This window comes from Trichosurus vulpecula, chromosome 7 (genome assembly GCF_011100635.1).
Source record: "Trichosurus vulpecula isolate mTriVul1 chromosome 7, mTriVul1.pri, whole genome shotgun sequence".
NCBI classification, from domain to species: domain Eukaryota; kingdom Metazoa; phylum Chordata; class Mammalia; order Diprotodontia; family Phalangeridae; genus Trichosurus; species Trichosurus vulpecula.
Genome location: NC_050579.1, coordinates 20,134,479 through 20,258,208, shown reverse-complemented (window position 1 = coordinate 20,258,208; position 123,730 = coordinate 20,134,479). Strand labels below are relative to the sequence as shown.

The window sequence follows — 123,730 nt, the reverse complement described above, 5'->3', positions numbered from 1 at the left end:
GAGGCAGCATGGAAACAGAATGGGGTGTCCTTTGTGGGAGTCTATCCCCAAGTGACAGTACAGGGTGTCCCTAAACTCTGGACACATAGGCAAAAATGCATATTTTCAAGAAATAAAATGAAGGAAATTTTTATTTAATTGGCATATTAACAAATAACATCTTCAACGATTTCCATCATTTGTGATGCAAAGGTTGATGCACTTTGCAAGATTCACATGAACTCGATGCAGTAACTCCACGCTGCCATCAATTGCCTATGTTTCCAGACTTTAGGAACACCCTGTAGAGCTGCCCACCCCACAACTAGGATTCAGAATTCTTAGATTTGCAAAGAGAAACGTCAGAACCAGGAAAACAGATCTGCAAAAACAAGGCATAAATAAACCCAAGAGAGGGCTTTGTTTCTTATTTGTAGTGTCTCGACAGTTTTCAAATATCCCCAGACTTGCCAGTTGGCTGATGTCAGGACACTGGGGTGCCACCCTGGGCCACAGAACCTTTAATACTAGGGAAAAGCTGCAACAAAGTGGGGGGGAGGGCGGTCGTTGCCCAGTGAGCCCTTCCCAAAGGTGCACAAAGACCTGACTTTTGTGAGTCAGTTTTAGTTTAGATGCAGCAGAGAATCTAAAACATGATCGGCAGGGGACGGGCCCGGCAGGCAGCAATCCAGGCTTGACCACACCCAGACACACCCCTAGCCTCTGGCTCACATTGTTCTAACTACTCTGGAGCCAGGACCTCCCTGGGGATCAGAAGTCACCTCACAAGGCAGCCCCCTCTCCAAGAGGCTGCTAAGCCCGATTTTAAAAACCTTACTGGAGTCTTTCGATGGCAAAGAATCCTTTGGTAACACAACAGGGGGACAAAGCGCCTGTTCTTTGTGTCTGTGTAGGAGACCAAAAGGCAGAGCAACTGGAATGACTTTTCAAGGGCCAATTTTTCCTATGTAGAGCAGGTCTAAGGTGGTAATTTCTTCCCCACTATGCTAAGCAACAGGGCCCTGAATGTCATTTGAGTACAGCACAATACATGGCATACAGGAGGCATTTAATACATGCTTGTCGACTGAGTGATGCTGGGTCAAAGTCTCTCAGGGGAGCCACAGAACAAAGCTCAGGCCAGTACAGCCTATAGGAGATGCAGGAAAAACAAGTTTTCAGTCATTTTAGTGTGGTTTTTAAAGGAAACAACCCATGGTGCACCAGGAAGACAAAAACAGACCAAAAAATGGACCATGACAAGAGAAAAATGAGTTTCCAAACTCTGGCCGGGGACGCTTTGCAGACTACAAGCTACCACAGTCAGGTCTGTTCTGGCTTCTTGGGAAAAGAACAAAGTGGCCCCAGTGACTCAACCACAGGGACAAGATGACTGCCCCTTCCCCTACAGGGATGGATGGGTGGGTGCGCGCGCGTGCGTGTGTGTCTGTATCTGTGTTTGTGTCCCCAGGCCGGTATGTATTCTCTTAAGGAAGAAGATGGACTATTTTCCCTTTTCTCCCACAGGCTGTTCCCCCAATCCCAGCCCAGTAACAGAACAGTCAGGCTCAGTTTCCAGATGGAGCCTCTGACCCAACCTCTGGCTGACCCTTCTGGCTCGTTTTCTCCATCCCTGTTGCTCCCTCCCTCTAGTCTTGGCCCACTTTCTGTGGTCTTTGCTCTTGGGGCTCCAGCCTCACAAAAGGGCCCCACCTCGGTCCTGGCTGAAGCTGCTGGGCCCCTGGCACCTTCCTCAGCTGCTGAGACAGAGGGGATCTTTCTCAAAGGCGACCATCACACTGCTCCAGATCTTCAGATGAATCTCTTCATCCTCATCTAGTGTATTCTTCTTTTTCCACTGGAAACCATTTTCTAAAAAGCTTCCATAGCCCAACAACCCTGGGATCCCCATCCCCCAAGTCAGCCTGTCTGGATCCCCCCCACACACAGACACACACTCCTACCCACCCATACAGCATTAGCTGTGCCCTATTTTTATATCCTCAATTAGGGATTCACAAATCAAAACTGAATTATTAAATGCTATCACATCTGGGCTCATTTCCAATTAAAATGAAAAATACTTGAGATTTAAGAAAAAAAAACATTTATCACCTAAACCTCCTATCCAGCATGATAGTTGTCAGAGCAACTCATGAGTCCCCAGTAATTTGGGAGAACAGTGGTGGGCATGGGTGGTGGGGGAGAAAACAGGAATCTTCTGCTAGAAAGTCATCTTCCCATCTCTATCAGCTGAAAGAGGTGCCGGCCAAATCATCCACCAGCCAGCTTCTGTCACAGCACCTGGGAAGCTGTCCATTTACTGGCCTTTTCTAGGCACGGTCTGGGTGCACATCACCCCACTACAGCCTACTTTTGTCTTCATCTGTTTATTTGTCCAAACAAAAGCCCACAGACTTTCTGCCCTTTATCAAATGAAAACTTCTACAGGAAAAATTGACCCCCAAACCCCCTCATTGTCAAGATGCCTGAAAAAGTTCCTCCATAGCTGGAAGTCATTGAACACCATTCCACGGCACTACTTTGGGGTCAGGGAGGACCCTGCTTGAGAGATCCCTGGGATGTCCCACGTTTGAAAGCAGTTCTGGGTTTAGTAACAAACATTGGTCCAGTACAATATCGGTCAGACTGCACAGCCAGGCCATGACCAATTAGATTAGATGTGTCTCTGCCAGGCCCCTTGGCCTCAGCCCTTTGTACTCAGGGCTGTAACATATTTCCTGGGCTCTGGGTCTTCAAGCCAGTGGCACACACAACTGCCCACCACTACTGCCCACCACCATCATCATCTCCCCACCACAAAGCTGGGCTGGTCCTCCTCTTCTTCCTCTTCCACCACCTCTTCTTCACTGCCACTAGATGGATGCTCTTGAGAATGGTCAGAGCCTGTCAAAGACACAATGATGCTGTTAGTATATCAGTGCTAGGATGGCATCTCAAGTATCTTGGGGAAAAAAATAAAGGGGCATGAGTTCAAGTTCAAAAGTTCATGTCAATGACCAGGCAAAACCAGGAGGCTCCAGAAGGCAGGAGCCCTCACCAATGCAATCTGACCTTGACAAAGTATCTCTGACATGCCAGGCACTAGGCCTGGTGCTCAGGACAGAGTCAAGTAAAGAACAAGCCCCACACAAAGGCTACACAATGTATGGTGAAGGAAGCCTTACTGGGTATGCGAGTGGACGGGGCCTGGCGGAGTAGGCCTTAATCAACGTTTGCTGACTGACTGACTGACTGACAGGAGGGGTCCAGGTCAAGTGCTAGGCTGTGAACATAAAGGGCTCCCTCCCATCGGAGGAGGTAGATGGTAGAAGTCTGGCAAGGCCTCATGGAGGTAACAGCTAAGCTGGGGGGGGCCTTCAGGGGAGGGAACTTCAAGTGAGGGGGACACAGTGTAAATGCACTGAGGGCACAATCACAAAAATGCTGTAAAACACTATGCTCCCAATTCTGCAAGAAGCCAGCATGATAGAGTCCTAAGGGCTGTTCTTTACAACTGGCAAGCCCTAATTAAGGATGCCCCAGAACCTGCCCCCTCCAGTTTGGGGATCCCTCAGCATCTGGCCTGTCGTTCCTGGAGAGCCTGGGGGAGTAGGAGAACATCATCTGTCTTCCATTGCCTCATCGTTGGAGACAAGGCTGGGGGAAATAGAACACTTTTTACAAAACGGAAAGTGCTAAGTCTGAAGGAAAAAGAAGTGAAGAAAAGAAGGCTGCCCAAAGCTCAGGACACAGTGACAAGAGCAGAAACACCACAGTTTGGGATTTAGCCCGATCTTCCTTCTATCCTGGTTGTTTCCCTCTTTTTTCCATCACCTGCCCAAAGGGAAGAGTTGCCCCACTGTTGTTACGCCCCTTCCCCTCTCTAGAGAAGTGAGACATTCCAATGCACTAGAACACAGGATGTAGCATCCATTTCAGGGCAGAATTCAGATTTTCAAACTGACTTAATCAAGTCACAGAGTTAGAAAGGGTCCCTGCCAGCCCATCCCTAAACAGGCATCTTCCCTGGAGGCTCCTGACAAATGGTTCTGTAGCCTCAGCTGGAAGGGGAGTCTGCCCACCACCACCCAAGACAGTCTCTGCCTGGAAGCATCTCTGCATCTGGTCTCTTCCCTCCATGGCTTTTACTTGTACTTTTTGGGTCAAAGGCACCTTCTGTATGATGCCCTTTCGCATCATTCCTGGAATATGGCTCTCATGGTCCCCCGGAGCCTTCTTTTCTCTACACTGATGTCTGTCTGGATGGTGCACTCCCAGCCACTCTTTTCTGGATTTAGTCTTGGACAGTGGAGGCAGTGTGGCACATGGAAAGAGCACCAGGACACCAGGGTTTAAGTCCCACCAGCCTTACTGGATTGAATGCATGACCAGAGACAAGCATGTGATGCAAAATGGAAAATGGACCAGGCCAACAAAGGAATTTGTTTTGCTTGACTGGGCATATTTGCGGTAAGGGCTTTGTTTTTCTTTTTTCCCAAAAAGAGGGTGGAGGGGAGAGCTGGGAAGAAGACAAGATGCTTGTTCATTGAAAAAAGTCAAAACAAATAAAATTGCAGGACTGGGGTGTTTGAACCTAAGATCTTGGGTCTTTTGGAGTTTCCTAGTTACCAGAGGAGCATGAAGCAGTTTTCAGAAGGCCTGACATCGTTTAAATCAGGTCACACTGTCTTGAGAAATGCTGCTCCCACCCACACAGGGCACCAAGCTGATTTTTAGCAATCTTAGGAAACATAATTTAAAACCAGCCCTGGATCATTTATTACTGGCTTGGTAACACTAACACTGAAGAATAAGTGTAAGTGACGCATGAAATGCCAGCTATTCAAACCGCCCTTATCAGGCACCAAACTGAACTGCAAATAGCCCAACATATTTCTGTTCCCAATCTCAGACTCCTAGGCAGGGGCCACATGTGGATAGAAAGGGAGGGGAGGAGCACCAACAGACAAATGTGTGACACTGAACTTTTTACCCTCTTCTGTCTTCAGCCCTAGCAAGAGGTCAGTGAACCAAAGGAACAGAACAAAAAGATGGCCTGTACCCTCTTCCTTCATCTTCAAAGAAAATGGCCCATGTCAATGGCCTCAGAGAAAGAAGTAAACCTCCCAGTGTGCAACCCTGCTCCAAGTGAGGCAAATATTTTCTGGATAATCAATCTATCCCTCACCCAACCTCCCTGGACAAGGACAGGGATGTCCTCATCTTGCCGGGGGCATTGCCACCAACCACAGCAACTCCAGCAGAGCTCTTAGCTGAAGAATTTCAAAATGAGGGGAGACTGAAGGGTATTCATGGCAGAGTACACACTGAACTGAACCTTCACAGGGTGCTAGCTTCAGGGAGATGGGAGAAGTCCATAGACTGGGGTTAGCAGCTAAGACCATTTAAAGAGGCTTGGAAAATGGAAGCATTTTTCTTTGAATGAGTCTTCTAACTTAAGCGGATACCTGAGTCACAAACCATGTTAGACAACCCACAGCTTGGACAGCAAGCAGGCACACAAAAGAATTTGTCATTGAGATTCTTTTTCTGTCCTAAAATTAGTAAAATGGAGTAAGCCCAGGGAATTGGGGGAAGAAGGTGTAACAAATGCTCTGCTTTAGCTTTGGCTGATGGTAAAAATCAGGAAATCCTCCCAGCTCCCTGGCTCCTACTGCTGAAGATCTAATCCCCCGGGGAAGCGTTCAAGAAGGAGGGCATCAGGTGGAAGCCAGACGGCGGCCTGAAGCTGTGCTGGAGGCAAGAGGAAGATGAAGGGAAAGATGGAGGTGCTGCACAGACGATGGAGGAGAGGCAGCAGCACTCACTGTTGTCCTGCTTCTGTTTTCTCTGCTCAGGAGAATTTCTGAACGAGGAAGGACAGAATAAAGATGGCTGACGGGAAGGTGAAACCCAAGAAAAGTGAAGCTCCAAGAGGAGAGGACCCTGGCCTCCCCTGGCCCTGGCAGGAGTAAACCCTGGCCTCCCCCGACACTGGCAGATCAATCAACTCTCTAACAGAGTCTGCTGACTCTTCATCAGGCTGTACATGCTGAGTTCCTTCAACTGATTCTCCAATCATATGGATTCAAGTGCCCTTCATCATCCTGCCTGTCCTTCTCTGCATGCACCAGTTTAACGATGTCTGTCTTAAATGATGGTGCCCAAAACTGCAAACGATGGTGCAGATAAAGTCTGGGACCACCTCTTTTCTGTCTCTTCCCTGGTGCTACGTCATGTATCATCAGTAACTGCATGAATGCATAGATGGCATTCTATCATAGAATTTTAGAGTTGGAAGAGAACTCAGAGGCCTCCTAGTCTGATCTGTACCCAAAAGGACACCCGCTATAATGAGCCCAACTGCCCTAAGACAATCCCTTCCATCGCTGGACAAGTGGAGCTGTTTCCAAGTTTCTAGAGCCTAAACTGACCTCTTTGCCACTTTCACACACTGCTGTTCTTCCCTTTGGGTCCCCAACACAAATTGAATGCCCCTCGACATGACAGGTACCACAGCCCCCAGAGCCTCTGATCTTCATTGTGAACTCAGGATCCTTCACCTTCCTGGATGTCCTCCTTGGATATTCTACAGGAAGTCAAATCACAAACCCAAACAGAGCTGAGTAGGACAGTTAATGGGGCAAAAGAGTCCAGATCCACACAGATCTTGAAAGGCCAAAATAATGGGCATGTCCTACCACTGATGCAAATGTTCTGTCCCATGATGCAAATCATAAACCATGTGGATTGTGCATTCCACAGAGGGTCCCCCCAACATGCTTGGGTTCTTTACACCTTCCTTCCTTCCTCCTGACAGCATGAGGATCCCTGGGGCACATGGGCTGTCTGACCGTCCAATGCGGCCACATGACCAGTCCAGCTTCTTCGCTGATCATAAAGTTTACTGATAACATCCTTTACTCCAACCACTGAATGGAGTGAATGAGTAAGCCTTAAGCACCTACCATGTGCCAGGCACTGTATAACTTTTACTTACTGGTAGTAATACTGCCCTGCTTAGCTTACAGGGTTGGCGTGAGAGCCAAAAGACAAAATGTATGCCAAGGACAAGCTATTAAAATGACGACGCACCAGAGGGATATAGAGGGTGGGTGGAGCTGACCTCTGTGGGCTCCAGGCCTGTCCCTGACACTTCATAGAATCGCTCAGTTCCCGGCACCAGAACTGTAGTGGCAGAGGAGGTTCCTCACTGGGAGCTCCCTCTGATTACACAATCTCAAGTCCAGTTTAAAACAATGGATAATAATGTACTTCACAGCCTTAAGAAGGAGACTTCAATGAACAAAACTGAAATCTTCTCTGATCACCAGAGCGCTGACAAGGTCTCAAGGGCCTCATTCTGCACCAAATCACCCCTTTACCATTCTGCAGCACACAGAGGACACACAACTGGGACAGAATGGATACTGACGCCCAGGCATTCAACCACATTTAACAGTTAGTGGCACCATGCGGCTGCCTTCTTTCTCAAACTGCTGATATGAGTGTTTTCTCGAGGTTTCTTGCTCTTTTGATTTAAAGGAGAGAACAGAATTCCAGAATTCTAACCCTAACCCTGAACTTCAATTGATCCATAGACACGGGCATCCCTAGAGGCACACTCCCTCACTGGGGCAGAACACAGGCCCAGACCTTTGTGTCCTGTGCCATTCATGACAAAGCTCTTCCATAAAGCACCATAAAAGACCTCCTGAAAATGCTGGAACCATTCCTCTGGGTTTGTTTTTGTGTTTTTAGCCTCTTCAGGGGGGTAGAAATCATATATATAGAGAGGGAACAAAGCCCCTGTTCTCCAATGGATCAGTGGTCAAAGGACATGAACAAATAATGATATGAAAGACTGCTCTAAAGTACTACTAAGAAATGCAAACCGAAGTAATGCTCAAGTTTCACTTAATATCTAATTGGCAAAGGTAACAAAAGGGGAGAGTAATCAACATTAGAGGAGTTGTAGAAAGTTGCAGAAAGATGGGTACGTTGCTTCCATTCTGGAAAGCAATCTGGAATTAAAATAAGACAAAAAATGTCCACACGTGTGACACAGAGATCCCTGTGAGGTATATGGCCCAAGGAGGTCAAAGATCGAAAGACTTCAAGCACTTCCCAATATTCACAGCAACACTTCTCCCAGTGAAGCAAATTACTGGAAATAAAGGCAATGCCAGTCTACTGGGGAATTGGCTAAACAAAGCCAGAGCTCAGGAAGGTGCCAAGGGGAGGCTTCAAAGAACTGATGCATAACAAAGAAAACAATATGCACACCGACTAAAACAATGGCGGTGGAAAGGACCATAGTAACCAGAAAAAATCAAAATTGGACATTGGGTAACACTAATGACTAAGCTTGGTCCTAAAAGAAGCTCCAAGATGGTCAGGGCTGATGCACGTGGGAGGAGAGCCCGTGGGCTGTCACACCTGAATGAGGTGATGATTTATATTCCGGAACGCCCTTTTTATTGTTTGCTACAAGGCTCTCTGAACAGGGGAAAGGGAAGAAAATGGATAAAGAAAATTAGGTAATAACAAAACATATCAAAACAATTTTCAAAACAAGATTTTAAAAAGGAGAACATTATATTAGCACTTACTACGTGCCAGACACTGTGCTAAGCATTTTAAAGTTACAGTTAATCCTCAGAAAAACCCTAGCAGGGAGGTGCCATTATTATCCCCATTTTACAGATGAGGAAACTGAGGCAAACAGGGTTAAGTGACTTGCCCGGGGTTGCCCGGCTAGTAAGTGTTTGAGGCCAGACTTGAACTCTGGTCTTCCTGTCTCCAGGCACAGTGCTATATCCGCTGCACCTCCAGCTGTTGATTTCGTAAGCCCTTCCAAACAAAACTGTTATGAGAATCCTCTCCATATAGACCAGGAGCATCCTTGAGTCTAGCTTATAGGCAGACCATATCCCGGTCATCACTGGTGTGAAACGTATAGAGAACTTATGGGCTTACTGTTTGTGAACTACAAAAAAGCATTTGGTTTGGTAGAGCAACACATCACTTCCTCCTCCAACATGGCATCTCCCAAACATGACAAAATCACCAAGATTCCTTGAAGTCTGCAGCAAAGATCACTTTGAATGACCCTCTGCAGAGGATGTCTGGTGCAGTCGGAACAGTAGAGATTCTCTGTGGACGGTGAGGCCCCCAAAACATCCTATTGCTGGAGCTGGAAACTGGTCAAACCATTCTGGAAAGCAGTTTGGAACTGGGCCCTCAAAGTCAGTCAACTGGACCCAGTGATGTAATACCAATACCAATGCCAGGTTTATCTCCCAAACAGAACAAAGAACGATGAAAATGACCCAAAAATACACATATTTATAGCAGCAATTTTTGTGGTGGCAAAGAACTGGAAAGTGAAGGTGTGTGTATCTCTCAACTGGGGAATGAACAATATGGCATATGAATGTGATGAAATACCGTTGTGCTGAAACAAATGACAAAGAGGTTGGTTTCAAAGAAACGTGAGAAGACTTGAATGAACTGTTGCAGAGTGAAGTGAGCAGAAGCAGGAGAACAAGTGATACAATAACAACATTGTAAAGACTTAACTCTCTGACCAACAACTGACGAAGGATGCTACTCCCCTCCTGCCAGAGAGATAAATGGACTCGAGGTGCTGACCGAGGCACGCTGCTCGAACAGTCAACGTGGGAATGATTTTGTTTGACTATACATATTTGTTATGAGATTTTGGTTTTCTTTTTTGTCCAATGGAGATGGGGGTGGGGGGGTGCTTGGGTGAGAATAGATTGTTGTTAACCAGAAACACAACCGAAAGCATTTTTGAAAGATATTCCCGTTTCTGGATGATATGGTATTGATGCATGAAGCCCAAAACACCACGGCACCTCCAAAATGAAGTCTATGATTGTTCAAAAGTTCGGCCTAAAAGTCCCCACGGGCAAAAACAAGAGGATGAAGAATGCCTATAGTCTAGACTCTAACAAGAAACTGGACAGAGCTGGCCCAAGGCATCCTGAAGGAGATACTGCCCAAGGGCAAGTAACTCAGCCCAGAATTGTACAGAAGAGACTGGATTACTTGGAGGAAAATCAGGGTTTTTAACCTCATTCACATCATCAGATTCAATATTTAGAGCTGGAAGGGACCCCACCCACAGGCTGTCTAGTCCAATCACTTTACAGATGAGGAACTGAGGCCCTGAGAGGTTCAGATTCTTGCCCAAGATCACAGAGTAGAACTGGGATGTGAATCCAGGTCCTCTGACCCCAAATCCACTAAGATGCCAAGGTTTATCACATTCATGTCAATATTCTGTTTACAATGAGGTTATCTGGCCAAATTATGGAATACAAGTCTGGAAAGAATGCCTAGCCTAATATGGAAATGTTTCACATGATTGCACATACATAATCTCTATCAAAGTGCTTACCATCTTAGGGAAGGAACAGGTGGTAAGGGAGGGAGGAAGATAATTTGGAACTCAAAAATTTTTTTAAATGAATGTTTTGTTAAAAATTTATCTTTACATGCAATTAAAAAATAATATTATTAAAAAGAAAAAGAAAGAATGGTCAGGGAGGCTTATAGTGGATGTGAAAAGCCTGTAACATGCCAACACCAAAGCACTGCACAGAACCAGCAGAGGGAAAGTCCTCAGAGACCTGGGACCAGAAAAGCTGGGCCACAAAAGCCCAGAGTAACCAATGGATGGTGTGCAATGTCACGGGGTGGGGAGGGGTAGATGATCCTTTATGTGCTGAAAATGAGTCAGATGTAAATAGTTATGAACCTGAGCTGTTTAGAGTGGTGTTCAGGGTTACGCTGTTTATATAACATTTACTTTCAAACATGATTAGAGGAACACCCTTAGCAGGTAGGGTCCCTCCAGGAAGGACAGGAGCCCACAGGCTGAGGGCAGGAACAGGGCAAAGTCTGCACCAACATGGCAAACACTGACCCTGATGAGTTTTACAGATGTGTCCAAGAATCATTCATCTCTGATGTCCACTACATGGACAGACCCACTATCTCTTTCTGGTCACACATGTTCTCCCTGATAACACTTATCAAAATCTGGACATCACACATTCTTCACACTTGCTGTTCTCTCCTGTGTAGATTAGGAGGGTCATTTCTTTTTTCTCTTTTAAAATATTTTAAAGTGTTTTTGTAATATCACTGTCACTGCCAATGACTCCCTCTGTCCCTGTTCCCCCACAGGACCTTCCCTTGTAACAGACAAATAGAGCCAAGCAAAACAAACCAACCCACTGGCCATGTCTGAAAAGACAGCTATCCAGTTTCTCTGGCATCACTCGAAGGGCCTGGAGGGTCTGGAGCCATGCCTGCTTCACACAACATCCCCCACAGACTGAAGCAACCGAGAATCTCGCTATGAACAGGAACTTCTCTTCCATGTGTACTTTACAAAACACCACCCAGAACAGGCACGAATACCTTTAATGAACACATTTCTCCTTATTTCATATCTTGCTTGATGCTGACAAGCGAATGGTTGCTGCACAAAGTCTCAGTACACACAGACCATCTCAGCAAGATTTCACAGAGATGAAAAAGCAGCACAGTCGTTGGGAGTTATGGACATCTTCCCCTAACACTGTTCAAACATTCATTTGGAATCTTTCTCTCTTTTGGGATAGCCTGAAAAGATCCCCACAGAGTCTTCTGAACCACCTCACTTCCAGATTTTCTCCCAATGCACTGGTCTCCCCAACTTCCTTTGTTTCAGTTCCATGCTGTTATACATGGAGGCACTGGAGCCCAAACAGGGCTGGTTCTAGGGCAGTCAATCATGAGAACAATGACCTAAGAAGCCCAGCAGATCTGTTCTTCTGGGTATCTCTAAGCATCTCCCACTTCACCCATCAACGCACGTGGGAGGAGATGGTTTCCCAGGCTCCTGCACCCAGATTCCTAAGGGTTCACATTCCTCTCCACAACTTTCTGCCCTTCTGGGAGACAACACTACTCTTTTCTTCCATCATCTTCTTTTGGGATGTTTGGAAATGAGCATGTATTCCAAATAGAGGCCATGTTTTTCCTTGGCAAGGAAATTGAGTCCTGGCTAGTTGTTTCTGGCCCTTCTTGTGGCAATTATCTTATGTCCATTACATTTCTCTAACAAACAGGGACCCATCAGCAGCTAGACCAGCACACAGCTCAATGTAGCAGGCACTTAAGTACTAAAGAGACGCACAAAAGAAGAAACAGGTGAGATCAGAGCTCCTGTAGTTACTCCTGCAGATACACATTTTCTTTTCTTGATCCTTCTGGAAATGACCCCCACGTGAATATGATGATTCCCAGGTGTGTGCATGTGTTATGTGAATGCAAAACAAGTGCATGTGCAGGCGTGTATGGGGAAGATGTCTCTGAGCTCCAGGGCCTGCACCCTCCAATCCCCTTCTCAAAGAATGTGGCTCTGGCATAAAGGCCCAAGGCTTTTGCCTCATCTATAATCCTCTGGCCTCTCCAACGGCTTAATCTGGACTCAGTTTTCCCAACACGTATTTGTGGGTTTGTTTTACTCTTCATGACTTTGTCCAGTGAGTACTTAAGAACACGCTAACTTCAATGGAAGGACCATGTCAAGCTCCCCACAGAATCTTTCCATGCTCAAAGCCAACATGCCTCATTGGTACCACGTAACACATGATGGGCCCAGGAGGCAATGATGCTCAGGTCGGCCTCAAAGACGCCGACACCATCTTCTGGAAGGTAAAACCCACCCTTCCTGTCAACAGTCAGTAATGCTCACAAGGGAGAAGAACGCGTGCTGCCACATTCACAATCGCTCTGCTAAGTCATTCGACTCAATTGTTTTTAGGGAATACAGTGTGTAGGGAGGCATGGAAGGGGCTTGTTCAGAAGAGTTATGTCAAAACAGAATGTATCAATAAAATATTTAAAAATTTTAAAACTACAAGGGAAGAATGTTTCTACTTCTATAAAAGAAGCTGGCAATAGGTTCCAATTATTTTCTAGAACATAGAATTTGAGCTGGAAAGGACCTGAGGCAGCCAAGTTCATTCCCTTTCATTTCACAGATGAGAAAACTGAGGCACCAAGGGCCTAAATGACTGGCCCAGTTAGGATCAGAGATGGGGTTTGGACTGGGGCTTTGTGCAGGGGGCAGATTTTGCCCCCCTGCTCTTGGAGGGTATGGGCAAGCCCTAGTTAGCCCTTGATGTGATGGCTAGGACTAGGCACAAATGTGTTTTCTGGTTTCAATTACAGGGAGACTGTTCAGTTCCTCCAAATGCATGTCATTTCCCGGCCGGTATCAAGGACCTCTCATGTAGTGCATCAGATGAAAGCTGGTAGTTTCTCAGCACCCTCCACACAAAGAGAAGTGACCTCCCAGGCCCTAGTAGACTCTGTACCTGTTCCCTAGGCTAAACATGGTCCTTGCATTGAAGTTAGTGTGTTCTTCAATACTCAATGGACAAAGTAATGAAGAGTAAAACAAACCCACAAACACATGAGTCCAGATTAAGCAGTGGGAGAGGCCAGAGGATTGTAGATGAGGCAGAAGCCTTATGCCTTTACGCCAGAGCCACATTCTTTCAGAAGAGCACTGGAGGGTGCAGGCCATGCATACAGCAGCCGCCCTGCTGGGAACAAGCTCGGCAGCAGCCCCCACAGCTGGGGCTTTAACCCTCTGAGGACCCGGAATCACCATCTGGTCTGTGATGAAGGGTCAGAGTAACACACTGATGGCGGAACACGAGGAAAAGGAGCAGAATGGCCACTTTTTAATCCTGATGTGCCCAGCCACAAGCACCCCACCCGGCTCTGTGGCCAATGGAGCTAGAGGGGCTCCTGTCCAGAGAAGGATGGGGGAGTAGTGTTTAGGAGCCAGTCACCCCAAGGGGAATTGGCTACCTTGTAACAAAGCCAACTAAAGGAAAGCCTCAGAATTCAGAGGGTTATGGGACTGTAAACTGCTGGAGGACAGAGACGACGCTTCACCTTCCAGCAGTTTATTCTAGCATTTAGGTCCTTGATGCATTTCTACTAAATGGAATCTATGAGTATAACCTAATTATGGGAGGGGAAAGGGGAAAAGGGAAAAGGGAGATGGATCCTTTCTGTCCTCTTTTCCTCTTTGGAGAAAAACCAGGCTATGCCAAGAGCCGTGGGCTGGCCCTCTGGCTCACGTCTAGCCCACGCCTCTGCTGGCACTTCAAGGTGCAGCCTCAGAGCCTGGCAAGAGAAGGGCACGAGGGCCCCCAAGTGGCCCAAATGAATGTGGGCAAAGTACATTCTCTACTCTTGTGCTAACAACACAGATCCAGGGAAGCATCTACTCAAGATGACAAAAGTACTCTATCTCAGCAGCAGAAACCTGAGGTCAAGGGACCTAGAAGACAGGAAAAAACCAAAAGTGTGGGGGAAAGTCACAGCCCTTACTGACACCAAAAAAGCAACTGCGAATCCATCATGAATTATCCACCAGTCTGTTTGCATTCCCATCCACCTAACATCTGTCTGAGAAGAACTTATTTTCATGAATGACATTCCACAGCTGATCCTATCCTTACAGTCACAAGCACAAGACTAAGTGGACAGCACAAGAACACAAGACTCAGTGCCCTCAGGATCCGTCAGCTCTAAAAATGCCTTGGATTAGACAAGACAAAACATCACCCTAGAGGCTCTCCTCCAACAAACGATACCCAAGTGTGGAATCACACAAGACTCCTCGAAAGGTGTGACAAAAGAGTGAACCCTCTGATTATTATCAATACAAGGAGAGGCATAAAACAAGGAGAACCAAGTTCTCCGACAGCCTGGAAGAGGGAGGCTCTAGAAATGGTGAAGTCTCGTTTGAGGAGGGCACCGTGCTAACTGCACTAGGCTCCAAAATCTCACACGATTTCCTAAAGAAGATCCATAATCACTCAAAAGAACTGGACTTAACTATTCCTACTGGATGTAGAGAAAAAGATGAGCAATTCTGATTACATTAACAATAAAAAGATCTTATATAAACAAAACCAATGCATCTAAAATTAGAAGAGAAGCCGGAAATGGATAAAGGTCTCATTTCTAAGTCAAATTTTAAAATAAGCCACACTCAATTAGTAAATGGCAAAAGGTTACAAATATAAAGCTTTCAGAGGAAGAAACTCAAGTCATGTGAAAAAGCACTCTAACTCTACGGTACCACCTCACACTCACCAGGCTGGCGAAACTGACAAAAAACGGAAAGTGACAAATGCTGGAGGAAAACGAGCGGATGCCTATGCTGCCGATGGAGCTAGGAAGTGGTCCAACCAATCTGAAACTATGGCCCCAAAGCTAGGAAATTGACCCAGCGACACCACGATGTGGTCTGTATCCCAGAGAGATCAAAGAAAGAGCACAAGGACCCACAGGTAGAAAAGGATTTCTAGAGCTCTGTTTGTGGAGGTCCATCACAGGCTGTGCTATAGGACAGGGATGGCTTCAGAGAAACCTGGGAAGAACGTATGAACTAGTACAGAGTGAGGTGAGCAGAACAAACACCTCTGAAAGACACAGGAATTGTGACTAACGCTGACTAGTCACGATTCCAGAGGACTTGCAGCCGCCCGCTTCTTGACAGGCAAATGATGGACTCAGAGGACAGACTGAAGTGTGCGCGTGTGCGCATGTGTTTTACATGGCCAATGTGGGATTTTGTTTTGTGGTTTTCTCAAAAGGTAGGGAAGGGCCAGGTGCGAAGGAGAGAATTGACAATTGATAGTGAACCAACAGTGACTTTTTCAAACAAAGCAGCAGACGGATATTCCTCCTTGTGTTCTCTGGGACGTGCGGGTGGTGCCCAGCAACCCACAGGCGTGCTTGGTCACCACATATGTTAGGCCATGGTCACACAATGCCTCTAGTCCCTTAAGCTTATCTGCAAAGTAGGAACACCTGCGTTCTTCTGATAAGACTCTCTGGCTGCTGGTGCCAGAGCCTCAGAAAAATGCAAGCTGAGAATCCCCCAAAGGGAGAAGCCCATGGGAGGAGTGAGTAGGTTGCAATATAGCAAGAAAAGGATGAAACTGAAGAAGTGGTGTGGGAGACATTACCAGAGAAGCAGAAGAAGGGCCAGGGACAGAGTGTGAGCGCAGGAGAGCCAAGGCATTTCCTGTGAGCTGCACAGGATCAGGAGAACCAGAGGAAGGCACCATGACTGGGGTGGTTTGTAGAAAGCATGAGAACGGTAGGGGTAGGGGGGTGTTGTGACCTGCCTCACTGGGGCCTCCTCACAGACCCCCCTCAAGGGAGAAGGTCTGCACGGGGAGTTTCGGAGGGCTAAGGTGATTGTTATGGCGCCTACTTGGTCACTGTTCATCTTCAGATGCAGGGGTTCCACCTCTCCAAACAGACAAGCAACTCTGTAAGGGCAGGGACTACACCTACGCCTCTCTATGTATCCCCAAGCACAAATAACAGCAAGAAAAACTGAAACCCAAGGGAGGAGAGAAAATAGTAGGAAAAGAACTGATAACTTTAGATAAGCTCAAATCTCCACAAGCAATACACTCCAGTGTACTGAAAGACCTCGAAAATAGGACCATCACAGAACCATTCTCTCTAATCTTTGCAAGTTCACAGGGATCTGTAAAAGTTTCAGAAAACAACAGATAGTTAAATGTTCTGATTTTCAAAAGGGGGAAAACAGGCAGAAACTACAGACCAGTAAATGTGAACAGAAATGAAATTCTAGAATGGAATATTAGATAAGTATTTAGAAATATGAGCATTTAAGGGATAAGAAAAAAAGAAAAAAAAAACCCAAACCTTTGATTTGCAGGCGCTCAAGTATAACTAATCTGACTTCTCTTAGAACTAAGGCTACTAGACCAGGAGATGAGAAGAATCAAACAGAAATGGAATCTTGCCCCCCAAAATGCATGGCAGGCTTGCCAGTCCTGTGATGAAGTATCATCACAGTGGTGCCGAGGTGATCTCTGACCTTCTTGAAGGCTATGCCAGTGGGCACACTGTGGGGAGTTCTGGCAGGTTCTACTGCCAGTCCTTCTAGCTGGAAAGGCTTTGAGGCCAGCTCTGTGAAGAGATGCGGCCTGTTTTCCAAAGAAAAATTTTAACAGGGCCTTCACTCTTTTGCATCCCTATTATGATAATGGTAGCAGAGGTGGGGGAAGGGGAGCTAAGAATCACAGTTCTTGGACGTTTGCCAAACCTGAAACTTGACTGTTGGTTCTCTAGATGTGGGATCCTTGCCCAAAGACCCATAAGCCCACACACGAGAGATGTAGGAGCTAACTCCTATTAATCTGGGCATCCTTTCCATCAACAAAACCGAAGGCGGAAGTCACAATTAAACGAGAAGCTGGCTCATAGGTATTCCCTGATGAGACAAAGCAGCTGGCAGAATGGGTTTTATTCTATGCTGAAAAGTTGTAAGAAATGTTTAGGGGACATTTGCTCATTCTATATTGCAGAACTAATAGAAAGTATTTGTGAAAAAGACCAATATGAAAAGAATTGCGCCAACATTGGCTGTTAAGGGCAAAGTGTTAAATGCTATGGAAAACTTGGTGGTGGTTGTTGGTTGTTGTTCAGTCACATCCAGCTCTGTGACCCCATTTGGGGTTTTCTTGGCAAAAATACGGGACTGGTTTGCCACTTCCTTCTCCAGTTCATTTGACAGATAAGAAAGCTAAAGTAAAGAGTGTTAAGTGACTTGCCCAGGGACTCACAGCTAGTAAATGTATGAGGCCAGATTTGGACTCAAGAAGGTGAGTCCAGGCCTGGCACTCTATCTACTGTACTACCCAGCTGCCCAGAAAACTTGGTAAGAACCTCCAAATCAAATCAGATTTGCTCTGATACTTGGTGACTTAAATGAAAAGGTGAGAAGAAACATGAGAAAGTGTAATTCAAGAGAAAGAAATAAGGGAGGCCAAAAATTTGTAGATTATACAGAAGCCTCATGTCTCTTTATCATGAACACTGTCTTCAAAAAGAGAATTGGTAGGTGCCAGACATGGCAGGCACCAAACACCACCACAAACGATGAAACTGACTAAATAAGAAAAAGACTTATTGTAGATATCAGGGTTATCCCTGAGCCAACTGTCTGTGTACAGTGACACCATCAACTTGTTAGATCAGAATTTATAATAAACAAGGAAGGATGGCAATTAAATATATATCAATACACACACACAAATATATATATGCATACACACATGTGTATCTCATGCGATTACAATATAATCCCAAGTTATTTATACAAGCTACTGATGAACTTTTAAATCAAGAAACGGACAATAGAAATGACATTAACACTGACTACAATTCCATCCAGAAATTATGCCAATGTAAATTAATCATTATAAGAGGTCCAAAAGAACCAAGCAAACTCCTCAGTCAGCAAACACTAACTTGCCTGCCAAATGTAACAATGGGTAAGACTATACATTCACCTGTAAAATCTGCTGTGGAAGTACAATTGACAATTACGAGCAGCCAACTCCCATAAAGCAGGAGTAGGGAAAGTGGAGTCTGACATTGCAGAAGCCTCAATATAGCAGTTTTTACAAAAAATGCAACAAGTGCTTGTGAACCATAAAATCCAATTAAAAACTACTTTTCAGAATTAAGCATCAAAAACACCCAATCCAAGAATAAAAAGAATATAAAACACAACTCCCCCTCCAGTTAGAGCTGGCACCAAATCCCAGCTCCTGTGACTCTAAATCTAGTGCTTTAGGAGGAGCTGTTCTTCCTAGGGAGTTGAAATGTTGTTCAGGGGCAGATGATATTGCATAAAATCAGCAAAATTCTTTGGTCTAAGAAGAAAGCAGGGCAGCTAGATGGCACAGTGGATAGCTTATCAGGCAAGGAAGACCTGACACTAGTTATGTGACCCTGGACAAGTCACTTCGCCCTGTTTGCCTCAGTTTCCCCATCTGTCAAATGAGCTGGAGGAGGAAATGGCAAACCATTCCAGTCAGTATCTTTGCCAAGAAAACCCCAAAAGGTGTCACAGAGTCAGACATGACTGAAAAAATGACTCAACAACAACAAAGATGAAAGTATCACAACTACCTATCCAGGAACTAGACCCTATTCAGGAAAGCAAAAGACACGAACCAAACTCCTATAAAAACACCCATGACAGCCTTGAGCCCACCTACCTTCCTTTGACTTCTGCTGCTCCTGCTTGGCCTTCTTAGCCAGTAACTTCTTCTCTTTAAACTTCTGACTAGAAAGGAAAAGAGAAAGCCTCTGTGGGTCACTAGTGTCTTAAAAACTTCTTAAGCCTTTCAGAAAGCGGGATCTTGTCCCTGCGCTCTTTCCACATGGAACCATAGAACATCACATGTGGAAACAAGATCACATACAGAAGAGGAGCTTCCAGAACAAGCAGCCTAGGGCCCCTGGCCTGGCTTCATCCTCACAACCAAGGTGGGGTGAGGGACCTGGCCCCAAGGCCTCCAGTTTCCTTCTCTTCTTAGATAAGACCCAGAGGTGAAATCTGGGGTCCCTGAGGTATTTTTAAGTATCAAGAATCTTTTGGCTCCAAAACATTGAGAATTTGCCTGTTACTGACTAGAGTGTGCACTTTAAAAATACAACAATGAAGAGAACACAGAAACAGGGATGCATAAGCAGGGAGCAAATGCATGGAATGTTCAGCTAATCTCTAATACTGTTTCCCAAATTAACAGAGGTATAGAACAGGAAGGGGCTTTGCCCGCATCCACATGCTCAGAGGTCTGGGGACATAAAATGACAATGATAACTGCTTTTGATTTTTGTGTCCTCAGCACAATGCCTGGCACACAAGTGCTAAATAACAGCTAACATTAACTTCACTCAATCAACGTTTATTAAGCACCTACTATGTGCCAGACACTGCTTTATGCTGGGGATACAAAAAGAGGTGAAAGACAATCCATGCCTTCAAGGGGCTTACAGTCCAACAAGGAGACAACACACAAATATGTACAAACAAGCTCTATACAGGATAAGTAGGAAGCAGTACCAGAGAAGGCTCTAGAATTAAGAGGGGTTGGGGAAGGCTTCCTGTAGAAGGTGGGGTTTTAGTTAGGACTTAAAGGAAGCCAGGGAGGGCAGTAGTCAGAGCAGAAGAGGGAGAGCATTCCAGGTCTGGGAGACAGAGAATACATCTGGAAGGTCTTGTTTGTGGAACATCCAGGAGTCCAGTGTCACTTGGATCCAAGGGTACATGTTAGGGAGTAAGGTGTAAGAAGGCTGGAAAGGCAGAAAGCGGCTAGCCTATGAGGGGCTTGAAATGCTAAGCAGAGGATTTCGTATTCGATCCTGGAGGCCACAGGGAGCCAGTGGAGTTTATTGAGTAGGGGAGCATGTGGCTGAAGAGAGGCTGGACTGAAGTAGGGAGAGAGCGGAGACAGGAGGGTCTGTGCTTGACCATTACAAAGCATTTGACATATGCCATTTCAAATGCGACCCTCAGAACTCCAAGAAGGAAGCAGTTAAGTAATATCCTCATTTAACAGGTAAGGAAACTGAAGGCCAGAGAGTCACCTGGCACTGACCAGCAATCCTTCCTCAGCCCCCAGCAGCCCTCACACTGAGAAACAGCCCAGGGAGGACAGAGTTGAAGAAGATTGTGGGGAAGAAGAAATTTAGCTCATTTTTATACTGCAAAATGGCTACACGTATTAAGAGGTTGTATACAGCCTACGAGTTAACATTTTAGAGGAGAAAATAATCTCTCCAGCATTAGTTTTTCCTCCAGAAATTCCACTTGCATCAAGCAGAATACTGGGAGCTCCATGGAAAAATCTGGAAAATGCTAAACCAGAATGCCAGGCTTCTTTCTGACCCCCAAAGCCAGGATTTAGTCTGGATTCCACAACTCCCAAGATCTCCCAACCGTGACTGAGATTTTTCTGGCCTCATTTTTAATCACAAGGAAGAATGCCTTCATTCCCCAAAGATGCTCCCAGCCTGGCCCTCCTAGATCACTGCCAGTGTGACCTTAAGACCAGTCAGTTCCCCTCTGAGGGGCTTCCAGGAGCCATCTCGACAATTCTTTGCTTCCCAGCCCCAAAGCCCAGAGTCTGGAAGTCTCTTACCGCTTCTTCCGACGTTTTGCAGTTTGCTCCTCTGCCGTCATCTTATTCCTCTGCAGTCTTTCCTGGAACTCGGCATCCATTTTTTGCTGCAAAGAAAATGTCACTTTAGAAGCATTCTCCTCTGGCAGGATTGCAGAGTCTCCTGTAGGGGCAGCAGCAGGGCATGCTGTGGCGATCTGCATGGGCCTTCCTCACCGCTGCCCCGGGAGCTAAGTGCTGCACGTATTATAATCACCCCCATTTTATGGATTTGAAAACTGAAGCTCAGGGACGAAGAAGGACTTGCCCACAGTCAGAAAACAAGCACACATTGGAAGCAGAATGCAACCGAGGAGCTCAGACTCCAAGTGTGGGACTGCCTGGCTCTAACACGATGGTACTGCTACAGTAACTGGGGGGGACTCACACAAAGGCAGCTTTGCGGGCCAAGGTCTTTTCTCAAGGTGAACTAATTTCTTTCAAGTCACTAGAACTCCACTTCGTAGATGATGATTTCCTGGTAGCTGGGTGACTCGGTGGTTAGAGCACTGGACCCAGAAAGGCTCAAGTTCAAATCCTGCCTCAGACTCTTCTGGTAAGTCACCTAACCTCTGCCTCAATTTACTAATCTAAGCTGGGAATGATAATAGCACCTCCTCCACAGGGCAGCTCTGTGAACAGAATGGGGCACCGGGTACGTGTAAACACTGGCTATTACTAACAAAGTGGTAAGAAAAAATACAAAAGAGAAAAGAACCAGAGGGACCACGGGCAGGGACAGGGGAGTCCCGAGCTCTGGCTGTTTCTAGGCTGGCTCAGAGGCGACCAGGAGGGCAAGATGGGCTTGGATTCCATTTCAGCAAAGGTGCAGACACTGCCTTGCTCCCAGGACACTCTGTCACAAGAGCTCTGGGAGATGCTGGCTGAGAATCTCTGACCCAAAGGCCAGTGGATGCGGGACAGCAAAGGGAATGTTGCCTGTGACCTGCAATGACGTGTGTGCACCAAGATATCCCTGATGAGCCCAAAGGAGGTGGACTGGCCAAGGACTGATAGCATGGGTGATCACTCATTCCAGTTACATATACGGTGCCCCTTCACCCACTCTGCAGTGCAGGCCAGCCCATGGCCTCATCTGTCCCTCTGCACTGGCCCTTGGCCCTGGGAGGCTTTTCCTCCTGACTCTGGTTTCCTTCCAGGTTCAGCTCAAAGATCACCTTCTGTATGAAGTTTCTCCTAATGCTCCCTGCCCCCAAATCATTGTCACCTCCCTATATGCGCGCCTCTTGTGTCCCCAAAGAGAAGTGAATGCCTGGAGCACAAGGCCTGCCCAGCATCTGCCTTTGTCTCCCCAGCTCGTAGGCAGATAACAACAAACAGCCTGTGTTTAATGGGTGTTTGCTTGAGGGTGGCAATGCCATCCACAAATACGCAAAGGTCTCCAGCACACTGAACAGGGTCTTCCGTAAAGGACAGAGGGAAAGTCCCGGAGAATTTCCCAGGATGGAAAGGAATGAAATGAAGGGAATACCCAGAGAGCCACCTATATATTGAGCCCTAACCCCAGCTCTAGCTAAGGAATCATTATTAAGGAGACCCAGGGTCTCTCCACCCCAAAGGCCTGCTCACCCCAGGATTTCTCTGCTGGGCCCACCCCATTTCTCCCACTGGTGAAGACCGCACTGTACCAGTGGTATCAAGCTGCGAGTTTGCCTTCATGCCCCTCCATGACCCATTCCTGACTTTCTAGGCTCCAAAACCATGGCTCTACTCAACGTTTAGACTCATATTAACTTGGATATGAGGAATTATAGGCATCCCTGACGGCCAGCACACTGCATGGCACACGATAATCATGGAACAAAGGCTTTTTCATTCATTTATTAAAAAGAAATGCTCCCCCGATTTCTCCTCCCCCTCAGCTTCTGGGGCCTACCACCGTGGACTGCCTCCACAAGGCCCGTCCCCTTCTCCCACTGGTGACCCCTCGCAGAGCCCCTAGTGTTGGTGGGTCCCAGACTGCCTTCATTCCCCCCTCTGTGCTTCACAACTATGACCTTCACCTCTCCTTTCTCCTGCTTGTCAGATACTCCCCTCAAGTCCCTTGAGGGCAGGAGCACAGTACCTGGCACAGAGTAGGGGCTTACTAAATACCTGTTTCCTTCCTAAGGAGTAATTTACCCAGAGACAGTGTTACTCAGAGTCTGTTTCTTTCCACAACTGGTTCCAGTAAGCTGCCTCACTCATGTCTCCCCTCAACAAAACATCTCGTGCCCCCCACGGGCAGATCATACCAAACCCTGCTTCTAAAACTGTTATTTTTAGAGAGCTGCTCCTAATTATGCTCCCTAGAGCCAGGCAAACAAGGCTTTCTTAGGACGGCCCCTGGGATATTGGCAAGAGGCATGACCTCCCCCACCCTAATCCAAGCTCCAGCTTCTCCAGGTGGTCAGCGTCTTTCCCAAAATGTGATGCCTTGAATTGTACATAAAATTCCACCTAAGACACCCTGGCCTCCTCGTGATAGATTCTGGCCCAGAGGCAGCACACCAAGGCCACTGGTGGCCAAACAGACGAGCCTCATGGGGAGCCCTGACCAACCTTCTCAGCCATGGCGTCCATGAAGTCCTGTCTCTGATACTCCCTGCGCCGAAGATGCCTGTAGACGTGAAATTCCCCACTGCCGGCACCAGCACTTGAACCTATGGCAAGATGAAAACATTCAGGCACATTGCTGAAACCAAGCCATCAATGCTCACACATTGGCAACTGGGAAGAAGATGGGAGAATGGACACACTGGAGATTTAGAAGAGTAGGCCAGAAAAAGTGATGAAGGCCTGAATGCAGGTGATGGACCAGAGGAAGGAAAAGACTCAAGAGATGTGGGCAACTGACTGGACACGGGGGACGAAGGAGAGAGAGAATCGAAAAGAAATTGGATGACTGCAGAACGATGGTGTTCTTACTACGAGTCTCAAGCGACAACCAGTATCAATCATCAATTGGTATTGATTAATGGCAATGAGGGAGCAATGGCCTTGGGGAGGAAAGACTGGGCTGGAATCCTGGCTGTGGGACTCACAACAGGTCATTTCTCTGCGCCTCAAACCAAAGGAAGTTTGGGAGATTAGTCAGCCCAACCACAACATTTTGGGGAGAAAAAGCAAGCAAACAGAGGAGGCAAAGGAGGATAATTATGTCTCCAATATCTACATCATAGGATTGTCATGAGGAAAGGGATTTGAGGAGTCTAATGCATTACCTGGGATGGCTTCCCAGGTCTCCTCATTTTATGAGCAGTTTGGGGTCAAGAAACATCAAAGCAACCACCATGCTCAGGAGGACTGGGCCTGAAGGCAGCACCAGGGGCTTACAGATCTTAGGGAGACACAATGGTTAACATGTATACTGTGCTGTAAAATTACAAAGCACCTGGCAGCATTCGAGCCTCACAACTGCGTGTAAGAGGAGCCATTACTACCTCCATTTTACAGATGACTTTACAGCTATTACCATCCCAATTTTAGATTTACTGAGGCTGAGAAATGTTAAATGACTTGGTCTGGGTCACAGAACAAGAAAACGTCTGATGACAATGGGAACCTGGCTCTGCCTGCCTCCAAGTTCAGCCCGCCACGTGCTGTACCAGTGGCATCAAACTCAAACAGACATAAAGGCCACTGAACTGTCCAGAAAGATCTGCCTAGTGACCCAGAAAACTGCATATCTGTATTCTACTGTGTTTTTATTAATTTTGCCCAATATCTCCCAATTGCATTTTAATCTGGCTCTGGGGTACTTTTGTGTTTGGCACCTCTGCCCCAGGCCATGCCTTTCCGCCTGCCTCCTCTGCTAACACTGAGCTCCAGCTGCCCTGCCAATGCCCCTGGTAGAAGGAGGAGACCCGAACATCAACACAGGAACAAATGCCAACTCTGAGGTCCTTTTACACGTGCGCGCGCGCGCACACACACACACACAAATTCATTACCCATCACATCTCTGACAAATTCAGGAGGAGGTCTCGGAGCCCATTCATTGATTTTCTCTGGAATAGGTACAGTTTTGTCCTGCAAGGTTAAAACACGATGCCAGATTAGCCATCTGCTGTATAGACAACACCAAGCAACGCCTGACATTTGCCTGGAACTTTTACAAATAAAAACGGTCTTTACGAGTCATTTGCTTTGCTCTCTGGAGTCCAGGGACCCCCTCTTTAAACTCCTGAGTCTCGGCCGCTTGGTCCGTTTATCTCTCTGACTGCCCCTCCCCCACCTCCGTAAAGCCCTGACTATGTGCTCAGACCCATCCCAGCGGCCCTAGGCTCCGTCCTAAGAGGCCTTGGAGGCCCATAGACTTAGAAATGTAAAAGTTCATTTGACCCAGCCCTGCCATTTCCCAGGTTAGGAAACCGAGGCTCAGAGATCGGGTGACTCGTCCAAGGTCACCTGGACTTGAACCCACGTCCGCCGGCTCCACGGGAATGTCCTGACCTGGGGCTTGGCCCCCAAAAGGTGGAGAAAGTCGGGCGGTTACCTCTCCAGAGAGGCCTCCCTTAGTCCCAGGACCATTAAGGAGAAGCGGCCCCAGCCCCACCGGCGCTCCCTGGGACTCAGTTTCCCCGCTCCGTCAGGACGGACGAGCCCGGCCCCCGTCTCGCCTCACCGGGTTCTTCATGAGCCGCTCTAGCTTGAGCCGCTGCTCCTCCGCCGCGTTCTTGGGGATGACAAGCGGCTGCGGCTCCTTCTTGGGCCGCGGAGCCCGCACAGAAGACGACGCCGAGCTCGCCATGGCGCAACCAGTCTTCTTCCGCCCTCGGAGTCCGCGCGAAGTGATGACGTCAGTCAGCGTGACTCCGCCACGCGTTCACGTGTCCTAGCAACCAGGAAGGCCGGCTCTCAGATCCCACCACACGCCGCCAGGCGGAATTTCATTGGCCGGGCACGGCAGAGTAGGCGGGGCCAAGCTCGTCCAACCAGGCTGAAGGCCACGGAGCCCGCCCTCTCCAGCCTTTGTGATTGGTAGGTAGATCTGTCTGTCCCCGGGCTCTACTAGAGCCGAGGATGAGGTTAGGGAACCAGGAGCCGGAGAGAATCAGGCCACCGGGGCTCCTAAGGGGTCAGGGCCGTTTCTTAAAAAAATTAAATTAAATTAAAGGAAAACCGCTAGGTGGCGCAGTTCATAGAGAATTAGATCTGAAGCCTGAAAGCGTAGGGTTCAAATCCAGCCTCAGACACTTCTAATTCTGTGACCATGGGCAAGTCACTTAAGTCGGTCAATAAACATTTATAGGCAAAAGACAGTTTATTAGGCGCCTACTATGTGCCAGGCTCAGCGCAGAGAATACAAAGAGAGGCAAAAGACAGTTTATTAAGTGCCTACTATGTGTCAGGCTAAGTGCAGAGAATACAAAGAGAAGCAAAAGACAGTTTGTTAAGGGCCTACTATGTGCCAGGCACTGGGCTAAGCACCAAGGATACAAAGAAAGGCAGAAGACAATCCCTGCCCTCAAGAGGCTTACATTCTGATGGGGGAAGATAATACATAAAAACCTAAAAGGAAGCTGAGGGTGTGGGGTGACAGAGGTTCTGGGAGAAGCCCTCCACCATCCAATCACCATCAGTAAAAGTGGGATAATTACATTGCCTGCTTCCCAGGGTTGTTAGGAGGGTATGGAGATAATATTCGTAAAGGGTTTGCAAACCTTAGAGCACTATATAAATACTGGTGGTTGTTATTATCTTAAATCTTCCTATTCCCAGCACCTGATGCAGTGCTTGACACTTCTTGTGGAAGGAAGCTCGGACCCGGGAGAAGAATTGAGAATGTGGAATGTTGCATCCATCAACAGACAACACAGATGTTCTGGACTGTTTTTTTTTTCCTCTTCTTTTAAAAACGTCATTACATAGGAGGTTGTCACAATGGGGATTGGGAAGGGAGAGGGACAGATTTGGAAATGACAAAGGAAACCAATTACAGTGAAATACACTTACCATTTTTTTTAAGTTCCTAGATACCAGTTCCTAAATGGTCTCATACTAAGAGAGTGATGCTGCTTCCCACGGCCACCATCTCTGCAGGAGGGTGGCAAACTCCCAAGGCTCAGTACGGGAATCGCAGAGTAGCCTTGAGGGAGCTCCTGGACCACATCAAAGGGCTGTAGGAGACCAAGCCAAGAAACAGCAAAGTCCAGTCACTGGCCCGACGTTCTTAGCTAAGAGGAACGTTGAATTTCAGTGTGAAGCAGATGCTACTGAGGCATAAAACCTCCCCTAACTCAGAACCTGGTTTTTCTGGGGATTGATATCTTCCCCCCCGGCATAAGTCTATGGGAAATTGTGGTCGTTTGTATACGGGGGCTGAGGATGATTCTGTTGTTTGAATTTTCCCTTGTTTCTCTATTTGGTCTCAGCTTAGTATTTTGCTTTTTGTCTTAGGGTTTCTGCTTGGTCTTTTCACAGAGTAAGCAAATGGCTAGAGGCTTGAACTGTATTCACCTCCATACCTAACCCAAGTGACCTATGGTTCCAGAGTTGAGGGAGATAAGTACATTCAAATCGCTCTTACTGTATCTGCCCTCATGTTCCAGTTCAGTTCTGGGCCCGGCTCCTCTTTCTCTTTAAGGCCTATCCAAGATTTATGTCCTGATGAACTAGCTCAAAAGCCTGGCCTCCCAACTTCATGTATAGTCTGGACAAGAGGCATTTTTCATGAATAAGTAGCCCCCATTTTCCTTTGGGATCCCACCCACTCAGGATCCAAACTGGGCAATGCTTTCTATGCTTCCAAGATGTCCCTTGGCCCCAAGTCCCATCATTTAAACTCCAATGTCCTCCCATTAATGTTGTATGACTTACAATCTTGGAACACCATGATCTCTGAAGAATCAAAGTTGGGGCTGACCCAGAGAGCAATGGAGAGGTACATAGTGGATGTAAGTAGGTTGTAGTATATTTCTAGCAAGCAACTTGTTCAAGGTCACACAAAGAATAAGTAGCCAGGTCTTCAAATGGTAAATCCAGTCCATTGGCTTTAAGCGTGCTTAAAGCCAATGCCTGGTGCTTGGGGGCTGGAGTTGAGGAGTCAAAGGAAGCCATATCCTTTTGCTAGTCTGTGCCCACTAACCTAGCGTAACATCCAAGGATCACAGGAGATGGTGGCTCCAGGACTATGTTGGTCGATGCCGTTGAGACAGATAATGACCCTCATTTGATGGGTACCGAGAAGTCTTCTCTGATACTCCCAAATGTTTTTCCCCAGTACTTGACACAATACCTGACAATATTGATTCACTCTTTTGGATCTTAAAGGTTTTTCCTCTCCAAGAGAGCTTTATGGGGATGCAAATATCCCTTGGATGTTAGAGGTGCCTTGGATCTGCCGGCAGGTTATAAAATAACACCTTAGTAGAGTCAGAGTCAATAAACATTTATTAAGCAGCTGCTATGTGCCAGGCACTGTGCTAAGCACTGGGAATACAAAGAAAGACATGAATCAGTCATTGCCCTCAAGGAGCTTTCAATCTAACAGGAGACACATACAAATGAGCTGAAAAGGGGAGGAGTATGATTAAGTCCCTTAGCTGGGTGCATTGGTAACTAAGGTGGGACTTTCTTACTATTTTAGAATGCTAAATTAATTGTCTTTGATTGAGCCTTACTAGGTGCAAAGCCCCAGGCCCAAACACCTATCTACTAGGTACTAAGCTTATGTGGATGTGAAGCCCTCAGGGTCCCAATAGTAGGCGCCTAAGCTCTGGTCACTCAGATGATGTTTGATGAGGTCCAAAGACTGTATAAAAAGAGAGAACAGAGCTATTTGCTTGGGGACTCTCACTCTTGGAGGAGTGTTGATGTGGAGACTCTGGGCAGCTGTAGTTAAGAGTCCTCCAGCTTACGAACCCAGATGTTGATGCCTTCTTGGTAACTATGAATTGTATTTGGTCTGTTTATAATGTATCTTGGTAATTTGTTTGTATTTATTCTGAAGTTCAGGGTGCTGGCTTTTTCCCCTGAACTAAGTGAATGATATTTGTATGTTGGATTGAAATAAGATTGTTAACTCCCTAATGTTACTTTCCTTAGTAAAGCAGATCAAAGAACCTGTGCTGGCAGCATTCTTGTTGTTGGGCTTGTGTTGGTCTTTCACCCCCACAGCAGCTGCTAGCCAAATTTGTTGTAACACCAGGGTGGGAAATGATCAGAGGCTGGGATCCTAGATCTAGAGCTGGAAAGGCCAGAAAATCCAATTCTCCTGGTTTACAGAGGAGGAAATGGAAGCCAAGGAGGTGGAATGAGCTGTGAACACAGATCTTCTCCCTCCAGAACCAAAGTGGTTTTTCATGGCATTCTATCACCCCCTGCTGGAAATTAGGACACAGGACAGGTACCTACAGGAGGGAGTAAGGGAAGTGGAGGACAGCAGTGGAATTGGGTCAGGACAGCATAGTTTTGATGAGGCTCTGCTCTGGTGCTTCACCCTGGCCCAGGAAGTGGGCAGTGCTTCTGGTCCTGGGCTACTCTGCCCCTTTTGCCTTTTTCATCTCTCAGGATCTCTCTACTGTATGAGGGGTCTGACATGTGCTCATTCACAGCAGTAATTAACATACAGCCGTTCCTCTCCACTTCCCAAGAAGCTAAAAGAAGGGGAGGCATGCAGGACCGAAAGAGCATTAGTCTGGGCATCTGGAAAGCCGGGTTTGAATCCCAGCTTTGCCACTTGTTAGCTAGATGACTTTGGGACGAGTCCCTTCACATCTCTGAAGCTCAGGCTTCTCTTCTGTGAAAGGGTTGGATTAGATGATCTCTAAGGCCCCTGTGAGTTCTGACATTGAGATGTCATGAGGGCCCCTGCCAGGTTGAGGGGAAAGACAGAAGAAAATTGTGCCAGGTGAGCTGTCTGCAGGAGTCGGCTCTGACAAAATCACAGATCTGCAAAGCATCCAATGAGACCCGGCTTCCCACTGTCTCCTGCCTCCAGCTGCAGACTTTGGGCGCTGACAGTGATGAAATAGAGGTGAAGAGTTTCCAGTCTCTGCTTTCCTGCACCACCTCCATCAGACCTGAGGCAGTGCGCAGGGAGGGGGCATCTCCTCACCATCTCCTCACCACCACCACCCCCCTTCAGTCTGGGCTGGGTCACCCATTCCCAGACAGCCAAGCTGAGGAGGCAGCCTGTGAATGCCAGGACCAGCTGAGGGATGCCTGATACTGACATGGGGGAAATGAAACTGACATAGACCAGCCTCCTTCCAGGGAAGGAAGTTTCCCCAGGGGGTGAGGAAGGAGGGGAAGGGAAGGAGAAAAATGAAATAAAAAACGATACTCTCCCTTTCAGATCCCTCTCTCTGTACCCTAGCTCCAGTCTCCTCCCTTGCACTTCAGCCCACCTATCTGGTGCTCATTCCCTCAGGATCCCCCCTGCCTGGGCTGTTTTCTAAAAACCAGAGGAGTTCCCCCTCTCGGGGATTTTGGGAAAGATGGAACTAGAGTGGTATCAGAGAAGGCTGGGATGATCATGGGGGAGATGATTTTGGTCTTCCTTCCTGAGACTCTAGACCCAGAGTTCTTTCCATCCCAGTACCCCAGGCAGGATCTCCACAACCCTCTTGGTCCTGGACCAAATTCCCCTGCCCTCACTCAGAGGAAGCCAGACTCGGCTGACCTTCAAAGCATCCTGCAACCATGCCTGGCAGCTGGTGATCCAGTCATAAGCCGGCAACCTGGAGAAGGACACAGAGCCCTAAATTAACCCCACCCCAGGGTTCTGGCTAATCCTGGGCCTGTCTGGATTCTGCCAGCAGAGGGCAGCAAAATCTCACTACGTGCCAATCTCCGAGAAGCTTGTTCCGAGCCTGTCCCACCTAACTGCCCTATGGCACCCAGACCCCTCTTTCAACTGAGATGTGAGCCTTGGCCCTGAAGCCACAGTAGATGGGAACTAGTCACCCCATCCCCCCACATTAAAATTACAAAACACTTTCCCAGACTGGCATTCAGTCTTCACAACACCCAGCTTCTTCTGATTAGTATGCGTTGAATGAATGAATATGCTGCAACTTTATTCATTCAGATCTCCTGGATAGTTATTTAGACAGGAGTCAGGCATGAAGGGATTTTAGCAGTCCTTGAGTCCAGGTCCCACACTGTACAGGTGAGGAAACTAAGGCTAGCATTCACCTGGCTCTTTAAAGATTAAGAAGCTCCTTTGCTCATTTTACAACAACCCTAGGAGGAAGGTCTTATTATTGTCTCCATTTTACAGATGGGGAAAACTGAGCCTGAGAGAAGTTAGGAGCCTTGCCCAAGGACACACAGTGAGTTTCGGTGGCAGGATTTGAAGCCAGGTCTTCCTGCCCCAAGCCAAATCTTGATAGAACATGGACCCGAGACTCTGCGCCATCCTAGGGACTTGTCCATGTGGGGATCTGGTTCCAGGAGCTTGGGGGCACCCAAAACACTAGCTGGGAGTTGCATGCACAGGGGCTTTTCCCTGTCCCCGGAGCCTGACCTTGAATGCTGTCATTTCCAGGCTTCAGAGAATGCACAGATCACAGAATATCAGTTAGAATGACCCTTAAAGACCATCTAGGCTGACTCCCCACCCCCCCATTTTAGAGATGACATTGAGGGCCAGAGGCCCAAGACCATACAATGAGTTAGCAGTTGAGCTGAAATTTGACCCTTGGTCTCCTGAGTACTGGCTGTTAGCCCTTTCCTCCACATTGTACCCCCTCTCCTGCTCAGCCTCTGGCAGGCTTTGGAAGCCTCCCCCCACCCCTTCCCTTCTTGGCCTCCTTCCCCCCACTCTCAGTGTCTTTTCTCTGCCTCATAAAAGGTGCCCAGCCCGCTTATGCTGCCCATATGCCTCACCTATCAGAGAAGAAAATCCTTAACAAGCCAGGTCCCACCTACTGTTAAGGCCAAGGACAAAATGTGCCTCCCCTCAAAGGGGGACATGGGTTCATTTTGAGAGACGCTTGGGGAGGGAAATGCTCAACCTTAGAGTCCATCAGCTGCCAGGTCTTGATCTGCCTCCACATCCTCTGTCTCCAAGCCGTTCTCTCTACATTCGCAAAGCACTTTCTACCTGCCCAGGCCCTCCTCATCCTACCTGTGCTGACATGCAGGGGCTCTTACCCTTGTTTCGTGAGTGCCCTGGGCAGTCAGGGGGCCTCTGATGGGGCCTCTGGGGAGCCCTTCTCAGTGTCATGGTTTTTAAAAATGTAAGAAAAATGCTAAACACCAGCTAGCTAGTCGTTTTTTTTTTTCCATTTAAGATTGCAGACTCGTGATATCTACCCACGGACCCCTCAGGGAGCCCAGAGCCTCTTGTACAATAACCTCTTTGCAGGCCTTCCCATCTTCCCTTTCTTCTCCTCCCAATCCATAAAACTGTCAGAATGATCTTTCTCTGTAGCAATCTGGTCCTCCACTCAAAAATCAGCCACTCCCTATTGCTCTTCAACTTCAAGCTTCTCTGCTTAGCAATCAAGGCTTTCCATATAGGGCACCCCCAGCTTTATCTCACACAACTTTCCTGCATACCCTCTATGCTTTGGGACAGGCAGGACAGATTGCTGGGCCTGAAGGCAAGAAAACCTGAGTTCAGATCTGAACTCACATCCTTTACCAGCTATGTGACCCTGGACACTTCTCAAACTTAACCTCCATTTGCCTCAGTTTCCTCATCTGTAAAATGAGGGTGAAAATAGCACCTACCTTGCAGATTTGTTGTGAGGATCAAATACAATAATGTTTGCTAAAAAAAAAAAAAAAACCCAACAAACTACTCAGTAGAAGCCTGGCACGTAGTACTTGATAAATACATCCTCTTTCTCCCTTCCCTTTGGCCCAACTATCCTCCGCCCAGTGGATATACATGAGGTGTGACTTACTCCACTGAGTCCTTTGTCTGAAATGTCCCACGTCTTCTTCTCTATATATTGAATTTGTTGTTGAACCGGTGATTTTCTTGGTATAAGAACTTCCCACTGTGGAAACTCCCTCTCCCAATGCAGATCAGCCCTGACTCTGCAAGTTCTGTCTCTCCCAGAATTGCTTGGGGACACGGAGAGATTAAATGAGATGACCGAGATTACCCAGCCTGTCCCATCAGGGGCTGGACTTGAACCTGGATTTTCCTGACCCAGAGGCCAGATCTCCATCTATTACCTCCTACTGCTTCTCTTTGAATTCTTGCCCCTCTGTTCATGGCACCTTCTGCAGGAAGCCTGGTCTGATCCTTCCGGTCAGTAACCTCCTTCCTGCCGAGGATCTCACCTCCTCATAGAGCACTCACTGCCTTCCCACTCTCCCATGCACTTATCCAATTAGACACTGTATTAGAGCTCTCTTGGTTGGCGTATCCCCAAACTAGATGGCAAACTCTATGTGGGGAGGGGCAATCTTTTTCCTAAATTTCCCATTTCCCCTTGGTCTAACATAATGCTTTGCACACAGTAGGCTCTTAATAAATATCACTGGTAGTTGGCTTTCCTGTCTTTTTTTCTGTTTCTGCCCACCCTAGGCTATGGACCTCTTTCAATAGAATGTAAGCTCATTGAGGTCATGGAGTGGTTCCTTTTTGTCTCTGCGGCCAGTGTATTTAGCATGGTGCCTGGCACATGTTAGATGTTTGATAAAGACTTGTATTCAATACCAGTATTTAAATAACTTAAAGCACTTGATAAATACTTTAAAAACCACTTCGTATATACAAGATGGGAAAGGCATAGCTATCTGGCTGTTTGGATGAAAAAGATTTGGGGGAAAAGTCTGGAGTGGACTAGAAGCTCCAAAGCCATGCATGTGACATGACATCCAAGAAACCATATGGGACCTTAGGCTGTACAGAGAAGCATGGGATCCAGATTCAAGTGTACCTCACCCTGGGCAGGCAACCTCTGTAATATAGAGTTCATTAACTAATCAACAAGTACTTCTTAAGCCCCTACTATGTGCCAGGCACTGTGATCCCTGTTGCCATTCCAACACCTGTAGCTTGACTCATCACTAAACAAATACCATGGAGAGCTGTTTTCTGGCATCAAAGTCTGCACATTAATCAAAAGTAGCATAGAAAGAGTCACCAGTTGCACCCCAGTGTGTGTGGCGCCTGAAGCAGCTGTCCATGCTGCCTACCCCTAGTCCTGGCTTTGATAGAAGGTTAAGCTTTGTTGCGGGTGCAGTGATGGGGATGAACAGAAGGGCTGGACTAAAGCTCCAAGATGGGGAGGGAGAAGTCATCCCATATCATGATGAACATGGGGGGAGGGACTTAGGGAATTGGGGAGGTCTCTGCTTTCCATAAAATATCAAGATGAAAGACCTTACCAGGGGAGCCTCCTTTTCAGCATCACCTGGGCCTTCCAGTGGAGGCGGCGGGGGGAGGGGCTGGGTTTTTTGTCACTATTGTTGTAGTTTTGGATCCCCAGGGAATTGCACAGTACTTGGCACATAGTAGGTATTTTAAAAATATTGACTGAGGAGGCAAACCAAGTACAGCTGGTAGCAAGACTACACCTCCCTCCCCTCCCCCAATCCTGTCTATTCTTCTGCACACATACCAGACATGGGAGGGGTCCTCCCTGGATATATCAGAAGAATTTCAAAAATAACCTAGGGGCTGGTAAGTCCTCCACAAGCTGCTGGAGAACTCAGTTCTCCCCTCACGCCAAGAAGCCCTTCAGGTTTCTCTTCATATCTGTTCTCCAGGGACTGCATAAAGCAAATCCCACCCCTTACTCCTTCCCCCAAATCGTGTGGCCCTTTTGTCTGCGTGCTCCCTCACAAGCATCCTTTCCTTATATATAACGTAATATAACATATTAATATGTAGGATATAAATATAGTATATAGTGTAATAATGTATCATATATTATACGGTATAATAGACATTACACTATAATTATATGTAGTATATATTATATAGCATATGCCATATGTTCTACATATATGTAGTGTATGTGTGTATACATATAGATATAGATCTAATAGTCACCCGGTCCCACTTCTCATCTTCATCTGAAGCAATTGTTCCTTAATAAAACCCCTCACCTTCTAAGGGATATCCTTTCCCATCCACCGCGGGTTGGGGAAGAGGAAGAGGTGCTCTCCTTTTGCTCCCCATCTTTCTCCTGGCGAGTTAGGAGGACTGACCTTCATTCAGCTCCTTTAATTGACAACCTCTCTTCTTTTTATAATGATAGAATGTAAGCTTGATGAGGGCAGGGACTTTCTTGTTTGTTTCTAGCCCAATTTTTGGCACACAGAGGTGATTAAGAAATGCTCATTGAAGTCCAGGCAAGCAGATTATTCTACCCTCTCCCCATCCATGCTGTAATTGGCTATGAAAACCCCAGGGCTACCTTTCCCTTAACGAACTCAACACCCAGCTTAGTTTTCCTTCTCACATTTCCTAAATATTACTGAAGACCCTCCTTTCCCCAAAAGCTTTGGCTTATGTGGGTTATATCTATCAATAGTTACTTTATTAGAATTTAATATTATGAAAATAGTTTTGATCTTACAGACCCCCTAAAAGGGTCTTGGGAACCCCTAGGTTTCTTTGGACCACATTCTAAGAACTATTCTGAGAGACTGACCAACCTCTCCCTAGGTTTCCAGGCTGTCTGCCAATTTCAGGCTTTGCTAGCCTCCCTACCCAGGATGGACTTCATTGTCACAATTATGTCATGAGGATCCTGGAATCTGTCATTCTCTTGACCTTTCCCTCCCTCCATCCTGTTAATCTCTCCCCCCTCACCATGGCCTATTCACTTACTCTGCTCCTGCCTGTCAAGTCTAGAAGAGATTTCACTGATTGTGCTCACCACAAATGCATGTTGTATAGTTGCAACCGGGTCTTCCTTGATGCATGGAAATCTGATTTCTCTCTGGTGGCCTCCCAACCACATTTTCTACTTCAACCCCACTCCCCACTCATTTTCAGCAGATGACTGAGATTCTGATTTTATCAAGACAAAGGGGCCATATGTCATAATGACTCAACCATTCACCATTTTACCTTGACATTTCTTTCAATGTCTACCCACCCTCTTGTCTCAGGGGAAGAGGTGTTCTCTCTGCTTCCCAAGGCTAACTCTCCCGCTACTCCTTTTGACTTAATCTCTCCCATCTCTTCTTTGACCTTACTCCATCTCTCCCTCCCTCTACCCATGAGACATTTCGAAGTGGAAGTCTCAAGGCATGTCAAACTCAACATGTACAAAACAGAACTCATTCTCTTCTTTCTTCCTGAATATATCCCTCTTCCATATTTCTATCAAGGGCACCTTCCTCCTTCTAATCATCCTGGTTCATGACCTCAGAGTAATTTCCAACTCCTCAGTCTCCATCCAAACATGTGATAAGTCTTGTTAATCCTACCTGTACAATATCTCTTGCCCAATATTCTGTTTCCTGTCTCTTTGACTTGCCCAGGCCATCTCCCCCATGCCTGGAATTCACTTACTCCCTTGTCATCTCCACCTCTTAGAAACTCTAGCTTCCTCCAGAGCTTATCTCAAATGCCTCCTCCTACATGAAGCCTTCACTAATCTTCCCTCCCCAACTGCTAGTCCCTTCTGAAATTACTTCACATTTATCTTCTATATACAAATCATTTTTATATGTGGATAGGCAAGTCACTGAGCCTCTTACTGGGTACCCTAGATAGCTCTTCAGTACTCCAAGTCACAGAGAAGATGCTGACATGATTGGTAGAGGGAATTCCTCACTTGGGAGTACCCAGGCCAATGGAATCCCAAGTCCCTAGCCCTTATACTTGGCATTGACCTTGCATGGATTTATATGTGCCCGTGTTATCTTCACCACAAGAACATAAGCTCTTTGAGGGGAGGACATTTCACTTTTGACTTTCCAGGATAGTACCCGGCCCATAGTAGGTGCTTAATAAACTCAAGTCCACTGCTTATTGCCATCACTCCTCTAATGTGCGTTGTTTCTCCCATGAGGGCAGGGGATGTCTCCATTTTGTATTTGTAATCTCAGAGCTGAGCAGCATAGTGCCTAGCACATAGTAGGCTCCTAATAAACACTTAGCGAACCCTAAAAGCCCCAAACAACCTTTCCTCTCCCTTCTGTCCTCCTCAAGCTACCATTTATATTTCTCCTTTCACTGCCAAGTATATGGACATTTCTGGCTGGAAGTGCCACCAGGCCACTTGTAAAACCAAATCCCCCAGCTTCCCCTCCCCTTCCCGACTTCACTATTTTTATCGCCCTAAACCATTCTCCCAGTCACCCCGGTTCAAAAATTCTGAGTCATCTTCATTTCCTTCCTCTCCCCGGACAGCCAATTAGTGTGCACGGACTGTTAATTCTACCTACAAAGCATAATCCAATTCTCCTTCCCTCTCCACTCCTACTGCCTCCGCTCTGGTTCAAGCGCCCATTACCTCTGACCTAGCTTCCTAATTGGTCTCTCTCCTTCTCCTCCCTGCAAGCCATCCCAGATTCCACTGCCAATTAATCTTCTCTAATTATAGCTCAGATCACAGCCCCTTCCTGCTCAGTGGCCTTCAGTCACTTCCTATAGCCTCCTAAAGAAATTGGAAACTTCTTAACCTGCTTTTAAAGACCCTCATGAGCTGAGCCAGACTACTAGGCTTACCTCACACTATTCCCTGCTTCCAGTCTCTGCCTAGCTCCCCACGCTTGTCAAAATCTTCCTAAAGCCCAAATCTGACCAGACGTTTCTCATGTTCAGGAATCTTTGGCAGTCCCTTCTTTCTTACCTCTGAGGTAAAATGCAAATTCCTCAGGGTGATGGTTAAAGCTGCCCACAATCTATCTTTCCAGACATCTTCCACAACTTCCTTCAATGTGTGCTTTGTTCTAGCCAAGAAAGATGGCCTCCTGGAGGGTCCCTGTCTCTCACCTCCATGACTTTGCACTGGCAGTGCCACACACCTGGAATGCACTCCCTTCCCAGAGTCTTCCTCAGCTCCCTTCAAGGTTGAGCTCAAGGTCCATCTCTTCTGTGAAGCTTCTCCTGGTGCTTCCAATTGTTTTTGCCTTCTCAAATCATCTATTTACTCATCTGTGAATAGGTCCCATCCTTTAATAGAATGAGTCCATGCGATAGTATCAGTCTGCCAGAGGCACGTTTGGCAAAGTGGATAGATAGCTGGTCTCAGCTAGGAAAACCTGAGTTCCAATCCTGCTTCTGGAAGATGCTGGCTGTGCCACCTTGGGGAAGAGTGCCCCTGGTAATTTTCTATGAGCAAAATCTGTAAAGCAGGAGCTAATGTGTATTGATACAGGGAGTTTCCTCACCTGGAAGTATCCTAAACCAATGAAATCCCAGCTCCAGGTCATATTACCAATTAAGGACAGAGACGGTTTGCTGCCTTAGAGCATAGTCCATCACAGGAAGAAGGCAGACAAGTGGCTATTCTCCATTTGGTCCCTGGGTGCTGGGCAGGGGTTTACATCCTTTTCCTCATTAAAAAACCAGTTGCTTGAATATGAGGCATAGATTCTGCATCAGGTCCTTCCCTTTACCTAAGTTAAAATCTCCCCTCTCCCAGTCTAAAGTTTGTTAGCCCAAGAGATCAACTGGAAATGACTTAAGAGTTGTAGGAGAAAAACCACTTGACTTGCAGTCTGAGGAGATGTGGCTTCAAACCCACCTCTTACTCTCACTCTTGTGTCTTTGAGCAGGTCACTTGTTGGGATGCTCAAGCCCCTATGACCTCTCTGACTTGCTTTCATGTGTCAGCTAGCATGGATGACTTTGTGGTCTGGAAGGCCAAGATGGGCTCAAAACAGCTCAAAGGGTCAAGTGTGAGAACTGCTGGACCAGCCCTGTGGATTTATGGCATATGGGGGCTGATGACCTTTCCCAAAGCCCCATTCTCTCCAGATTTTGGGGAGGAGCTCATTCTAAAGGGATATTTCCAGGAGCTGGCCTCCCTAGGGACACAGCCCCTCCACAGACTCAGTGACTGTTTGAGGGAAGCAGCTGGCTCCAATCAAGCCCCTCCCCACCCCACCCTTTTCTCTCCATCTGGAGGCAAAGCCTGGTTCAACCCCTCCCTGTTCTCAGACCCTCTTTTCAGGCGGAGGCTCTTTGGTGACTTTTCTCTAAAAAGCCTGCCCTGAATTCCTCCAGACTCAAACAAGGATGAAGGAGAGGGGTGGGAACACACACAGAGTCACTTGCCTTGATATTCAGCCCCCCAAGATGACTGCCTCTGGGCAACAGGCAGATTTTGGTTGGATCTCCTGGGAAGTACATGGGAGCCCAGTGCAGTGGAAGGAGCTCCAGAAGAATCAAAGAACCTGGGTTCAAATCCCAGCTCTGCCACCTCTGGCTGCATATCGCTGGGCAAGTCACTTACCTTTCTGTGCACCAGCTTCCTCTTCCATGAGGTGAGGGGTGGCCTTAAAGGGCCTTTCCAGTCAGACACCTGGGGTTTTTCTGATTTTTATCTACTTATACTGAGTTATTCCCATTACCTGAATTAAGATGTCAACAGATTGGGGGAACCACAGCTGGTTTCTGCTCTATTTTTCCCATTCTCCACTCAAGCCATTCTTTGTAACTTCTGCCAGTTTGGCCTAGAGGTCATTTAACTTTGGAGGGGAAATACCCCGACCTCCAAACGTCAACAAACAAAACAAATCCAAATCAAAACCCATCCTCCTGCCTTCTGATTCTTCCTTTAACTAAGATCACTCCTCCAAAGTAGGCCAGGGCCTCCACCAAGTCTGAGAGAAGGCCAGTTCCCCAAGGACAGCCTTGGTCAGGAGGCTCAGCAGCAGAGGCTGAAAAGGGGGAGTGGGCAGGGAAGACAGGTAGGGAAGCAGCTGGGAGAGCCACCCCCTGAGACCACTGCATTTCTGTTCCCTGTTTGCTGGCTCAGGGGCTCCTACCTTGGGGTGCGTGGAGAACTTTTAGGGGGTCCTTGAACTTGGGTGGGAAAAATCCAATCATGACTTTTGCTAAATGTAGCATTTCCTTCAGTTATGAATGCAGGTAACAAATCATCGTTCTGAGAAAGGGGTTCTGGGTTTCACCAGACCAAGGGCTCTAGAACACACAGAAAGGCTAAGAAACACTGTGCTATTTCATGGGTTGTGCTAAAGGGGAGCCTCCAAGATGGTGGAATGGATTCAGCTCAGCTGCCACCTTCCACATGAAGCCTTTCTTGACCCCCCTTCCAACTCCCCCCCCCCATTATCCTGTTTTAATTTCATATACACTATGCATATAGTCATCCATGTTCATATAGTCTCTCTTCTCCACTGCCCTTGAAATGTTAGCGCCTTGAAGTCAGGGGCTAGTTCAAGTTCGTCTTTGTGTGCCTGACACAGTTAAGTGCTTAATAAATGCTCATGGATCGAGTGACCTATGTCACAGACTAGTCTGTGTTCCATCTCCTCAACCACACTTGGAGCTGGCACACTCACGACTCCACCTTCTCCACCCCTTCGATCACCCCCAGCTGCCTCTCTCCCCATGCAGTCCAGATGGGGTATTAGAATACCACGTTCATATTCAGTTAATTATGTGCTCAAGAATAATCAGTAAGTCCATAGACCCAGGAGGTCCCAGAGTTCACCCCCAGCTTCTGCCACGTTATAGCTAAGGAAGCCAAGCCCTAGACGATCAAGGCAACTTTCTCAGGGTCCCAAGTCTTTGGGCTACCTCCACCCATTTCCTCTGAATCTCCCAGAGCCCCTTGCTTGGGGCTGGACAAGAAGGACCATTCAGTCCATATTTGTTGCCTGAATAACTGATCATTGCCACTCAACCAGGTAGCTTAACCTTGGCCACCTGTTTGTGTGTTTGGGAAAGGGAGCTATAGGGCCCATCCATTTCCACTGGATTTGGAAACTGTAAGAACCCAAACTCCCACATTAAAGGGCTGTATTGGAAAGTATCCCCAGAAGGCCAACAGGTGAGATTAGAAGCTCTAAGAAGTAGAGCCAGATGGGACTGAGGGGTCATTCCATCCCACCCTCTCATCTTACAGGAGTGGAAGGCCATGAGGATGATTAAATGGCTTGCCCAAACTCATACAGCTACTAACTGACTGACCAAGGATTTGAACCTAGGTCTTTTGACTCCAATTCTCATGATCCTTAGTTTAAGGTTGAACTCGGGAATAAGAAAGACCTGGGTTTGAATCCTGCCTCTGAGGCTTACTAACTAACCCTGGGCAAATCACGTAAGCTCTCTGTGCCTCAGATTCATCATCTGAAAAAAGAAGGGATGGGGCTCGATGACTGTTAACACTTATGTTTCACAGGTGGTTCTTTTGTCTCCTCAACCACACTCCAGGCTCCCGATAGGCAGGGACCTTCTCCTACACCTCTGCACCTCTAGCTCCAAGCGTGGTGCTGGTGAACGCCCAGCTGTCCTCTTCATTTTATAGAACCTGGAACCTGAGACCCAGAAAACAGGTCGTGGAGCTAGCAAGTGGCCAAGGGCCTGCAAGTGCTCAGTTCTGTCTCCTGGCCTCCACCGCTTCTCTTTGTGCTCAGACTGCAGCAATCTGGAGGACACTTGGAGTGAGGGGGAAGAAGAATGGAGGAAAAGATGGGGTGAGCAAAGAAGGAGGCCTGGAGCATAGGGATTGTTGCAGTCCCTAAAACAGGCTCTTTAATCACATCCATATCTTCACTGAAGAGCTTCTGATCGAGCACTCAATCTCACGACCCATGGGCCGCTCCAAGGGGCAGGAGGGAAGGGAGGGGGAGGAGGACTGGGAAGGGGAAATTGGATCCTAGCCATGGGGCAGTGGCCCATGTCCCCTCCCCCCAGAATGGATTAGTGGGCATGTTTCCAGAGCAGTAACCAAGGGAGGTGTGACCAAGGCAGATAGAAACATGGGAGAGGGACGGGAAAGAAAGAGGAGAGACCGTGGCCAGCTCTGAATTCCAGCCAGACTCAGAGGAATTCCTCCAGAACCACGAGGGGTCAAACAATCCCTCCACCCATTGGAGAAGGGGGTGTCCTTGCCCAGAAGCCATGGAGGCTTTGCTCCCTGGCATGGGAGGCCAAGCTCTCTGGGCCTAGTAGAAAGAGTACTGGTTCTCCACTGCCCGGGCCCTGTTGCGGGCACCCTCACTGTCATGGTAGTCCTCAGTCCCAGGGCCCGGAGGCTCCAGGAGGCGTTCGGCACTGTTGCTGCGGCTTCGGGCACTCAGCGTGCCCTCGGTGCGATGGTACTGTGGGTGTGGGACGGTGCCTGAGGAGGAGGAGGCCGAAGAGGAAGAGGCACCCCCACCCTCGGAGGGAGAAGCTGGCTGGAAGGGCCCAGGGCCAAAGCTGGAGAAATAATGCTGGGTGGGGGGCTCACTCCAGCAGCTTGGAGGCGGGGGGACTGTGCCAGGAGCCGGGCCAGGGTCTGCCAAAGCAAACGTAGAGCACGTCAGAGGGGGCAGGACAAGACAGGCTGGAACCATCAGCCCAGACCTCATTCTCCATCTCTCCACCTTGAGCTGTGACCTCTGCCCAACCCCTGGCCACCACTCTGGGCACAGTGGTCCACCAGCTACACTCCCACCTCCATTCATTGGCTCAAGCAGCCCCCTTTGCCTGAAATGTTTTCCCCACTCATCTCAGCTTGCCTGTCCTTCAAGGCCTACTTCTTTCATGACCCTTTCTTCAACTGCCCCTGTCAGCTGAACTCCTCCAACAACCAACCAACAAGCAACCTAGTGTATGACAGGCATTGGAGAAACAAATACAAGAGCAAAACTCTCCTTGCCCTCATGCAGCTTCTATTCTACATGTCAGGCACCAGGCACTAACAAATGGGGGAGCTAGGAAAGGAGGCAGGATTTTTCCCTTCCCCACAAAGGCTTTCTGGGATGTCAGGCACCAGGCACTAACAAATGGGAGAACTAGGAAAGGAGGCAGGATTTTTCCCTTCCTCACAAAGGCTTCCTGGGATGTCAGGCACCAGGCACCAACAAATGGGGGAGCTAGGAAAGGAGGCAGGATTTTTCCCTTCTCCACAAAGTCTTCCTGGGAGGCTTGGGTCTCTCTCCCTGCATCAGTGTGACACCCTTGTGAACCTGTCAGATATGAACTTCCATGTACTAGCTCAGCGTGTTGTCCTTCCAAACTTAAGTTTCCCTGCTTACTTTGCCGGGGGCTGGGCTGGGCTGGGGAATCTAAGCTCCCGCCAAGATTATGATTGGGAAAGGGCTTTGGACATTATGTGTTGGGTGGGGCGGATGCTTATGACTACCCAGAGAGAATATATGGGGTTCCCACAGACAATGCCAATCCAGCCCGCCCCATACACACATGTGTTCCCTGGTTCCTGCCCACCCAGCCTCATCTGGGGAGGGAGGAAACCAATTGTGTCAGCTTCAGCCATCCATCCTGATAGGGTGCTGTCTGCCAGCTGCCTCTGGAGAGAGGCTGGGCCCTTACCACAGCCCAACCACAGGCAGAGAGGCTCTGGAGCACCCAAAGCGGGGGTTGGGGAGGGGCCGGGGCGGAGGGACGTCCCTCTTACCAGGCAAGGGGGCCTGGGCTAGGACGTAGCTGCGAAGGGTGATGTCGGCAGCTCCCCCAGACTCCAAGGGGATAGGGTGGGTGTGGAAATGCCGCAACATGTCAAAGATGGACTGGAACCAGAGATGCTGGACATGGCATTGACCATTCTCATTCAGGGACAGGCGCAGGTGCTGTGGGAGAAGACCAGAGTCAGTGAGAAGGAAGTGGTAGGAAGGAAAGGAAGGAAGGAGGGAAGGAGGGAAGAAGGAAGGAAGGAAAGAAGGAAGAAAGGAGAGAGCTAGGGAAGAGGAGAAAAAGGAAGGAAGAAAGGAAGGAGAGCTAGGGAAGAGAAGAGAAGAAGGAAGGAAGGGAGGGAAGGAGAGAGGAAGAAGGGAGGGAGGGAAGGAGAGAGGAAGGATGAAGGAGGGAGGGAGGAAGAAAAGAAGTAAAGAAGGAAGGAAAGAAGACAGGAAGGAAGGAAGGAGGAAGGGAAGGAGAGAGGGAGGAAGGAAAGAAGAGAAGAAAATAAGGAATAAAGAAAGGAGAGAAGAGGGGAAGGAAAGAAGGAGATAGTATAGTCTAATGACAAGAGCCCTGGCTTTGGAGTCAAGAGGTTCTGGGTTCAAATCCTGCCTCAGGCTATGTGACCTTGGGCAAGTAACTTAAGTTCCATGAGTTCTGGTTGCCTCATCTGTAAAATGGGCAGATGTGGGGTTAGACTAGGTGGCCTCTGAGGCCTTTCAGCTCTGGATAATACGATCCTATAAGCAAGTCAGGAAGATGATCAGTGTCAACGGAAGCCCTGGGTCTCGGACATCGTCTCTGCCTCCCTCAGTCTACCTGCCCTGCGCGGTCTGGAGGAGAAGCTGTAGCCCCTCCCCAGTCTGATGGAGGAATCCCAGTCTCCTTGAAGACTAGGAAAAAAAAAACCCAAAGCGCTTAAGCAGAAATGACATTAGGATGCTTGACAAAGAGGAAAATATGCCCTGGTTCCCAAAACTGTGCAAGAGAGGTTAGTGGGGCATGGAGCCAGGGGTCAATGACGCGGAGGCCTCGAGGAAGGCTGACCCCTGATCAGGGCCCCAAGTTTCCCTCCTGTAAAATGAGAAAGTTGGACAAGGGGCCTCCTGCGGTCTCCTTCAGCTCCTCCTCTGTGATCCTTTGGTCCAACAATAATCATGAGGTCAAAGAAAGTTTTCTGGGGAAAGTGAGTCTTGAGCAATCTAGTCTGGAGTGAGGGTGAATGAGGGAAAGGGAAATAGGCAGCTGTGGAGGGAGGCGGAGGGAGAGTGAGGGGAAGCCAACACCTGGGCTGGTTTCTGTCCTGCAGAAAGCTCAGCATGGCTGGAATGGTTGACAAGCAAGGGGAGGCCTTGTAGTCTGATTGTGTGGGCGTCCCCATGGGCTGCTCGGGATGAGTGGGGTTTTCTCATTTTTGCAACTTTAACTTCCTCTCGTTTCCTCTTGGTGGAGACTGAAGGAAGGTCAGCTGAACCTTGGGTCAACCCCATTTTGGACAATGGGACCCTGAATCCCACCAGCCTGGCTCATGTCCCTAAGCCCAAAGCATCTCTAAACTCTCTTTGGGGTTCCTACTGGGGCCAATCTTCCTATAGCTGTTTAAGGACCCCCTTTCCCCTTCCCTCTCCCCCCTTCCACCCAAGCCCTTAGCTCTACTTTAGAATACCATCCCTGCCCACTCCAAATGTCTGGAGATGGCTGCAGCCCCCATGCACAGAGCAAAACAAATTGCCCCATTTCCGCCTGGGAATTCATTAATCACCTGGTTATCAGAGAAGTTGGCTTTTAAGTTGGCTGGCAAGGGTACATTGGATTCCAAGAGAAGAGCCCCTTAGGGGAAAGGCATTAACTCTGAGATGATCTTTAAGATATGCAAACGCCTCCAAAGCTGCCAAGAGACTGGTGCAGCTGCACAGTAAAGGGAGGAGATGCCCACAGGGGGTGCCCCAGCCATGTGGAACAGTACTCCTTTCCAAGGAGAAGATGGGAGCATCTGAAGGGCAGAGGGCCAGATTGCAGCCAGCAGGGAGGCCAGTGGACACAGCATCCACCCACTCCTTCCCATTGTGATGGAAGGCTCCAGGGCTGCCATCTGTGGTTACCCATAAAAACGCCTGTGTCCTTATTATGGCCAACTAGGGCAACATGGCTTCTCAAGGGCCCTTCCTGCTCCAGATCAATGATTCTATGAATGCTCAATTAGCCCCCAAAATGGGGGGCACTAGTGTTGCTAATACAAACCCCACCAAGACACCAAATCATTTCTGAAGCAGGCCTAAGACAGGAATGCAGTGGACTTCATCTACTGGCTGGGGACCCATGAACAAGTCATCTACTACCTGATTGATTATTGGGCCACAGTGACCCAGGAAACGCTTTGTGAAAATACAAATTGGAGCTCTTTAGACTTTGCGCTAGGAGAGCCCTCAGAGGCCTCATTTACAGATGAAGAAACTGAGGCCCAGGGAGAGGAAGGGACTTGCCCAGGATCACCCAGCTAGCAGGTGTCTGAGGCCAGATTTGAGCTCAGGAAGATGAGTCTTCCTGACTCCAGGCCCAGAGCTCTATCCACTGTGCCACCCAGCTGCTCTCTCTGCTTACGTACACTTATTACTGATACTTTATTAGCCTGTAATTTTCTTTTTTGCAGGGGAAGGGGTGGCACAAGATTTCCATCTCTCTTGGGCCAATATTGGTAAAAACCTGCATTCTCTGAGCACATCATTGGCTGGGTGGCAGGGTGCATCTTTCTATGGTCAGACAAGGGGTGACTGCATCTGACAGCCCCAGCTGTTCTGCTCCCATGTGCCCAGTCGGCTGAGTCAGGGCCGGCTCCTGCGACCTAAGAGCTCCTGAAGAGAGCTGAGGCAAAGCCAGCAGGAATCAGCAAAGACTTGAGGCCTGACAGTGGCGACACCAGGATGTGTTCTCCTTCCCTCTCTCTGGGCCTCTGTTTCCCCCTCTGGAGGATAGGGTGAAAGCATCTCTAGTACCAGGTGGACCACCTCAGTCAAGCCAGGATCAGAGGGCTATAAATTAGAGCTAGAAAGGAACTTAGAAGCCAATGAGTAGGGAAACTGAGGCACAAACACCCCACAGGATCATACGTTTTGACCTTAGAAGTTACTGAATTTTACAGATGAGGAAACTGAGAGTGAGAGGGGTGAAATGACTTTCTCAGGATCACTAAGAGGCAAGATTTAAACTCTCCTTTTCCTGACGCCAAGCCCCATGCTCTACCCACTGCACCACCTGGCTGCCTACGAACACGAAGGGAGCTTGAGTCGAAGAGTCTAGGATGGGCAGTTCCCCGTTCCACGTTCCTGGCCAATCCTATTAGTCTTCTCACAGTCAGGAGGAGAATGCACACTGCCAGAGCCACACTCTACATTCCCAAATGCTCTTTCCCTCACCACATCTGTCTCTCTCGCCATCCCCGACCTGCAATCTCCAACCCGTACCCTGAACATCACTGGCCCATCCACACTTGCCTTGGCCTTGCCCTGGAAGTTGAAGGTCAGCACGTACTCGCCTGGCCGAGTTTCACTCTGACGGATGACAAAGAGGCCATGGTTCCGGGCTCCTCCTGCCAGGACCAGCTGGGCTGCCTTGATCCTGGACAGAGTCCCATGGAACCAGGGATAGTCCGAAAGGACGATCTCCAGATCCACCTGGCTGCATTCCTCCCCTGGAGAGAGAGAGAGATGATGATGATGATGATGCCATGAGTGGGGGTGATAAGCACTGTGAACCTCACCCCTCGCTAGGCTCCCGAGGAAGGGCTCTGTCTTGACTGGCACAGGAGGTATGGGATGAGATTGATATGCCACAGATATGGAGATGAGTCTGTGGACAAGGAAATCAGGTTGGGGGGGGGGAGGGGAAGGAGCAGCAGCATTCAGGTTATTCAAGGTGAGGAAGACGTATCATAAAAATCCTGGATGTGAGGATCCAAATGGTGCCTGGAGGTGGCCTAAGAGGCCTGGTGGAGAGAGAGACAGCCTCAGAGTGAAGGGGAGCTCCCGGCTGTGAGGCCCTGGGTAAATCACCTGACATTTCCAGGCCCGAGATGACTCTGGGAGACTGTGAGCTGCAGAGCAGGTAATGATCTGCACTGGCGGGCTCCCTACAGCCATGAAGTCTTGGAGCTGGTCTGAAAAATGTGGGGGGACTGTGGGGAGACCAGTCTAATGGAACGTAGTGGTTAGTGGGAGAAAAGCCTGGAAAGGCAGGCTGCGGTTAGAACCTGAAGCGCCTTGAAGGCTGGGTCTCCATAATTTGGACTTTGTCCACTGAAGACGGCTGGTGAAGGCAGGGGCATGACATTCTGTCAGGGATAACGTAGGGCAATTACCAGCGACCTGGCAATAACAGTCCAGGGGGCACCGTGCCACAGCAGAGAGCTGGCCTCGCACACAGAAAGACCTGGGTTCTGTGTGACCCTGGCCAAGTCACTTCATTCTCTAAGGTCCATGGAAACCCGAGGAGTCTGTGGACAGATTTGAGGGGATCCATGAACTTGTATAGGAAAAAAGGAGATCCTGATTTTCATGGACTTCTAACTGAAATTGGGCATTTCCTTCAGTTACTATTCCCTACATTTATGAATGTAGGACTCCACCAGACCACCAGACAGGCCTAGAACACGAGAACAGGTAAGAGGCCCTGCTATAAATAAGGTTCCGGGTGGTCGAGCAGGTGCCATGCCACATGGCCAGGAGGTGCCAGATGAAAGCACATGTTTGGTCCCTACTCTCCCTCAGAAGGGAGTGCCATGTGGGGTGATGAGGGCCTAGTCCACAGTGATAGATAGCCATGGACTTGGAGAGAAAGAAGAGAAGGTCATTGGCCATTAGCAATGTCAAGAGGGCATAGCAGGTACCTGTGTGGCTGGTGCTGGCGGGAGACTCCAGGGTCTGAAGGAAGTTCTCTAGAGGGACGTGGGTCAGGTGCTCCCCCGTGGAGTCCCTGGCCCTGCCATGAGGGGCTGTGACCACTGCACCCAGTGATGATTCTGGGGCTCCAGAGCACCTCTCCGGGGGCCGGGGGACATCTGCTAATGGGGAGACAGAGATTGGCAGGTGAGTTTGGGATCATGTGTGGAGCTGACCACCCTCCTTGGTGACCCAGCTCCCAAAGGCTGCCGAGGGGCTGCCCTTTCACGTACCCTCAGTGAGGAATTCACAGCTGCAAGAAGATACCCGGCCCGGGAGGCAGCCGCCCTGGGCACAGGAGGAAAGCTCGATGTCGTCTCCACTGTCTCTGCAAAGGAAGAACAGATTCTAGATTCCTGCTCCTGTCCTACCTTCTCCCACAGCTCACCCAAGAGGCCACTTCATCTTGTGCTCTCTGCTTTAGCACAGTAGGCATATGGCATGGACTTGGTGCAAGAGTCCCACTTCCACCATCGTTTCCTCTTCCGCACCTTTGCTCAAGTCACCCCTTCCACCTGGAGTTCCCCCTCCAATCACGTTGTCGTTCAGTCCTGTCTCACTCTCCATGACCCCAAGGTCCTTTTTTTGCCCAAGAACCTTCTTCACAGTTTGGGGCTTACTGTCTTTTCTGGGGGGCTGATTACTGTGTGTGTACCCACCTACAGGCACACACACCTTCCTCATTCCCCAACTGTGGTCATATCCTGCCTCTGACATTTGCTCCCTGTGTGGTGGTTTGGTTCCTTCCCGTACAATGAAGGGGCTGGGCTGAGCAGTCTCTAAGGCCAGTTTGGAATCTCTGATCCTGTTTTCTAACCCCCACCCCCACCCCCACAAACACACAGGCAAAGGGTAGGAGAAGCTGTCCCTTAAGTATCCAGAGGACAGCCAGTTGACCCAAAGTTCTCTAGGACCCGGGCTGCACGTCCTCAGCCTCCCCCATCCTGATACAGTCATACAAGATGTGTGTGTGTGTGTGTGTGTGTGTGTGTGAAGGGTGGAGCCCTCCTGACATGCCTGCTAACTGTGGGAGCTCCCCAAGGCTCTGCCCTGGGCCCTCTCCTCTTCTCCCTCCATCCTCCCTCACTTGGTATCCTCATCAGCTTCCTTGGATTCATTTCTCATTCTATAGCCAGCCTTAGTCTCTCCCCTGAACTCAAGGCCCCCACCACTGATGGCCTAGCGGGCACTTTAAATGGGATGTCCCACAAACATCTCAAACCCAACATGTCCAAACAGAACTGGTGATGCCACCTCCCCAAACTCCTCCCCCTTCTGAACTTTCCCAGCAGCCCGCTGGTCCCTCAGCTCCCCCCTCTCTCTCTCACTCCAAACAGTCCATCTGGTATCAAATCTTGTTCCTGCCTTTAGACCATCCCTTGTCTACATATGTGCCCTTCTCTCCACTCACAAGGCCACAACCCCAGCCTGGGCCCTCATCACCTCTTGCCTGGATGGTGGCTAATTAATCCATCTTCCACCCAGCTGCCAAGGTGGCTTTTAGGTTTAATCATATTACCCTTCACCCAAACACTCCAACTCCAGTGGTTCCCCATTATCTCTCAGATCCCAAAAGGTGTCCCAGAAGTCTTAGTGTGCTTTTAAGCCTTACTAGCTTAAATCTGCCCTGAGACATTTGGGACACCTGCAGAAAATGCTGTTTGCCATTGAAATCCCCTCCCAACCTGGCTCCTTCTCACCCTTCCAGTTTTTTTATACCTCACTCCCCTCCACATTCTCTCTGACCAGCCATAACAGCCCATGTGCGATTTGGGACACCCCATCTCCCACCTCTGCACCTTTGCACTGGCTTTCCCCTCAGGCCTGGAATGCTCTCCTTCCTGGCTTCCTTGGAGAGTCCATTCAAATCCTCCCTTCTGCAGGAGGCCTCTCCCCACCTCCCTGGGGCCTAACGCCTCCCTGGAAGATCCCCTTCCATCTCTCTGTGTGGATCTTAACAGGAGGGCCACTCACGCGTTGTCTCACCCATTAGAACAGGAACTCTGTGTCCCTTGCCCTTAGCACAGTGTTTGAGCGACTGTAGATGTTTCCTACATCCCCGTTGGCTTTCTGCGCTGGGTCACCCTCTGTGGCTGATGCCTTTCTTCCTGCCCCAGTTAGAGGGGGAGGTCTAGAGGTGGAAGGTTTACTGGTGAGGCTTAAATGACTTACCCATACTCATTGGGGGGCAAAATAGCGGAGCCAGGGAGGGCTCCAGTTCAGCTCTTCTGACTCCCAGTCAGAGAGGCAGCAACGGTGGACACAACACTGCACATGACATCAAGAGGACACGGGTTCGATTTCTATCTCAGACATTTACTAGTTGTGTGACTCTGGGCAAACCACTTTACAAAAAAAAAATCACTCTGTGCCTCAGTTTCCTCATCTGTTAATGACAGCGCCAGACTCAATGACCTCCAAGGTTTGTCCCAACTCTCAAATCCATGACCCTACGGGATATCACACTCTGTCATCTTTCTAAACGTGCTTTGGGATCTCACACCACCCACTAATGGCTGGATTTCTCCCAGCGGATGTTGTGTGTGGGTCTCAGACTAAATTGAGTCCCCCTCTGGACATTCTAGAGAGTACTGGACATTAAATGGCCGCGTGACCCTGAGGAATTCACCCAGGTTCTCTCAGCCTCAGTTTTCTCATCTGTGAAATGGACCGTAGAGCATCTGTCGTTCCACAGGGTTGTGAGGATCAAGTGAGAGGATCGACGGAAAGCCCTTGGCAAGCCTTAAATCAATCGCTCACGACGTTTACCAGGTCTGGAATGACCAGACTTCTACAGCCCTCGAAAGCTCACTCTCAGGGCAGTCCCTTTTACGTAGACTTGCCTGATTACTCAACTTGTCGGTGGCCTCTCACATTGGAACCCACGTGCCGCCTTCTCTGCATCCGCCATTTTGTCAAACATTGGGACAAAGTCAAGAGGCCATCGATCTACAGCTGGAAGAGACCTTGACGTCCTTTAGTCCGACGGAGGAAACTGAGGAGGCCCAGAGAAGTGACTTGTCCACAGTCAAAGAGTAACCTGACACTACCCTGCTCATTGAGTCAGCAAGCATTCATTGGGCACCTAAACTACCATGTGCCGGACCCTACACTATAAAAAATTGACCATATGGACAAGCCTTCTTCCCTAGTCAGGCCAAGGTTCATGAGGTTTGAGACATCCAGCCTTCTAGCTCACCCCCAGAGAGCCCTCCCTCTCATCTGACTCAGTGTGGGCAAAGGTAGTTGTGAGAGAGTCTGGGCTGTCTGTCCCAGAGGCTGGGTTACAAAAGAATCATCAGTTCTGGGATGTGGTGGATGAGAAAAGGGAAGGAGGGAATTTTCCATTACTGACATAACTCAGGTTGTTCTGCCCCCCAAAGAGTTCAGTTCCCCTCTAAGCCCTTGCATCAGCCCATGGAAGCATGTGACGTCTGCCCCCAAATCCTAAAGGGAAGGAAAGTATGAGTGTGTCAGGGTGGGGTCCTGCCCGAACCAGCCTAACATGATGCAGCTGGTCTTCTAGTGACACAGGAAATGTGAAATTCATGGAGGCCCATGAACTCAGGAGGGAAATGAGAAGTAATGCATTCTCACTGTGAGTGGACCTAGTATGTCAGGTCCTATCCATCTGTCTCAAGGCCAGGCACAGGGGGCTGTCTCACTGACTCATGGCCCCTTTCCTTCTGCGCCATCCAAATGTGACACCCTCCACCTCCCTTCTGTCGCTATCTCCAGCCTCCTGCTGCTTACCCGGGGTCTGTGCAGTCCTGGATGTCGGCCACCCATGAGTGTTTCTGTAGGGAATCGATGGTTTCCAGGATGTACTCGGCTCCATTCTCCACCTAAGCCCAATGGGGAAAAGAAGGTGAATGGATAACAACAACTAACATTTATAAAGTGCTTACTATGTGCCAGCCGCTATGATAAAGGCTTTACAAATATTATCATATATGATTTTCAGAACAACTCTGGGAGGTAAGTGCTATGATCGTCCACATTTTTACAGATGAGGAAACTGAGGAAAACCAAGGTTAAGTGACTTGCTCAACGTCACACAGTTAGTAAGTGTCTGAGTCCGGATTTGCTCTCAGGTCTTCCTGACTCCAGGCCCAGCATTCTAACCACTGTAGCACCCTATCTAACTGGCAGAGCATCGTGGTCCACTCTTTCTTCTCCCCTCCCCAACACAGAGTCACAAGGGGCAAGGAGGAGGAAAATGGCCAGAGAGTTAACCCATCCCTGGAAGGGTGGCTGAAACCCATTCCTTGACCTTGATCACTGTTCCTACAAATTACTGGGATGGAATGGACCAGACGGCCCCTGGGGTCCCCTCCAGCTTTGAAATTCTGTGGTTTAATGAAGTAATCAACCAACTACGAGGGGCCAGATTCTAGACCAAAGTTAACCTAAGGCAGAACTTGGTGATAGTAATAGCTGAGATTTACCTTGTGCTTAAAGGTTTGCAAAGGACTTTACGTTAAATTATCTCCTAACAACTCTGGAAAATAGGAGCTGTAATTATCCCCATTTCAGACGGGGAAACAGGTGGAGAGAGATCATACGACTTGACCAGGTCATACAGCCAAATAAGCGTCTGAGGCTGGATTCAAACTCAAGTCTTCCAGACTCTGAGCCCGACACTGTCTCCTGCACCTCCTGCAAAAGGCTCCCTCGGTATTCCCTCCCTTCCACTCTTGTCTCTTCCTCATCAACCTGCCTTGATGCCCCCAGTACTGCTGTGAGAATCCCTCCAGTGTCTTGAAAAGGTACTGATTGTCTAAGAAAAGGTGACTGTTACCTTGGAGGCACCCAGGGGTACTTGGCAAGGTCTTGGCCCACCCCCCCCCCCCAGCAGAGAGCAGGGATAGAGGGATAAGGATGAGAACAAGTCTATTTTGAGCAAAGAAGGGGCCTAAGTTGTCTGGGCTGACTGTAGGCTGCCCAAAATGAAGAGGGGGCTCTGGAAAGGAAATGTGGGTATTCCCCTAAGACAGGCCTTCATCCACTTCATCATTCTAGCTTTGTTGGCTCTGGGGATGATGCACTTCCAGTAAAGTCCTTAATCATGAAAGTCTCTAACTGGGCACTAGGGGCCTGAGCTGTAACTGGGGTAGGGTGACCAAGGTTGTATCTCAGGGTGCCAAAATTTAGGGTGTGCTGATAGTACTTGTAGTCCTTCTGCTGTCTAGAAACAATTGAGCTTAGCATCTAACTAGCAAAAATAAATAGTTAACAGAGAAAGCTAGCAGATGGCATCCTTAGGCATATCCAGGTGAGCTCTTCCTCCCCTTCCCACTTCTTGGGGGGGCGCTCCCTTTTTTCAGGTGCTTTTCCCAACAGAGTCTGAGGCCATAGTTCATTCTGTTTGGCTCAGGCACAATGCTTTAGTTCTGGCTCCGATAGGGTGGCATCTAATCCAAGCTGGTCCTGAAGCCTTTTGCCCTCAGTACTGGACAGGAGTCTTGCTCCATGGCTGAGCTCTGGGAAAGGGAACAGCTGGGAAAGCAAGCAGCCTGGAAGAGACCAGGGAAATCAGAGGTCTGCCTGTTCACAAACAGCCCTTTATCCAGGGAGGAGGAGGAGGAGTAGCAGCGGCAGTAGCCAGGATGGCAGGGAGACTGCCCCATTCAACAGGAAGTCCCATCACCGTGGCAACTTTAGCCTGTCCAGGGACAGCCGAGAAATAGCAAAGACAAGATGATTCAATGAGGAGCCTGGGAAAGGGGGCGGATGGGCAGCAAGAGGCAGCAGTCACCAGCCTCCAAGAAGTCCCCTCCCATTTTGCTTGTGCCTTTTTTTTTTATTCTTTTAAAGGCTGAGCTGCCGCCTTTCTCCTCCTCTTCCTCACCCCACTTCTGGGGGAGGAAGGGGGCTAAGGGCTTGCTAAAGCTTGGGAGGTTCTCACACTCTGGTGACCTGCATTAGGAACATTTGCATATCAGAGGCTTTGTGGGTTCATAAACAGCACATTAGACTCCCTGTCCGCCACTGCACACTCCCCCATCAGCACCATCCTGGCTGGCTCTCCTGGGAGAGCAGACAAGCAAAAGAGGAAGAGAAACTTGGGGGCTCTCTGTGGTTTTCTCCAGCAGAGCAAGCCGGAAATGGGCACAAAGAGGGAACCCGTGAGGACATCAGCAATGCCAACTGGGTCAAGCCATGCTGTGGTGACGAAGGCAAGCAGTCACTGTTAGCCATATTATTTCTTCACTTTGTGATGTTGGGAAAGTCCCTTTACTTTTCTGGGCCACATTGAAGAACTCTGAGTCAGTCAGTCAGCAAGCATTTAGTAAGCACCTACTATGTGCTAAGTCCTAGGGATATAAAGAAAGGCAAAGAGTCCCTGTTGGCAAGGATCTCACATTCTGATGGAGGAGAGGACATGAAAGTGATGGCGTACATATAAAATAAATACAGGATAGACCAGAGATAATGAACAGAAGGAAGGCATTAGCATGAGATCAGGGTTGAATTCTCTGCTCTAGAGGAGAGTTCGGCTCGCTGGGGAATGGGGATGGCCAAGCCACACCCAAAGTCACCTCACAAGAAACTACTCACTCTTGAGTTGGTGTGTCATCTGGGCCCTAATAGTGCCAGAGAAGGGAGACAGGCAGGTGTAGTGTCAAACTCAAGTAGAGTTGGGAGCCACTAAGCTCTAGTTTAGGATTTGAGGGACACGTGTTAACTTAGAAAGTCAAATATGAATATTATCTACATTTTCTTGTATTTTTATTTATTTTGTTCGCTGTTTCCCAATTACATTTTAATCTAGTTCGGGCAGCACTCAGAAGTTTCGTGGGCTACATGCGGCTCACGGCCTGAATGTGTGACACCTCTGGTGTAATAGATAGAGATGACTGAACTGGAGTCATGAAGACCTGGGTTCAAATCCTGCCTCACATATTTGCTATCTGGGTCACCCTGTAACCTCTCCAGCCTCAATTTCCTCATTAATAAAATGAGGGGATTAGATTAGACAACCTCTGTGATTCCTTCCACCTCTGAATCTATGGTACTATGATTCTATGGCAGAGTATGAAGGTCAGCCTTGGGGCCCCAGACTAGGAAATTGCTCAGAGGAAGTTGATGGGATCATGGATCCAAAATTCGAAGGGACCCCAGGGGTTAGCTAGTCCAATCCTCCCATTTTACAGATGCGGAAACTGAGGCTCATTGAGATTAAGTGGCTTACCAATGGTCATACAGCTAGTGTGTCAAAGGTAGAATTGAACTCTGGTTTTCCTGACTCCCACTATCCACTGTCATGCTGTCTCTCACGGTGAACATTAAGTGTAGTTGGAGCTGAGGAGAGAGCCAGTCATCAGAGACAGGACTGAGCCTCTACCTCCTTCCTCAAGGCTCCAATATTCAGTTCAATGCCCCGAGGATCCTCTTGGGAGAAGGAAATTTTAAAAAAAATTATTGTTTTAAAAAATTGTTTGACTTCTCTCCCTCCCAACCCCAATTGAGAAAGTGAAAAAACCAAACCAAACCCCTGTTACAAGCTTGTATAGTCAAGCAAAGCAAATTCCTGCACTGGCTGTGGCCCAAAGGGTAAAAAAAGGTCTCCATGTGCACTGAGTTATCACCTCCCTATCAGGAAGTGGGCAGCAAGTTTCACTGTTAGTCACTTGGGGGACAAAGTTGGCCATTGTACTGATCAAAGCTCCTAAATCTTTCAAAGTTGTTTGTCTTTGCAACATTGTTGTCACTGTATAAACTCTTCCCTTGGTTCTGTTCACTTCTCTCTACATCAATTCGTACAGGTTTTCCCAGGTTTCTCTGAAACCATCGCCTTCATCATTTCCCTCAGCTCAACAGTGTTCTATCACATTCACCCCCTCAGTTTTGAAGTCTTTGTCACCACAAAAAAGAGCTGCTAGGGATAATTTTGTTCACATGGGTCCTTTGCCTCTTCCTTTGATGTCCTTGGCAGGGAGAGATCTAGTAGAGCTATCACTGAGTCGATGGGTACGTGGAGTTTAATAGCTTTGGGGGCAGAATTTCACAATTATTTTTCAGAATGGCTGGACCAGTTCCCAGCCCCATGATGTACCTGTTTTCTCACAGCTCAGAAGAGGGGTCATTCTCAAGTAATCTCACTTGAGGACAGGAGAGAACAGCTTCCCTGGCACATTCCCATCCCTGGCTAGGGACAGTGGGAACCCTGGCAGAGAGAGGCCATGCCATTTTACAACCTGTGACAAAAAGGAAGGGGGTGTTGATCACAGTCTTATGTGGACCTTAAACTTTAGAAGAGTAGATTTCCAAAAGTTCATAGACAGAGCACATAGGATCCTACAGACCATGGTTCTGAAGAGGAAGTTGGAAGAGAATACATGAAATTCTGGTGACTGTAACTAATTCACATGATGGGGAAAACTGTGTGGGTTCAAGAGGCTACTGCCCCTTCCTGGGGAGCTCATCAATGAATTCCATCTTAGAGTTAAAAGCTGCTGCCACTGAGGAAAGAAATCTGGCTGCCCCATGCTGACCACAGCTTGGCCTTAGGGCCTTCCACCCTTGAGTAATACCTTTGGAAATTCTATACTTTACAGGAAGCTAAGGGCCACACTTAGTAGGCAGAAGAAAAACACTGCAGTCCTGTGCTGACCTATGGCAAAAAGAAAAAGCATCATGGGACTGGAGATGAGTCACTCTCAGCCTGCTTTTCAAGACAGTGTTAGAGGGTGAACGCCTAATGCTGCAGGCCACAGTGTGACGTAGGAGAAAAAACCCATTAGATTTTGCGTCAGAAGATCTAATGTCTCAGCTTCCTCTCACATAGAAGAATTCATTTTTCGTTGGCCTTGGTCACTGCCCCAAGTGACTTCTGTGGGGACAGAACTGGCCCCAGCTAGATGCCAGTCCCCTTTCCTTCAGGTCTGGTGCAACCTCCTCTCCTCACCACACATACTTAGCCCCAGTTCCCTCTGTTCTGGGGCAGCTAGGTGGTGCAGTGGATAAAGCGCATAGCCTGGAGGCAGGAAGATGGAGTTCAAATCTGGGTGGCCCTGGGTGAGTCACTTAACCTGTTTGCCTCAGTTTCCTTATCTGAAAATGGGGACAATAATAGTATCTACCTCCCAGGGTTGTTGTGAGGACTGAATGAGGTACTAATTGTAAAGCACATAGCACAGTGCCTGGCACATTGTAGGTACTATATAAATGTTAGCTGCTATTATCATCACCATCACCATCACCATCATCATCACCATCACCATCATCATCACCATCATCTTCATCATCACCACCACCACCACCATCACCATCACCACCACCACCACCACCACCACCACCACCACCACCACCATCATCATCATCATCACCATCACCACCACCATCATCACCACCACCATCATCATCATCATCACCATCACCACCACCATCATCACCACCACCATCATCATCACCTTCACCACCATCATCACCTTCATCACCATCATCACCACCATCATCACCACCATCACCATCACCACCACCACCATCATCATCATCACCATCATCATCACCATCACCACCACCACCGGCATCATCATCATCATAACCTTCATCACCATCACCATCATCATCACCTTCATTACCATCACCATCATCTAGTTCTCCGATTGAATGCTGCTGTAGACCAGCAGGCTGCTGCCTGAAGCAGAGGCTGTTTCCTCTTTCCTATATAGTTGGTGGGCAGAGCTGAGTTCTGCTGCTGGCTGCTCCAGAATGGGGAGGTAAGGGTGGGGGCTGGCCTGACTGAGGTCACAGCATCAGCAAGGAAACTGCTGAGCAGATCCCAGCCCACAAGCAGAGGGGCAGGCAAAGAGAGGGTGCTGAATGAGCCCCCTGGGGATTGGCCATTTCCGCTCTTAAACCATCAGGCTCTTACTTATCTTGGTATCTTGACCTGCCGAGACAGCAGCAATTACTTTCTCTCTTATATATGTCTTATTTGGGGGACTTCTAAGAGGTTAGACAAGATAATTCAGATCCCAAAAGGTCTTCAGATCGGCCACTGATCCCTAGAGAATGGTAAAGTCACAAACTTGGCTTCCAAAAATCGATCGCAAAAATAAAAGAGTACAGTGAGTGGGCGAGACAGGCAAAAACCAGTTAAAACCCAGAGCATGGGAGTGGGGCTTTAGAGGGGTCTAGAGCATGGCCAAAAAGAGCTCATTTGACTGGAGGCTTTAATAAGGCAGGCTGAGTGTCCAAGACAAAGGAGGTCCTGTCATTCTCTTCCTGTCCAGAACACACTGGGGTGGTAGTGGGGGGAGGGATACTGTATTCAGTAATGGGCACAATGTTTTAAAGTCATAGACAAACTGAAAGACATCCAGAGGAGGGTAACATAACTAAGATCATGGAGGGACTAGAAAAAAATCACATGTTACAAGGAAGGGTCGGCTGAAGGAACTGGAGATATTTAGCTTGGAGAAGAGAAAGGCTGAAACACAACAACTGTCTTCAAAAATATGAAAGGTGGCTGGTCATCAGGGAGAGGGGTTCGACTAGTTCTTCCAGAGGAAAGAAATCGTGACAACGGGTACAAGTTATAGGGAGGCAGGTATCATTTCAACATGAAGAAAACTCTTTAACAATTCCAGTTATCCAAAAATAGAATGGGGGCTGCTAAGGGGAGCCATAGTGCACAGAGCGCCAGGCCTGGAGTCAGGAAGGCTCATCTTCCTGAGTTCAAATCTGGCCTCTGACACTTACTAGCTGTGTGACCCTGGGCAAGTCACTTAACCCTGTTTGCTTTGGTTTCCTCATCTGTGAAATGAGCTGGGGAAGAAAATGGCAAACCGCTCCATTGTCTCTGCCCAGAAAACCCCAGATGGGGTCATGGAGAGCTGGGAATAACTAAGACAACTGAACATCAGCAAGAACGAAAATAGAATGAGATGCCTCTGGGAGTAACAGACGGGTAGTGAGCTCTCCATCACTGGGTATCTTCAGGCAGAGGCCAGAAGACCAGTTCGGGTCAGGCCGAGGGTATGACTTTTGAGGTTTCTTCCAACTCTTCAGATTCTGTGATTTTGTGATTCTGCTAGCCACGCCCTTTGTGGGTCTCCCTAGAGATGATAATTTGGGGGTCCTTAGCTGATCCACAAGCTTTCATTCCGTGCCTCTGTAAAGCACATGGTCCTTGCCCTAAGTGAAAAGGCCAAAGCATCTCAGAGGAAAGATACAACTAAGCCTAAAGTCTATGTAGAATGAATGTCTGACCCTCGGTCAGACCATTGCAGGATGTAGACAAGGCATGATCGAACCAGGGCTGAAGGAGAAGGCAAATGTAGACAATGGCTATCCCAGGTAGAAAGAGTTGGCACAGAGTCTTCAAAGGTAGCAGTGGTTGGAGGGATCCTTCCTCACTCATGAATCACTGCCCAGGAGGGACTTACGTATTTCCTTTGCCCTATATCCTAGCAGAGCCGGGAAGACACCGGAACATTAGAGTGGGCACTCCCAGAGGCCATCCTTCCCCAAGAAGGCAGGCCCAGGGAAGGGAATGCAATGGAACAGAGCCTAAAATGGGGATGGGGTAGATTTAAAGTTTCATTGTTGGGTGGCACATCCCAGCCACAAGGCCTGATGCAGAGGCTATTTCCCCTTTCTCACCAAGGTGGCTTTCACTCTGAGAAGCCCTTTCTGGGGCTGTCTAACTACTGATGCCTGGACAAGAGAGGAAACTGACTTCCTCTCAGAGTTAACAGATGTTCCAGGATGGGGTAGCCTGGAGGGATCATTGCGTGAGAATGGGTAGGGACCTTAGAAGTCCAACTATTTCTTTTCACAAGTGGGGAAACTGAGGCCTGGAGAGGTCACACAGGTAATCTAAGGTCACACAGGTAATAAATGGCAGACTCTGGGATTTGAACTCAGGTCTCCTGACTCTAAATTCTAGGCCTCCCTGGTTATCTCCAGCCATGCCATCTCCATCCCTTCCCCAATGGAAAGCTAGACCCTGCTCCTAGAACCTCCCTAGGCTTGCTCAGTTTCAGGACTTTACAGAACATCACTAGTGCATGGCCATTGTGCATGGATGGGTCTTTCCAGCCCTCACTTTCCCGTTCCCCTTTATATGTTGTCTTCTTTAAAATGCAATCTTCATGAGAACAGTGACTGTCTGGCATGCTTTTCTTTATAAGCCTAGTGCTTAGCACAGAACTAGATATCGAGTTAATAATAAATGCTCTTAATAAATAATAAATGCTTAATAAATGCTCTATCTATCCATCTATAAGCCTTCCCCTCGACTATGCTGGTTCTTCTTGTTTGCCCTGAGTTACGGGGGTTGGGGGACATCAGTGGATTAAATCCCTGGATGCTCTGTCCAAGAGTCTGGTAGGCAGCATGAAGATATGCCCACCCTGACCAGAAAGTGGGACTTAAGTCAAGGGGACAGTTTAAGCTTTGATGGGCAAAGAGGGGTGGACCTATGCTCTCAGAAGCACCAACTCAATGATGCCCAGCAAATGGTGGCATATCCATGAAACAGAATAAATAATGACAAACCTTCTCCTGTACTCCCCCAATCCCTCTCAACCCTGCTCCCAGCCCTCACCTACAACACAACACTGACTGGCATGTGGCTGGTGTAACCCAGAAACTGGAAGGGTGGTTACCCTTTTCTGCATGCTTAAATTTTTAAAGTTTATTTTTTACATTTAAATGTTTGGGGTTTTTATTTTTATTTATTTTTACTTAAAATTTTTTGGAGGGGTTAACTTTGTAATAATACTCAGAAAGCCAAACTGGTAGACATGGAAAGCCCAGAGACTCATCAGAGAGGCTCCTCTGGTGGGAAGGGGAAGGTAGGGCACCGATCGTCAGAGCTAGCCAACGAGTCCATACCTCTCATTTTATGGAGGAAGAAACTGAAGCCAAGAGAGGACATAGGAGTACAGACTTAGGTTTGGGAGAGACCCCACAGATTAGAGTTTTTAAAAAGAATGTTAACAGATGAGGAAACTGAGGCAAAGTCAAGTGACTTGCCAGAGTCACGAAGCTAGCAAGTATCAGAGGTGGGATTTGAACTCAGGTCTCTTCTTTCTCCAAGGCCAGTCCCATAGCTAGAACGCCAAGTGTACTCAGAATCATCTGCGTGAGACAGAAAAACACCTTTTGCATCTTCTGCTTCCCCAAAGTATTTTCACATCCGTTCTCGGGTCTGATCCTCCCCATCCCAGAGAAGGGACAATGAGGAAGATCTACCACGTAGAGAATAATAGTGATGCCTGACCTTCCTGGTGGGTCCTCTCTGCTATCTTGTGTGACCCACACAGTGACCCTGGGAGGAAGACAGCATAAAATGTCATTGCTTTTCAGCTGTTTTTCAGTCACGTTCGACTCGCTGTGACCCCATGGGGGCTCTTCTTGGCAGAGATACTGGACGGGTTTGCCATTTCCTTCTCCAGCTCATTTTACAGATGAGGAAACTGAGGCAAACAGGGTGAAGGGACTTGCCCAGGGTCAAATAAGTGTCTCAAGCCACATTCGAACTCAGGTCTTCCTGTACTCTATACACTGCACCACCTAGCTGCCCTATAAAATAACATTATCCCCATTTAAAAAATGAGTCACCTGAGGCTCAGGTGAGTGAGGAGCCTCAATGTCAGATCTGGAACTTGAAGCCCAGGCTCCCAACTCTCTTATCTCTCCCTCTCATCCCTATGTCCAGTGGGTTGCCAAGCGTTGTTGATTCCACCTTCACAGCATATCAACCAGCCATACCTTGTCTGTGCTCCTACAGCCCACAGCCCAGCTCAGGTCCTCGTCGCCTCTCAGACTGTCAGCCTCCTAGTTGGTGTCTCTGCCTCCAGACCCTTCCCTTTTCAATCCACCCTTGACATAGCTGCCAAAGCGATATTCCTAGAATACCCATCTGACCACAGTGCTCCCTGTTCAAGAAATTCCTGTGGCTCCCAATTGCTTTTAAGATAAAACACTAGGTCCCTTGGGTGGTAATTTAAAAGCTTTCTGGGCTTTTTTGTACATCTTCCTCCCTCACAGGCTCTGCTGTCCAGCCAAGGCAACTTCCTTGCTGTATCCCATACCAAACATCCCCCCTTCTTTTGGCCTTTGCAGTCTCCTCCATGCCTGGAATGGCTTCCCTCCTTACCTCCCCTTTTTAGAATCCTTAGTTTCATTCAAAGCATAGCCCAGGTGCCATCTGCCTCAGAGGCCTTTCCTGAGCCCACTGGCTGCTAGTGCCTATGCCTCAAAGGAAAACACTCTGAACTTGGCTCAATGTAACAAGCAACCATGACTACAGAGGACCAGAGAGAAAATGCTGCCCATCTCCTGACAGAGGGGCCCAGGATGCAGAAGGCGGGTCACGTTCTTGGGCCTGGCCAATGTGGGAATCTCTTTTGCTTCTTTATTTATTACAAGGGTTTTGCTTTTCCTCCCAATAGGAGAGGAAAAGGGGAGAAAATAATGCTTGCTGATTGAAAAAATTAAACACTTAAATAAAAAATATAGGGAAATACTTTATATCTACCATATTTATTTATGTACATTTGTGGTGTTTAGAGTATAAGTTCTTTGAGGGCAGAGAAGGTTTCCTTTTTGTCTTTGGATCGCTAGAGCCTGGCATCATGACTGGCTCACAGTAGGCGCTTAATGATTGCTTGTTCAGTGAATAAACGATTGCCCCCAAAGGACTGTTTTTGCTTTTTCTTTGTATCTCTAGTGAGTACTTGGCCATCCCTCCATCCTTCCTTCCTTCCTTTCCTTTCTTCCTCCCTCCTTTTACATCCTTCTCTTCTCCCTTTGCATCTTCCCTCTTTTCTTCCTTCCTTTTTCCATCTATCCTTTCATTTTTTCCTTCTTCCCTCCCTCCTTCTTTCCTTCCTTCCTTCCTTCCTTCCTTCCTCCCTTCCTTCTCCCCTCCCTCCCTCTCTCCCTCCCTTCCTTCCTTCCTTCCTCCCTCTCTCCCTTCCTCCCACTCCACACCCACATCCAGCTTTGATTTGGGCATTAGATGGGGGAGCCTGGCCAGTAGAAGCTGTACCCAGTTTCAGGTGCCTGGTAGGGGGCAAGATAGTGAAGCAGAAAGAGTGCTGGTTTGGAGTCAGAGGACCTGGATTTGAATTCTGCCTCTATCACCGTGTCACCCATGTGACCTTGGACAAGTCACTGAACCACTCTGTGCCTCAGTTTCCCCCTCTGTAAAATGGAAGGTTGGACTAGACCGCCTCTGAGGTCCCTTCCAGCTCTGAAGCTCGGATCTTTTGTGCTCTGCAAGAACTTCCTGTCAATCAATCAACATTTATTAAACACCTACTATATTTCAGGCAGTGTCTCAAGCAATAGGAACATAAAGACAAAAATGGAACTGTCCCTCCCCTCAGGGATCTTGCAATCTGACTTTTCCCCCTTTATATCCTAGGGGAATGGCAAGGGGAAAAGGCGAGAGAGGTACTGGGCAAGGGACGAGGAGGAGGAATGGCTGAGGATTCTGAGGCCTGGGCCCCCAACACCCCCACGCCTCCATTCTGGAAAGTTGAGGCCTCCCAAAGGTCCTCTCAGAAGCTCAAAGCCCTGTATAAATACTTCTCCCCATTTCACAGATGGACAAAGTGAATCCCAGAGAAGCTGAGACTTGATCCGTAGGAATGGGGTCCAGGTTAGGGACCTACATTCTTTGACTCTGCTAGTCATGAATGACAGACAGTGCAGCACAGTGGAGGGAGCATCAGGAGGCCCTGCCCTGTGCCCTTCCTGACCTCCCCTCCACCTCCATCCCTCCCCACAGGCCTTACCTTTAACACAAAAGTGTTGTCTTTGTCGGGCATCTCCAAGGGCATGGTAGTCCGGACCTCGATGATTGCAGAGAGAGGGATGCTCACCTTGGGTTTGGAGGCCTGTAAAAGGACACAGGAAGTCACTGATGACAGAAGCATCCTTGGCCAATGGGCTGCTGGGCACACAGATATGCATAGACACAGAGACAGATGCACATGTGCGCACGCACACACACACACACACACACACATAGATACACAGAGACACACAGGTAGACGCACATGCACACACGCGCACACACACAGACACACATGCACACACACGTGCACACACACAGAGACAGACAGACAGACACAGAGACACACACATACATAGACAGATACACACACAGACACACACAGAGACAGACACACAGACACACACACATAGACATGAAGGCACAGACACACAAGAGACACACACAGAGACACAGACACACAGACAGACACACACACAGACACAGATACACACAGACACACACACATAGACATACAGACACAGACACACACAGACACAGACACACACATACATACACAGATACACACACAGACAGACACACATGCACACACACGTGCACACACACAGAGACAGACAGACAGACACAGAGACACACACATACATAGACAGATACACACACAGACACACACAGAGACAGACACACAGACACACACACATAGACATGAAGGCACAGACACACAAGAGACACACACAGAGACACAGACACACAGACAGACACACACACAGACACAGATACACACAGACACACACACATAGACATACAGACACAGACACACACACAGACACAGACACACACATACATACACAGATACACACACAGACACACATAGACAGACACACACACACACACACACACAGACACCTCCTCTCCTGTACCCACATCTCCCTACCTGGCTTCTAGGAACCCTTCCTAGGCCAATTCCCACCTGACTTCAGTTACTCCAGTCACTCCCACCTCCCTTTCCCTCTCTCCAGTTTTCACACGTCTTGTCACCTGAACGCACAGACCTATAGGATTCACAGCTCAAGGCCAGAGGCTCTCTGAGGCCAGAGGCTGTGTTTTCCCCACCAGACCAGGGGAGCCCTGGGGACAGTGGACAGCGGCTATTTTTCACTAGACCAGAGGCTCCCTGAGGGCAGGGGCTATCTTTCCTTCCAATTTTCAGAGCATCCACCCCAGGGCTATCATGCTGTTACTCAAACCTTATAGGTCAGACCTCAAGCCATCAGCTACCACAATTCTAATGGAAAGACTTGGGGGAGAAAGAAAGACCAGAACACTCCTAATTTCCCCTGTGTCCCCAATAACTCTACAGCCTTTTAATTAAACGGAACAGGGCCCCAGTGGAAGATGTTAAAGTTAATGTCTTTTGTTCTACATCCACAGTCCTGCTCTGCCTCTGGAGTCCTGCCTGCTTCCTTCAAACACATCTCCCGGCAGGAGTCGGCCAACGTACGGAAGTCTGGGTCTGGGCTCCCAGGTCCAGGCCCTCTGCTGCACTACTGGTCACCCACTCCACCCACTGGGCATTCTGGCTGGGAATCCCAGGCATTGGAGACAGAGGGAGCTGGCCTTCCCAGAAGGCTTTGTCCTTGAGAAGCTGGTGGGCAAGCAGGGCAGGTGGGAAATGGAAGCAGCTGTGGACGCCATCCACCAATAAAGACGACCCAAGATAGGCTCTGGAGACCTCTCTTAGGAATGGGGTGGGGGGAAGCAGCCTGAAACCCTAGATACTTGGTTCTCCAGGGAGGGGACAGACTACCCTTCCCCTTCCCACTTTGTTTGGCAGAGTGTCACCTTAATCTGATGCTCTCTGAGGGAACAGAGATGACCAAGCTCCCAGACTGCAGCTCAGCGAGGGCTGGAGTCCACCTGAGGGGCAGCAGTCAGTCTACAAGAATATATTAAGCACCTACTATGGGCCAAGCATGATGCTACATACTGGAGATACAAGGATAGAAGCAAAGCAGATCCTGCCCTCAAAAAGCATTAACAGTGGAAGTAGCGTGCATACATAAGGGTGTGTGTAAGAAACAGGAAACAGAAGGGAACCTGGGTGGGGGAGGAGGAGAGGAGGAGGGAGCTAATTTGGGGGGATCTGAGACTTATACACACACACACAGACTGGCCCTGCTGCACACTGGCCTTCCTTGCCCCCCTCCAACTTGTGTCTCTAGGACAGCCCGGTTCTGGTCCTTTCCTAAGGAAAGCCCCCTCAGGAGCCTGGAGGAAGGCATCCTGTGTCCTAGGCTCCTCTGACTGGCCAGAGCGAGCCAGAGAAAGCTCCATTTCTAAAAATAAAAAAAAAGTCCACAAAGGCCAAACTGAACATAGGCACAGATGGTTGTCAGCACCCCTCCCCCTTCTCCTCTCCCATCCTCCATCTCCACCCAGTAAATCAGGAAGGTGCGTGCGCGCGCGCGCGCGCGCACACACACACACACACACACACACACACACACACACACACATACACACGCCAGCTGTCTACTGCTTGAGATCTGAACATTTCCAGTGTATAAGGGCATTAGAAGGGAGTAGAAAGAGGGTCCAGTGTGACAAAGGGCAGTGACCAAATCTTGAAAGGAGGCATCATGAGGCAATACAGAAATCTAGAGAAAGGGAGCACACTGGCCATCTAGTCCCAGGGTCCATGGATAGATTTCAGGAGATCCATAAACTTAAGGAAAAAACCCACATCTTTCCTTTCACTAAGTTCTAATTGCATTGAGCATTTCCTTCCATTGTGACTGGAGGCAACCAATCGGATTCTGAGTAGGGCCCGTGGCCCAAGACAGGCTAAGCCCCTATTCTGCTCCAACTTACTCTCTTCATAGGCACAGAGATTAAACAACTTGTGCCTGCATTACACAGGTAGGAAGCACCAGATGTGAAATTTAAACCTAGGACCTTCCTCTAGATGGGAAATTCCCACACAGAAGGAGAGTGTTGGTTTCAAGGGTCTCCAGCATTTGCCTCAGCGATTCTCTCCCCCATAGGCAGGAACAGCTAACTATCTGGTTCCAGATCTAATTTAGGAAAAAGAGAGGACTTTCCTCTCAGGGACAAAGGTGAGTGCCTCTTTGTCCCCAGTCAGCTGCCTCCCTGGATCTGGCTCAGCTCCCAGCAGCAACATACCACCACCACACCTACCCCTCAAGACATGGAGCCTCCCCATCCGGGCTCTGTTCTCTATCTCTGTTGCTGGATTCGATGTTGGGTTTGAAGCAGTTCTTTGGCTCAGGGGGTGGAGGCACTGAATGCTTGCTCTGGGGAGGCACTTTTTAGGGGGGGGTTCAGTTGCTCAGAGATTTGTCTTGTGGAGCTAGGGGAGGCAGGCAGGAGACAGCTGCGCTTCTTGGGGGACACATGACCTGATTACAAGAATGAACCACAAAGATGAAGCATCTTGATTACTGGGTGGTGTGGACCTCCCGGTCATTCCTCTCGATCCCTTTCCTTAAATGAGATAATACTGTAAAAAATACTTAGCATCAAACCCAGTACACAGTAGGTGATATATAAATGCTTATTCCCTTCTTCCTCTCTCCTCCACAATCACAAGAAGATGCCTCTGCAAATACCATTCCTTTGGGAGAGGGAGAAAATATATGTAAGGTCAATACCTGGTTCCACTGGGAAGGAGGCAGAGAAGGTACCTGGAGAGCATTGTCCAGCGGGCCAAGCACTGTCTCTCTGGCCTCAGAGGACCTGGGCTAAAATCCTGCCTTAGCTATTTACTATCTATGGGACCTTGGTCAAATGATTTAAACTTTCAGGGCCTGTTTCCTTCTCTGTAAGATAATGGGGTTGGACTAGATGGACCTGTACGACCTTGGATAAGCCATTAAACCTTTTGGGGCATCAATTTCCTTCTCTGTAAAACAAGAGGTTGGTCCCTCGCTAGACCCTGAAGTCCTTTCTGGCTTTAGACCCATGATCTGATGACAGGCAGCAGTAGCAGCAGCAGCCCTTCCCTCTACAAGGGCTACCACCCAGAGGCCAAGATTAAACACCTGAAGTATGAAATGGTGGACACTGTCCTTTGGCTGAAAGGAGGCCAGGGCCATGTCATGGAAATGGACCAGGAAAAGAATCAAGGAGCTTGGTTTTAGTCCCATTCAGCCACCAACAGGCTGTGTGACCCTGGGCCAGTCACCAACCCTCTCTGGCCTCCAGGTCCCATAAATGGGAAATGAGGTGGCTGAACCTCTGAGATCCCCCCCAGCTCTGACATTTGAAGGATTGTTAAAGGGGAAAGTGAAAGACAAGGGCAGGACAGGACAATCTTACACCTCAACCCTGGCTGCTTTGAGACAGTGGGAGGCAGGAGTGAGAAAGGCCAGCCAACAAGTCTACTGCCATGGCTGTGCTGAACCCTGGGTGGCTGGACTCTGCTGCTGGAGAGCCTGCAAAGATGTCCTTGGCTGTTGGGCATCCTGCATCTGGCTGAGGAGATGGACACAGTTTTCTTCATCCCATGCATCTGCTCCCTCGTCCAATGAGCCTTCCCTGACTGCCTGGCCCACTCGAATCCACCCCTCCTCTGAACCTCTCCAATCTTACCTCCATCCTTTAGTCCACGATACAAACCTCCTCTCTGGTTAAATTGTTCCTCTCAGTATCTCTCCTCACCCAGCACCCCCCACCTAAAGCATCCAAACACACCAGGGTTTGCTTTCCCACCGCCGGGTTTTTGCTCACAACCCTCTCCCTGACTAAAACACCTTCACTCCTCCCCTTTGTCCAAGCCCGACTCTGGTTTCTCCCCTGGGCTGCATCCCTAGCCACTGACCACTCCAGGCTGGGGACATCATGACAACGAGTGGTAACAAAATTCTCTTTCTGATCTCTGATCCCCAAATGGCCATTGGACGTTTACAGATACAGCGATAACAGCTGGCATTTAGGATGCTTTTACACGGCACATTATTGCAATGAGATCCTCACAACAGCCTTAGGATACAGGTATCACTGTTCCCGTTTTGCAGATGAGGGAACTAAGACTGAGAGAGATCAAATGACCTGCCCGGGATCACAGAGCTGCCAAGTAACTCAAGGCAGACGGGAACCAAGCCCAGGTCTTCCTGACTCCCAGCCCAACACTCTCCCCATCACCTCACCTGGCTGCCTCATTTAGCACACACCTGTAACCATGTCATTGTCCCCTAGAGAGCAGGCAGGCTCCTTGAAGGCAGTAACACTGATTTTTTTCTATTTATTATCAGCACCTAGGACAGAGCCTGGCACATATCCGGCAGGCAATGGATCATAGGATCACAGATATGAAGTTGGAAGGGGCCTCAGAGGTCATTATGTCTAACCCCCTTCATTTGACAGCTGAGGAAAGTGAGGCCCTAAGAGATGCACCCACGGTCACTCAGGTGGCAGAGCCAGGATATGTCTTCTAACTCCCAATCAGTCTTCTTTTCCACTGCCTGGCATTGCCCTTAGCGAGCATTTGTTGATGGAGCCATTTACTCTTTGAATACTTCTCTCATGTTACTGTCTTTTAATTTCAAACTCCAGTATTGTGAAACTTTTCAATGTACAGATTTTGTCTCTCTATGCTAGACTAAAAGCTTCTTGAAGGCAGAGACTGTCTTACGTGAGGCACTAGGCACTCAATAGATATTTTGGTTAATGAGTGACTACAAAGTAGCAGTTGGATTTCGTAAGAAAAAAGATCACAGCTTACAAAATGAAACCAACGATGTCTCCATAAAGGGATGTATACTTATTCCCTTTGCTGCCTTCCCCAGATGGTGGGGGCATTCTTCTCTGGGAATTTTGTTCAGAGCCAAGGCACACCTACAATCTACTTACATCTACTATGCACAGAGCATCTCCCATAAAGAGTATGAAAGTCTCTGCCCAAGGCAAGAGCAGCTGGAGAGACAAGACTCATGCACAGTCTTGATGCAAGGCAGTCTTTGCCCTTTGGGGGTAGATGTGATTTTTGAAACTGGAAAAATGGCCTTCCAGCTCCAAAAATCTGGTCCTAGAAACCACTTATAATATAAGATTTAGAGCTGGAAGGAACCTTGGAGACCATGTTATCTGACCCTCTCATTTTACGGAGGAGGAAACTGAGTCTCAGGGTGGTAGGAAGTGATTTTCCTTTGGTCCCAGAAGACCTAAGTGACACAGGTGGAAGATGAAGTCTAGTCCTTTGACTCCTAATTTTAAAAGATGCCAATAACAAACACACATTTCTGGGGCATAAATACCTCCATGAATGAGGTCCTGTTCTGGTCCAGCTATGGAGGGTGGGAATCAGAAGAGGAAAGGAACCAGCTTCTGTCTGTGGGAATCTCACAGTCAGAATATGACCAAGACATGAATGTTCTCCTCACTACACTGCTGTGTGGTAGTGAAGTATGAATATTCCCCATTTTACTGAGGAGCCTACAAAGAGTCCCACAGGTTGAGTGACTTATCTAGGGTTACTAGCTAGGAAGAGTCAGAGCCACCCTGCCCACTCAGGCCTCCTGATGCCAGGTTCTTAATAAGTGGAGCACACACCCCTGAGGGGCCGTTCCATAGTGGTCTCTCCTACCACACCTACACAGCTGGGACTCCAGCCTTAGCTCCTGCCTGGGAAGCTGCTTCCTCTCACCCTGCTCTTCATGTTACAGAGACCAGAGGCTAGGAAGATGAGAAGGACTGAATAGAGAGCAATCTGATCCTTCCCTTGTTTGACAACACCGAACATTCCCTGCTATGACAGGTGGCCCCAATCGGATCAATGCCGAGCATCCTTCCTGCGTTGGCTCCCCCTCCTCTCTTCTCTCCATCATGCCTTTCTTTCTAGTCTCAGCCCATAACGGCCCTCCTTGCCTGAGCCCATCCCATGCCAATCACTCCCCCTCACTTCTGCACCCCCCTCAGCTTCTCCTATATTGTCACGCACCCACTTCTTAGAAGCACGCCTAATTGTGTGGATTCTCATCTCCCTGTCCTGACTATGGGATCCCTGCAGGCAGAAGCTTTGTCTTCTCTATCTCCTGTCCCCATAGCATGTTCAGTAGAGGCCTGTGTGAACTCACTGGATGGATGGTGATTCCTAAACTGTTGTAGTGAGTTTTAAAAAAATGTGTATTATTGCTTCCTCCTCACACCACCCCTCTTGAAGATGGGCCTGCCTGACGATGCCTGGCCCTGGGACTTGGCACTTCCTGCATTCAGAGTGCTGCCTAGGGAAAGGGGTGAGAGAAGCATTGGGTTGTAGGGTGCGGTAGACGGAGCCAGAAGGGATTGGTTTAATCATTCACTCCTTCTACCACTCATTCATTCCTTCTACTATTCCTTCCCTCCCTCCCTCCCTTTTTCCTTCTTCTTTCCTTCTCTCCTTCCTTCCTTCCTTCTCTCCCTTCCTTATTTCTTCCCTACCTTGTTCCTTCTTTCCTCCCTCTCTTTCTTCCTTCCCTCCTTCCTTCCTTCTTTCCTCCCTTCCCTCCCTCCCTCCCTCGTTTCCTCATTCCCTTCTTCCTTCCTTCTTTCCTCCCTTCCCTCCCTCCCTTGTTCCCTTCTTCCTTCCTTCCTTCTTCCCTTCTTTCCTCCCTCCCTCCTTTCCTTCCTTCCTTCCTTCCTTCCTTCCTTCCTTCCTTCCTTCCTTCCTTCCTTCCTTCCTTCTTTCCTTCTGCCATTCAGTCAACAAGAGAGAGGTGGATTAGAACACTGGGTTGGGAGTGAAGACCCCAGGGCGCTAGCCCAGTTTTGTCCCTGTCACTCAGGTCAGATCCCTCTCTGGGCCCCCTTCCATCTCTAAAGCTTTTGCTTCTCTTCACTAAGCACCTTCTATCTGCACAGCCCTGTTCTGGGTGCCCAATGGATATCAAATCCCTCCAAGAAGCCCTTCTTGGTTAATCCCACTCCATGAACATAAGATGGTCCCAGATCCAGAATTAGAAGGGACCTCAGTGATCATCATGATGGTCATACTTCATTAATCTGCTATTCCCAAACATTGAGACAGAGTTCTCTATTTCACAGAGAGTAGGGGAGAAGAAGGACCTTGTGTCCAAAGAGGGCCAAATCCATACAGTTCTTGGTCCCTGTCCTCAGCCCCGCCTAGCCTTCAGCCCCTCCTGGCCTTCCCCCGCCCCTCTCTCCAGGAAGCTTCCCCCTCACCTTGGGAGGGACGTAGAATTCTAACAAGAACCTCTCGCCCTCCACCTTCACAGCCTTCCGGAGCATCAGCCGGCACTTCTGCCACTGGGAGCCACCCACACAGCTGGAGTCATCAGCTACCATGTAGCGCAGTGTCCCTTCTCGCTGGATGTCTGCCAGTTCCACCTTGGAGGCTGGGCCCCGGGAGAGCCTCAGTCGGTGGGCCCACTTCTCCCTTGGCTCTGCAGGAGGCTCTCCCCCTCGAAGCCCTGATGGCTGGCCTGCCTCAGGCTCAGGGGATGCCCTCCGGTGCCACATCTCCTTTACGCCATCCACCACGCACAGGCTCATGTTGCGCAGTGAAAAGCCCTTCTTGAATCGCGGTTTGGCCGAGGCACGGAAAGACACATCCTCTGAGCTTCGGGAGTGGCCGTAGGAAGAGACCTTGTGTGCCTGAGCCTGCTGGGCCTGGCTCAGGTATCGAGCTGGGGGCGCCCCAGCCACAGGGTCCATGCTGTCAAGGGACTCGGTAGAGGTCTCCTCTCTGCAGGGCAGTGGCCCCCGAGCATTGGGCATGTGGCAGGGCTGGAGCCCCACGAAGGGGACGATGTTGTACTTGGTGGGCGAGTCAGAGATGAAGACCCGGCTCACCTCGACGCTGAAGACGTCCAGGAAGTTTGCAGCAAAGTGGTGGGAGAAAGAGGCCTCGGCCCCCGGAGTGTCGTACTGTGGGTTCTCCCGGAGGAACCTACAGAATTTCTGGGCAAAGTCCACGGCAGCCGCCTGGGCGTGCAGCTCACAGAACTCCCGCCAGTCAGGGACCTGGGAGGAGGTGTCCTGACAAGGGGCATCACCATTCATGGCTCACATCCCATTCCAACTTCTGGACAGCTGTAAGGGCGAGAAGAGGCCAATTAGGGTACCTGGCACACAGTAGGCACTAAATAAATACTTATGCCTTCCACTACTCCCGTTAGGGGCTAAGGAAGTGGGACAGGGGAGGGACAGAGCATTCGGGGAAGAAGACAGCCAGGAAATAACATGTCTAGATGTGCAGATCTCCTTGGCATATCTAGAAACCAATCCCTCCTAATGGATCTAGACCCCGTGTCTTCCCTTCCCTTCCCTTTTGATTTCCTGGCATTTCTGGAAACCTGCGCCTCCGGTGAATCAGGGGCTCATTGAGCTGGAGCTGAAAGGGACCTCACGGAGCATCAGGTCCGGGCCCCTTATTTCTCAGATGAGAAAAGTGAAGCCTGGGAGGTTACTTGCCCAAGATCACATGGGCAGTGAGTGGCAGATTCAAACTCAGGTCTTCTGACTCAAACAGAGCTGGGAGGAAACTTAAAAGACATTGGTCCAACCCATAGTTTCCAGATGACTAGAGACCAGGAGAGATAAAGTATTTTGTCCAAGAACACTGGCCAGTTTTTAGACTGGTAGCACGTATCTGAGGTTGGATTTGAACCCTGATCCTTGGGCTCGAAATCTTTCTAGGCTGAGTCCCAATCTCATATTCTTTCCTCTGCTACCCAGGACCCTGCTGCCTCTCAACCTAGCCCCTTGAATCCCCTGGTAGATCCTGGTACATTGGACCACTTGGTGGCTGCCTTCTCTTCCCCAGCATAACCTATTCCCTGGCATTTCTGGAAATTTCGCTTCTACGTCTTCCTCTTCCATCAAGAATCCTGGAGAGGTTAAGAGTGCTAGGGTTGGGCTTGGCCCACCCTACCCCTCCTCCAAGCCCTGAGCCTTCTCAGGGGCACTGGAACAGCTTGCTGCTCCCCAGAGACCTCCTCCTGATGGCTTGCTTTCCCAGCCCCTCCCCAGATGCATGCCTCCAAGAACAAATAAGTTTTAACCAGCCACTAATATATTATTAGCACCCACTCAGGCTGAGCTGGCAAGGTTGCTAAGTGCCTCTAGGCAGCAGGGAACTGGTGCCCAGAGACTTTCCTTTTCATTACATGAAGCCTCCCCTTAAACTCACCCTCTTCCCCTGGCAAAGAAGGCTAAGGGCGGGGGAGGGAGCAGCTGGGCAGTCCAGGGCCCGGCCCGTCTCCCAAGGTGCCAGGACAGGCCCTCGGCAGAGCTCATCCGGCAGCTACATGGAGGAGGATGGCCTTGGCCACCTCCGGGCAGACAAGAGAAAGCCTCCATCTACCCAGTGTTTGGAGACATTTATCATCATCAGCCACAAAATTCTCTCTGTGAGGGACTGGGTGGTGCTGGGCTCCCTGGTACTAGAGAGAAAGAGGATTCATTCTCCAAAGAGAAGACGTGATGCCCAAATGCTACAGAACATCCATATCTGACAGGCTGCTCGAGGCCCTGGACAGAGAGAAGAGAAGGGGCTACAGCAGATTTCTGGAAGACACTTGCCAGCTTTAATCCTCAAGAGTTCTGGGCTGGGAGAAGCGGAGCAGTGGCTTCTGGGGTCAGGGCCAAGGTCATCCAGAGCTGCCAAGGGATGCTGGGTGGCAAGGGCTTCCCGCCCTCAACAGTCACCACTGCGGATCATTCCCACCTCCGACCTTGAGAGCAAAGACGTCTGATGAGGGGAATTTGAAAGCTGTCCCTTGTATGAGCGATAACTATTTAATTCAACAAAAACCTCTACCCTCAAGGAGCTTACCTTCTAACAGGGGGAGATTCCATATATAGGGGAGTGGTGGCTGGGAAGGGAATTTGAGGTGACTGGCTGGGATGTGAAGGAAGCAGGGTCTGGGCCTGAAGGATCCCTTGCCTACTTCCCTTTGGCATGTGGGGGTGGGGAAGAGTTGCATGAGCCAGGATCCCCTGGATCCCAGTTCATGGCTTAAGAATCTGTTCCTCTGTCCTCTGAACAGGGAATTGAAGGAGAGCTAGGGTAGCGTCATAGTGCACAGAGCACTGGGCTTGGAATATGGAAGACTCATCTTCCTGAGTTCAAACCCTCAGACACTTCTGAGCTGTATGACCCTGGGCAAGTCGCTTCACTCTGTCTACCTCAGTTTCCTTATCTGTAAAATGAACTGGAGAAAGAAATAGCAAACCATTCCAGGATCTTTGCTGAGAAACCCCTCCTCAAAAAAAAGGGGTCATGAAAAGTCAGTTACAACTGACCAACAACCAGAGTGACTATAGACCTGGCCGCAGTTCTCAAAGCTACTCAGAAATAAGGAGATAGGGCAGGGTGAAGGGATGGTAACAGCTGAGACCCTGATCAATCAATCAAGAAGCACATAGTTAAGTACCTACTATGTGCCAGGCCCTGAGGGTGCAAAGGCCAAAAAATGAGCCTGTCTTCAAGGAGCTTTGTACCCCCCACCCCTGCCTTCTGGGACAGTTTAGATCCAATGGGATGATATCTGTAAAGTGCTTAGCACAGTGCCTGGCACACAGTAGGCACTCTATAAATGTCTATTCCCTTCCCTCCCCAATCTGTCCCCTGAATGGGCTTCCCCCAGGGCCTGAACAAAACCCCAGAAGAGGAAAGCCACAAGCTTTCTCTATTCTTTGGCCTCACGTTCTTCCTGTAAAGCCAAGTCAGGGCCAGAGGACATCATGTTCTCCCAGTGAGCTCCAAGTCCAATGAGTTAATTAAAAGCAGAGTGTAAAGAGCCAATTTTGCGCTGACTGAATTGTCCTCTGACGGACCTGCTACCCCTAAGGCACTAAAAAATATGTTTTTAATAATCAATTGCTATTGATTGAGTTTAAATCAGCACAAGCTGGACACACAGCTCCTGCTGGAAACGCAGGAACCCCCTAGAAGGAAAGGCAGGTGCCCCCGGCCTCTACTGGAGCCGGCCTCTGCCCAGCAGGGACCCTTGCAGGCCAGTGGTTCCCTCACTAATGGCAGCAGGGGGCCAGTGCCAGGGATATCTTTGGGATCTCCTGCAGACAAAGCCCTCTAATGGGCAGGGGGACCCTAAGTGCCACTTGCAGGTTGGTAAACTGTTAGCCTATCATTGCAGGGCTCACCAAACTGCTCGGCCCTGCCCTGATGATGACATGAAGCCTTTTCTTCCCCAGCACAGCCAGCCCCAGGTAGAGACCTTCTAGGTCTTTGTTCTGAGCAGCTGCCTGGTGGGTGGGGCTCTTGTTCTACAGACTTGGATGGATTCTCTTGTCTCAAGGACACACGGTCAATTCTGGAGACAGCATTATGGAGAAGGGTGGCCAAGGGTGGTGGCATGGAGGAGGGCAGTGAGAATCTCTCTCTTCATGGGACTGAGTTGAGTAATGGGAGATAAGGAAAGATAGGTTGGGGCCAGATTTGAGAGGGCGTTGAATGCTGGATCCAGAAGGGATACGATGTATGGTGTTCTAGGAAGACAAACTAGCTGTAGCACCATCCTTCCTCATTCTGCAATGCTAGACTCCAGATTGTGACCTACTGAACATCATGACTGCCTCCTCCAACCCCCCAAGGAGAGAAGCCAAGCTCTTCCTCCTTGAAGAAGCCCAAGGTAGCAGCACCCCAAGGTCACTCACCCTGGGATTCAACATCTAAGCTAGGAATAGAACCCAGGAGTCCTGATGTCCAGGCTTCTGCTGAAACCAGGCTCCTTGGGCCCAGCTCCCCACTCCCCCACAAGCTTAAGTGTGGTTGAAAACCACATTGGCCTCACTTCCAAAGAAGGACCCATGGGAAGCAGGTGGCTTCTTGTTCAGGGGCCAGGGCACAGCCCTCAGCCTGACCTGGCGCCACTGTAACAGCCCCCACTGGGTGGAGGAGAAGCAGGGGGGTGAGGGCAGCTGCAGGCCATCCTGGCCAAGGAGTCTGGAGCCAGCAGAAACCAGAGCCCCAGGGGGACAGGTGGTTAGAGCTGCCCCAGTCCCACGAGGCCTCCAAGCCCTTGGGCTTGGGGCAGAGGGAAGAAGAGGAGGAGCAAAACAAGAAAAGAGGTGAGCAGCAGACGGGGACCAGAGCCCTCAAACAGAATTTAAAGGTTTTCCTCCTGCAGAATGGGTCTGCAGAATGTTCATTGCTCATATCTGGCTCTGCCCTTGTAAGAGCTGGGCAAGGCTGGAGAAGGGCAGACACAGGGAGAGGGGAAGCTGAGATTACTGGATGGTGACCCAGCAAGGGCCTGGCCCCCTTGCTTCTCCTTCCCCTCTCCTCCCCTCCCCAGGCTTCCCCTTCCTTTCTCCAGTCCCATTTACCCTCCCTTCTCCCATTCTCTGGACATACCCCTCCCCCTCTTCACTCCCAGACTCCACCCAGAGTCCCCAGTCCAGGCTGCTAGGCTCTCTGGGGCCCTAGAAGTAAGGGGATGGGGGTAGGGGGGTAGGAAAGCCTTCTACAAGACAGCATTTGACTGGAGAGAGAGAATACACAAAGATATTGACTTCTAGCCAAGTCAATTGTTCCCCCCAACAAAAGGCACCGAGCTGAGAGGAAGTCAGCAGAAATTACCCAGCCCTCCATCATCTCTGATCCCCCCCACTTTGGGAAAACCCTTATGCCAGAGGAAGCCTCTGCTAAGCCAGGCTTGTGCCCAGAAAATACCCAAGAGACGGACCTCTCTGCCCTTAATGGAGGCAGCATCCACACCCATCTGAGGTTTCCTGAGTTCACTAACTAGGGGAGAAAAGCAGTAGATTGGACCCGAAGTATTTAAGTGTGGGCTGGATGGTCAAGGTCACCAGCAGAGGAGGTGGGTCTGTGGTCTTGGAAAGGGTGTATGTAAATGTGTATCAGTCCATTTAAAGGTACGTCTAAATCCTAACAGAATAACATTTAGAGGGAGAAGGGACCACAGAGGTCCTCAAGCCCATCCCCCACATTTTACAGCTTAGGAGGCTGTGACCTAGAGAGATGAAGTGATTTGTCCACAGTCACACGAAGCATCTGATGAGCCTAGTTCTTGACTCCAAATCCAGTGTTCTATCTACTACACCATCCTGTCTCCTCACAGAAACTGCTCCGCTAGAAGTCAATGAAAGGCACCCCAAGCTCCTGGGGATAGGGTGATGGGGGGGGCACTCAAGCCAAAATACTGTAGAAAAGGGTTTGACAAATTGGCACCATCAATGCCAAGGGAGGTCATTTTGGGGGATGCCTAGGAGAAGACCACCGGAGGGTGGCTGGTCCCAGCCCTGTGGGGGAACCAACTGGTAGGTGGGCTACATCCATCTCCTAGAGGGAAGACCATTAAGTTCCATTGGGGGAAGGTGGGCCTTCCAGTGCCCATCCTCGAAAGAAAATGCTTTCAGGGTGTCAGAACTCTCATCCCACGGGCTCCTTCAATATTGCCAACCAGAAACGATCCCCAAGGTGAGCTCCACCATCCTTTCCACTCAGTTGGAACAGTCAACACAGATAAGACTAAGACAGAGAAGAGCTGGCAACCTCCAAACTGGCAAGTACATCCCCTCCTCAGCAATGGGCCTAAGTGAGATCAACTCAATGAGTATTTCCTACGGACCTACTATGTGCACAGTGGTATGAGAGGGATCCATCATTCACCTCTGTTTTCCCTAATGTCTTTGCCTTGCTGGCCTGGCCTCTTGAGGGGCTTGCTTTGTAACTCAGAGTTTGTTGGTATTTCTCTGTCCTGCCTGTTCTCCGCCCCACCTACTTTGCTGGATCATCTATCACCCACATCCCAATTGCTGACGGAGGGAGCCGCTGATGGCTTCATCCTGGGTCCTTCTCTCTCCACTCTGGCTCCTGATGACCTCACCAGTTCCCAAGGGTTCAGTTATTCATGCTCTCTCAGTAGCTGTCTCTACATCCAGGCCCGTGTCTTTCCTGAGCGTTTTGACACTTTCAGCTACTTATGGGCATCTCTAACCCAACAGGTCCCCAAAGTGAGCTCCTTATCTTCTCCCTGCTCCCCCCCCTTCTCAGAACTTTCCTTTTCCTGTCCATTGTACCCCCTTTTCTCAGTCCCCCAGAGTCACAGATTCAGTGTTGTCTTCACTTCCTCACTCCAAACATCCACTCCTCTCCACTCAAATGGCCACCACTCTACTTCAGGCCTTCATCACCTCCTGCCTGGATGTCCCAGCAGACTCTTAATGGGTGTCTTGTCTCAAATCTCTTCCCTTTCCAACCCAACCTCCACATAGCTGCCTGGAGTCAGAAGACCTATTCAAATCAGACTTATAAGTTGCGAGACCGTGGGAAGTCACTTAACATCTGTTTGCCTCAGTTTCCTCATCTGTAAAAAATTAGGATAATAATAGCACCTATGTCCCAGGGTTGTTGTGAGGCTCAAATGATAGAATAAGTGTAACGTACTTAGCACGGTGCCTGGCACACAGTAAGCACTAAGTAAATATTAGCTATGATGGTGATGATGACAATCTCAGATGCTTGCTAGTTAAGGACCTCTGGGCAAGTCACTTAAGATCTCTCAGACTCCGTTCGTCATCTGTAAAATGGGGATAATGGTGACCCCTTCACCCTATGATGAAGATCCAGTGAGACACTGTAGGAAAAGTACCTTGCAGATCTTTAAGGGCTAAAGTTATTATTCATTCACACATTTACTTAGTACCCAACATATGCTCAGCCGCACACACAGAGTAGCTCCTTAGGAAGTATCGAGTTGATTTCATTTAGACCCGTTGCTGAAGAAGGGCTGGCACTTGCTGGTTTGGAGGTTGCCAGCCCTTCTCTGTCCCAGGCTTATCTTTGTTGACCACTCTAAGTGAGTGGACGGGATGGCGGAGCTCACCTTTGGGATCATTTCTGGTTAGCAATATTGAAGGAGTCCATGGGGTGAGAGTTTTGATGCCCCATGACAGCTCCCCCCGCCCCGGAAATAAAGTGATGAATGAGCAAGGGTCCCTGCCCTCAGAGGGCCTACTGAGGCACATTCCCCTTCTGGCTTTATCTAAGTGACTAATGAGAAATGCTGAACGTCCCATGGCCAATAAGAGATCCTTGAGGCATTCCCCTAGAGACCTCCCTCTAAGTCAGGGGTCTCAGAACAAACTTTGGGAGGTCCATGAACTTGGATGGGGGGAATATCTATATCTATCTCTATATCTATATCTATTTCTATATCCTTATTTTCACTAACCTCTAACTGAAATTTAGTACTTCCCCTGATTATTTACAAACGTTATTCTAAAGAGGGGTTCATAGTCTTCACTAGACTGCAGGCGGGTCTGTAACACAGAAAGGGAGAAGAAACCTCACCCTAAATTGGCCACTTGCATTGGATCAGCTGATCACCTAACTACCAAATCCTCCTCCTTCATCCTGTCCTACTGTCTAGCACATGTCTTTCCATCTCGTCTCTCCAGATACCACCATAGGATTTCTCCAGTGCTTTGCTAAAATACAGGTGAACAATATCTATAGCAGTCCCCTGACCTGCCAATCCAGGGTTCTTTTGCTAATATTCAGACCAGTGCTAACATTGGTACAGGGGTACTATACAGGTACAAGTAGGGAAACAGTCGGTGCCTTCTCTGTAACTTAGAGCATTGCTTGGGGCCCTGAGGGTACCCTAAGAGGTAACTTGTTCAGGGTCATGCAGCCAGCATGTATGTCAGGTCAGACTTGAACCCAGGTCTGAGTCTGCCCCTCTACCCACTATCCTAATGACACTGTCAAAAATGGAAATGAAAGAGTCTGGCCTGAGCCTCTCTTGACGAAGACATGTTGGCTCTTGGTGACCGCTGCTTCCCTTTCCAAATGCTCACATACCAGGCCAGCCACAAAGGTTACGTGAGTTTAGGTCACGCAGAATGCCAGAACTGGAAATGACCTTAGAGATCATGTCCCCCAGATCCCCCCGTTTTGCAGATTATGAGAAAACTGAGGATCCGAGAGGGACAGTTGGCTATGGATGGTATAGGATGGTATAACAGCTGAACCCGACTAAAGCACTGAAACATGCATGTAACAGAATGGGGAGTAGTATCTGTGCTAGATGTTGATGAGCGGTCAGTTAGTTAACAGCATTTATTAAGCACCTATGTGCCAGGCTCTCTGCTAAGTGCCAGGGATACAAAGAAAGACAAAAAAGAAGCAGTTCCTGCTCCCAAGGAGCTCAGTCTAATGGGCAATGAAACACAGACACACACAGACACACACCACCACCACCACCACCACCACCAGCCCTCATTGATGGATGGATGTTGAAATAGGCAGCCTATGGAGAAGGGCCAGACCCTCTACCCAGGCTGACCTTTGCTCCTAGGATTCTTCTTTCTTGAGGTCAATGCCCCCTCCCCCTGTGCCCTAAGACCTCTTAGATTCAGAGCTGGAAGGGACATCAGACGTCAAGTCCAATCTCTTCATTTTTACGGATGAGGAAACAGAGTCCCAGGGAAGTTAAGTGACTTGTCCAGGATCACACAGGCAATAATCCTCAGAGCAGAGAGTGGAACCTTGGCGCTATGATTCCTGAATTGGTGCTCTTTTTAACGTACCCCGGGAAGTGACCTGAAGCTCTTCCATTTCCTTCCCTGCTCCTAGGGGAGGACAGCGTTTCAGGCTTGTCTCCCATACCCTCTCAGGGAAGAGAATCCATCCTTCCCCCACCCACCCACTAGGGAAGCCTCTGAGCAGAGAAAACAGAGCTGGGCACCAGCATCTAAGGATCTCTATGGAAACACCGTATTTACCCATATAGCCTCAGCCTTCAGATAACGGCAGCACCCCTCTCCTTGGGACAGCAAGGGTGGCATGAGGAGCAGACCATTAATGGGAGTAAATGTGTCACCTGCCTCTACCGGAGAACTCACCCTCCCTCCCCCCAGCCTAACCCCTCTCCTGGAACAGCTGAGGACTGGCTGCTTTTTGCCTTTATATTATGTCATTATTTATATTGGCTTTTTCCTCTTCTTGTTTTTTTTTTTTTTTGTCAATGGATTTACCCTCCTCATCATGTCTCACTCAGGCTAATTTTAAAGTCTATTCGCATCTTGGAACACATGATGCCTGACAGCAGGAGGGGGAGGGCTGGGGGGCGGGGGAGGAGAGGGGAGGGGCACCCTCCAGAAGCCACAATGGGACTGAGGCTTCTCCTTGTGTACTCCAAATGCACATAATCAAATGCTGCTGGTAAATGGAAAGGCACACCTTTGTGAGCTCAAGGAGCCTGGGAGGAAGCTGGGGGCTGAGGGCACAACCCCTCCCCAGCAGGGGTTGCTCCAGCAAGTCCCCCTTAAATCCAGTGCAAGCTGACCTCTCCCATCTCTCCCATTCCGCTTCCCTTTCCTCTCTCTCTCTCTCTCTCTCTCTCTCTCTCTCTCTCTCTCTCTCTCCCCACCTTCCTTAAACGGCTGCCCCATCTTTCAAGGCCAAGCCTGGAAGCTCCCTCCTGGTCCTGGTCCAGGTCCTGCTCCTCCTTCAAGTCTGCTACTATGGGGAAGGACCTTAGCCATCCTGGACCATCACCCTTATTACCTCTTTTTCGGGGCTTGTGTCATTATGGGCTTCACACCGCTAAATCTGGTCTTCTCATGTAAGGGGCCAAAATCCTACCTTCTCCTCCTACCTTCCCTCTCACTCTCCATATATACTCACACACACACACACACACACACACACACACACACACACACACACACTAATGTCTAGTTTCTATATAATGATTTAAGGTTTGCAAAGTGCTTTATGATGGTCTCAACTGACCCTCTCAACAACTCTGGGAGCTAGTACTATTAGGCGCCCCATTCTACAGGTGAAGAAATTGAGGCAGACAGAGATTAAGCAACTTGACCAGGGTCACACAGCTAGTAACTATATGAGGCTCGATTTGAACTCGGGTCTTCCTGACTCCAAGTCTAGGGCTCTATTCTCTAAGCCATCTTTAAAGGTCCCTTTATTGATCATGTATGTGTATATAAATATTATATATTTAGAGAGAGAGAAGACGGGAATATCATTTCTCTGTCTAGATGTATATCTTGGAACATATGTTTATCTATAGAATGTTCTACAGATATGTTTCTCTATAGACAGGTTTATTTATAAACGTGTTTATCTACAAATGTTTATTTATAAACATGTTTATCTATAGAATGTTCTATAGATATATTTACCTATAGATATGTTTATACAAGCACAAGGCCAGGGCCTGGGAAATTGTGGTAGCCTTCCTGAAGGAGGATGCCCCTCTCCTAATGCAGCCTGGGACTTTCTCTCCCACTTACAGTCTGAAGACAGTCACCTGGGCCCGGAGAGGGGAAGTCACTTAGCCAGATTCCACGCGGGTCAGAGCCAGGGCTGGACTGGGGTTGTTCTCACCTGAGGCTGGCTCTCCAGCCATTACCTCTCTGTCTCCTCTTGCTAGTTGGAGGTGCATGTATTATGGATGCAAGTTCTCCTTCCTGAGCATGTAAGCAAGTGAAAGGAGACTGGGATTGCAGGAGCAGTGGACCTGGGTTTGAATCCTGGCTCTTCTACTTGCCTGAGCAAACCACTTTCCTCTCTTGGGCCTTAGTTTCCTCAGCTGAAAGATGGGGGTGGGGTAGTTTGGTCAGTAAAGTCAAACTCAAACAGAAACAGGAGCCGTACAGAAGGATCCCTGCACAGTGTGCATGATTTAGAAAACCACATATTAATTTGCATTTGATTTATTTTGTTCAATATTTCCCAATTACATTTTGATTTGGTTCAGGCCATCCTTGGGAGTGTTGCCGGCACGTGTTCAGTGCCTCTGGCCTGGACAGCCTCTCAGCTCTAAATCCTACGTGATCACACATGAATGGCTTCAAAGTATGTGCCATCCCAGGTGCTAAAGAACGAGCCTCACAGAGGGGGATGGAGAGACCCCTGGCTCTTGCCTCATCCCGACACTGTTTGAGAACAGTGCCAGGTATCACTTTAAGGCCAGAGGGAGATGAACCAGTCAGTCCCATGACAAGGAGTGAAGGAATTCAGATGCCTTGTCACCGAGACCAGGCCTCTCAGAGACACAGGTTTCCTATCTGCAAAGTGGGAAGACGAATACTTGCCCTCCAGCATGATACAGTGGAAATAAGTGGGCCTGGGGTTTGAATTGCCTCTCTGATGCGTACTACCTGGGCCTTACAGTTTCCCTGTAAAATGACAGGGCTGGACTTTCAGCCGCAGATTTATGATTGTAAGCTCCTACATCAGGGCTGCATGGATTCTAAGAGATGCAGAGAAAGGTGCCCGGTCCACTGAGGGGACCCTCGATGGAGGATGTGCCACAAGTCATGGATAAGAATCCCCTAGGAGGAAAAGACATGGGGGGGGGCCTGGGGTGTGCACCAGTGGCAGGAGGGAGGGCCCACACTGCTGAATTATATCACTATGCTACTCAGTGTAGGGAAAGGGCTTCTCCTGCTGCTATCCACAAGGGAGGCTGGAAAATAAAGAAACACCACAGAGGTCCCTGTCTCTTGTTCCTTTGAAGGGAAGTGGCAGTAGCTCAGCTGCCTGCCCCTCCTACCCCAGGAGCCCCTCAAGTCCCCATCCTACAGAATTGGAGAGAAGGTAGATGGACAGAAGGGCTGTGTCCAAAGAGAGGACCTCCCCAAGTGCCCTCTCTCCTTCATCCATCCATCTATTCATCCATCCATCCACCCATCCATGCACCCATCCTTCCGTCCGTCCCTTTGTCCGTCCTTCCATCCGTCCCTCCATCCTTCCATCCATCTGTCCCTCCGTCCTTCCGTCCATCTCTCCATCCACCCATCTGTCCATCCACCCATCCATCCATCCATCTATCTCCATCCATCCGTCCATCCATACATCCGTCCATCCATCCATCCATCCATCCATCCATCCATCCCCCAGAATGACTACAGAAGGGAAAGGAAGGATGAGGAAACAGGCTAATTCTTCCCAGTTCAGCTGAAGCCCATTCGACCTTGCTCTTAAAGAGAAATATTTATTCTTCTTTTTGTTCTGAAATCATCTGGGCACAAGACGGATGTGAGATATGATGGCAGCTGACGGAGGGGGAGGGTTGGGAGGGAGGTGAGGGGAAGGCAGTAGTCTCCCTGGGCCAGGAAGCATCTATTCATATAAACACACACACACACACACACACACACACACACACACCCTCCCTCCCTCCCTCCTTCTGCTGCAGAGGGCTGAGACCCCCAGGCAGTCTGCTCTGCCAAGATCTGGGTTTGTTTAGGGGAGGGGAAGAGGAAGGGGAGGGGACAGAGCCCAGAAAGCCAGCTACCTGCTACCAATTCCCTCTTTCAAATCTGTTGTTGTTGCTGGGATCTTTTGTTTTTACATCACCTTCGCTTCTAAATATATCCCTTGCCCCTCCTTTCTCCAGAAAGCCATGCCTAGGAACATCTCACGGTGTGTGTGAAGGGACAGGCAGGATGCTAGATGCGGTGGGGGTGGGGGTGAGCAGAAGAACGGACCCCACCCCCACCCTCAATCCCACCCTGGACTGGAATCAGTCTGAGGAAAAGGGAGAACAATAGGAAAAAGAAATCACGTGCCAGATGCCCAGCAGATGCCTGTCAGCTCGGAACCCACAGACAATGCCTCCCACTGAGGCAGGGTGGGCTTGAGCCCAAAGGGCTTCCCCTGCTCTGGGCCCACAAGGGTCCTGCTCATGTCCAGAGGCTCACTTCCCACCCCCAGCCTGCCCTAGGATAATGCTAATGATACCAATAATATTTAGCACTTACAGAACATGTGAAGGTTTGCCAAGTACTAAACGAACGTTATCCCACTGTATCCTCTCAACTGTCCTACGAGGTAAGTGCTAGAAGAACAGCACAGCTAGTAAGTGCATGAAGCAGAATTAGAACTCAGGTCTTCCCGGCTCCAGGCCCCACGCTGTCCACATGGCTATGCTTAGCCCCTGGACAACCATCCTATGGCGGGAAGTGCCAGGGAAGCGAGACCGGAGCCTCACTGACCCCAAAACTGGCATGAGGGCATTTCAAGGGAGCCTCAGGCAGGGCTCGGCAGGCGTCTGAGGCAGGAAAGAGTTTGAGAGCCAGACTCCTTCTTCGACTCTGTCTCTTACTAGTGAGGGGGCTGCAGGCAGGCCATTTGCCTTGTTTCAATGGCTTCATCTGTAAAGTGGGGCCAGCAGAGGTTCCCTGGAGGATCAGTGGAGAGCATGGGCAAATCAAAGATGTCGAATCAGCAGGGACCTCAGAGGCACCGAGCCCAGCCCCTTCGTTTGTCAGATGAGATGCCTGATGCCCAGAGAGGCGAAGCCTCCGGGTGATGGAGGAGAGACAGGACCTAGGGCTTGGACTCCAGAATCACGGCTTCTTCCTTCCCAGAGGCTCTTTGTGGGCAACGGCTCACCTGAGTTCTTAGTACTCTGGGTGACGCTCCCAGTAATGCTGAGGGTCTAAGTCACAGAGAAGGTTACGATGGGCTTCCATGGAGGGAGTTCCCTCACCCAGAAGCCCCCTGACTGTACCAGCAACATCATAGCCCCAATCCAGGAGAAAGAAAAAGCTCCTCGAAGGCAGGGACTGGATTTTATTTCATCCCTTTCCAAAAGAGCTTTTCATGTGGTAGGCAGGTAGGAAGTGTTTGCCAAATTGTGCCTATGCCAAATAGAGTGCGTGTATGGATGTACATGTATGTGTGTGCATGTGTGTGTACGTGTGTATATGTATGTGTGTGCATGTGTGTGTACGTGTGTACATGTGTGTGAGTGTATGTGTATATGGATGTACATCTAAGCTTTTGGGTGGCATTCAAGGAGGGAATAAATATTTATAAAGTACCTACTATGTGCTAAGCACTTCACCAATATTATCTTCTTTGATCCTCAGAACAACCCTGGGAGGGAGATGCTATTATCATCCGCATTTAACAGATGAGGAAGCCAAGGCAAACAGAGGTAAAGGGACTTGCCCAGGGTCACACACCCAGTAAGTTTCTGAACTGGTCTTCCTGATTCCAAGCTCATCGTTCTCTCCTCGTTGCCACCTCGTTCGTTGTCTTCAAACTACATTCAACCCTTACTAATAGTCTTCACCCCTATACCTCATGCATTCCTCCCCTACCCAAATCTTTTTTAAATGTTCAATGAACAAGCAGGACTTAAAAAGTTTGTCCCGCTGTCTACACCCCCAATCACATAAATGAATGAAGCTCCATACACGGCTGCACTGACCCTCAGAACAAACGTCCACAATAACCACGCTGGATCAGCTGTCCCTTTCTGCATTTTAAGCTCATCACTTCTCCAGCAGAGGGTGAGTGATTTGATCACTCCTACAATCTTTCAAGGTTGGTTTTCTCACAATATCGTCACCGTTCCCTCTCTCTGGGTTCTGCTCACTTCACCCATCAGTTCAGAGGAGTCTTCCAGTTTCCACTTGAATTGTTTCTTATGGCACAGTAATATTCACAATATAGTTAGCCATTCTTCACGAGGATTCCACCTTAGTTTTCCTTTTTTGGCTACTACAAAAATTGCTGCTCTAAATATTTTTGTCCATATAGAGCCTTTCTTTCTTTGATTTCTACCAAAAGCTTCAGCCACACTCCATTGGGTCTCCTTGCTTCCACACTTCTACAAACACATTGTGCTCATTCCCTCCCTTGTGCCCCCTTTCCCAGAGAAGATTCCCTGCCTTCTCTCCACCTACCTAACTCCTATCCATCCTTCAGGGCCCAAACTCAACTCTTACCTCCTGTGAGAGGCCTTCCCTCACTGCTAGAGATCCCTACAGAGACTGTGGTGTCCTCTGGACCTCTGCCACACTGACTGGACCACTTATTTGGCCCTTGACTGAGGCCTGAGTTGGACTCTTTCCAGTTGTTTCGGGGCTATGGGCCTCGTCTATTAGCAGGATGGACAGCTAGCCATGAGCAGTCTTGGGACAAACAAGCCAGCCTCATGTCTCTTCTGAATTTCCAAAAGATTGACCATGACCCTGAAGAAACAGGAGATCCTCCATAAAGATCCGCTGAGCGACTGGTGTCAGGATGTAGCCCTGGGAACCCCAATCTGTGCCCAGAGCTCCAATGACGTCATGGGTGACATTCCTGCCCTGCCTTCCCCACCTCCAGCCCCGCAGCTGTCCCATCCATAAGACACAGAGGAGAGGGAGTGGGCTGCCCTGAACCAGCTGGCTTGTGGTAGGGATTACAAGAGCTGCAAGGGACCACAGAGATCAACACCCTTATTTGACATATGAAGAAACTGAGGCCCAGAGAGGTCAGCTATTTGTCCTAGGTCACAAAGCTTCTAAGTGTCTGGGGTGGGATTCAAACGCAGGTCTTCCTGGGTCCAGCTCCAGGGCTCCACCCCTGCTACCTCTTTAGGGTTAGTCTGTGACTGAGGAAGGGGGCAGAATCACAGAATGTAGGGGTAGAAAGGAGCTTCAGAGGTCATCAGATCCAACCTCCTCACTTCACATAGATTGAGAAACGGAAGCCCCATAGGTGAAATAACCACCTTCTAGAAAAGGAGGGCACCTGTAACTTCTTTGTGTCCACATTGACCCCCAAGTGCCTCCTTCTCTCACCCTAAGCTGGGGGTGGGAGCCCAAGCTCATTTTTATTACTTTGGGGGTCACACATTACCAGGGGCAGGGTAAAGCACATGGGATTTGGGGTCAAGAGACCTGGGCTCAAAATCCCACTTCTGTTACTCCTTGTGCTGGTTTGGGCAAGTCATTTCTTTCTGGGCCTTAGTTTCTCCATCTGTAAAGAGAGGGGGATGAGGTCTCTGTGGTCCCTCGAAGTCCCTATGTCCTCATCCAGCACACGTAGATTGTGCGGGTCATTGAGCACCTGACCACATCATTGTCTCTCCTAATTCATGAGATGTTTGAGATGATTGCATCTAGGGAAAACAAGTACATAGCCCTTGGTCAAGCATGTAGAGGTTTCTGCAGTCTGCATCGAGCCTACCTTTCCAGGCTTATTATCAGTTGCTCCCTCCCCTTCCCCCGACTCTACATGTTCTGGCTAAATGGGTCCATTTGCTGTTCCTCATCTGGGACAATCAATCTCCCACCTACGGACCTTTGCACCTGCTGCTTCTATGCCTGACATGAGTTTCCTCTTCACCTCCCCAGCAGAATCTCTACCTTCTACCAAGCCTAGCCCAGGTGCTGACTCCTCCACAAAACTTTTCCAGACTCCCTCCCAGTGTCCCCCTCCCCATTACTGTTTTGTACATGCTATATTTACTTATCTGTGTTGATGTAGCCCCCCTCCCCCACCCCCACAGAAAGGAAGCCTCCTGAAGGAAGGCACAAACTTTGTTCCTGTCCAGTATGCAGCACTGAGGGGGAGTGCCATAGCCAGAGGAGGTGGACGTGGTAAGCAGGGCACTGGGAGGTGACCAGAGACCTTTTGTTCAGACCCTCCTTCCATCCCTGAGTTTCGGCTTCCTACTGAGTAAAAGGAGGGAACAGGACTAGATGGTCTCTACACTCCCTCCGAGTGGAAGCTCCCTGAGGGCAAGGGATGCTTTTATCTCTTTTTAGACCCCCAGAGCCTAGCACAGGCCTTGGCACATAGTAGGTACTTGCTAAAGGCTGACTGATTGAGTGAGGAAGGTTAAAGAAGGCTGCCAGGAGGTGGGCTTGGCAATCTCTCTATGCCAATATCTGATCAGCAGCCAGGGGCCCTTGGGAAGTAGAGGGACAGCTTCAGGGTCCTTCATATGCTCAGTCACAGTCTGGGGGGGAAGGGGGGAAGAGGGGAGGAGAGGCTGTCAGTATGAGGGGAGGGGGCTGTCAGTGTCGGGGGAGGGGGAGGAAGAGCTGTCAGTGTGGGGGGAGGAAGGGCTGTCAGTGGGGGGCGCTGTTATTGGGGGTGGAGATGGAGAGACAAGGAGCCCACAGCCCTGGCTTGCTGAAGACCTAGGAGTTCTTCCCTGGGTAAAAATAGCCTCTGTCCCAAGCTGAATGAGCAATTCCGGGCCAGCCCCTCCGGATGGGCCAGGCTCAAGGTCTGTCCCTTAAAATATTCATTAAGCCGCCTCCTGCCTTCCCTTTTAATGGGCAGGCTGCTCTCCCAGGGATCAATCACATACTAAATGCTGGTCTGAGTCTTTGCCCAAGCTCCCTTAAAGGGCCAGCTCTGGATGAAGGGACAGCAGCAAGCTGAAGGCCAGGAAGGCAGGGACCCCATTAGGCATCCCTCCAGCTGCTGAGCAGATGTCCCAAACCTCCGAACACGCTGCCCACTCTGGTCAGCTGGGAGGGCACAGATGCAGATGCCAAGGAAGGCTTTTTACATGGGCTCTGACCACCTCTCTATCTCTGGGGGAGGGGGAGAACTTCGCTATCAGTCTCAGGATCTTCCACTCCCTCTGCCCAAACCAGTGAATGGATGGGGTCATGTGACTCAAACATTCATAAAAACCATCCATTTTTCAAAAGGTGTTTTTCCTCCCAAGGAGTAGTTGGAGAGCTGATTCATAAGTCAGAGAGCCACAGAATGCCAGAAGTGGAAGGGACCTTGGCACATGGCTCATCCAATCCCCTTGTGTTTTTACACTTCAGAGATCATCAGATCTAACCTCCTCACTTCACACAGAGTGAGAAACTGAGGCCCCTCCAGGAAGGGAGAGAGATCCAGAAGTGACTCCAATAAGTCAAGTCACAACAGCCAAAAGATGAAACATCTAAGGAACACTTCAGGTAATGAATGGTTCATGGAGGGCACCATGGGAGGTATGAAAATGACTAAGATGAGGCCCTTGCCCTCTTTGCAGCTCCACCATAATCTCTGAGTCATGGCCCCACATGGAGAAGCGAGAAGCTGGGACAGGGGATGACGGAGCCTAACTGCACGCAGGCTGGGGGTGGGGAGGTACATTAAGTCGTCAAGAAAGTCTTCAGACTTTGGGATATGACACAGAGGATGCTGATTTTGGGGTCAGGAGACTGAGGTTGAAATCTTAGCTCTGCAGCTCACTACCTGTGTGACTGGGCAAATGATCTCTCTGAGCCTCAGTTTTCACATCTGTAAAGTGAGGGGTTGGACCAGATGGCCTCTGGGGTCCCTTCTAGCTCTGTCTCCATGACCTTAGCTCCCCTGTGTCTCAAATCCTTCAGGAGACTCAACAATGACCTCGTTCCTGGAGGGTGCTGATCAAGCTTCTGTGTGTCCCCTTTAAGTCTGAAGATTCAAAAAAAACAAAACCAAGGAACAGGACTTTTGCCCTCTGGGCATTTAGTCTGGTTCCTGGGATCACTGATTTGGAACTAGAAGAGAACTCTCAACCAACCCCTTCATTTTACAGAAGAGGAAACCAAGTCTCAGGAGTGCCTTGCCCAGAGCCATACAACTAGTACAGTGCCAAAGGCAACATCTGAACCCAGGTGTTTCTGGTTCCATGCCATGTTCTAGCCACTATTCCCTTTTGGCTGGGGAAACAGGACCCCAGGACACACACGAAAAGGCAACAGCAAACTGTGCTCACCATGCTCTAGTCAAGGAAGGCCGCCTCGAGGACAGAGGCCTTGGCGACTAGCCCACTTAAGGGTGGCATTGCTGATCTCACTTACCTCACACTTGTTTTTAATCTAGGCTGCCAAGGAACTCCAAGGCCACTCTCTTAAGGCCAGGAGGAAACCCCAACAAGTCTGGCCCCCTGCGCCTCTGGCCCCAACCACTCTCCAAGGGGGCTCTTGGAGCTTTTGGCCCTATCGGCTGCCCTAGAGTCAGGACAGGGAGGGTTGGGAAAGTCAACAGAGAACAACACACAGCCCCAGAGTTGGGGAGGAACCTAAATCAGTATGAAGCAGCGAGGTAGCACAACAGAAGTTCTAGGTTTGGAGTCAGAGGTCCTGGGTCTGAATCCTGCCTTTGTCACACGCTACCTCTGGGAGCAGGGGCAAGTCAAGTCCCCTTCTCTAGACCTCAAGGAGAAGGTTGGACCGAATCAAACGTCAGCTCCTCGAGAGAAGAGACTTGTTTCATTTTTGTGCTTTGTCCCCCGCGTCTGTCCTGACTGGAGAGTGCCACGTGTGGTCCACCATACCCAAGTTGGCCAGAGCTGTTTGATTCTCTGGTCATCTCTGAAAACTCATGCCCTCTATGTCTCTACCATCTAGCTCTGGCCTCATCATCAGTCAATACTACCACTGCACCCTGGCACCTGGCACCCCCCTCCAGGGCTGCCTGCCCCATCATCTTCCAGACCAAAATGGCGCACCCCGGCCACCGTTTCCCTCTCTGGATTGTCTCTCTCTACTAAAATAGAAGTTTGTTGAGGGAAGAGACTGCTTCCCATTCGGTATCTTTATTCCCTTTTTGTATCTTTATTTTATGCTTGGCACATAGTAAATTCTAATTGTGTTTTTTTTTATTCATTCATTCTTCATTGGTCATTCACTCACTCAGCATAGTGCTTGGCATATAGTAGGTGCTTAATAAACACTTGTTAATTGGTTGATTAGATGGTCTCTAAGGGATCTTAGCTCTACACATATGAAGCTATGGTCCAGACAACAAAGCAGAGACAAAGTTCCCCTGATTCCCTTTTCTTCCCATCCTCCCCCCATCCCCCTCCAAAAGTTTCTGACAAACTTGAGAGCTGTCAGCCTCTCTGAACTGACCTTGTTCTCTTGGCCACTATCCCCTTTCTCGATTTAATTGGGGCCCACACTGGAAGCTTAATCTCCTCACTCTAGTCCTCTGATTCCTTCAGTTCAAATCCAAATCCCTGCCTCGAGACCCTGCCAGCACCTGCCCCTATTCCTCGAGGCCCTCCCCTACCTCTCACCCCCATATCTAGCACTGAAATCAGATAGGGTTGAGTAGCTCACGAAATTAAAACAATGTTCCAGTGCATGCCCCTGTACCAAGTGCTACGGGAAGGAGGAGGGGAAGGGCTGCCTTCAGCAACCTCACTGTCATAGAAATAAGCCTTTCACCCTCACCTGAGCCTTACAGCCCAGTCTGTAGGTAGAACAGGGAGCTTAGTTCTGCTGGATTGCTGAGAAGGTGCTCATCTGCCTTGGTGGAGGGAGTTTCCTCACCCAGGCCCAGTTCCAATGTCTATCCCTAGGTCTTCCCAATAGAATAAAGGCTCCCTGAGGGCAGAGACTCCTGAGATCAATCATTTACTAAACACCTTAGCACAGGGCTAAGTTGGAGATACAAAGAAAAGCAGAAGCAATCTTTGCCATCAAGACGCTTAGATCCTATTTGAGGAGATGATACACACAATAGAGAGATACACACAAGAGAGAGACAGAGTGGATGGAGGGCAGTCCTGGTAAGTGTCTGAGGCCAGATTTGAACTCAAAAAGATGACAGCATTTCAAAGGAGGGATTTCTTTACCTCCCGAAATGCTGTCAACCCATCAAAGCCTAGCCCAGAGTCCTACCTCCTTCACGAAGCCCTCCAGGATGCCTCCAGCCCACCATGACTACTTCCTCCTCTGGATTCTTCCAGCTCTGGTGTGCTATGACCCACCTGGGCACTTGCCTCACTCTCGCTTCATGCCTGAATGTCAGGTCTCTTTAACCAGCCTGGGAACTCCTGGAGAGCACCAGGCATCCCACAGATTTCTCTCATCTGTCCCAAGGCACAGACTGGCACGAGGACAGGGCACACAGAAGCTGTTCCATAAATATTTGTTGGGTGAAAGGCTGGTCTCTGCTGCCTCCTCTGACACTCCGCTGTCTGCCACTCACTTTGGTACCTCTCACACTCCAACCCTCGGGGACCTGTGCGGGCCTCACATCAATTCACTTGGTAAAAGCCTTTTCTGAGGTAGCTCAAGAGAGTGGAAAGAGTGTGGACCTGGGTTCAAATCCCACCACTCCCTCCATAACCTTCGGGGGCCTCAGTTCCCTTATCTGTAAGATGGCTGAATTGAGGTCTCTTCTGGCTCTCAGTCTATGATTCTATGATCTCCTTCATCAGACTGTTAGCTCTCTGAGGGCATCCTCTATGCCGGCTTCTTTGGTATTGTTGAAATGCTCAGTCTGTCTAGCACCGGGCAAGGCAGGAAGCAGGCAGAATCACAGGATGCCAAAGTCAGAAGACACCTCAAGGGTCATCTAGTCAAGGGGTCCTTAACTTGGGGCCTGTGAACTCAAAAAAATTCTGATAACTGTGCTGTGGCATAATTGGCTTCCTTTGTAACTGTGCATTTTATGTCCCAAACTTAAAAGCCTGATGCTGAGCATCAGCCATATGCCAAAGGACTCAAATATGCCAAAGGGAAGAAGTCCTGATCTAGTCCAACTCACCCCCTCGCCATGGGAGTTGGAAAAGACCTCAGACACCACCTAGTTCTATCCTCTCTTTTGACTGGGGGAGGGGGACTGAGACCCAGAAGATGAAGTTACGTGCCCAAGGTCACACAGGTAGTATATGGCAGAGATGGGATTTGGACCTGAGTTCTTGGCCTCCAAATCAACACTCTTGTCCACCACACCACACTGCCTCCATTTTAGGGATGAAAAGTCTGAAGCCCAGAGAAGAAAATGAGTTGCCAACAGCCTGCCAGCTAACGAGTGACAGATTTGGGATTCAACCCAACTCTCCTACCTTCAAGCCCTTTGTGCTTGTATTCAATATAATTAGACATGGCCTCTAAGGCAACATGGTAAACTCCCTCCCTCATAAGTATCCCCTAAGCCACTGGGGGGCCCTGCGTACCTGCCCTACCCACAGCAAAGCACTCTCCTCCTGCACAGGAAGCCCTGTGATCTGGTGGTGAGATGAAGAAAAAGAGACTGGTAACCATGACTGGTGGCCTGAACTGGGCCAACCAGCTAGGGCCCTCTTAATGTCAATGATCTCTCCCAATAACTCTCCCACTAAACCTTAAGGCCACGCTGAGCCTGGATAAGCCTGGCTTGGTGATGGGCTCAATGCTCAACACAATGGATGAGGGTGGGGGGAGTGGGAGGGAGAAGAGATGGGAAACTCAATAATACTGAAGTTTGCTCAGGCCTGAAGTCTGACCTTGTTTCTCTTAGATCTGCAAGGTTTGAGGAATCTTTGAGTGTTTCTAGGTCCCCTGGGGCCCCAAAAACAAACTTAGCCATCTTCCTGCTGGATGGAACAGCCCCTCCCTTTCATCCCTCCCATTCCCTTTCTTAGACAAATGGTATCGGGGAGAAAAATGAGAGGGAAGTTCGAAGAGCAAAACTGGTTTCTAAACTTGATAAAATTCAATGTTGCTCATGGTTTTAGGCCCTCTTGCCCTGGGGGTGCCAAGGAACTCCATGGCCATGTAGTCAGCTATATCAATCTGCTATGCTATGAGGGCTTTCTTTGCCATCCCCTTTGGAGGCCCAAACTGACTCAGTCTCTCACCGTGTTCTTAAAACATTTCTCTGATCTGAACAGCATTCTTTCTAAGCTCTTCTTCTTAAATGGAACCAAGCATAGGATCTTAGATTTAGAACTAGGAGGGGCATACTGGAGGTCTTTTGGCTTCAACCTGACATCTTAGATGAGGAAATTGAGGCCCAGAAATATTAAATAACTTCCCAGGGTCACACACCTCATAATCAGCAGAGCTAGATTTGAATCCAGGACTTCTGATTCAAAATTTACTGGACTTCAGAGTCAGGAAGAAAATCCTGGGTTCAAATGCTGACTCTCAGACTTACTAGCTGTGTGACTCTAAGAGATCACTTTCCTGGGCCTTAGATTCTATGCCTATAAAATGAAAGGTCTGGATGCCACGATCTCAAAGTTTCCTTCCAGTTATCAATCTAGGGTCTTTCCTGAAGAAAGCTCATACACTCCGATTCACTCACACTCTGACATCGGAGACTATGAGACTTTACTTCTAAGAAGGAGAGGAGCAGAAAGGCATCCAGAAGTTGGGTGAACATTGAATGGGAGAGCAATGTCCAAGAAAGGAGGAGTGGAGGCACTAGAAACAATGGTTTCATGGACCTATGCAGACTAATAATCACTTCTATTCTTTTAAAAAAATAAATTTGCAAAATAAACAAATAAATTTGGGTTGGTAGCCCTTGTCTTTACATCCATGACATTTCCCAGTTTCCCCTCCCAGAGAACTTTTATATCATCCCTTTATAACAAAGAGGAAAAGAAAAGAAAAAATAGTTCAGCAAAACTAACCAACACATCAAAAAACAAACAAACTGGATGTTACATATGCAGTGTTCCACACCCATAGACCCCAACCCCTGAAAAATAGGAAAGAAAATCACCTCCAATCTTATCCATACCACCTTGCAACAACTCTGATTTTCAATGTGTATAACTAACTAAACCCTTGGCATCTTATCTCTCACTCACATAAAAAGCATTAGCTGAGGATCAGATCAGTTGGTTGCCCAACCCTGTACTTGAACATCTTGTCAAGAAGGCATAGGAAGGATCAGAGAGAGAAGGAGCCTGCCCACAGGAAGTTCACCTTCTGGTTGGGAGGGTAAGACTCACAAAGTGGAAACAGACAAACCAAACATAGAGAAATACAAATCCACAGCAGGATACAAGACAACACAAGCACTGAATTCCATGACTGAGTTTGTGGAACTAGCTGGCTACTGTAGAAATTCCAAAGAGGAAGTGAGGAATGGGGGCTGAAGTTCCAAGAGAAGGTTTCATGGTGGAGGTGAGACCTAAGCTAAGGGTTTGATTAGCCAGCATTAGGGAGGACATGAAAAGAGGAAACATCTCCAGATTTGAAATGAACATGGCATCTATAGGGACACCATGCCCTCTGCCAGTGTCACTGAGGCTTGCCAGTCTGGATGGGCCATGGAGAGTGGAGACTGAGGCTGTGAATGGGATCTGGGCTCTAGCCACGAAGGTCCATTCCTTCAGCACCTAATTCTGATGGACAGTTCCCAGGCAGCAGCTTGAAAGGAATGGGGAAGGGGAAATGCTTAAGATTGGAGCCAAGGATGAGAATTTCCTGCCCAAATTCCCCTTGATGGGGGGCTCTGGCTCCCTCTCCTGATGATACCTCACATACGCCCAGTCTTCTTCAGGGGTGTGAGGGGGAATGTAGGGAGGAGGAGGGGAGAGGCTTGAGTCCATCCCTGCACACAGATCTACCTGCAATGCTCTCAACTAGCTTTGGAGAGTCTTCCCAATAGTCACATTCTTTTGGGTCAGCCAAGGAAGATGACAGATGGACCAAGATGGGATCGGGAGATGTCTGTGGTCTAGTGTCAGGGGACATCAATGTATCTACATCTCATCTCTTTCTCAACTTTTCTCCCCCTCAGGCCTTAACCAATCAGTGGCTCACAGGGGCACTTCTCAACCCAGTCTGTGGCCTTCCCTGATGACCCTTAGGCTGAGGGCAAAGGGATGACTTAATTCTTTCTCTGTTTCCAAGCTTGAGCATTGCTGCCTTAGAACTGTGCTGCTGACTGGATCCACTTCAGATTCCCGTCTTCAAGGCCCTTGCTGACACTAATCCTTATATTCATTTCTTGATTTCCCATAACGGCTGTTCCAGAGCTTTTCCATTGTACTGGAATTGGAATTCACTTCTGTCCCATGAGCTCCTTTGCAGATAACCTCATTCACTGAAGAGATGCATGCCATTCTCAAGGCCTCCCCCACCCAAAATCTTTCTTTATCTTTACCCAACCTCTCTTACTTCCCTGCTCTGGTCAAAGAAAAAGGTTACCCCCCCCATTTTCCCCAAGGCTCTCTGCCTCTCTTTCTCTAGGTTCTCCTAGGACCCCACTCCATCCCACATCTCCTAATCACTTCCTAGGAGAATCCTGGCCTTTGGATATGTCTCCTATCCAGTCTACATTCTGCTACAAGATTAATTAGCCTTCCCTGCTCTAAATGTTCAATAGCTCCTCATTGCCTACTGAATGAAATCCAAATTCCTTAACCTGGTATTGGGGGCCCTCCATAATCCTGCCCAAATCTAACTTCCCAGATTTATTTGCTATTGTTCCTCTAAAAAGACCTTTTTAGAATGCAGCTTGACATGACTACCAGTCACTCCCTGAACATGCCTTGTATTCTTCCCAGTGCCAAACACACACACACACACAGAGGCACATGTGTGTACCCGCACACACACACAGGTGCATTAGCATGCACAGAGTTTCCTTCAGATGAAATATCTTTCTCCCATCCCCACTCAGCAAAATCCCTATTTATCCTTCAAGGACCAGCTCAATTGCTGCTTTTCCCAGGAAGCTTTCCCTGATTTCTTCTCAGATATAATTCCCCACATTTCCCTTCCAAAGATTCCCCCATTAGTTTATCACAAAGAATTACCATCATTTGGGCTATTTCTATCATTTCTCTTACTAAATTCATCCATAGTATGGAATATCTCTTTTACTTAGTCCCCTTTCTCCTCCCCCTTGTAGTCTAGAATGCTATCTGACCTGTAGTAGGAAGTGTTTTGTTTTGTTTTTTAACTCAATGAACTAACTTGATTTCCCTGGGGTTAACAAAGGGCAGTAAGTAAGCCCAGAAGTTGCCTTTTGGGGAAGCGGGTTAAGTGTGCATGCTCTTGGGGTGGGGAGGGTTTAGAGATTAGACAGAACCAAGGAGGGGAAAAACCAGAATACTTCTTCACTTTCAGCAGCCCCGTTTCCAGGGAGAGAAGTCCAACAGGGACCAGCACCGTCATGAGTCCTGTTGTCTTTATTCTCCATAAAAAGTAAGCTCATCCACAGGCTCATAGATCTAGAGCTGAAAGGGACCTGGGGGGGCATCTAGTACCGTCTCTGAGAGGCCAATGACTGCCCAAAGTTACGGAGATAGAGCGAGCCAGGCCCTCGGACTCCAAATCCAGCCTTCTTCCCACAGCACCATAACTCAAGTATGCCAGACGCTCTCAAGCCCAGACTGGCAGCTGGCCACATTCTTGGAGTGTAGCCCCTCAGCACCCACTGTGACCTGGGGCTCCCCCTTGGCCAAGATATAGAAGACTGTCCTCTTGTGAGGTTTCTATCAGGATTTACTGAGCACCCATTTTGCTCCCTGAGGACAAGGGAGAGGCAAGAAAAGGAGGCCAAATCACAGAGCAGCCTCACTGAGGAAGGAAGCCTCACACCCAGAACAAATGAACAAGACCAGGTAGTCTACAAACGCCACACTGGGAGGCACAGGCAGCAAACACAAGAGGAGTTCAGAGGACAGGAAATTCTCTGAGGGCTAGGGCAGTTAGAGAAGGCTTCCTGGAGGAAGCAGCATCCTTTTTGGCAAAAAAAGGAGGGAGGAAGAACCTCTTCTGGTTTCCTTCCCTCCCCAAACTGCTCTTCCCATGTAGCCAAAGCTCTAGTTCTCTAAAAGGCAGCTGACACGTGTGAATAAAGCCAAGATCTGGCACGGCTGGAAGCAGTTTTACCTTCACTCACCTCCAGTGTCAAAGTCCTTCCCTCTCCCTCAGGGCTGTAGCTGACAGGCCCACCGGAGCCTTGGAGAGCCAGATGCTTTTCATTCTCCTCTGCCCGGACACTTCGATTTTTTTTTCTTTTCTGACTTCCCTATTCATGCCAAGAAGAAATACGTGCCGGGGTTTCTCTGCAGGGCAAGACCAGAGCGGAAACTGAGCCTGGTGCCTCCCCCGCTGGTGCCACAGCACCCGTCCTTCCTGAGCTCCTCCTCTCCCTTTCCTGAGGATCTGCCTCCACACATCACCCATCTCCCAGGCAGAGGAGGGAGGGAAGGAGGGAGAGAGGGAGGAGGGAGGGAGGAGGGGGCAGAGATGGCTGGGACCCTTCCCTTCACTCAGCCATGACACCCCCCCCTTCCCTGCCCAAAGGCCAGCATCTCCCCCTCCCCCCAGTCTTTAGTCCAGCCTCGTGACCAAGATCCAGATGTCATCCATTTGTGAGCCACAAAGAGGGAACGCCCCCATCAGTCCTCAGAGGTAGCAGGGAGCTCCCCTGAGACAGCCAGAGGTCAGAGGTCAAGACAGCCAGGAGGGCATGAATTAAATCAAGATACTTCCTCTGAGCACAGAGCCAGGCCAGGGCCCCTAAGGTCTGTCTCTAAGTGGGAATGCTCATTAAAATAAGGGCACCTTCAGCAGAGGGCTTCCTGGCAGGGTCTTCCTGCTTTGGCCACTGAAGTCCAGTAACATCTTGAACTAGAATCCAGCGGAGCAGAATTCTTTTCATTGAAATATACTTTTAGGGGAAAGAAGGAAAGAAAGAAAGAAACAAAGAAAGAGAGAGAGAAAGAAAGAGGGAGGGAAGGAGGAAGAAAGAAAGAAAGAAAGAAAGGAAGGAAGGAAGGAAGGAAGGAAGGAAGGAAGGAAGGAAGGAAGGAAGGAAGAAAAGTTAGAAAAAAGCACCAGGTGAAGGCAGTCCTTTAGTCTGGGGGTTTCCATCCCCAGGGGGGAAGCCTGGAGTCAGCAGAGACCTGTGCCAGACAAAACAACACCTTCCCTCCATCTCTCACCAGACCTGGGTTGGGAGACCAGAGGCTGAGAGGTAGAATTCAAGATCCTACCAGCTCTTCTGGGCACTGAGAAGCCACCAGAGGTCACCAGACATTACTAAAGCAGGGAGGTGGGACTGATGGTATAGGAAGATTTCTTAGTTAAAAACAACAGTTTTAGATTCACTTAGTTTCCCAGAATACCTGGTGAAACCCCACTGGGTGCTCTTAGCTTAGTCTTAGCATTTATATGGAGCTTTAAGGTTTGCCAATTATTCGAGTAGGATCTCATTTACATTTATCTTCCCTCCTGTTCTCCACTGGCCTAGCTGGAGTTCCCCAGCTCCTTCCATCTTCTTCATTCATGGCTTTGCACAGGCCTGGGATATATTCATTTATTCTCTGTCTCTCTCTCTGCCTCTCTCTCTCTCTCTCTCTCTCTCTCTCTCTCTCTCTCTCTCTCTCGTCTTGATCCCCCCTCCTTCCCTCATTTCTCTGTCTTGGAATCATCCCTCACTCCCTTTGAGACCCAGCTCAAGGGTGCCCTTCATCAAGGGGTCTTTCCAGATTTTGCCTCCTGGAAATTGTAGATGTTTTGTATTTACTTCTCTATCTTCTTCCCCTCCCCACCCCCCAACAAGTGACTGTAAGCTCCTTGCCGGCAGGGCTTTCATCTCTGACTCTGTATCCCTGGCACCTAGTGTAGAGCAGTAGGTACAGTATGACCCTGCAGCAGCTCAATAAATGCTTGCTGAATTAAATGAATTTCTTCCTCTTTCCTCTGCCACCCTGAGTCCAGTTCACACACTCAAGTATGACTGAGTAGCCACTGTGTCCACTCCCTCAGACCCTTCTAATACCTCTCCGTGACCACCTGGACTCAGGGGTTGAAGTCTTTAATAAAAGGTCTCCCTTCTCTAGAGTGAAAAGTCTGGGGGGCTGTGAGGTTGGGAGGGTGGAGAACAGGGACAAAACACACTAGATGAATGGGAGAAGAGGGTGGAGGAGAGAGAGGGGACAGTGAAGTACATCAAGCTCCACTCAGATCACTTCTATCCTCCCTACCCATTTGTCCAGAGCTGAAGAAGGAAATAGCAGGAGCTACCTTCAGACCTCCCCAGGGCTCCAGGCTTAAAGACAGCGTCCAAACAGAATATGGGGACAGCTCTTACCTCGACCTCTCTAGGCTTTGCCACCTTGATCATCAATTAGGAAGAATAGCAATCTAAGGTCAGCTTTTGCTTTTAGTGATTTCCAGGCTCCTGGACCTTATTTGTCCCCTCCAGGACAGAACTATGGGAAAGAGATCTAAAAAGCCTCCAGCCTCACCCAAGACCTTTCAGCTCCCATGCCAGGTCCCTGTTACAGCACCCATACCCATCATCCAAAAGGAGGAGGAACACATCTCAGGAATACAGTGTTTGAGGAGAGAGGTGTGAGCCTGTTCACTAGTGAGGCCAAAGCTTGTAAGCATTAGGATTAGAGCCTCCTAGAAAACCTCCCACACCTTTGTCCTTCTCTCCATGCCAGCCACAACAGCAGCTTCACTTTACAAAAGGGGGAGTGGGTAGGTTCTCAGTATGGTTTGAGACAGCTGCCAACTCTCAGTTATTTACACCTAAATCTTTACCAGAGTCCAGTTGCTCCCCTCCTCAAGCCTGGCAGAAGCCTAAACCCAATTTCTCATTCTCCTTTCTGCCATCTCTCTCTCTCTCTCTCTCTCTCTCTCTCTCTCTCTCTCTCTCTCTCTCTCTCTCTCTCACCACTCCCCCTTCTCCTCTCCCACCCCTGCCAGTGTTATCTGGCAAATTTAAACTAATTTTAACTTTATCTCAAGGGAAAGTACATTTAGGGGGTCTTGGGAGTGGGAGATACCGGTCATGAAGTCACCCAGCTGAGAGGGGTTTGGATCATCTGGGATGCCAACCTCCCTCCACCTTGGAAACCACTGGGATGTTTCAAAGAAAAGGCTAGAGAGGAGGTGAGCACACCATTAACATAGAAGAAATAGTGATTTCTCCCCGACAAATGGAAGCCCTGGGACTTCATCGCCAGTAGTGGGGAAGGATTAAGTCAACTCTCCCCTCTAAAGTCACCAGTGTCCAAACCTCAGAGGGCAGGACTCCAAGGTCAGCTCACCCATTGTCCCAATATTGTTTGCTCCAGGGCCCCTCCCCTCAATCCCCTCAGCTGCGTCCCAGGCCAGGGAAATCCTAGCCCACTGAGAAAGGGGTGGGGGGCGGGGAGGCAAGAGAACGGCTTGAACCTAGATCCAAAAGAAGGTTGGGCACCCATTGATGTCTAGGGTGGTCCGGATGACCTCCCATAGGGCTTCCCAGCTCGCTGCTGCCAAGATATCACCCCTCCTCACCCCACCACACACAGACCGTCATGGCCCAGGGGGCTACACCGCTCCCTGCGTGTATCAGTTTGGCTTCTTCCGAGGAAGTGAGATCCCGATGTTGCCAGACCCCCTGATAAGAGAAACTGGGGGGCTAGATCGAGTCTCCCAAAGATGCCAGATCACCCAATCATCAGCGGTCACGCACCCCCGAGACGGTAGGTGGGGAAGAGGAGAGCTAGCTCTGTCCCCAGCTCTCCATGGCCTCCCCCGATAAGGAAGGCGGCACAGGTAGATAGACACAGGCAGGCGGCCGGGACCGAAGAGGGGGTGCCTGCGGGCACAAAGCCTACGCTGCGGTCCGGGGAAATCCAACACAAAAGCCAGCCCCGAGGGACCCCGGGGGGCGGGGGGAGCCCAAGCCGGGGCCCTCGTGCCTCCCCGCGCCTGCCAGGGAGCCCCCAGAGCTCGGGCGCCGGGGGTGCCTACCTCCACGCGCGCAGCTGCAGCAGTCGTGGGCCGGGATCCGCCGGCGACTCACGGGCGGCTCACGGGACTCATGATGGGGGGCGCTGGGGGGCCCCTCGGTCCGCGGGCTCGGCTCGCTCGGGCGCCCGGGCTGCAGGAAGGCCGGGCTGGCCAGAGCTCCGGGGGCCCTGCGCCCCTGGCACCTCGCTGCCCGCCCGCCCGGAGCGCGCCTCTCCTCCTCCGGCCGGCGTGAGCCGCACACGCGCGGGAGCCCCGCCTCGCGCCCCCTCTCCCTCGGCTGGGTGCGAGGGGAATGGGAAGGAGGGGGCAGGGGAGGAGGAGGAGGAGAGGAGGAGGGAGGGAGAGGGGGAGGAGGAGGGGGAGGGGAGAGGGAGGGCGCGCGCCGCGCAGCCCCAGCCCCCGGGGATCCTTAAAGGGGCCCGCGGCGGCGGCGGCGGCGGCGGCAAGAGCGGCGGCTCACGCACGCTCCCGAGTGGCTAGAAGGGGCAGAGGCAGCGACCGCCGAGACGGCGACTGAGCCCGAGGCGGCGCGAGCGCGGCGGGCGGGGGGCTGGCTGTGCTCGGGGGAGGAGGACTGGGGAGGCGCTGGAGGAGGGACTGGTTCTGCTCGGGGCCAAGCGGGGCTGGCTCTGCCCGGGGGCTGGCTCAGGGCTAGGTCCCCGGTCGGGGCACCTCACTGCTCCAGCCTGCCCATCCGCCAGGCTCGGCGATGCCTCTTCCCGCTAGGGGCCTGGAGAATCCCCCCATTTGACATACGGAAGAGCTGAGGTTTAGAGAGGGTGGGTGATGGGACCAGGGCCACGTAGAGAAGGAGCTGGCAACGGAAGAACTCTCCGAGGATCACGAAGACTTAGGGCGTCAAGGCAACCTTGAGCTTTGCCCTCCACTGCAACTGGGAGGCTTGGGTCCTAAATGACTGTGGTGTAGGGGAACGAGTCCTCGATTTGGAATCAGAGGAACCTGGGTTCAAATCCCGGCTCTTTGCCTCATCTTGTGTGACCCAGGTCGTCACTTTCCCTAGCTCGGTCTCAACAGGTGAACAAACTGACCTGTTAAGTGAGACGTTTGGACTTGAAGACCCAAGGTCCCTTTCAGCTCGAAATCCAGGAACCTATAACCCAAGGACGGGTCAAGCAGCCCATTTCGCAGATGAATGGCCTCGCCCGCCCACCCCTAGTCTCCGATCGAGTGGCCCCTATTGAGGGGCCAGGGGGAGGCCCCCATCCAGGCTCCCGAGGTGGGACGCCTCCGGGTCTCCTCTTGAAGGTTTAGGGAGGGAAACACCAGTTAGAAAAAATCAAACCAAACCCAGGGTCCCTCTGCCACTCATAGGGGGCGGGGAAAAGTAGGGTGGAGGCCAGGAGGTGGGATTCCCAGCTGCAGCGGCACCCCCAACGACGGTCCAGGCTCAGCAGAATTCTGGAGGGGAATATCTCCAAGTCGCCCCACCCCCCAATCCTGAGCACCAGATTTCTTTTTCTAGAGTAGATGAGTTTCAGAGGCTTGTGGGCAGGAAGACTAGTGACCTGAATGAGGGCGGATCAGGAGGTCCCTATTAGCTGGAGGGGTAGGCTCGCTCAGTGGGAGGCTGCTCACTTTTGGGGGACTCAGAAGGGATGCCTTTTCTTGATTTGTTGCAACTTTTCCAAAAGCCTTCTCCAAAATTTCTCACAGACTTCGCCATGCCAGTGCTGAGGCCCTTCTGTAAGGTTAACTGATTTGTAGTCTAATGTGACTTGTTCCCTCTTTTCTTCCTCCCTCTCTCTTCTCCCTCTGTCCTTCTCTTCCCTTTCCTGTCCTTCCCACTCTCTTCCCCCCTTCCCCTTCTCTCTCTCCTCTTCCCCTTGTCTCCTCTGTCTTCCCCCCTCCTCTCTCTTCCTCCCCCCTCCCCTTTGAGAAAGGCCTTGGTTTCCCTGAGCATTGCTTTAAAGTCAGAGGGTTAGACTTGCTGACCTCTAGGGTCCTTTCATCTCTGACAGTGAGTGATCCTAAGGCTTTGTTGAAGGCCTACTGTGTGTCTAGCCCTGCACTAGGCTGGGGGAGAGGTAAGAGGGAGGACACAGGGAATGGGGTGAGAAGGGGGGAGAAAGAGTGAGCAGTGAACGGGATAGCCAGGCTGGAACGGAGAATAGCTATCTAGGGAGTGGTGGGGGATATTATTGGAAAGGCACAGTTTCCCTAAGGCTGTAGAGATGAGACATGTTGCTAAAACTGTGACTGAGGCCAGTGCCTGCTCCAGGTGCCTCTGATGCCAATGGAGTGTTGGGGAGGAACTGGGTGCCTTGGCTGCTCCCTGCCCTTACTTTCCCTCACCCCAACCAGAGTGAGGGCTACCACCTTTATGTACTCAGGGCTTCCTGCTCTGAGCTCTGGACAGCAAATGTGACCAGGGCTATTTCTAAACTGGCAAAGGTGCCCTGTAGTCTAGGCATGCTGTTCTTTGCCAGTTATGGGCAAGAGGAGAAACGCCCAGCTGGGTGACTTGGGCCACTGGAATGAAGCCTCCCTTGCCATTCCAGCCCATGGTGTTCTCCCCCTGCTGTGAACTGTTTTTCCTATCTTATATCTGTCCCCCCTTCTCCCCACCTCACATGTATTCTATATCCTGGGGCCCAAATAGACTACACCTTTTTCCTTCTACATGTCTTGGGCTTTCCCACTTCCAAACATTTACTCTTGCTGTTTCCTCTTTTTTAGGAAACCTTACCCGCCTTTCAAGGTCCAGTTTAAATTCTCTTTACTCCATGAAACCTTCCAGGCTCCCTCTTCCCTTCCCCATCCCACAGAAGAGCTTACTTATTATCACAGTTTACGTGGCCATTGTCTATACCTCTCTTTTGGCCCCTGTCACACTCTGCTTTGTATTTCCATTGTTGGCCTTCCTGTCTCATCTCCCTAACAGATCATCAGCTCTGGGAGAGCAGAAACCATGTATTATTCATCTTCATTCCTGACTGCAACTCAGAAACCTGAACAGAATGAACATTTTTTTGAAAGAAAGAACAAACTTCTATAACGCTGTTAGCCCCATATACTTGGATCCCAGAATCATAGATTCAGAGATGCAAGGCAGAAGACTATCTGGTCCAACCCCCTCATTTTCCAGATGGGGAAACTGAGGCCCAGAGAAGCAAAAACACACATACCTATAGAGCTGGAGGGAGCCCACACCACCCCTCTCATTTTACAATGGAGGAAGAGTGGCTAAATGACCTTCCCAGAGTCACAAGGTAGTAAGGGAAGAGTCTAGATTTGAACCCAGGTCTTGTGACTCCCAAATCTAGTCCTCTATTTGACAGCACCAGGCGGTGGATGATCATGTGGTCTAATCTCATCCCCCAGCCCCATCCTGCAATTTCACGCCAATAATAATGAGTGAGGTGACAACTTATACTTCTGTGGTGCTCTTAGCCTTCTCAGAGTGTTCCTATATGCCCGTCCCATTGGATTCTTAGGAGAGGCCAAATGCTACACTAGGTAGTGCATTGGACTTGGAATCAGGGAGTCTGGGGTTCAAATCCTGGCTTAGACTCTCCTTGGCTGTGTGTCCCTGAACAAGTCACTCTCCCCACAAGGGTGTAGTGAGAATCAGATGAGGTCTTTATAAAAGTCAGCAGTCATTATAACTGAGGCTCCTGTTGTGCTCTCTCCCCTGATTAGAATGTGAGCTCCTTGAGTGGGAGGACTGTCTTGTTTCTTCCCTTTGTTTCTGTAGCACTCAGTATTTTTTGAGCAAAAACTTTAGCGCTTTAGTAAGCGTTTAATTAATGCTTTTCCGTGCCATTCTATTATTCTTCTGATGTTACAGATGAAGAAAGCAGGCATGGGTAGGGCAAAATAGATGGCTCAAAGTGCCACGGTCAATTCTTCTGTCTCCTAGAGTCTAAAGTACCACCCTAATTAAATTCAACTGAGTTTAGTTCAACAAACATGTATTAAGCACCTACTCTATACTGTTGGCAGGTAGCCTAGATAGAAAGTCAGGAACCCTAGGGAATAAATCTGGCATCTAAGACATACATGTGTGACCCTGGAGATCTCTCAATGTTTTAGTCAAGTCTGTAAGACTATCAGTCAATAACCGTTTGTTTATTAAGCACCTACTATGTGCCAGACACTGTGCTAAGTGCTGGAGATGCAAAAAAGAGTCAAAAGACAGTGCTTGCTCTCCAGCAGCTTATAATCTAATAGGGGAGAACATGGAGACCACATACAAGCCAATAACTACAAAGCAAGCTGCACATACAGAATAAACAGTAATATTTAATAGAGAGAAGGCATTAAAATTAAGAGCGGTTGGTAAAGGCTTCCTGTAAAAGGGGGGATTTTAGTTGGTATTTAAAGGAAGCCAGGGACACCAGAATCAGGGGTATAGATACGACAATTCTATCCCTGGGAGCTGTCGAGATCACCAAGTGAAGTAGGTAGAAGGAGAGGAGAAAAATGTCAAGGACAGAGCCCTAGGGGACTTCTGAAGTGTGCAGGTGTGACCTAGATGAAGATCCTGCAAAGAAGATTGAGATGGACCAACCAGAGGGAACAGGAGGGAAACCAGGGAAGAGCAATGTCATGGAGATCAGAGAGCTCCAAGGAGAAGAGGCTGACCAACAATGTCAAAGGCTTCAGTGTAAGCTGCAGAACAGGTGGGAGAGGAAGCTCCTTCACCTGGAGTTCCTCTAAACCAAAGGAAAATGTTCCAGGCACTGTGCTAAGTGCCAGGGATATACAAAGACAAAAGGAAAAGATTTTCTGCCCTCAAGGAACTTGTGTTCCACTGGGGAAAATATCACGTGTGTAGAAAATTAAATATAAAATATACATGAAATTAAATACAAAATATAAATGATGTATCTGACTGACTGATGGAGAAAGGCTGAGGTATCTCTTCTGTCCTAGGAAATCACTGAGAAGAGATTAAATGGTCTCCTCTCCCAGGTTGGTTTAGTAGCTCCACTTGGTGCCTAAAGAAAACTGAAAACTGGGCCACATTCTTTCTTGACAACCCCTTCCAGCTTGGGGATTCTAGAGTCCCAAGGATCCACCTCTCTCCCCCTACTCAGACACCCCTTATGCTTAAAAAAAAACAACACAGCAGCCTACAGCTTGAGTGTGCCTTCCTCCTGGACTCTGAAGTTGAAACACCGTCTGGGGTGAGGCCAGACGCTGGCCTGTGAACCCATCTCAGCAGGGATACAGACTCAGGTATACTCCGCCCCAGCACTTCACAAAGGTGTGACTGTGTGGTCCGAGAGAGCCTGTCTGCTCCCTCTCAATGTCATTGTTTGCAGTACGGGAATCTCTCGTGTCCTTGCCTGCTCCCCAAGCAGAAGGTTCAAAGACAGGAGCTTAGTGTCCAGGAGACAGCCAGTGGTTGGTGGAATGACTGTGCCTTCTGGGAATGGGCGTGTGTGAGTGTGTGTGTGTGTGTGTGTGTGTGAGTCATTCAGTCAACAAGCATCTCTTAAGCCCTTACTATGAGTGACGCTCCGTGCTGAGGGGGATACAAAGAAAGGTAACATATGCAGGGGCCCTGTGAATGGGTGGGTGGGCCGGCAGCATGCTCGGCTTCATGGCCTTGCCCTGGCCGTTGATCCTCCTTCTCCACCCCCATCCTTCCCTCCCTCCTTCCAGCTCTCATTCATGCGGCTTCTTATTAAGACTCAGACCTAATCAATATCCTGGCTCTCTGCCCAAGGTTTCATTAAGGGTTTTCACTGATTCTCTTGTGTCACGTTGAAGGTGCAGCTGGTGTGGTCCTGGCCTAAGCTTTTTTTGACGCGATAGGGGAAGAACAGGGTGTGTGGGGGGGGAGGGAAGACCAGGCATAGAATAGGGGCTATATTTTTTCCCATAAGTTTATAGGGTCATAGGTCTAGAGCTCAAAATGCTCTCAGAAGCCCCCTCTAATCCAGCCCCCTCAATACATTGAAGAGATTGAGGCCCAGAGAGGTGAACCTGATAGCTCTAGAGCTGCAAGGACCACAGAGACCATCTGATCCTCTTCATTTTACAGAGAAGGAAACTGAAGCCAGGGGGAAGTTATGTGATTTGTTCAAGGTCACATAAGTAAATAAGTGTCAGAAATGGGATTTGAACCCAGGTTCTCTAACTCCAGACCCAGGAAAAGCCAGGAGTCCCTCAGGGGTATAATGGTCCCTTCAGACCCCCACAGAATGGTGACGTGGAAGAAGCCCTGGTCTGGTAGGATAATACCTGCTTCTTGATTGAAGACCTGGCTTTTCCCAGACTTCAAGAGGAAAGCAGATTCTTCAAACTACAGGCTGTGGATTTGACTTCAATCTTGGCAAAATTCGAGGATGAATCATTAAAGAACTGGTTTCTAAGCCTTGGAAACGGAAGCAGTGGTCACTGAAAGCCAACATGGGTCCATTAAGAGCGAACCATATCAGACTAATCTCATTTCCTTATTTTTTTCTTTTTTGATGGTGTTACTATTGGACAAAAGAGATGCCAGATATATCATACAGCTAGAATCTGGCAAGGCATTGTTAAAGTCTCCCTAAGAGCCTTGTAATCAATGCATTTGGGTGGGATCATTACTAGTTGACCGATATAGTGGGTATAGCTACTGGACACATCTCGGGGAGCATTCTGTTGGTCTCTCCCTTTCCCCTGGCAGGGAACACCTTGAAGCAGTAAGGCACCTTCAGGTAGAGATGGGCAGTATGTGCCATTAGGTTGGAAGCTCCTTGAGGGCAGGGACTGTTTTTTACTTCTTTTTATATCCCCAGTGCTTTGCACAGTGCCTGGCACATAGTAGGTGTTTAATAAATGTTTGTTGATTAATTGATTGACTGCCACCAAGCCAAGCTCTGGTCCCCATCTGGACATAGCCCCTGACCCTAGAGCCTCAGAAATAGCAGAGCCCCTAAGACTACCAGTGCTGCTTCTAAACTCAGACCCAGCAGCTATCTTTGAGGGGAGGAATCACAATGGAAAAGGGCCCCCACATTTCTTGACACCTATTAGTGGGCATGTAAGCACAAGAGCTTGGGAATAAAGCACCCTCAAAACAGTCCCCAGCCTCTGCAGGCTTTCTACCTGGGAAGCAACCCCTGTGGAAATGAGACCTGGCAGCCAGTTCTGCAGGGGCTAAAGTCCCTGCCTCTTCAGCAGCCACAGTCAAAGATGACCCAGAAAAGAAAATTCTTGCCACCAGAGTCCTTGGCACTTTCGAATGGTTCAAGATGGGAAATAGATCCAATTGGATCAGTGGAGACAACATTTAAAAAGATGCCTCACTGTCAGCTTTGCTGCTGCATCCCAGGGACCATGGGACCTTTCCATCTGACTTGCAGCTAAAACTTTTGTATGTTGTCTACTGCATGCAAATATGAGCTCCTTGAGAATTTACTTTTCTTTTGAAAGTCTTATTTTTCTAGTTGAATCTCCAGCACTTAGCACTTAGTAAGCACTTAATATATATTTTTCCATTCATTTGCTCAAGGGATAGGGATGATCAATTGTAAATCCCTCTAGAGGATGTTCCAGGTGGTGCAACTTGGGGGGACTGGGGAAAGACCAAAGGGGATGCTCCCTCAGGGTGCGCAAGCATCCCTAGCTCATTCTCTGTGCACACGTATGTTCACTGACCAGACCCAGAGAGTGGGGACTAAGGAATCATTGTCACACTAGAGGGAGGATTGGGGTCGAATGTTTAAGGGCTCTGTCCTGTTTAATATTTGTATGAACATTTTAATGAAGGCATACTTGATGTGTTTATCCATTCTGTGTGTGATACCTTGGCAAGCACATGCTTCATTATAAGCTGCCATTGCCACTGGGTAGTGGGGACAGGAGAGGGATCTCCTTTCTCCTTTTTGCTAGAAAAACAAGCAAAGTAATATGCTAGACCAGTGCCTTCAAAGGGAGAAGGGTGGCAGTGGTTCTCCTCAGCTCATCTTGTAGCCCACCAAAGGGGAAGAGACGATCAAGGCTGGGTAGTTCTGCCCATTGTGGCACTTGTATGCCACTTGGTAGCTGTCCAGAAAGCCTCACAGCTCTCTGGAATTTGGCATCCCTGGCCTGGAGGAGCTTACGTTCAGGGGAAATAACACAAACACTATATATAGAATGTAGTGATTTCCTAGAGGAGGGCTCTAGCGAATAAGGGGTGGGTGGGAACTAGAAAAGATGAGCTCTGAGGTCCTTCCTAGCTCTGACATTCTGTACACCATGAGTCCTCCCAGCTCTTCCCGTCTTTCCATTTCCTCTCCTATTTCTGACAATCTGTGAATCATAGTACCACAAATCTAAAGTTGTTAGGAACCCCAGAGGCCATGTAGACCAACCTTTCCTTTTACAGATGAGGAAACTGGGGCCTTGGGAGGCTAAGTGACTTGCCCAACATCAGATAAATAGTAAATGTCAGAGGTAGGATTTGGACCCAGGTTCTTGGTACTCTTAAAACTCTGATACTAAGAACAATTCTATATTCATTATTTGACAAGAAAGGAATAGCCTGATGACAGGGCAGGCCTTCAGAAGGATGCCATGGGCCTCATGCTTTATTGTTTGTAGGGTAACCAGAGCCCTAGAATTGGAATGGGAGGACCCCTCCCCCAAATTTCCACTTCTTCCTTTTGAGCTTCTGCTCATTCTCCTAGAATTGTCCTTTCTCACTTGAGGGTAGGGGTGATTTCATCCTTGGCACCTCACACACAGTAAAGACTGAGACATCTAAGAGTGAATGTGTCTAAAAGGGAACTCATATATTTACCACCTAAAACTGCACCTTCCTCCCAACTTCCCTATTTCTGGCAAGGGCAGCCAGGTTCTCCCAGGTTCAATCAATTAAATCGTTAAGTACTTTCTTCACGTAAGGCATCGTGCTAAGTGTTGGGCATACAAAAAGAGGTGAAAGACAGTGCCTGCCCTCCAGGAGCTTACAGTCTAATCGGGGAGACAACATGCAAACAAATGCATCCAAAACAAGCTATCTACAAGATAAATAGGAAATAACGAACAGCGTGAAGTCAGCGAAATTTAGAGGGGCTGGGGGAGGCTTCCGGTAGAAGGTGAGATTTTGGTTGGAACTTAAAGGAAGCCAGGGAGGTCAGTATGGGAGGGAATGAGGGAGAGCCTTGCAGGCATGGGTGACGGTAAGAGTAAATGCCCGGAGCCCAGATATTATTTGTGGAATAGCCCGGAAGCCAATGTCACTGGATCAAAGAGTACATGTTGGGGAGGAAGGTGCAGGAAGCCTGGAAAGGTAGGAGGGGGCGAGCTTGCGAAGCCGAGCAGAGCACTTTGTTTTTGATGCTGTCATCTTTGATTCTCATCCCTGGCTCATCCTTCAAATCCAACTAGCTGTCTGCACCCTCCATAGGGCTATCAAAATAACCTTCCTAAAGTCCAGCTCTGAACTGCTCCTACTCAGTAATATCCCGTGCTCTCACCTCCTTTGCCAGACTTTACCCATTACTCCCTTCCACATTGTACGTTCCAGCCAAACTGGCCCATTGGCTATTCCCCAGGCTTGGCATCACGTCTCCCACTTGCCTTTGTTTTGGCATTTCTGCTTAGCTAAGTGTTTGGCACACAGTAAGTGCTCAATAAATGCTCATTCATCCAGTCATTGACTTCCTTGCCTTTTTACAGGCTGCCCAGAATGCTGGCGATGCACTTTTTATTTCCTACTCTGAGAATCCTTAACTTTGTTCCAGATTCATCTTAGGTGCCACATGTTATGGGAAATATTTTTTTTTCTTTTTTTTCAGAAAGGACCTGGGACTTCATTGGTAAAGGAAACCCCCAGGGAGAAAACTATTTGTATTCATATAGATTACAACTGCTTGCCTTTTATAGTCTTAAAGATGTACCTGGGAAATTGAGAAATTAAGTGACTTGTCCAGGGTCACGGTCGGTGACTGACACAGTAGGCAAATTAACAAATACTCAGTGAATTGAATTGAGGGAGTAATTAGCCAGGGCAGAGGAATACATCTACTGTATTTATTCTGCACATAGTTTATAATATGATGCTTGTATGTCAGAGGTAGGATGTGATTCCAGGTTTTACTGATTCTGAGACCAGCTCTATTCTCCAGGACTTCCTTTATAATGATAATAATAGCTAACATTATGCAGCACTTACTGTGTGCCAGGCACTTTAAACATTATTTCATTTGATTCTCACAACTCTGAGGCAGATGCTATTATTATCCTTAATTTTTTTTTTACAGATAATGAAACTGAGGCAAACAGAGGTTAAGTGACTTGCCCAGGGTCATGAGGGTAGGAAATGTCTGAGGTAAGATTTGAACTCAGGTCCTCCTGACCCCAGGCCCAGCACTCTGTCAACTGTGCCACCTAGCTTCCTCCTTTAAAGGGTGATTGATCCCCTTTGAAATCCAGGCAAATTCCTCTGGGCTCCTATTCCAAAGGCCATTCTGCCAGTGGATCCCTGCCACCACAAGGGCACTCCTAGTAGGATTCTAAATACCACACTGCTTCCTGGGAAGCTGTCCTTGATGCTCCTAATTGTTACTGTTCACTCATCCTCAGATTATTTTGTCTTTACTTTCTTTGTAAGTGCTGCACCACCTCAGTACAATGTAAGCTTCTTGAGGTAAAGGATTCTCTTTCATTTTGTCTTTGCCTCACCGATCTCTAGCGTGGTGCCTTGCGTTACAGTAGGTGATTAACATACACCTGGTGAATGAATGAATGAGTGGAATTAAGGAGCAGCAGCTCTTGGCCAACTCTCCCCTTTACTCTCTTGCAGCTCTCCTCACCCATAGCTTCACAACACTTTGGAAGAGTATAAGGGAGGGGTGTCGATTAGTATCCCCTTGTTCAGACAAACAGTCCCAAGTTAGTGATGGGGTCTGTCTGGGCATCAGGGTCTCCTTGGGATGCCAGCTGTACCCAGAGAGATGCCACAGAGGACAGCTCTAGAGTGGGCCCTTGGGAGGTCAGACAGAGCATCATCTCTGAGGTGGGGGCTGGGCATAGGCATACAGTCTCACTGGGTCTTTGGTCTCTGCTGTGGGTACCTAGATGTTGTAAGCACTCTCCTCAGGGCTATCTGCTCCGGCAGCCCTGGGGTTGAATAGAGAAGTGATAGGGGGAGGGTGGGAACTGGGGAGGGAAGCTCTAGGCGTCAGGAAAGACCATGACATTCTGGAGTGCCCAGGTCTATGGAGGGAGCTTTGAGCTGAAGGAAAATGATCCTAATAAAGAAAAGCTTCCTGTGATTCTCTTATGCTGCTAGAAAGATGCTCTCCCTCTTCTCAGGGTGAACTGGCCCGTAACCATGGAAACCAATGAACTCCCCAGCTGGGGCCTGATTGTCTAGGCTGGCATCTGGCCTTCTTCCCCAGCCCCCATTCCTTGCTCTGCCAGTTCCCACCCCCTACACCTTGCCCCAAACCTCTTTCTACCCAGGGAATATAGGGGATTGGGGACTCCTTGCTTCCTCAGCCAGCCAGGCTCTCCCCACCTGGGGGGAAGCAGCCATGTTTAGACCTGGAAAGCAGGGTCCAATCTCTCATCCACATCCTAGATTTAGAGCAGGAAGGGACCTAAGTAACCAGCTAGGGCAATCCTCATACTTTACAGAAGGGGAAACTGAGGCCCCAAGAACCAGGATTTGAACTTACACCCTCTGCCTCTGGATCCAATGCTTTTACACTATACAAGAGTGTACTTCATCCCCTCCCTCAGTTCCTCTTTCAAAATACAAATACCCCTGGGAAGAGAGACATGAGACCCTAAAATGTGGTGCAATGGGGAGAGGGCTCACCTTGCAGTTAGGAAGTCCCACATCTGATACTTACCAGACATAGCACCTAGGGCAATTCACTTTTCTCCTCTGAGCCTCAGTTCCCTTATCTGAAAGTCTCACTTTGCTAACCCGAAGGAGTCCGGAATGAATGCTGGTCGTTATCAGAGAACACTTCACACTGGGAGGGATCTTAGAGACCAGAGACTTGGGCCTCCTTATTTTACTGAGAAGGAAATCGAGGCTCAGAGGTGAAGAGGGGCTTGCTTGAGGCCCCAGATCCAGAGCTGGGAACCAGTTTTCAGAGATTTTCCTTGAAGGTGGTGTGAGGTACTGCCCAGTCTGAAGGAAGGGAGAAGTGAGCCCCGAGGACGGAGAGCCTGGCCTGAGGGACCCACAAGGACCTGTCATGGCTTCCGTCGTAGGGCTCTGCCTCCCTTCCCCAGAGCCCTGATGGAGGAGTCAGCCTCCATTGGATATTGACTAACTGTGAGCCTCCCACCCAGCCACTCCACCTGTTTTCTTCTCTATATGTAACAGGGGCTCCACCTGGGGGACCTCGTTGGCCACATGCGTTCTCACTTAGGGCTAAAGGGCTTGGCTTTATATAATTAGGAAGCACAGCCTGTGTGGTCCCTTGGTCTCCCCCTCCCCCCACCTCTGGTGGTGGTTGGTGGGGGAGGGAACGTCTTGGCATCCCAAACTCTTCAGCAGTGAGTCATAACACACAAGGCCAGCTAGAAGCAGCCCAGAATCCCACAGATTGGGGAGGGGATGATGAAAAGTCCCCCCCACTCCATGTTTGCCCCATTCCATGTAGTCAGTCATTCAATAAACATTTATTAAGTGCCTTCTAAGTGCCAAGGATACAAAGAAAGGAACTCACATTCTGATGGGGGAGACAACATGCAAACAGCTACATACACAGATGCTAGATGGAAATGAAGAACAGAGAGAAGGTGCTGGTGGTCCGAGGGCTTGGGAAAGGCCGCCTGTAGAAGGTGGGATTTTAGTTAGCACTTACAGGAATCGAGGGAGGTCAGGAGGGGGAGTGGAGCAGGGAGACTGTTCCAGGCCTGGGGACAGTCAGAGAAAATGCCTGGACTGAGGGTTGGAGATGGCCAGGAAGCCAGTGTCACTGGACCCAAGAGTGTATGGGGAGGACCTCTGAGGTCTCCCTGCAGCTCTGAAGCCCAGCACTCTGGGGTGCTAGGTGAGTCATGCTGGGCAGCCGGTAATTACAGACAGGCTCGATGGTGCTGCCGTTATTATAAAAACTGCTTGGGATCACCCTCTCCCCAGGTATACCAAGACCTTCAGTCCCTGAGTGGGGAGGACAGGTGTGGGGGTTATTTTTGAGCACAGAGGAGGGGCAGATTCTTGTGGGTCTCCACCCTCCATCTCTTTCTCTCCATCCCCTCCCCTCCCCCTGACTCAGAGGATAAGAATAGTCTGGGGATTTTATCTCAGTCCTAGGCTCCGTTAGAACCCAGGGAAAGCTTTTGTGTATTGTCACACTTTATCTTGGAGAATGTGGCAGTAAAAAGTGGTGTGACAGGGGATAGTCAGTCTCTAAAAGACAAGGGTTCGAGTCCTATCTCTGATACAACTTAGCAAGTTCCATAACCTCTCTAGGGCCCTACAGGCAGCACCGTATACCTGGGGATAGACCCGTGGGCATCCGACTGTACCTTTCCTTTTGGCCCCAGGACTTAGCACAGTGTCTTGAAGACAGTCGGACCTTAATAAATGCTTGTGGTTTGACTGACTGACTTGGAGTCAGGAAGACCTGAATTTTAATCTTGCCTCAGATGTGTGACCCTGTGTCACTTCACCTCTGTACCTCCATTTCCTCATCTGTAAAATGAGGGAGTTAGACAAGATGACCTTTGACCTGCCTTTCAGTTCCAAATCTATATTCTAATTTAAGTTATAGAACAGGTACTGGTGGACAAAGAGTGCCTTACACTGAGGACAGACACAGTACTAATAAAATGGGGGAGGGGAAGCTGGGTCTTATGCTTTTTTGTGAGCACAGAGGGACCTAGTGCCTTGTCTGAGACCTTCCAGAAATCAGGATCATAGCTGGGCTCAGAACCTAAATATCCTGGCTCCCCCATCTCCCCTCACCCCCACCTTATCCCTGCTTCAACTATTTACTGACCCTGAAGTGAACCAAACACTGGTAAAAAAAATCACCCAATGATATGTGGACATTGGGTGTCCCCAGATGTGGACATTCTGTGATGCTCCCAGCCCACCCTCTCAATGATGCTCTCCATGGTCCCCATGGCTGAGAGGGAGGAAGAATTCCTGGCCTGCCTGTGATAAGGCTCCCTCCCCTTCCCCTGAGATGGGTGAGTCAGAGATATAAGAGTTGTCCTTCTGAGTCAGGAGGAACTGATTTCAGCTCCTAATAATAAAGGTCTCATGTGTGCCCAGGGTTTCGAGATTTACTACAGACATTGGCTTATTTGATCCCTGAAACAAGACTATGAAGTCAGCAGGGTGTGTACTTGACAGATGAGGTCACTGACTTGTCCAAGGTCACACGGTTAGTGCCCAGCAGAGCTGGGAGGGAACCCAGAGCTCCTGCGTCTTTTCACACTAGCTTCCCTTGCTTCCCCCTTCCACCCCCAGCCTGTCCTGTCTCCCCAGGACCGTTTGCCATTCTTCCCAGCTGAACGCAAACTCTCTGAGGACAGGAACACTTCATTTTTACCTTTGTAGTCCCAGCACATAAATGTCTGTTGATGAAAGCAGAGTAAGTAGGGAGGGCAGAAAATGCCATCCATCCTATTTATTTTCTTTAATCCTGTGAATTCTTTTGCATATCTTGTCACTTCCATAGAATGTAAGCTCCTGTCTGTATCTCCGGCATAGACCCATAATTTCATTGGTTCGGTAAACTACCAGTGGGGAGACGCCCTCTATCCATCAGCAAGGAGTCTACAGCTTGGAAATAATGCTCTGCTTCAGGAATCGAGGGGCTCAGTGACTTCCCTAGGGTTACAGTCAGCTCGTGTCAGAGTGGGGCCTGGCATCTACAGCAGGTAATTAGAAATGCTTATTGAATTCACAGAATCATTTAGCAAGGGCAGAGGATTAGATTCATGGCGTTTATTCCACATCTGCTTACAGGTGAGGAAAGACTCGACACCCCAGGTGTTCCTCATTAGGAGCTGGGCCCTATGGTCAATAAGCCCAGAATTCATAGCGATCCTAACTCTAGAGCTGAAGATTCCCGAAGCCATCTAGTCTAACCCTCTCATTTTACAGCAGGGGAAACTGAGGCCTAGACAAGGTAAATGACCCACCCAAGGTCACTCAGGATAGATAAAGGCCCCACGACCCCAGAGTCAGGGCTGGTTGCCACCTTCCTTCAGCCAGGTCATAGAACCATAGGTATAGAGCTGGAAGGTACCTCAGAAGCCCCCCATTTTACAGATTAAAAAACTGAGGGGCAGGAGGTGACCCTGGTCCTGTCCCTTCCATATCCCACACTCCTTTGGCAGCAGTGTTCTGATTTCTCTCCTAGCACATAGTAGGCATTCTTGGGTAGGTGATCTAACCTCTCTGGTCTTCTCTCTCTGCACAATCCATCAGCAAGCATGTATTAATCCCTTGGTACATAGTAGGCAATTAACAAATGCTCATTGATTGATTATGTGGATTGGGGGAAGTGGGGATCAGAGGGGCTGGATGATGACAGCAGCAGAGCCAGGCAGGCCCAGTTAAGTAGCTCACCAAAGAGATCCTGTTTTCTCCCTAGCAACAGGCTGGGTGCCAATGGCTAGGTAAAGAGAGGGCTGGTCATCACAAGGCCACAGCGCCCCAAATTCTTGCCCTAGGGGAGGCAGCGCCCAGTCTATGGGAGCTGGAGGGGCCAGAGCTACAGGCCAACTCCTGCCCCCTCCCTCCCTGCCCTCTTGATGGATATAAATAGAAGCCCCGCTTCCCTTCTCCCAGAGGCAGCAGGGGTTGGTAGGGCAAAGAGTACTATTAGCCTGGGATCGCAGGCCTGGCTCTAAACCACTGAGCCGGATGACCTTTGGCCACGAATTGCTTCCCTCAATGAAAATCCCTCCTGTGGAACAAAGTGCTTTCATCAGCCCCCGATTCTTTTTAGAGAAAGGGGGTAAAACAGAGACTTGATTCTGAGCATGAGAAACGGTGGCCTGGGTTGGTTTTAGGCCATTTTACAGAGCAAGATGGATGAGCAGCTTGGGACAGTGGGAGAGCAGAAGACCTGAGTTCAAATTCCGGCTCTGCCATGTGTGACTTCTGTGACCTTGGGTGAATTAGTCCCCTTCCCTGGGATAGTGGGCAAATAACTTCCCCTCTTTGGGCCTCAGTTTCCTCATTTGTAAAAAATAAGGGGACTGGACTCGATGTCCTTTTCAGCTTTCACCCTATGAGCCTGTGATTCTGGGTTATTTCTCGGGTCCCTCTGGATTTTACCTCGATATGCCTGTCAACTCACCGAATATAGCAATCAACCAGCAAGCATTTATTAAGCACCTCCTGTGTGCCACACACAACGTTAAGCACTGGAGATGCAGTTACAAAGAAGAAAATAATCTGGTAAGACATGCAGGATTTGGAGGCCTGGGTCTGCTTTTTATGAGCTGTGTGACCCTGAGCAAGTGACTTTACCCTTCCAGGATGGGGATCATAACTTCTCTCATCTCCAGCTGAACTCTCCCTTGTCACAAATGAGCACAGTTAAACAAAAGTCATCAGAAGATTGGCCGTGTTTTAGCATTCCTTCTCTATTATCACCTGCCCCTTCTCCCACACCCCAAACCTCCTCCTCTTGAGAAGCCCTGAAAATCCCAGCAAGGAGGATCTGGTCCCACTCGTCTCAGCACCAACCTTGAACACAAAGAATCCCTTTCCAAACCTGTCTGTCTACTGGGTCTATTCTATTATTATGGCCATCACCCTCTGGGCAGGTGGGAACCTGAGGACCACAGATTTGACCGGATGTGGCCAGCCCCCTTCTTAAACTGAACAGCAGCATCATCATCATGGTCAATCCCATGAGGAACACCCCTTTGGTTCCTCACCCAGACTTCAGTGAGGGGGTTCCTAGGTCCACTTGGAAGCTCCAGTTTCTGCAGAAATCCTTGTGTCCCTTTGTTGTACACACATTCAGCTACTCCACACTTCCACAGAGCCCCAAGGCCCTGGAGCACCACAAACACTCACACAGTATGGAATGCAGATGCTTGGCTGGGAGGTCATGCTTTTCTGGTCAGGGAAATGGGGCAGAAGACACTGAGGATTTTCTTTGAGGATTAATGTCCTTCCTCCATGACAGTGAAATGGACAGAGCTCCATTCATACAGAGACGCCTGAGCCTGGAACTCATTAAGATCATAAATTTAGAGCTGGGAGAGGCCTCAATAGCATCTGGCCCAACCCTCTCATTTGACAGGGAAAGAAACTGAGGCCAGAGGAGGTTAAATGCTTTGCCCAAGGTTGAAGAGGTAAGAGTCTGGATTTGAACTCAGGTCCTCTGTCTCCGCAGCCAGTGCCCTTCAAACAGTACCACCCTGACTTCTTGGGCAGCAGTGTTCCTTTCTCAGGGTCTCCAGGGTGGCCCAGGGCAGGAGGGAATTGAGGTATCCAGCTTGGGGCCTTGTGGTGAGATCTCCACCATCTGAGCAACTAGATCACACACAGAGCACACACATTTGAATGCATGAATAGATTTATTCCAAACTTCTCCAGGTACTGGGGGAAAGGCACTCGATGCAAACAGCAAAGCAATTCTAATCTAGCAAATCTAAAATTCTAAGGCTTTGTTGGGGTGCCGTTTCCTGGCACCCATTTGGCCTGGATCAAAACAAACCACACCCAATTTTACCCAGACTCTAAATATTCCCAACCCAATTTTAAAGTGAAAAAGAAAGAAAAGCAATCTATTTTCAGGTTCGGTGCCCTGATTGTTCCCAAGATCCCTGGTTGAGCCTGAACATGTGTGATGGGAATAATTTCTTTTCTGCCTCCTGTGTCTGTCAGGGATGTTCATGGGACCTCTTGGTCCTTAAAGCCCGTCCCAATAAGCAGCTGCAGGGCTGACAATGGACAGGGACAATGGACCCTGGATGCTAATGTCCAAGGAAAAGAGGAAGGGCTGTGAGAAGCAGTGCCCATGATGGAGTGAATCAGGGGGCTGATGGGAGATGGCAGACACCCGGTGCCACCCTTCTGAGACCAAAGTGGCTCTTGGGTCAGCCCCATGGGCCTTTCACAGCCTGGCAGGGAGCACATGAGATTTATCACTATACTCCTTTGGGAAGCAAGTAAGCCAGGAAGCCAGAGAAGGAAGAGCTGGACTGAGCATCATTCCAAGGCCCCTTGGCAATGCCAGGAATGCTCCCCTCAGCACTGCTGGGCAAGCAGACCTCCATCCCCCCACCCTGCCCCCAACACAGACAGTTTGATGTATGTTTTCCTTTGAATTCAGGCATTGCACCTGTCTGAGGTGGGAGGACACATGCATGGGCACCATTATTGGAGAGACACAGAGAGAGCCAGGCTTGTAAATACCCAGCAGTGGGACCGATTGTCAGAGGCATCTCGCCAAAACCCTGACTCAACAGGAAAGCACAAAGCTAGCTAAAGGGAATTAGGGGGAAAGGGATGAAGGAAGGGAAAACCACCTCCTGGTAGAAACCAATCAGCCCTGTGGAACTCCTGTCTGGGCAGGCTTTTTCATGTCATTCCCAGAGTGCCTCTGTTTCCCAGAAGGCAGCTAGCTGGGGAAGCTAACAACAGGGACCACAGCCCTCCTCTTGGATTTGCTCTGACTCAAGTGGGGCAGAGTCTGGGGCCTGGAGACTTGCTGGCCTCCCAGCCAACCAAACCACAAAGGGCTTCCCCTTGCCTACTTGGCCTGGCGCTCTGGTCTGCTGCTCATTCGCCCCAGGTTGGGGAGGCCTCATGGTGGAGGGGGTGGGGTGGGCAGGGTTGCTCCCAGCTAAGCCCAGATGAGGGCCTCCAAGGGGCCCAGGAAATGTCCATTAGATTAAGCCAGAGACGGAATCAGATGGTAACTTAATCAGCAGTCCAGCAGGAAGGCATTATGGAGGCAGCAGTGAGGAAGCAGGCTCCTTCTCCATGTCTGCTGGGGCTAACAGTCAGGACATTCTTTGCCTGAGCACAGAGACAAGTGAAGCCTCTGGCTCTGAGGAGGAGGAGGCTGTTTCTGAACTCCGATGCTGCGGGCCCTCAAGGGGTCGAGCCCGGGGCTACTGGGACAAGGTTCCCTGGTGGATGGAGGGTGGCCCTTTAGTGAGCTCCACAGCCCCCAAAGCACGTCTGCGGTTTAGTGATCAGGTATGGGCCATTGTTGGCCTAGGGAAGAGCCTCAGGGTGGCCAGGATTCTTGGGTCTATAACATCCTTGACCAAACCCATGAAACTTAGGAACTGCCTGCTCTCATCTGCTAGACTCTAAGGTTCATGGAAGGAGGGTCTGAGATTGTCCTGAAACCCTAGGACAGGAGACTGGGGGAGAGGCCAAGGGAAGGGAGGGCTGGTTTCTGCTGTGGTTTTTTTTTTCTAGGGGAGCCTAAGCCAGGAGGGACATGCATGGAAGAAACTGCACATGCAACCCATGGGATGGGGAGTGGAGAAGCTGGTCCGGCCACTTGGCACTGGGGTAGGGGAAGCCCCTCCCCCTCACTGCCACATGTTCCCATTGTCTCCGTTCTCATGGAACTTGTGTAAGTGGTCGGCATATCTGCAAAGAATAAGGAAAACCATCAAACCAGGCGGGGGAGGGGGAGAGACAGAGAAAGAAAGAGAGAGAGAGGGAGAGGGAGAGGGAGAGGGAGAGGGAGAGGAAGAGGGAGAGGGAGAGGGAGGAAATAGTGAGTTCCCAAAACCCAGGATGGGTGGGTGGGTGGGACACAAAGCTGATTTTGTTTCCTCCTCTCCGTTATTGTAATCTTTATCAACAGCTAATTAGAAAAAACAAATAGAAACATATTATTTCCTGGACCGAGAGAAGCTCATCCATGTAGCGCCCCCCTCCCCCTTTCTTTTAGTGAAATTTTGGAAAAGCTAACAGGTAAAGTGTGAGCCAGTTGTGGCTACTGCACATGTAATGGGGCCATTCTAACACTTTTCAGGTGATTTCTTTCTCTGTTCTTTCTTTCTTTCTTTCTTTCTTTCTTTCTTTCTTTCTTTCTTTCTTTCTTTCTTTCTTTCTTTCTTTCTTTCTTTCTTCCTTCCTTCCTTCCTTCCTTCCTTCCTTCCTTCCTTCCTTCCATCTTTTTCCTTTGGCTTTCTTTAAGAGACAGATGGGAATGGCATGCTCTTGGATCATACATACTTCTTAGCACAGTAGGCTGCACAGTCTCTCTCCACGCTCTCGCTCCATGCGGTCTTGTACAGCACCTGGTGGTTGAAAGGCACAATTAGTTCAGTGATAAGCTCATCTCACCTTTGGATATGCCTGATCACTGCCAGCTTCTCTGATCACGGGACCGCAGAACTGGAGCTGGACAGTCCAATCTCATTT

The 123,730-nt window shown here is 49.1% G+C and overlaps 2 protein-coding genes across 4 annotated transcripts; both read right to left on the bottom strand.

Annotated features, from left to right (window-relative positions):
* Nucleotides 1-2,353: 2,353 nt before the first annotated feature.
* PRKRIP1 (PRKR interacting protein 1) lies at nucleotides 2,354-25,873 on the bottom strand. Of its 2 annotated transcripts, none has more exons than XM_036767679.1 (6): nucleotides 25,717-25,873; nucleotides 25,043-25,121; nucleotides 23,652-23,752; nucleotides 21,072-21,157; nucleotides 19,143-19,210; nucleotides 2,354-2,886 (listed from the first exon to the last, which is right to left on the bottom strand). In XM_036767679.1, the coding sequence occupies exons 1-6, from the start codon at nucleotides 25,840-25,842 to the stop codon at nucleotides 2,786-2,788; spliced, it is 561 nt and encodes a 186-aa protein (XP_036623574.1). In that variant the 5' UTR covers nucleotides 25,843-25,873; the 3' UTR covers nucleotides 2,354-2,785. The 2 variants fall into 2 exon arrangements, with proteins under 2 accessions (XP_036623574.1, XP_036623573.1); XM_036767678.1 differs by having other exon boundaries at nucleotides 19,143-19,206; nucleotides 25,717-25,857.
* Nucleotides 25,874-41,662: 15,789 nt separating this feature from the next.
* On the bottom strand, nucleotides 41,663-103,528 carry SH2B2 (SH2B adaptor protein 2). 2 transcript variants are annotated; one of them, XM_036767695.1, is made up of 9 exons: nucleotides 103,450-103,528; nucleotides 72,430-73,299; nucleotides 64,256-64,357; nucleotides 52,248-52,339; nucleotides 48,728-48,822; nucleotides 48,443-48,616; nucleotides 47,052-47,248; nucleotides 43,559-43,730; nucleotides 41,663-42,436 (listed from the first exon to the last, which is right to left on the bottom strand). In XM_036767695.1, the coding sequence occupies exons 2-9, from the start codon at nucleotides 73,267-73,269 to the stop codon at nucleotides 42,102-42,104; spliced, it is 2,007 nt and encodes a 668-aa protein (XP_036623590.1). In that variant the 5' UTR covers nucleotides 73,270-73,299; nucleotides 103,450-103,528; the 3' UTR covers nucleotides 41,663-42,101. The 2 variants fall into 2 exon arrangements, with proteins under 2 accessions (XP_036623590.1, XP_036623591.1); XM_036767696.1 differs by having other exon boundaries at nucleotides 48,443-48,613.
* Nucleotides 103,529-123,730: the final 20,202 nt, after the last annotated feature.

Excerpts from the sequence above, each read along its gene's own strand:
- PRKRIP1 (XM_036767678.1), bottom strand. The coding sequence starts at position 25,842 with ATGGCGAGCTCGGCGTCGTCTTCTGTGCGGGCTCCGCGGCCCAAGAAG. Across the intron at positions 25,122-25,716 it reads AGCGGCTCATGAAGAACCCG|GACAAAACTGTACCTATTCC; the intron begins GTGAGGCGAGAC and ends TTAACCTTGCAG. Across the intron at positions 23,753-25,042 it reads ATTTGTCAGAGATGTGATGG|GTTCAAGTGCTGGTGCCGGC; the intron begins GTAATGAATTTG and ends ATCTTGCCATAG.
- SH2B2 (XM_036767695.1), bottom strand. The coding sequence starts at position 73,269 with ATGAATGGTGATGCCCCTTGTCAGGACACCTCCTCCCAGGTCCCTGAC. Across the intron at positions 52,340-64,255 it reads ACAACACTTTTGTGTTAAAG|GTGGAGAATGGAGCCGAGTA; the intron begins GTAAGGCCTGTG and ends CATTGGGCTTAG. Across the intron at positions 42,437-43,558 it reads AGCCCAGGCCCCCTTGCCTG|ACCCTGGCCCGGCTCCTGGC; the intron begins GTAAGAGGGACG and ends TTGCTTTGGCAG.